At 43.0% G+C, this 124,231-nt stretch overlaps 1 protein-coding gene and 1 long non-coding RNA gene across 3 annotated transcripts; one reads left to right on the top strand and one right to left on the bottom strand.

The window, feature by feature from the left end:
- Positions 1 to 28,119: 28,119 nt before the first annotated feature.
- On the bottom strand, positions 28,120 to 95,282 carry ZFHX3 (zinc finger homeobox 3). Of its 2 annotated transcripts, none has more exons than XM_063437797.1 (10): positions 95,074 to 95,282; positions 69,707 to 72,465; positions 66,974 to 67,470; positions 54,565 to 54,799; positions 45,510 to 45,617; positions 44,434 to 44,558; positions 44,147 to 44,347; positions 37,625 to 37,736; positions 31,979 to 37,432; positions 28,120 to 31,072 (listed from the first exon to the last, which is right to left on the bottom strand). In XM_063437797.1, the coding sequence occupies exons 2-10, from the start codon at positions 72,417 to 72,419 to the stop codon at positions 29,556 to 29,558; spliced, it is 10,962 nt and encodes a 3,653-aa protein (XP_063293867.1). In that variant the 5' UTR covers positions 72,420 to 72,465; positions 95,074 to 95,282; the 3' UTR covers positions 28,120 to 29,555. The 2 variants fall into 2 exon arrangements, with proteins under 2 accessions (XP_063293867.1, XP_063293868.1); XM_063437798.1 differs by having other exon boundaries at positions 45,516 to 45,617.
- A 2,385-nt stretch (positions 95,283 to 97,667) lies between these two features.
- On the top strand, positions 97,668 to 116,778 carry LOC134579403 (uncharacterized). The gene is made up of 2 exons (XR_010086210.1): positions 97,668 to 97,873; positions 115,990 to 116,778. It is a non-coding gene; the product is annotated as an uncharacterized LOC134579403 (long non-coding RNA).
- The last annotated feature ends 7,453 nt before the right edge of the window (positions 116,779 to 124,231 follow it).

Here is a 124,231-nt window from a genome sequence, read left to right as displayed (position 1 = left end):
CAGCCGTTCCTCACAGCTGCAATGCATGAAACAGTAATGATTTAGTTCTGTCTATAGTAAGCCACCGTATAGGATCATCTGTGATTTAAGGGGACACTCTAATCACCAGAATTAATAAACTGTCCGCTAAACCGTTTGTTAACATTTTAACCCCTTAAGGTAAGCCAGCACGGGGGCCTCCTCACACCATAACAACTTTGATGTGTTATTTAATAAAGGGCTAAATCTTATAACCAGACTTTATGGTCTTCTCTGTATTGATCTCAGAAGAATGGAAGGCTGAACTGACCTGTGAGATACTGCAACTGAAGTCATCTCACCAGCTACAAGAACTTAAAGGAGAACTGTCACACTCTGAAATTGATGGCTCTTTGTTTACTTTAGTAAACCTTATTAGAGCAATTAAAGGGATACAATGTTGTATTCCTTACATTATAGTGCCCTCTGGTCCCCCCCAGCACATAAAGTGTTAAAAACGCTGTATTCACTCACCCAATTCCAGCAGCGATCTCCCTCAGCACTGGGTCAGAGCTCTGCAAGCACATTAGGTCCTCCCCATAGGAAACCATTGCCGCAATGCTTTCCTATGGGGATTTCACCGACGCTGGAAGCCCTCTGCAGAGTGTGAGATCATCCAACATCATTTAAAGGGATTCTCCAGTGCCAGTAAAACAAACCTGATTTCCTGGCTCTGTAGAATCCTGGAGTCGCCCCATCACACATCGCTGAAGGGTTTAAAACCCCTTCAGACACTTACCTGAATCCAGCACCGATGTCCCTCGGCTCTGGGTCAGGCTCTGCCCACACTCCTTCCCCACCGACGGGGGAGACCTAGTTTAGATGAACAAAAGTCGTCTAAGAAGCCGGAAGTCCCTCTAGTTGCTGTCTGGTAGACAGCCACTAGAGGAGGACTTAACCCTGCAAGGTAATTAGTTTATAAAAACTCCAAAAATTACGCTTGCAGGGTTAAGGTTGATGGGAGTTGGCACCCAGACCACTTCAATGAGCTGAAGTGGTCTGGATGCCTACCAGTTTCCCTTTAAGGGACTCTGAGTACGGTAACATCCAGGAAGTGCCTCTTGTGGCATGCTGATTGACAGACACTAGAGGCAGTCTTGGTTTTACAAGGTCATTATTGCAGTATCTCTAAAACTGCAATTATTTACATTGCAAGACTAAGAGGGACAGGGACACTGCACCCAGACCACTTGAATGTGATGAAGTGGTCTGGGTGCCTATTGTTTCCTTTTAAAGTAGTGCATAGTACTGCAGGTAAGTCTAAAACAGTTACCTCTGCGGCACTTTGTGATCAGGGCAACGTGTGTATTAAACATCTTTGTATGTGGCTCCAAGAAGCTCTACTCACTACACAAACCAAGGAGTGTGGGGTATAGAGCTCTAATGTACACAATCAGCAAGTTGTACGTCCTTCACTTTATCCAGCAAGAACTCACTCTGCTTTCACAGAGCTATTTACTAAAATGTGAAGGAAATGAAAGTGGATTTACAATGTTAGGCCAAAGTAGCTCATTTGGAGGTTTTTGTCCTGGTAGTAGTAATATTGCAAAGCGCTACGGAATCTGTTGGCGCTATATAAATGGCAATAATAATAATAATAATAATAATAGTAGTTGAAATCTGCACTTTTTGTAATATGTTTAAAAAAAGGGGGGGGGGGGCACTCTTCATACATAAAGCATTTTAGCCAACTAACCCTGCCTATGTCTCCACTTCAGTAGCTCCCCCACAATGCAAGCTGAAGCATGCAAGTCTTTTAATTATTGGCTATTGATTGCCTCAACTACTGGTGGCCAAAACTCTTCCTCCTATACTGTAAACTATATAGGAATATATTGAGGCATGAGGGGATCAGTTTTATAGTCCCTGTATACCCATTGTACAGCGCTACGGAATCTGATGGTGCTATATAAATAATAAAATAATAATAATATAGTATCCCCTCCCCGGGAGAAGTGGACCCCTAGACCATTTAGTAAAATTTTCAATTCACTTTTATTTCCAAGCAATTCAGACTTTATTGAATACCAGTTCGGCAGAAAGAGATTAGATTTAAACAGGGCTGCATCGAATTTTCCCAGTTTGGCTACTGTGGCCTGGAGCTGCCAATTCCCGGCTGAACTCCTGGTTTTGTGACTACAGTCAGTGTGTTTAATGGTGAAATCACAACACTCTTAGTTAAGGAACAGAACATCCCGCAGCGGTTACCAGTATACAATAATGGTTTGTAACGTCACACAGACTAAATGGAAGGCGCCATTAGTGTAATAAGATGCATGCAAGTGGCAGGTCGTGACCATTTTTGTCTTTTGTAGATAAATTGTATTGGCCATGAGCAGAGCTGGTCTCAGTGAACGAACAAACCGAGACAATAACCATCTCAACAGCACTGTGATTTCTGAACGTCTCCATCACATAGAAACGTATTCTACCAAAATGAGAATTTCCAGCGTTCAGCGTTCTTACTGCGTCTACCTCGGAGCAGCCCTTTATGGCATTTAGAAAGACTCTGTTTATAATCTTTTCTGGGTTTACAATATCCTCCTTATTGTTTAACATCTCGTATATTATAAAGATGGCATTATATTATGTAATCTTCAGTAATTGATTAGCCATATGTGAATAGGCTTCCTTTCTGTCACTTCTTCTATTCCAACCTGCTCCCACTTCCTTGTTTCCTGCTAAAATTATCATATTTTTTTGTCTCCCCCCCCCCCCCCCTTATTATTGCCAGAACTGATGGATGGAGCGGGCTTGGTTTCCATGGAGACGGTTGGCCTGTCTTGTGCAATATTCCTGTATGTCTTGGATGAAGACAGTCCGTGTGCATATAAGCTCGGGATACAGAATATCTTATCTAGATACCAACCGCACTATCCTGGGCTCTAAGGAATATATCTCAGCAACGCTCAAAACACCGCTACGGCATTGTGTTCCTGATTAATAAACTGCATTAACAGTAACTGTGTGTTGTGCCTTTCACATTACAGGTTCATCTCTGCCCACATAGAGATATCATCCCATTGTACAGCGCTACGGAATCTGATAGCGCTATATAAATAAAAAACAATGGTACTTTCTGAGTAAACTCTCCCATAGTCGCTGTAAGGCTCTCTGTCAGAGTTGCGTATCAGCTGCTCTTACTAAATGCACTAAATGGCCTTTTCATGGCAGGGGCGGGCAAGCTTCGGCACGCCAGATGTTGTTACATCTCCGATAATGCTCTTGCAGTCACAATGCTGGCAAAGCATCAGGGGAGATGTAGTTCACAACATCTGGAGTGCCAAACCCTGATCTATGGTCTTGACGTAAGTTGTTGATATAGTACAACAGCCCAGGGGCCCATTGCAGCCACACGGGTATTTTCTGAGTCATCTTTGACTGAGCTTCCTGCACCAAGCCTTGGTATATGTCATCATGAAGTTAGGTGACAAGGCATGGGTAAGTTGACACTATTTTGGGGTTAAGCCATTCTAGATTTAAATGCATTATAAAAATAATGTATTGAATAAAATAAACACGGATTATATATATAATAAATATTTAGTACACAAAATCATAATCAGCTGGCCTTTTTAGTAGAAACTCATTTGATATTCCTGCATTTGCTGCATATCCGAAACTTTGCCGCTGCTGTGGTGATCCCTGCTGAGATCAGGAAGTGACTCGACTAATCTTGATTCTCCTATAACTTTCTATGGTAGTGCTGATCATAGCCCAGCAATTACTAAACAGTTGGGTTTTATGGGCAAGACAGGGGTTTCTGGGGATCATAAATCAATTGTCCGCTTTCTACTGAAAGACCTAAACTACAACACTACAACCACCTCTCAAGGTAGTGCAAGTACTTCTATAGGCAGATGTAAGCAAAACCTGATACTGTGTCATATATGAAAAAAAAAAATATGGTCTGTTGAAACGGGAGAGCTCGTAAAGGCTGTAGATCTCAAGCCTCTCCCCTGTTTCTCTAGCACAGACTTTCTGTGGCTGTCCAATCACAGACTTCCCAATGCAGTCGTTTTTAGATATGCCTTCGATGAGAAGAAAAAAAAAAAACATACTTAACCCCTTAAGGACTGAGCCAAATGTACACATTTTGATCAAAATGAAACGTAAACAAAAACTGGAATTCACGCTATATGTCTGTTCAGGTGTAATTCGCCTCTTTCATATTAAGTGCACCCACACTTATTATATATCATTTTATTCAGGAGAAACAGGGCTTTCATTTAACATCAAATATTTAGCTATGAAATATTAAAAAAATCGAGAAATTAAGACAGTTATTTTTTTAGTTCTGCGTGATTGTAACAAAAATATACCCCAACACGCTGAATTCAACTAAACAGAAGACAACACAAAGGGGAGATACGTCTACCGGACCTTAGAGTGGCCGGACTCGACGTAAAGGAGAGAGATACAGAGTCAGGAGCGATCCGAGGTAAAGGGCACAAAGAGACAGCGTAAACTAGGACTAGCCGGGGTCTGGTACACAGTAAACAGCAAGCCGGCAAACAGAACAGATAAGGATAAAGAGATAACGTAGTCAGAAACAAAGCCAAGGTCAAGTACGAAGGAACACAACTGAACACAACAAGCGCTAAAGGGAACTGAAACAGAAACCACTATAGGGCAAGGACTAAGGGAAAAAGGTGAGTATATATGCATCGGCGTCCGCAGGAATTTTTCCAGGGGGGGGGCATAATTATAATGACATTTATGCCTGGCCCCTTTTTGACAGTGTCATGAAGGGGAGGGGCATAGTGATTATCACTTAAAGCCAGGGTGAATAGCGTTTTCACAACTATGGTGTCAGGAATACATGTTTGTATTATTGACACTATAGTGTTCCTTTAAGCAAATTAAAGGAACATTCTGGTCACCATAACAACTTCATCTAAATGAAAATGCTATGAAGCCAGGAAGCCCCTGGGTGCTCTTTCCTTTACAGGGTTAAACCGCTCTCAAATGGTTTAACCCCAAAGGCTTCCTCCAGCTCCAGGTCCCTCAGTGGTATTCGGCATCTGAAACGGAGTGTCAGGAAGTGCAGATTGACGTCAGGCATGGGTGCCGCTGATTGGCTAGAATGGTCAACTGACACTCTAAGCCAATCGCTAGTTCCCGGTTCATAATTTGTTAAAACTTTTTTATGAATGGGGAGCTATTGATTGGCTTAGAGTGCCAGCTGACCGCTCTAGCCAATCAGCAACACCCCTACCCAGCGGCACTCTGTGCTTCCTGACACTCAGTAAATAAAAGTGAACACATTAACACTGATATTTTTTTTTACCTGGGGAGATGAGAAGGTCCAGAGTTTCCCTGCCAGGCCCAGGTACCAAAGCCTTATGATGTGGTGTCCAGAATAAAGTGGAGGGTTCACTTCATTTGTCCTTCCTGCTCCAATCTCCTTTACCTCTCCTTCATTTTACAGTCTTCTTTTTCTTCTGACACTGTCTTCTATATTTGGCTCCTTCACCTTTCTGCTTATTTTGCGCCCTTCTGCTCCTTTCTCATTCTGATTCCTTTCTGCTCCTTCTTCTACTTTAGCTTTGTGCTCCTTGCTGTCCCTTTCTGCTCCTTCTTCAACTTTGCCTTTGTGCTCCTTGCAGACACTTGCTGCCCCTGCTCCTTGCAGACCCTTCCTGCTCCTTGCTGACTCTTCATTTAGCCCCCCCAACCCCCCATGCCTCACTTGCCTAATCTATAGGCTGCCCCCCATGCCTCACTTGCCTAATCTATAGGCTGCCCCCCATGCCTCACTTGCCTAATCTATAGGCTGCCCCCCATGCCTCACTTGCCTAATCTATAGGCTGCCCCCATGCCTCACTTGCCTAATCTATAGGCTGCCCCCCCATGCCTTACTCCCCTAATCTATAGGCTGCCCCCCATGCCTTACTCCCCTAATCTATAGGCTGCCCCCCCATGCCTTACTCCCCTAATCTATAGGCTGCCCCCCCATGCCTTACTCCCCTAATCTATAGGTTTCCCCCCATGCCTTACTCCCCTAATATATAGGCTGCCCCCCCATGCCTTACTCCCCTAATATATAGGCTGCCCCCCCATGCCTTACTCCCCTAATATATCGGCTTCCCCCCCATGCCTTACTCCCATAATATATAGGCTGCCCCCCCATCCCTCACTCCCCTAATATATAGGCTGTTCCCCCATGCCTTATTCCCCTAATCTATAGGCTGCCCCCCATGCCTTACTCCCCTAATATATAGGCTGCCCCCCATGCCTTACTCCCCTAATATATAGGCTGCCCCCATCCCTCACTCCCCTAATATATAGGCTGCCCCCCCCCTATGCCATACTCCCCTAATATATAGGCTGCCCCCCATGCCTTACTCCCTAATATATAGGCTGCCCCCCCCATCCCTCACTCCCCTAATATATAGGCTACCCCCCCATGCCATACTCCCCTAATATATAGGCTGCCCCCCATGCCTTACTCCCCTAATATATAGGCTGCCACCCCCCATCCCTCACTCCCCTAATATATAGGCTGCCCCCCCATGCCTTACTCCCCTAATATATAGGCTGCCCCCCCCCTATGCCATACTCCCCTAATATATAGGCTGCCACCCCCCCCATCCCTCACTCCCCTAATATATAGGCTGAAGCCCCATGCCTTACTCCCCTAATATATAGGCTGCCACCCCCCCATCCCTCACTCCCCTAATATATAGGCTGCCCCCCCCATCCCTCACTCCCCTAATATATAGGCTGCCCCCCCATGCCTTACTCCCCTAATATATAGGCTGCCCCCCCCATCCCTCACTCCCCTAATCTATAGGCTATTTTAACCCCCACCCCATCCCTCCCTTCCCTGATCTGTAGGCTGTCTCTAGCTGCATGTGTTGCTCCCCTGCGGTTTCACTCAGCAGAGAGAAGCAGGGATAGATGCAGCTTCCTGTCCCTGTCTCTCTCCATACACAGCGCCACCTACTGGCCGGCGCCGGTATTGCAGTTCATTTTAAATCTCACGAAAAATAGCAGAACAAGCTGAAAAATCCAGGGGGGGGGCAAGTGCCCCCCCTTGCGGACGCCCATGTATATATGCCTAAACATCTATTTTGATTGGTCCCTGTCACATCCACGCCCCCAAAAGGTAAGTGTATGGGGAGTGTGGCATGACAGGGACCAAGGGGAGGCCTTTGCCAATTTAGGCTCCCACTGTCCCTTTAAGAGCACGCCCGAGACCCGCGGCGCGCTCTTAGAGTCAGGCGGGACACGTGACCGCTTCTCGCGGTCACTGCCCGCCTTCCTGTTGCAGCCGTCGGATGAGCTGCGCGCGGCTTGAACAGAGGACCCCGGCCTGTCAAATAATTCCGTGATTAAAGGTATAGGGTATGCATTTTTGATGGTGATTTTATTTAGACCTCTATAATCGATACACGGTCTGAAATCACCTTCTTTCTTCGATACAAAGAAGAACTCCGCTCCAGCCGGAGAAGAGGATCTCCTAATAAACCCCTTTTCTAGTGATTCCTTAATATACTACTACATGACACGTTTTTTTTGAACAGATAAAGGGTACACCCTGCCCTTTGGAGGTATCGTGCCAGGCAATAAATCGATAGCACAATCGTAGGGTCTGTGAGGCGGTAATTTGACAGCCTCCCTTTTATCTAAGACAGTCTTGAGAAATAAGTACTGAGGGGGTATTACAGTAGACAAAGGAGGAGTAGTAGGAACATTAATAGAATTCAAAGGGGTGACTTCAATAGTACAAGACTCGTGGCAGGCTTCGCTCCATGATTTTATTTGCCCTGACTCCCAGTCGAAAATGGGATTGTGAGCACGTAACCATGGGTACCCTAACACGACGTGAGAAGAGGGAGAGGTGATGACCTGGAACCGAATGGTTTCAAAGTGTAAAATCCCTGTATTACATGTGTAACGGTACAGTTTCATGAGTAACAACTGGAGAACTTAATGGTCTATCATCTATGGCCTCAACGGCCAAGGGTATCTCCTTCTCTCTGATGGGAATGTTGTTTTTCTTAACAAAACCAGAGTCTATGAAATTTTCAGCTGCCCCGGAGTCAACCAGGGCGTGTATGTGCTCAGCTCTCTCCCATATGCAAAGAAACAGGGAGAAGCAAACGGTTAGGAGGCAATTTAGGAGATTTGGATATCACACCCAAGGTCAGTCCCCTATAAGTTCTTAGGTGCGAGAGTTTTCCAGAAGCAAAGGACATTCCTTTACCATATGGTCTCTCCTACCACAGTATAGGCAGAGTCCGTCCCTTCTCCTATGTAATTTTTCAGTATCAGAGAGTTTGGCAACCCCTAATTGCATGGGTTCCTCCTCAGATACTTTAACACTCTCAGGTTTATCAACTCTGGGGTTAATAGGTGTAACAAAACGTCTATTCCTGTTTTTAGTATAGAGCCTGTCACAAATCCTATTATCTATATCAATGAGGTAGTCAATAAGGTCCTCTAATGCAATAGGAAGCTCCCTAGCTGCTACCTCATCCAATATAGTGTCAGATAAACCTTCCATGAATGCAGTAGTTAACCCATTGTTGGTCCAATCTACCTGTGAAGCAAGGGTACGAAACTGAATGGCATAGTCAGCCACAGACCCAGAACCCTGTTTAATTCTCATTAATGCTCTTGCGGCATTTTTTGACCCTTTCGTTGTGTCAAATGTTCTACAAAAAGCCGTAAGGAAACTATTGAAATCATGCACCATAGGTCCATTAGCCTCCCAAATAGGATTTGCCCACTCAAGAGCTTTATCGGTAAGTTGGTGCATAAGGAACCCCACCTTAGACCTTTCTGTGGGAAAGGAACGTGGATACATCTCAAAGTGGAATTCTATTTGATTAATGAAACCTCTGCATGTCTTAGAGTCCCCTCCATACCTAGGAGGAGGTGTTAAATGGGCCGAAGTATTAGGCAAGTAGATACTTCAGGAAGAAGAGGTGTAGGAGGGTTAGGTGTGGTTGCTGGAATAGTTCTAGATAAGAGCGTCTGGAGAGCCTGGGCTATCTGATCCATACGGTGATCCTGCTCTACAAATCTAGCCTCATGAGGCGCCATCTGCTATGGACGGCTATTCTGTCCATGTGATTGAGAGCTCCTCGCAAGGACCTCGCGATGACATGGCCCAGGAGGGTTGGATCAGCATCAGGGGGACTCCCTGGGATGCCAGGCAAGTCCCCCCATCGCGATTGCCGGCGGGGGCTCGCCAGCGAGTAGGTCATTTCCCTGGACGTCGTGGACGTACTATGCCGTCCGCTGGCATTTAGAGCTGGTTACCCAAGCACGTCCACCGTCATTACGGGGTTAAACGCAAGCATTTTTTCATTGGGGGTGTTTTTAGTTGTTTTTTTTTTTGTACAGTGGAGTGTCCCTTTAAGTTCAAAGTGTAAGGAACAAGAATTTGCAAAATGAGCATATATGTACAAATCCATTTTAATGTGCTCTAGAGATAAATTCCTGGTTCAAGGAGATAGGACCATCCTGAACAAAGATACTGAGGTTTCCATAAACACGTATAGAGCCAGAATTAGTGGTGAACCGTGACACAAAGATGGCTGCCATGGCTAAACCATGTAATAGAAAAACAACTGGTGCAATTGCAGTACCAATATATAGAGGCAATTACACACAAAAAAAGAAAATGTTCAGGCGAGCTATGCTGAGCCACTGAGTTGGAATAAGCCTCTATAGCAGGGGTGGGGTACCTTTGGCCCTCCAGATGTTTTGGACTGCGTAGTGAGTACTGTGGTTGGCAGAATCACTTCCTGGTTTGGTAAGAGTTCATTTGGGAAGCCGCACAGACCATGTTTCTGCACTGAATAAAAAGGTACTTCGAATGTGACTTTTATTTCTAATTTATTGTATCTGGTTTTATTTAGTGCTTTATCTAGCTCAGGATAAAATTCCAAGTACACCTTTCTATGTCCCAGATTACTAGTGGCTGGTCTGCCAGGCACTGCGGTGGGGTGGGGAGAACAGCCTGTTGGGATCAGCGTTTGCCTGTGCCGTCTGCTCCAGCTAACCTGGTTTTTACATTTCAGGCATTCTGGAATATTAGTCTGATTCTAGTTGGTGGGTGCAGACAGCACAGGGAAGCAGACTCCACTATGTGAAGGAGGAGGGGGCATATATCGTGTGTCTCTGGGTAGTTCCACTATTATTCCACAGCCATTGTCATTCAATGCCAAACTCCGCACCCTAAATGTTTCTGAATTACATTTCTAAATATGTTCAGCCATGCAGTGATTCAGAAACATGTTATGTTAGCCACTACTGTCCTATGGTTACATGCAGTGCTTTTAAACCTGCAAAGCATTTTGGAATTTCTGGCTCTAGAAGCCTCGTGGCCAGCAGTAAGCTCCAGGAAGGACCATGTGGTGCGTGGCCTCTGCAGGTGTTGTACAGATCACAGACAAATATCACTTTCATCACCAGACATGTGTTTCCCATCTAGAGGGCTTATCAAACAGTGCTGCAAGCTTTGCATGTGAAGGTAGAAATACGCTGCCTGTCTCGTACAAAATACAGCTAGACTGAGATTTAGCAAAAATATTGCTTCAGTTACAGTCCAGAACCTGGAAAGCATATGCTTAAAATTCCACGAGACAGGAGGAATGGGATGGAAGGGTAAGGACTGTACACTAGTGTTTTGCACACCACAAGCAATATCCATAGCGAAGAGATAGGATACAGATATGTTTAAAGGGACCCAACACACAGTGTGTAAATATAATCAGAAAGAAATGTATAATGAACCTTAGAGTGGCTTGGCTTTACATAAGAGACAGAGAATAGCCAGGGACAAGCCGGAGTCAGGGAAGCGAGGTACAACAGCTGAGTCAAGGATTATAGAAAGGAAAATAGTCAATATAGCAGAGATAATTACAACACGCTATTTTAAGCCAAATATAGAACACCAGTGCAATGATCTTACTCTTGCTCACCTTTTTATATTACAGCTCTTTAAATTGAAAACGATGCTCCCCAAACACAGTCAAATTTAAACATTATGGTGGGCCATGACAAGATTAGAGTCATGATGTTGGTGCGCCGGCGTTGAAACCGCTAAGGAGAGGAACTATGGAAATGGTCCCTCTCCATATGCTAGACGTACCTACGCTGTTCCACAACCTGGACAACACAAGGCAATGTGACAGGACCCCCCATTCGAGTACCGCCGACTTGGCGCAGAAGACCAGGGCGATAAAGAAACCGGGTATGGAACGACTTAAGAAGATGAGGAGCATGGACAGCTGAATAATTAACCCACGACCTTTCCTCAGGACCATACCCTTTCCAATCAACCAAGTATTGTAGCCATCCCCTATAAAATCAAGAACCAAGGAGGCGGAGCTAAGCAACGGAGGAGAACGGTCGCATGTCGGCTGAGCTCTGAACGACGAAGCTGAAAATAACCCAATTTACCCACCGATAAAGGTTGGAATCACCCCAAAACGACCACCAGGTCTACCCGCTCCCAATGGGGAAGAAAAACAAGAAACTGAAACCTGACAAGCCTGCAGCGGGCATGAATATTGACGAGATGTGGAGACAGGCACGAGGAGCCACGGTCTCAAATATGGCGTCCCTACACGGCGGATGCTCGGATTTTTATACCGAGACGTCGGATGAGGAGGGGGGGTACACATCCCGACGAGCCGGTCCTCGCCACCGGCGACGACACAACAGCTGCCAAAACCGGCGCCCACACCAGTGAGCATGGAGGCCATCAGAGACCTCATGGCGGACCACCACGCTAAAATCTCTGCGGAAGTCGCATCGATCCGGGATACCCTGCGGGGCCTCACTGGAAGATTGGGAGCGGTAGAAGACACCTCAAGCGCCCACACCGGGCAAATCCGTCAGCTCCAGCATGAAATACAGGAACTGAGGCAACAATTTACCCGAAACGATCTGAGATTTGCAGAACTTGAAGATAAACGGAGACAAAAACATCTAAAGGTCAGAGGCATCAGTAACAACATACCCGAAGCTGAGCTGCCTCATGTCGCTAGACGACTTCTCACAGCCCTATTATCTCCAAAAACGGTCAAAGCTGTAGCAATCGACGACATCTTCTGTATCCCAAAACCCGCCAAAGCACCAACAACTGCCACGAGAGACGTTGTGATGCAATTCCAGACCTACAGGGACAGGGCCGCAGTCCAGGCGGCCGTCCGCAACCAACCGTCATATCCCTTCGAAGATATGCATCTCTCTTTCTATGCCGACCTCTCGGGGGCGACCTTAGCATGGAGAAGGTCTCTCCAACAATTAACCTCTATCCTGCGAGCCAACCGCGTAAGTTACCGCTGGGGCCCAGCACACACCCTGCTGATCACTAGAGGAGATACCACACTCTCAGTGCGCTGTATGACGGAGGCGCCAGCAATTTTAAGACAGCTGGACCTACCCACAGACCCACTGCCAATGCCGACGGGAAGACCCAAAAACCCACCATCCTGGGACCCAGCAAGGGCAGCGGAATTTGTGCCCAAACTACCTGCTGGTACGCCTGTAAATGGAGCTGCCTCGTGAGACACTGCATACACCTGCCCCTCCAACGCTACCTAATCACGGTCTGACTCAAATGGCCTGATCACCCGGGATTTAAGTTCACATCTAGCCTCAGAGGGACACCGGCTACCTAAACCCACTCAGCAACCGCACATCCACTTGGACTACCGAGAACATTATTTCTCTCAGCTCCCACTTTCACGATGGGCCGGCACAGGGCCGAAGAAACGCAGCCACCACCCTCGGAAATTACCTCATTCGCCCTGCTCAGACGAGACTAGCTAATGGACACACGTATGGGCACTATACAAGTGCACCTGCAAGACTCTGAGACACCCCGGCAGGGTGTAGGCTGCCGCCCGGTAATATGTGAACGGAGAGGACCCAACAGGTTACAGAGACTGTATTGTCCTATTATTGCATGTCTGTATCGGCTCATAGCCAATCTTATACCCCACTTAGTCCCTAGGTAATTAACCGGGTTTTTCAAGGGTACACAGCGGACACTATCCACATACGGTGAAGGGGACCTCACGGGATCCCTCCTGAGACCCTAACAAACACACTCGCTACGAGTCCTTAGTACACCCAACCCTCCAAGACCCACTGTACAAGCACCTCTAATTTCCCCTAGCCAACCTCATAAGAAACCATGGGCTCAAACGAAGAGCCTATCACTATGCTTCCGGTGGTGGAGGTTCCATAGCAAAATCTGCCCATATTATGTGCGCGGCGAACTTGATAACTGCAGCACACGCCTGCACTCGCCGACCACCCGGTGCCTCTATACAGCAACATAATCGTACCAAGTACAGGCTTGAGTTGTATAAAATACTAACCACTGTCTTTAAACATAACTTGAATATGGGTTTTCCCGGGCCGTCCCTCACGCCCAACCTCCGATTCGAAGCGCCCCACTAATTTAAAAGCATGGATTTAGTGTTAACTCACAGTGTATGACTCAAATAACCTTATTGCTTTTTCTGTTCTTTCTTTTCTTTGTGAAGCGTTTTTCTTTCTACTACGCCTAGATTTTAGGCTTACCATGCATATACCCTCTAAGCGAGCTTAAACACAATGTTTAGAATTGTTCTCATCTTATATGACATAAGATAAAACTATCTACATACCGAACGCACAGTCACTTCTTGGACCCAGCTTAACGTAACCAAGATATAGACACAAACTAATGTTATGACTTCTTATTATATATTAAAAATGTGCCTGTGGGAATAGTAGGAGGACTGCTTTTGGGGCACCTCTTACCTGCATCTGTACTATTTCAGCACAACAAAAATAAAGAATTAAAAAAAATAAAAAATCAAGAATCAATAATGGAACTTCACTCATACTTCTCTTGGCCCTCTCGTTCCCAAGGTTCTTTAGGTTTTCAACATGTCCATCTACCCTGTGAAGGAAATTCCCTGTGAAGGAAATGTGGATGGAAGAACAAGTGGTTTAAAACTATAATTAAGAAAAAAAGGACTGTAACAAGTGGCATCACAAACCTCGTTATGTGCAAATTAAGCCCAGGGAATAAGGCTATCCCAATTGTCCTGCTCGTCAGAGACAAAACTCCTCAAGTATTTTTCCAACTTTTGATTAATATGTTCTGCTTCCCTATCAGATTGAGGATAATAAGCCGATGGAAAAACTCAATGTGATACCTATCTGTGCACAGAAATCCCTCCAGAAATAGGAAACAACTTGGATTCCTCTGTCTGATATAATTTCCTTGGGTAAGCCATGCAAATATTTCAGCCAATTCAAGTGAAGAAGGTAACTTAATCAAGGGAATATAGTGAGCTATTTTTGAAAACCTGTCTACAATTGTTAGTATAAAAGTGTTCTTATCTGAAATGGCTTATTCTACAATAAAATCAATTGCGATACTAACCCAAGGCTTGTTCGGTATGTCCAATGGTTGTACAGACCACAATGAAGTGTGTGAGTTAATTATGTTATGGCCTGTGGAATTAGTGCTAACACAAAATCTTTGGTACCCTTATGTAAGGATGGCTACGAATATTCTGTAGCTACAAGAGAGTAGGTTTTATGTATACCAGGATGACCAGTGATCATACTATCATGGTAACAGGTAAGCATGTCTTTTTGGTGTTCAGGAGGAACGTACTTCTTGTCAACAGGGTTTTGTTCACGTGCTTGAGGTTGTTTGGCCAAAATATCAGTAAACAGATCAGGTTTTACCTTGATAATGGTATTAGCTATTATACGTTGTCTAGGTGCAACGGCAGGCATTTCTGTTTCAAGACAGGTTTGAGGTTCATACTGACGGGACAAAGCATCTGCCTTGGTGTTTTTTTACCCTGGCCTGTAAGTTAATACGCAATTAAATCTTGCTAGGAAAAAGGGTCCAACGTGCGTGACTTGCTGATAATATTTTTGGCTTCCCCAATGCAAGATACGTTTTTATGATCAGTTAAGATCGTAATGGGAATAGAGGTCCCTTCCACCAAATGTTGCAATTCCTTCAAGGCTTAAATGATATCTCACAGTTCCCTGTCACCAATTTATTTCTTCTTTCAGCACCTTTTTACACAAATATGATGCGATTCTCTGTCTTTGGGGTTTATTAAAATATAATCAAGATAGGCGATAATACACTCATGTAAGAAGTCCTTTAACACATTTATTAGATCCTGGAAGACAGCGGGGGCATTTCATAACCCAAAAGGCATCACTGTACGCTCGTAATGCCCATATCTGGTGTTGAAGGCTGTCTTCCATTAGTCTCCTTTTTGAATTCGAACCAAACTGTATGCTCCTCTAAGATCCAATTTGGTGAATATCATAGCACTTTTTAATCTATCAAAGGGCTCGATTATCAATGGAATAGGATAAGCGTTTCCACTTTAATCCTATTTAATCCTGTATAGTCAATAGGTCTCAGGTCGCCATCCTTTTTGGACACAAACAAAAACCCTGCCCTGCTGTTGATGATTTTCTGATTTAAAAAAAATAAATAAAAGTTTTCCTTTATGTAATCCTGTAGCCCTAAATATTCCTTATCTGAAAGAAGGTATACAGTATCTCTAGGTGGAATAGTACCCGGAAAAAGATAAATGGCACAATCATAGGTTCTATGTGGAGGTAAGGACTCCCTTGTCAAACACCTAGGTAGGGCTCAGGTATTTCTGTTGACAAAAGTAACATAATAGGCCCATTTATTAGGAGATCAGGGTTAACTTTGGTACCACATCCCTGAATACAATCTCTATCCATTGAGGGATTGTGTTTTATTTTATTTTTTTTACCAGGGGAACCCTTAGCCCACTGGAAATATTGGAGAAGAATTAATGGTAGTACATTTTTTTCTTTATGCAAGATCTAGACTTTCATTTGCAAAGATGTGGTTTCATGCAGGGCCAGCGCTTCCTATAGGCAACTTAGGCAGTAGCCTAGGGCCCCCCTCATGCTGCAGCCGCCTGAGCCTCAGACAGCTGCAGCACTGCCAGGGCCGGCGGGTCCATGAGGGCACAAGATATGAGAGATCAGCAGTGTGATGAAGTGCCCTTCACCACTTTGTCCTGGAGAGGCCTGCTTGCCTGCCTCCTCCCCTGCGACTATGGCCCCGGGAGATTGCACCCTCTTAAATCAGCATTTGGGCATATTGTATTTTATTATGCTGTGTATGGCCCTTTAAGAACCGTTGGAGGGCACATTGTAACTTTGGAGAACAATGCCCCTTTAAGACTATGGTCCCTGGAAGATATTGCCTGTTAAAGACTGTTTTAGCAGATTGGATTTTAAAAGACTCTTGCTGCCCCTTTAAATTGTATTGGAGCAGTTCTGCAGCTTTAAATTGGCACTACGGATGCAGCCGAAGTGCCGAAGTAGTCGAAGTGGCCGCCGTTCGACAATTCGAACGAGGTCAGCGGTATGTGTAGCCAAATCCATGGAACTGAAATCGGCTACACATTTCAACGAACACCGCTGACCCTTATCTTATCCTGCACCGAGTTTTCAGCCACAGAGACTAAGTCCTGTTCGAAGATTCGAACACACGTTCGAATGGGACTTAGTCATTTTTTCAGTGTGAAAAAGGACTTCCGACTAACTTTTGAACTAATGGAAGGATTTGCATGATTTTTGAGTATGTTCCTATTTCAAGTATGCTGATTAATAATATGTGAAGCTTTTTATGAAGATTGGATGTGTGGTTTTAAAGTTATAGTACATGTATAAAAACTGTATTTTTCCTGCTTGTGATAATTATGTTAACCCATTGTGTACCATAATTATATCACAGGCTGAGGGGGAGGATTTTGTGTATAATTGCTGGGAGTGTTTTCTGTAATGTACGTGTGTTATTGGTTGTTCTGTAAAACCCTGTGGGTGGTCCTATGTAGGGAAAACCTGCATAAAAGAAGGCCCTTTGGTGCCAAGTAAAAGATCTTCTTGACCCTCAATACGTAGCCTTGTTTCGTGATTGGAGGGGACAGCTATATTCACACTGGGGATTGCTATGCTCTGCATACTCCCTTGAGCTTTAATCACTTGGCTCTTTTAAGAGCTTGTTCCTGATACGCTCTCCTGGAGGAGAGGTCTTCCCCACACGGTCCTGGAGGACAGAAGCTGATCCAGGGTGGACGGAAGACGGTGATGCTCCAGTTAAGCTACGACGGTTGTGGAGTCTGCGGTGGTTGTGGTGTCCAGTGCGGTGTTTGTGGTCCTCGGCGCAAGCTAGGAAGCGTTCATTAACGGAAGGTATCCGTTACAAGCAGGAGGGAAGCGCACAGCGCTCCCTCCTGCCAGTCCCTCAGTGTAGCATGGCCGAGCTTTGGTCCGGTCCGCGGTACAGGAGCATCTGTTTCAGTGAGCACTTTCTGTCAGTCTGACCGGGCACAGGAAACTAACTCCTGTACCGCGGACCAGAGCTCGGCCATGCCACACAGGGTAGGTGAGGGGGATGGTGGGGTGAGACCACTGAGGGAGGGGGTGTGGGGGAGAGGCCACCATGGGAGGGGAATGGGGGGGTGGTGGTGGAGAGACCTCTATAGGAGGAAGGAGGGGGTGAGGCGAGACCACTAAGGGAGGGGTGAGGAGAGACCACTAAGGAAGGGAGGGGGGTGAAGGAGAGACCAGTAAGGGTGAGAGACCACTAAGGGTGAGTGGAGAGGAGAGATCACGGGGGGGGGAGTGGAGACCACTAGGGAAGGAGGGGGGGGGAGAGGAGAGACCACTAATTGAAAGGGGGGTGTAGAGGAGTGGCCACTAATGGAAAGGGGGGGAGAAGAGGAGAGTACACTAAGGGAGGCAGGGATGGAGAGTAGAGACTACTGTGGGGGAGGGGGGGGGAGGAGGAGAGACCACTAAGGGGCAGGGGAGAGCTCGGGGGGGGGGGGGGGGGTTGGGTAGGAGAGAGCACTAGGAGACAGGAGGGGAGAACACTACAAGAAAGAGACAGGGGAGATCATTAAGGGACAGTGGGGCAGGGGAGAGCTCTAAGGGACAGGAGGGGAGAGCAGTAAGGGACAAGAGGGGAGAGCAGTAAGGGACAAGAGGGGAGAGAGGCTGAGGAAGGGGGAAGGAGAAGCACAACGGGGCTGGTAGGACTCAACCCCTATCCTACCCCACAAACTCTCTTTCCCACTACACACACAATGCTTCCCTTTACATACAGAGAAACACACAATGCATCCCTACACACACAGTAACACACCATGCTTCCCTTACACACAGAGAAACATACAATGCATCCATTACACACAAAGACAATGAATCCCTTGCACACACACTGCTTCTCTTAAACACACACAGAAACACAATGCACCCCTTACATACACAGAAACAAACCTTGCATCCCTTACATATACAAACACAGATTCACACAATGCATCCCTTAAACACAACCAGAAACACACAACACATGCCTTACACACAAACACACATTGCTTTCTATCCCTTACACAAAAACACACTTCATCCACTACATCACCTACACAAACTGGTATCTCTATACACTACATTCCATAAGCCCACACTTTAGATCCTGTACACGTACCACCAAACTCATGGGTGGAACATGTAGGTGGACTTATGGGTGGACTCACCGTCAGGCCCTGGGGCCCAGACCTTGAGCTGTGCAAGGGGCCCAAAAAAATTGCTTCACGTTCCCCCAGAACATTGACTTTTGTGACCACAGTTACAAACAACCACCAGAGAGCCTGTTCTACAGCAAACCAGTGGAGCCAGAGCCCATCACCATCCTCATCTGGTTGTAAGTAGGCAATCCAGTAGATTACTCATTGAACAAATCTCTAATTTACATTAAAGGGACACTATAGTCCCCAGAACCACTGCAGCTTAATGAAGTGGTTCTGGTGTCTATAGCCTGTCCCCGCAGACTTTATAATGTAAACACACACTGTATGCAGAACTGCCGTTGGTTCATATGGCAGGTCATATGGGTGGGGCATTGTGATGTCACGAGGGGTGGGGGGACAGCAAACTTATATCCTTGCACCGGCCCTGGTTTCATGTGAAATCATCCATGGTCTCAACGTTCAAAGGTGTATTTCTTAACTGTGAAGGAATAGAATGACTTCTGGCAAAGGTAATATCCATAAAATGTCCTGCTGCCCCTAAGTTTAACAGTGCTACAGTATGTAGTTAATTCTTCTCTCAGATTAGGAAATGGGAATATGGATCCTGTGATCATTGTCTTTATTCATAGTAGAAACACCCAAGGCCTGTCATCCAGCAGAACTTCGATGCGGGAGGTTCAGCGAGGATAACTTGTTTCTGCAGTACATACATAATCTCTTGTGTCCTCTGTATAGGTTCTCTGCTTTGGTTAACCTGGATACCCCTAAGTGCATCGGTTCAGGCAGTGCTAAGGCCATAGAGTCTGCAGGGTTGCACGGTAGTGCTAATCTGCTGTAACCTATTCTAGGTTTGAGACAGATAAGATCTTTCAAGATGATATCTGGTGGCAACCTCATCCAGAATACTGTCAGAAAGGCCATGAAGGAAGACATCCACAGATGCCGGATTATTCCACCTTACTTCTACTACTAAGGATGTGAATTCTAAGGCATGATCAACTAAGGATTTAATGCGGAAGTGATCAGACAGCGTTTGCCTTTCTACCAGGAAGATCAAACGTCCTCCTAAAATCGTCGCTAAAAGCATCATAATTGTAGACCAGAGAGTTTCATTCTCCCATAAGGGATTAGCCAAAATCAACACCTTATCAAATCGATATGGTAAATCCTATTTAAGCTCTGTGGGACAGGCCAGAAGATGTAACTCAAAATCTTTACTTATCTGGTTTACAAAAACCACAAAAATGTATCAGGTGCTCCAACATAGTGTAGAGGTGAAGTCACGTGTGAAGTGGATCTATAAGGGGATACTTCTAACCCAGTTGATACTGGATTGGCTGAAGAGGATTGCAGTTGCTGAACGTATCAAAGTCAAAGGCTGCAAGGCAAGGGCAATCTGGTCCATATTCCCAAATCAGGTATCATACGATGCCCCTTGAGGGCTTATACTAGCTCCATATGGCCCAACACGCAGTGTGTAAGTAATAATCTGAAAATAAACGTATACAGGACCTTAAAGTGGCTGGGCTTTATGTTAGAGACACAGAGAATGGCCAAAGACAAGCCGCAGAAGCCAGAAATCAGGGATGTGAGGTACAATAGCAGAGTCAAGGATTATAGTCAGTACAGCTGACATCAACAAACCAGAAATACACAGAGAATTATAATGTGCTGTGGAGAGGAGAGGGACTATGGAAAAGGTCCCACTCTAGGAAAAAAAAGAAAAAGGACAAAACCAGGGGAAAACAAAAACAACAAAACAAAAATAATCTTACAAATAAATAGAAAAATCCACCACAGTGGAGTGTTATAAAGCATTGCATACTTCGTGCCACCACTGTGATTTGCTTGATGTAGCTACAGAAAATGACAATTTATATGTTGAGCTAACTAGATTGTCCTGCAAGTTGAATCCAGAATAAGGGCTCCGGGTGCAGATACCTGGCAGGACCCAGTTAAGTGGGTACACTATTCTAAAATACTATGACAAAAAAACCAGGGAGGATAACAGGGCAGTCCTGGTAATATAACATGCTGCAGTGGTTATAGTGTTTGTTTAATAAGTGTCATATATAAAAAAATTAAAAAAACCAACAGAGAAAGAACTCCTAGGTGCACAACCTAATGAACTGTCATCCGCACACCTACAGGTAGATGTGTATTAATGTAGTATCCTAGTTAGGGATAGGTGAACGTTGTGTGACAAAGAGAGCTCAGTGAATAGGGCTCCTGTTACTATCTAGCACTGTCAAATTTTACTCAACCTTCCGCGGCCACTAACTGGAATACCAATAAGTTGGTTAAAAGTAAAATAAAAACTTTGACATTTTAGGACATACTTGCACACTAAGAAATTGGAGGAATGCTAAATCTATCTTTCCCGGATAAATACTTTTATATTGTTTTGGAAAAATAAACAAATTATCCTTAAATGAAAAACCCTAACTTTGTACATTAGTACAGTTTAAAGCGGTGCCCATGGAATGCTTACACAATGACAGTTGGCACAGACCCGGAACCTTGCTGGCAATCTATCCACCAACCAACAGCAGAGAAACTGGTCACACAGTTGTCAGCAGTTTTCATAAAAACCAGTAGTCCGCTCTAGGTTAATTTTAAAAAGGAGGTAAGAGGGTAGGTGGTGTGGGGTGGTGGTGGTGTGTACCTCAATAGAGTTGTTACAGTGCTAGTAGGCACCAGGCACTACGTTAAACTGTTAACAAATGGCTTAACTCCAAAGTCTGCAAACTGATGTCCAATTGCTCTACCCCTGTACTTCCTCTGAATGTCTGAGGCTTTAAATCAGAAAGCCTTTCAGTGGACGCTGTTATGCTAAGAGCATCAGCTCCCAATTCAGAAAAAGTGAGTGAAAGATACACTCTCAGTCTATCAGCGAAACCTGGTCCGAGGCTTCCTGATTGTAACATCGAACACGGAGAGGCAGTGAAATTACATGCAATTAGACACTGACTTGCAGATTTAGGGGTTGAACCACTTGATAATGGTTTAGTCTGGGGCTTATTTGCAAAGATGTTGTTATGGTTCCTGCATTGGTAAAAAAAATGTAATTAAAAAAAAAATCTACGGCTGACAAGGGTATAAAGAAAAATCAGGTGGATCTGTCCATTTAAATGTCACATTACTCAGTTCACACTAACATTGCATTTTCTTTCATTCCCAAACTAGATTAGTCCCTGACATTTACTCTGAGTGTACAATAATCCAGATTTAAAAAGGGAGTATCTGGGAGTGATGTTAACCCTTTGATGTGTCACAGGGACATCCATTACAATATTAATGCTTGCTTTCTTTCCCACACAGGCTAATCACTGCTTAATTAAAGCACATTGTAGGAGAGGCTCAGAAGAGAATTGGATCTACCTTGTGCTATCTGGGAATTACTCCATATTCACAGCTTGTAAGAGTCACTGCAAAGTTTTCTTGGAGCCATGACCACACAACACGCCACTTAAATGCTGCTGACGGAGTAAAAGACATCTGATCAGCACATTGAGAAAGTTTCGAAGACGGACCTTAGAACATTTTCTTCATTGGCACAGGTGCATTTATGTGAATTAGAAATCCTTATTAATGCACCTTGTGGCAAACCTAGCCACTTCAGTATATCAAAGACTGGGTCCATGTGTTAATTTTATACTCCAAAAGACTGAGGGCATTCGTATGCTAGTTTCACGAACAAATGTGGAATATACTGTTCGTGAAACGAATGAACAACCGAACGGGAGACCACACAGGGGAGTCGTGTCTCTCCAATTAACGAACTAGCAACATTTTTAACCGCAGAACATTCATGGTTTTATGTGTGACAGCCGTTCGTATAATCGAACACGTGGCGGCGGCCATCTTTGCTTACAAACGCCCAGCGGTGTTTGGCATTGGAGTGCCTGGAACTAAAATCGGCTACTCGACTTTGCGAACACTGCTGGACTTCCATGCCGTTCGTATGATTATATCCATTCCTGCAAATTAAATAGGGTTCGTGGAGTTTAATCCATCAAACGCCGCTCTAACAGCCAGCATCTAACTGTGTAATGTCAATGGGTGTTCGTATGAACTCCTTCATTCGAATGGCTTTCCTATTCTAACGAATGTATCTGAGCGGTATTTCGCCAGATGGTGCGCTCAGTTCCCAGCCAGGGAAAACCCCTGGAATGCCATTATGGAAACCCCTTGCATGGGGACTTGTACATAAACGGTTGCATTGGAATGAAAGCTCAGTTGACTCCCAAACTATGTGTTGTCTAGTTCTTGGGAAAAAGGGATTGTATTTACGCTACCTACACTGTATGCTGAATCTGACTACCAGCGGAGATACCGTGGATTATACTACTACTCCGCTACACACCTTAATGAACATGTGATGAGGCCTGCCAGGCTGGAAATGTATCCGTAACACAGACTCCTATATTAAGAGTATCTTTAACTGCACAGATATTCATGTCAATGAGATACTGGCCTATATGACCGGCACAGTTGTAGAATGATCCCCTTGGAACATGCCATGGCCAATAATCGAAGGCATGTGTTCAATACCAATACCCCTAAATTAGGACTGGTATAGACATTCCATGGCCAATAATTGAAGGCACGGGTTTAATATCCATACCCCTGGATTAAGACTGGTATAGACATGCCATGGCCAATAATTGAAGGCGCAGGTTTAATATCCATATCCCTAGATTAAGACTGGTATAGACGTGCCATGGCCAATAATCGAAGGCACGGGTTTAATACCAATTTTCCCTGGATTAAGACTGGTGTAGACATGCCATGGCCAATAATTGAAGGTATGTGTTTAATACCAATATCCCTGGATTAAGACTGGTGTAGGCTAAGACAAAATAAGTTTGCTTTGTTAAAGTGCAACTGCCATGGCCAATAATTGAAGGCACAGGTTTAATATCCATACCCCTAGATTAGGATGGGTGTAGACATGCCAGGCCAATAATTGAAGGCACGGGTTTAATATCCATACCCCTGTATTAAGACTGGTATAGACATGCCATGGCCAATAATCGAAGGCACGGGTTTAATACCAATATCCCTGGATTAAGACTGGTGTAGACATGCCATGGCCAATAATCGAAGGCATGTGTTTAATACCAATATCCCTGGATTAAGACTGGTGTAGGCTAAGACAAAATAAGTTTGCTTTGTTAAAGTGGAACTGTCACTTCTCTGGCACTCAATATAACATTGAAACTGGAGTTAACCTTTTAACATGTGATGCGGTGTCCTTTTAAATGTACAAGAGTTAGCAAATTACATCACAATCCAGTTTAGTCAAGGCACAGCCAAGGAACACACCGAGAAGGCATTGTTTTTCTCTTGCTCTATGCTGACTGACAGGTGCAGAAGGTGGAGCTTATAACAATGATCGACAGAGAGCCAAGATGGGAGCACTCCATTCCAGGATAGAGCTAACTCCAATGGCAAGGATTACTATATCCAAACTTATTGTTCAGACTTTACAAACATAATATTAATAACCCTGGGAAATGACAGATCTTTTAAGCTCAACACCAATGGATACTTGAAACGAGCCTGCATGCATTGTGCCTGTCCTGCGACCCCGAAGCAACCATGGTTACATCTTGTAATCAGAAAACCCCATATTACATTGTAGAAAACATGTTTTGTCCTTTGTTATTGTTAATGGTATCAAACTGCATGTGTGTCCTGTAAAGGGATACTGTAACCATTTCATCTCATTTAACTAGTTATAGGGTCTGGTCCCCCTGGCTCTGTCCCTCCATTCAGTGTTAAACCAATTTTGAGCTGTTACACAAAATATAGACCCTGGCCCCACACAGCCCGGCACACCCTGGAGGTATGGCCAATGCAAAAATACAACACTATCTTCTAGCTGTACTAATTCATAGCAGCAATGGGTGCTGTGATGGGGTGAAAGCAGGCAGCTGACACAGCCACTCATTACGGCTCAGGCTGATGGTTCCTTATTAACCCAAGCAGCTCAGAGGGAATGAATTGCTAGCACTTTTATTTACAGTTCAAAGCTAAATGGAAAGAGAGCACCAGGGATCTCCAGATACTATAATCACTTTAATAAAAAAAAAATTAAGCAGTTACAGTGCCTACACCGCTTAAAAGAGACCATGAACATGTAACCATGGGATAATTAGTTAGGATTTTCAGGTGGATATAATCTTCCCAACGGGCATTGTGTGTGTGTGTGTGTGTGTGTGGACATTAGCATTTGACAGTTAACAAGCAAATCTAACCCCTCCTATATGAGCAAGTGTTCCCCCAGACTGACACAGACAGGTCTCAGACCATCAGCATTTACCTTCTCAATGGATGGATACCTTGGACTCTTTCCAATTGACTTTGGTTTTACTACTGGTAACATAGAATGTACGGTGTAATTTTAATGCTTTGTCAATAAAAAGCAACATTTTAATTTACGCAATGACCTTGATGTCGCTTCATGAATTTATCTCAGATGATTTAAAGGGTTGCAAGCATGAGAGATGTGACCATTCCTTCTTATTTTGACAGCACACCACCGGGTACCTTGGCAAGGAGGGCAATGCAGTTGGTCCTGGAGCATAGGCAGACTACGTTTTTCGATATTTGGACTTTTTGGGTTGGTAAACCGGGTGATGTAAACCATCAGGTGTTGTCAGATGTAACCAGTCTGAAAACAAGATCTATTGTATATGTAGATGTTTGGCTGAAAGTCTGGGCTTTACTGCTGACTGACACATAGGCCAATTCGCGGTGATTGACCATAAGCTTTCTTATTATACCTTAATGACATTTTAATCAGAAATGCCAGTACTGTCCAGATGTGTGAAAACATATTGATAGGAACAGTAGTAGGAAAATTTAAAATTGGAGAGGAACAATATTCTCAAAACCTTCCAGTGGAAAATAGTTCTTTTTGAAGTTAAATAACCTTACAGTGGACAACTCTCAGCCAGCCATTGAACCATTAGAAGATGTAGGACATTTAAATGTTTTGAGGAACTCATGCCAATCTCCAGGTTTTACATCGAGAATGTTACACACCAAACCTTTCTGTGTGTTGTTTTTCTTTTCCCTTCATATAATAACACAATCAAACAGACTTAAAGAAATATATTCAAAAGGAGCATAAATATATTGATTTTGTTCAATTACAGCAAACTCATCTAGAATACAGGGGTGTCTGCTTTGTACTATACATCGTCATATTTCCTTATCCCACCCCCCGTCACAAAAAAAATAACCCCCAAAAAGTTAGTTTTTTTAAAAAAAAATTTTTTTGTTTGTTTTTTTAAAAAGTTCATATATATTTTGGGTATCTTTATGGTCCATGTCTGTACAGTAGTTTGGTACAGTTCAAAGTGTTTTGCCAGTAAGACGGCTAAAAAAAAATAACATAGGAAAGAGTCAAGATTGGCATCCCTTGTTTGGTTTGAATAGTTGACAATATTTTGGTTGTTGCAATAGCTTTATTACCTTGAAAACAAGGGGTCTGTTCCCAACCTCCCTTCCTAAACAGTGTAAGCCATTTAAAGACTGACCACCACGTCCAGCAGTGGGCTGCACTCCCAATAACACCACATTCACCCACTGAATGCCAAAAGGGGAAGCAGCGCAGAGTACCACATAAGTCACCGAAAACAGGGTTTCAATTACACACTCTTGTAAATAGACATACGTATACACATATATGCACACACAAACATTCACACCTAGAGAGCTGCTGTCCTCAGCGAGATCTCTTTAAGCACATTTCATTTTTTTTAAAGATTCGGCCACCTTCAAATATATAAATATGTTTAATAATTATAAAATAAAAAATAAAAAGCCTCCCAAAAAACATTAAAACACAGACTTTTAAAAGGTTTCGTGCTTGCTCTGAAGGGTATTTTGTCGATTCCTCAGTTGCTGCTCCATGATGGATAGATTGACAATTTAAATCCGGTATGGACACAGTTATTGTTGCTTAATTCTACCAATATATTAATTTCTTTTAGAAATCGCTCATATCCTATTGTACAGCGCTGTGGAATTTGTTGGCGCTTTATAAATATTAACCAATCTATTCCCTCATCCACTCACAAAGCTAAAAAAAAACAGCTCTATGGAGAGACAAAAGGCGCACTGCGGACGCAGAATCTATACAGTTATGGGTCCATTGAATTATGGGATGTGTGTTTCACAGGTATCTAGACATGAGATGAGCGATTAATAAAATATCAACGTGCATGAAATAAAGCGCGTCTAGTACAGCATTTCTACTATACTTCAGAGACAACTATCCTACAGCTAAAAACAAACAAACTCATTCTATGCACAGCATAGAAATCAAAGGGACTAAACACACAAAACATCAAGAAAAAGGAAGGACAGACACATTGAGCCTGTACCGGACATGAATCAACACATGGTAAGATAGGGAAGGGAACTATACATTAATATACAAATAAAAAAAGTGCTTAAAAAAAACAGCTTTCCTACCCGGAGGCCCTTGGAGCTGTTAAATGGCAAAATAGATAAAGCAATACCTGACGCAACACTATTGTGAAATCAATCAGGACTGAGTAATAGCTTGATACTATAAGGCTATTGCAGCGTTGGTAAGCAATACAACTTGGTACATTTTAGAAATTGACCAAATGTATGTTCAACGCACATCACCTATCTGATATCGAGAAAAAAAAAAAAAAAGAAAAACACTACAGCAAGCAAGCACCACAAATATTTAAAGGGGAAAATATATATAAAAATGATAACATAAAAATATTCATTGGCAAAGCTAGTTTCATTTTAGCCCTTTCAGAGTTGCAAGCTGTTGCAATGTTAATGCCACATTATGGGGGATATTGACTCGATCCTAATAACTGGTATCCTCTGAATTCGTTGTAGGCTATAATTACACCCTGTGTGGATACGGTCTTGCTGAAATGGTTTCTATACTGCAAATATCTCCTTAGAGGGAACACTGGCTGGATGACAGAATTAAAATATAATGGCATTAGCTATGTAATACTGATTTGGCTATGATGTCTTGTCACATCGTTTGGCTAGAATCATTTACAGATGTATCCAGTGCAGTAGGCGAGAGCGTTCGTTTGACTCTTTTTATAAACTCCATTGTGTGAGAACAAAACAATTCTTTTAATTCACCTTCAAGAAGTAACCAGCCAGGTCAACAGGGTCAGCTGTCGTAAGGACAGAGCACCAGTTTTGTCAGGAGTAATTAAAGACTGCAAGCAAGAATACAGCGTTGAAATGTATCTGCAGTTGTCTGTCTAGGTCGTCTTTGATCCACGAGGTGTACTGCCAGTTACAAGTCCAGTAATCGCTACTAACAGAGAATCCAGTCTTCCCCAAAACTGACCATACGAAAGGGTGCTTTTTTTTTTTTTAAACCTGCCCAAAAAGTACTTTACTTTAGGTGATGATCTGAGCCACATAAGCTTTCTTAAAACTCGTTGGGTTCTGTTTTTAACTCACAAACAATTAATTTCAAGTAAGACAAAGCCTCTAAGCCAAGCACACAAGGCAGGCTACTCTTTGGATTTTATTTAAAGCATCAGAATTCATTCAAAAAAAATTTAAATATTGTGTGTGCGTATGTCTGTGTGTACCAATGTCTATTGAAGCATACATGTGTACACACAATCATATGCACACAGGTACAAATGGTTCATTTTTTTTTTTCATTTATCTTTTTTCCATTTTCTTAAAAATAAAATAAAAAAAGCGCCAAAAACAAAACAGATCTCCGTCTAAAGACATGAAAACAGAGCAACAGGTAACATGGGGTGGGGAAAGGGGTGAGGGGCGCAGGGCATGTGTGTTGTATACAAACACCAAACAACAAGGAATATTACATATTTTACCAGTGCCCCTTCCCCATATCCCAACATTAGGTTGTGTTGAAATACAGACAGTGCCAGTTAAACAATAGTGCAGCACTTTGCACTGCACTCTAGATTAAAAACTTTGTATCCCTTTGGGAAATTCAAATTAAACATTTTATTAAGCAGAGACATTTGTCCTGCTGTTAAGAGCTTTAAAAAAAATAAAATAAATAAAAAAATTGTTTTTTGAAAGAACATTTTGGTTGAAGAGCCAAAGGCAAGGGATAGGTTTAGGGGTAGGCTTTGGACAGAGAGGTGGGAGGGCGGGAGATAATGAGAAGAGGTTTCTTGTAACCAGGGAAACAATTTGCCATAAAGTCAAATGAGAAACGTCATCAAGACACAAAACAAGTGTACACAAAATTCTACTCCGCTTCTGAAAACTGTCCTGAATCAATGGCCTCATCTATAAGAAGTAATAAAGTCTCTTTGTTGTTTTTTTAGAAGTATATAATTTGGAGCTGTGGTTCCTGGACGTGGAAATTAAAGTATGAACACCACCCAACATAATGTCCCTGGGAGGCTTCTTTTATCCCAGTCCTGATTTTTATTTTATTTTTCCGGTTAAATTAGCAAAAAAAAAAAAAAAAAAAAATTCTTAAAAAATAATCACTTACTGAAAAAAAATAAATACATATATACACACATATATCCCTATCTATATATATATGTATATATAAAACTCCAAGACCATAGTCAGAACATGTTGTGAGCATTTGACCTGAGAATAACGCAATAATTCTATTGGTTTCATCTTAGCAAAGCCATCGCTATGTGAGCAGAGAAGGGGTGCCACCACAGGGTGGCCAAACTCCAAATAAGGGGGAGTAAATGAGCCAGTTCCCTGTTTTAGGGTCAATGTGACAATAGGTAGGGGAGAGAACAGGTCAGTGGGCAGGTGCAGGAATGAAGAGAATCATACAAGGGAGGGAGGGGTCCTCTTTTTTGGTTAGAAGCTTTGGAATTTGCAGTATTTCTGTTTGTGAAATTGGTTTGTCATGTTTTTTTATTATTTTAAATTCATATTTTATTATTTTTCATTGTCCATCTCCGAAGTCTACAGTCGTAAAGATCCCACTCCCACAGCAGTCCGAGAGCTGTCCTCATGACAGCCTTGGTTCTCAGGAGCGCCCAAAGGACTTCCCGCCCTGTCAGACTTTTGGCTGAGGTCCGAATCAGACTCCTCAGAGAAGCCGTCTGTTGGAAAGGAGGTTGCAACCCCTGAGGTGCTGCACGGACTTGAGGTAACTGTTGAAGATGAGGAAAGCGTGGGAAAAGGAGGAGTTTTTTTGGGAGCACTGTGAGACCAAGACTTTGTGGAGGTGTGGTGGGGTGAAGCAGAAGGGGATGGAGGTGAGAGGCTGGCTTTGGAGTCAGCAGCAGACTGAGAGGTAGATGCGGTGTCAGGGTTGGGGAAGCAGGCAGAGTGAGGTAATAAACTAGGGTGCTCTTTGGCGTTTCTTGCTGTTCTTTTGATTGTTCTGTGTTTGTGCAAGGGCGACTCCAGATGTTGACGCAGAGCATCGCCCCCACAGAGAGTGGCCTCACAGCCCAAGCAGCGGTAAGAACCACTGCTGTCACCAGTGGGGACGCATGTTACCAGCTCTTGCAGGTTCACCACAGATTGACCAAAGAAGCAGAGGGACTTCAGATGGCTGATAGCCGCCTCTTCACTGCTGAAGCTCAGCTCACACTTCCGGCAGACCAACTTGTACTGCACCTTTGGGACAATGAATGGGTCTACTAGACAGTCTGCACCTTGGCTTTCCATCTCTTGCTGTTCTGGGGGCTTGTTGGAAACCGATACCTCATGAGTCATCAGATTCTGTTCTTCCAGCTTGTGGGAGTCTTTGGCAGGGTCTTTGCTGGAGGGGGGTGCTGGGGGTTGGCTTGCTTTGGGCTGTGGCTGCTGCAATCTTTGATGGTGATGGTGTTGTGATTTCTGATGCTGCTGCTGCTGCTGCTGTAGTTGTAGTTGTCGTTGCTGCTGCTGAAGGGCTTCTTGCAAGCTTTGCTGGTATTGTTGGTACTGCTGAAGCAAAGAACTCTGTGAAAGGCCCATTAAAGCTTGTGAGATAGCAGGGTTATACGGAAACAGACTTTCCATACCATACATTGGTTGAAGGTAACCACCTGGCAAGGTTCCGGGTATCTGTGCACCGTAGTACGGAGAGAAGCCAGGAACAAAATAAGGGAGAAACTGACTAGTGAGCAGGGTTGTGGGATCGGACGTCAGAGCAGCTTGTAAAGCTTGGAGTTGTGAGGAGTCCACTACATATTCCATTCCTGGCATCAAAGTGGAAGTTGATGCTGGAGTTTCCCCCTTTTCCTTTTTGGGTACAGGTGAGGGGTCTCCTTTTCCTTTCCCCTTTTCTTTCTCTTTCATCTTCTCTCCTTCTTTCTCTTTCTGCATCTCTGCTTGTTGGGTAACAGGTAACAAGTGAGTCGGAGGTGGGATGGTGGGGCTTTGAGTCTTGGGGGGTTGCTTATTTGGTTGTCCAGAAGTGGGAAGGCCAGGGGAAGGGATTGTTGTGCTGGACCCTCCCATCACATTTGATTTAGGAGAACTTAAAGCTGGAAAAGATGGAAAAAGAAAGCAAAAAAATTAATCTAAACAATTTTTCACACTAGCCAATATTAAAATGTATTGATGTAATCTTAAAATAGTATATATCAAAGAATGCAAAAAGCGAATGTAAACAGGTTTGAATGAGACAATGTAGATCATTTAATTCTGAGACTCTTATTAAAGAAATCATCAAGGTTTGAGTCTCTCTGGATTTTTTCATCTTCCTTTACTTATTGCACGTTATCTGACTCAAACAGCTGTAGGCAGCGTAAATCCGTTCTCTAATGTAAAACATTGCTTAACACATGTAGAAGAGATACAGGTAAGAAATTACAACATTAAAAATTATTTTAAGAAAAAATTTAAATAAATGCACACAGGTGTTTACTACTAGACAGCAAGCTGGCAAAAATAGCAAATGCCCCCAAAAATAAAAAATGATCTGAGCAATGTCCTTAGGTGGATATTTCCAAATGGTATCTCAGCTTAATGCTTGCAAGATATGGTTTTCGCCAATTTACTCCAAAATGATATCAGTTTGATTTTTTTAAGCTGGACATCATACATAGAAGATTCTTTAAGATACAGATATTCATTCTATACTGAAACAACGATTAATGACACCTGGCTCATTACAGACAATTCTTTGACCTTGACTAGACCAGACACTTCTGAAATTCAGAAATAACGGACATAAGAACTGGCTGACGAGGTGTATAAAGTACAATTTACTAGAGATTATATAGTTATGAAATAATTATCTGGCATCCTGGCAAAAACTAAATATTGTCTTTCTATTTAGGACATTTTAGGAAACCTTAGAGTAAAATAGAAATGGCATGTGACTACAGTTAGCTAGCTTTCAAAGTACCATCTAAATGAAGCAATGTAGGCCCCCATCTTGAACCCACCTGTGTTAGCTGGAGGAAAGCCTGGCAAGGATGGGCTGCTGAGACCTGGCAGCAGGACCGGAGGGATTCCTTGGAGAGCCGGGTAGGCTGTTGGAAGATTGAGTGCTTGCAATGAAGGATTATCAAACACACTTTGCTGCTGGGATGTCAAACCCAGGACCTCGTTGGCCTTTTTGATACGGTCCAATTCCTGCTGGGCCATCAGCTGGCGAACCGTAGCAGGATCAAAATATTCTTTTTCCTTGTCCAACTGGCTTCCAATAGCGTCCTTAACTTTGGAAATGTGCGGTTGGGAAAAGATATGATCCCGCACAGACAATCTTGCGCTGTACTTGATACCACACAAAGTGCACTCTGTTTTGGGTCCCTCATAGTTTGTTTGGTTTATTCCGAAGTGCTTTGCCATGCTCAACTTAGATTTCTTTTCTTTTGCCCGGGCATTCTGAAACCAGACCTGGACGACTCTCTTTGGCAGTCCGATATCATTGCCCAGGACTTCACACTCCAGCATTGTAGGGGTTCTATAGTCATTAAAGCAAGATTTAAGAACTTTAAGCTGAAGGTTTGTCATTTGCGTCCTAAAGCGTTTCTGACCAGGGCGGTCCCCACTATCCCCCGACTTGCCAGCTGAGCCACTTGCACCTGGGCTGGGAGAGCAAGGGTCAGCAAGGCTGGAAGTTTCACTATAATCAATCATGCCTTCGTTGTCATACTCTTTGCTGTAGTAGCTTGGGGCAGGGCTGACCAAACCAGAAGACATTTGGTCCTCATATTCAGACATGGTCATCATGGCAGACTTTGGCAAGCCCTCACTGGTTACAGAAGTAGATTTGGTTTCAGCTAGGTTACCCGTGGTGCTGTCATTGTCAGCATTGCCTTCATCTCCTGTTGTTGTGTCAGTTATAGCAGTGTTTACAGATGAGCAATCATCGTTGTCCAGCTTAGTCTGATCAAAGCTCAAGTTGACAGAAGACATGGAGGGGCTTTCAAAATCTTCCATTCCTTCCACTTTAATAGATGATGGACTGAGCAGTGTTCTGGGGGACAGGTCCATGGACTTGCTTACTGGAGAGAGGGAAATACATTGACCATCACTGCTACTCTGTTGAAGGTTATGGAAGCCAGAACTGTCAAAGAGATCGCCTTTCAACTGGATCCCACCATCGCAATCAACAAGCATTGCAGATAAGCTCATATTATAGCCAGCACGTTTTGCCTCATGCCAGTGGCGGGATCGGATGTGAGCTTCAAGCGCAGTTTTTGCTTTAAACAGGGCTCTGCAAAATGGGCAACGCCTATGGGCTTGTGCAGGGCCAACTGCTCTGAACTGTCCTTTTCTTTCTCGGGCACGGGTATTTTGAAACCAGACCTGAACCACACGTTTTTTCAGTCCAACTTCATGAGCAATGTGGTCCAACATTTTGCGTGTTGGGTTTGAATCCAATAGATATTTTTGGTACAGAATCTCTAACTGCTCAGGGGTTATGGTTGTTCGTAAGCGTTTGTCCCTTTGTGGTTCTTCTCCACCCGTCCCGCTATCATTCTCTCCTGGACTTGCATTAGCCTTTTCTTCCAGCTTCCTTTTCAGTGTATTCATTGTGGAAGATGGTGTGGAAGGGGAGGTAGCAGAACTACTTGGCATTTGAGGGAGGCCCCCAGATAGAAGCTGACTGGCTAGAAGTGGATTACTGGGATCGAAAAGCATGAAGGACATATCCATAGGTCTATCTAGGAATTGGGGATGGATAAATTGGCTTTGACTTAGAAAGTGAAGCTGTTGGTGTTCCTGCCAGTGCTCAAAAGAGGGAAATGCTAGTTTGCACTGATCACATTGGTAGGGAATAAGTGGAGGAGCCAGATTTGTTAATGGTTGTGGTGTAGAGGAGTGAAGAGGCTTGAGGGGCAGATGCTGTAGTAGGGCTGAATTGGGACTTGACTGAGCGATGGAACACTGAGAAGTTTGTGGTTGTACAGACTGGGAGGAAAAAGGTGGGAGTTTCTGTGGTGTTGAATTAACTTTCTGTTCTGATTGTTCCTGCTGCAGTGGCTGTGATTGCGTTAGAGGGGTCTGCTGAGGCTCTTGCTTTGGTTGCACTGGCTGCTCTTGAGTTTGGTTTTGCGGTCCTCTTGAAGGTTCAAAATGCTTTGGTTTTTCTTCGTGAGTAGCCTCTTGTTTGGAACAGAATGCAAGAGCATCTTCTATCTCTGACATTTGTGGAAGGAAAGTTGTGCAGCTTGTGTTGGCTGAAGATGAGGCTGCGGTGCTAAACGACTGGAACGGCATAGGGGTACTGCATGAAGAACTGGATGGGGTTAGTAAATCTGTAGCATCCATGGAGTCTTCATTTTGGCTGTCATCGTTCATATCTTCATCCTCATCTTTATAACATAGCTTCTTCTGATGTTTAATCAAGTCAAATATTCGCTGAAAGACTAAGTTGCACTTTTTACACTGGTAGTTTAGGTTACTTGTACGTATATATCGGTCATTGGTCAGCTCTCTTCGTTCCCCTTCCTTGCCATCACCTTGATTTTCATAGTTTTTCCTTGCTTTTTGACGTGCATTTTGGAACCAGACAACAATTACACGTGTAGGAAGATTCAATAAGTTGGAGAGCTGTTCAAATTCATCATCTTTAGGATAAGCATTGGCATCAAAAAAATCTTGAAGGACACGAAGTTGGTAGTCTGTAAAGCGGGTTCTAGATGATCTTTTGCTTCCCCAGTATTCATGTTTTTGAGGCTCTGGTGATGGAGGCTTGGAGTCCATCTTCAGCTCCTCCAAACTTGTAATGGGAGGATTGTTAAAGTTATAGGGGGAATCTTTATTGCGTTGACGCTCCTTAAAAAGGGTATTTCTGAACCAATGCTTGATTACTTTTTGCGGCAACCCAGATTTATCAGCCATTTCTTTAATCTGTTCCTCACTTGGGGAATTATTAATATCAAAATACTGGCGGAGAACTCTGAGCTGGTCATCAGTAATTCTAGTCCGTGGTCGTTTGTTTTGTTGTTGCAAAAGACTGGGATTGAGCTGATGTTGATATAACTGAGCCAAGTCAGCAGACAGTGAATCCACAGAACCTATCTGAGGTTGCAGCTGGCCTGGCATTGACTGTAAGGGCATGGTTTGCATCATAAGGGGAGAAAATATAGGAAGTTCCATTGGCATTGAAAGCTGAGCCAGTGGCACCGATGTTTGGGCTGGTGAAATACTGGGTGGTGTTATAGGAGGAGCTGAGGTGGGTATTGTTGGGGTAATGGCTGGTTGCGGAGTTGCTGGAGGTGGTGGTGGAGGAGGTGGAGGCGGTGGCGGAGGAGGTGGAGCTTCAGGTGTTTGAGGCCTCAATGGATACAGTTTGTCATAGTGATCTCTGTAGTGCTTGGCAAACCGTTCTAATTGCTTGAAGGGAAGATACCGTTGATGAACATGTTCTTGGTGACTCTTCAATATTAGAATATTGGAGAAAAGTTTCCCACAAGAGCTGCATTCCAACTTCTCCAAGCAATCTCCTTGCTCATTTTTCCCATTCTTTTTCTGTGATTTTTGCTTGTTTTCATTATACTGAATTACAAGTTCAAAGCCAAAGTTCTCAAGCAAAGCTTTGGTGGCATTACCTCGTGCATCCGATGAAATACGAGGTGGGGGCAAGAAAGAATCAGAGCAGGATCCAGAAGCAAGCTCTTTCTTCTCTTTGCATTTCAGGGTATCCGACGAGGACTCATTTGCACAAGTCTCATCTGCTCTCTCAGAAAAGTCTCTTTCCTTCTTTAGTTCCTTAAAACTTTCTTTCACAGGTTTCATTTTTTGTTCAGGTGGTTGCAAGAGTGAAGGGTGTGTCTCTGTTATGCACATTGGTCCTTGCTGTAAATGCTGGTGGTGTGCATGAACTTGTTGTTGATGGAGCTGCATTGGAGTCTTTAGGTCTTCTAGTAAACCAGGGCTACTTCCGGTCAAAGTCAATGTCCCACTGGTTAGTGGCAAGCTAACTTCTGGATTGAACTGGAAATCTGTGCTAGGGATGTAGAAAGGAAAGAGGAGATGTTGCTGCTGTTGAAGCTGGAGCAAGGTCTCTGTTGTCATGGGAAAATGGGGAAGCAGGGTCGGATTTAATAACTGAGACTGAAGGAGTGCAGCTTGCTGTTGAAACTCTTGCTGAAAATGGGCTTGGACCTGGGCTTGAGCCTGAGCCAAAGACTGGGCTTGTTGTTGTTGCTGCTGTTGTTGCTGCTGTTGTTGCTGCTGCTGTTGCTGCTGCTGTTGACGAGAAGCTATCATGTCTGCCAATTTCTTACGGTTTACATCTTTGTGTTCAGGAGGACAGGGTACACTAGCAGGAATATTACTTGCAGGGGTGTTCCCTGCAATTTCCATGGGTGCTTGAGTCCTACAACTGGCACTTGTAGCAGATGTAACTGTGGCTGTGCAGCTTGAAGTAGTTGAAACATTAGTGCTAATTGGGTTTGGAGTAGTTGTAGCAGTTGCAGTTGTGCACGTGCTGTTGGCACTTGCCCCACTTGTATTGCCACCAGCAGCTTCAAGCTTTGCTGCGCGGGCTTTGGTCTGGTGTAACACTGACCTCATGTGGATCTCTAAGGTGGAGCTCTGGCTGTAAGCGACACTACAGGTATTGCACTTAAAGGGTTTGTTGTCTGGGCTACTGGTAGGTTCAGGCTGCCCAGTTGTCGATTCCTGCAAGGCTCGTTTAAGCTTGTGCAAGTGGGAAACAGAATTATAATGGACCAACAGAATGTTCTTTTGTGTAAAAGACTCCTTGCAAACTGTACACTTGTAGGGTCGGGAAGGATCCAAAAACTTCTCCATGGTGAAATTTGGACCTTTTCGAAATGGGAGAGCTCGCTTGGGCTCAGAACCAGAATCTTCCTGCACAGACCCTGAATCACTTCCTGTTGGACTCTGCTTATCCTCTAAGTCACTCTCATCCTCTTTATCATCTTCTATCATCATGTTCGGGTCTTCAACCACAGAACCATCTCCCATGGTAGAAATATCTCCATTCACCAGAAGCCCACTGTACAGCTGCTGGATGTCCGATTCGCTCAGCTCAAGGTGGCTGGTTTCCAGGTGCTTCTTCAGAGCCTGGAACGTTCTGAAGCTCCTCTGGCACAAGCAGCACATGGTAGCAGCCCGGATAACGTGATACTGTGAATGCAACTGAAGCTTTTCCACAGTTTTGAAAGCCAGGCTGCATTGGTTACAGCGGTATTTGTAAACGTGGCGGTCAGAAACGGGCAGTTGAGGGCGCTTGTTATGGACATCATTAAAATGTGTTTGCAGGGCGGCAGAGGTTTTAAAAACCTGGTTACATCCTTTCTTCCAGCACAGGAACCCAGAATCCTCTCTCACAGAGTTGTGTTCACTCGGAAGAGCTCTCTGCTCTGTGCCAAACTCGAGTCCTTCAGATGTGCTCTTGGACAATTCTTCAGCGGGTTCTGTTAAAATAAAATATAACATTTTTTTAATAAAAATCAATAGACAGGAAAAAAATTAAATAAAAAGATACCATCATGAAAAGCTGGACATAAATGCAAAGAACTTATTTTTGTTCATTTTATTTCAAAATATTATGTAGATCTACAAAGAATTATTTAAACGTCCTCAGAATGATTTGATGAGGGTCTTACCAGGAAACTTATCCGTGCTCTCAGCAGCAGAGGCTGCAGTGGACCTGTCTGGCTCTGGGGAACTCACTGGGAGGAACATGCTGCTCGGCATTATCATTTCTGGGGCAGTTACCTGCAACAAGCAAGGACAAGGGTTTAATAGATACATTAAAAAGAAAGTGTCCCAGGCACCATTCTGCCTCACCCCAAAGAAGGCTGCTGAGAGAGTCCACAGCTGTTCAGCAAACTCCCCTCCCGTCACTCAGGAGGTGGCCCGCTCTAATTATCAGTACACACTAAGAGAATAATCTTCTAATTAATATTTTTCCTTTCTACAGAAACCTGACTTTGATCACAAAGAGTGTTTTGTCACAGGCTGTGGGGCAGCCAATTACAGAGATGCGCTCAACGCCCCCCTTAATCTACCAAACACATATTAACACCCCTAATTAATTCAGACTACTAAAGAGAGAGGGAGAGAGAAAAAAAAATTGTGCGCTGTGTTTCTGGGTGAAAAGAACCGCCTGCTAATGTTTCTATATACAGAAAGGAACAAAAGAAGTGACAAAAAACAGGAAATAAAAATGAAATTCTTGGTGTCAGCATCAGAAATGACAGAAAGATGGTCAATGAGTTGTATTTCCCAACACAGAGACTCAACTTTCCCTCTTAGCAAATCTACTATGTAACGAATGCCAGACCGTGTAATAAACGGATTTGAAGATTGTTTAAAATGTCTTCGATAGGACTGACAGGTTCAATTCAAACGGCTTCTACATCTGGAATTGGCAGCTTGCCAGATGTAGCTTAACTACAAGTCCCACAATGCTCTAAGTTGCTCAGTCATGGGCAGCATAAACAGAGTGTGATAAAGGACAATCAGAAAATCAAGGCACATTCTTGAATTGGATTTGTAAACTTGGAATGATCACGCAGCTTTGGGGAGATTGCAATTGGTGTCAGGTACAAAAACCCAACCGTATTGCAAGAAAAGGGGACTGTTTGGGCAATCATTAAGGGGGTATAACCCCTGATACATCTCAACAAACCAAATAGAGATCCAACTCCCAAAGAGATTACCACTAGTATAAAAACACAATAGCGATCCGATTAGATAGAATTTAATTATAGTCTTTATTAGTAATAACTGTACACCATTTCTACATATACACTATCGTGAAAAAATAAAAATAAAAAGTTAATAAATGTGAATTAAAATAGGATGGAACCCCTATAAAGGGTACTAAGCTTGATATCATACATATGACAAGTTACTCTGTATATAAATAGATTTCAGTCCGTTGTGGTATATTCCAAAGAACTAAAATGGTAATAGTACCAATCCCACTCGCCTTCATTGGGGAGATTATATATATATTCAATTATAAACCAACACACTCAGACATGCTGCTAACTAATGGTTACTATTAACTCTTTCTACAGGTCTCACACAGCCCCCCTCACCCCACCACATGCACTAATTACAGGTCTCACACAGCCCCCCTCACAACCTACAGGTCTCACACAACCCCCCTCCCCCCTCACCCCACCACATGCACTAATTACAGGTCTCACACAGCCCTCCCCCACACCCACATTACCTACAGGTCTCACACAGCCCCCCACACCCACATTACCTACAGGTCTCACACAGCCCTCCCCCACACCCACATTACCTACAGGTCTCACACAGCCCCCCACACCCACATTACCTACAGGTCTCACACAGCCCCCCCCCCCCCCCCCCCCGCACGTCTCACACAGCCCTCCCCCACACCCACATTACCTACAGGTCTCACACAGCCCTCCCCACACCCACATTACCTACAGGTCTCACACAGCCCTCCCCCACACCCACATTACCTACAGGTCTCACACAGCCCTCCCCCACACCCACATTACCTACAGGTCTCACACAGCCCTCCCCCACACCCACATTACCTACAGGTCTCACACAGCCCTCCCCCACACCCACATTACCTACAGGTCTCACACAGCCCTCCCCCACACCCACATTACCTACAGGTCTCACACAGCCCTCCCCCACACCCACATTACCTACAGGTCTCACACAGCCCTCCCCCACACCCACATTACCTACAGGTCTCACACAGCCCTCCCCCCACACCCGCACTACCTACAGGTCTCACATAGCCAGCCTCCCCCCGCCCCCCCACCAGCACTACTGACACCACTATCACACAGTCCCCCTTCTTCCACCCCACCCCTACTAGTCTCACACAGCCCCACCCCACCCGCACTACTGACACCACTATCATACAACACTCACTAAACACCATAACCACAATGTACATATTATATATAGACACACGTATGCAACATGCAAAACCCATAGATAAACATGGGTAATGCACTGCAACCGACACATGCACGCATCAGATCATTTGAAAATGCAGACTAGAATAATTTCTGCCATTTCCATTCACCTTCAGATAACATTAATTTGAAATGGTTTTTAATATTGGTTTGCTTTTTGCCTTCTTTTAGATTGGCAGCAGTAACAGAAAGGCCGAACATAGTGGACCAGACTATTTGTTCAATTTACCATACTATGTAATATGTCCTTTTGATGACCATCTCTGGGCTTCCAATAGTCCATGCAAATAGCCTAACTGAGAAGAGAGTGCGTTGGGGGGTGGAGAGAATCAGTGTCTTCTCTGATCTCCTTATATGTAAGTGAGGAGCTTAAGCACTGCAGAAAAAAAGAAGCCATGATCACAAGCACTCGTGCATTCTCATCTAAAGCCAGTGGAAGGGAAATGTGTCCGCCAAATCCCACACCCGGCGAGAGCAAAGCTGTGTGCCGAGACTCTGAGAATTCCAGCTCCACAAGACAGCTCTATAATTGTTTTCATACACTTTAATTAGAAAACCTCGCCTGGCCTTGAATAATAAGAGAGAGAGAGACTTCTGTACTTGAAAGGTTGAAGTCAATCAAGTGTGAATGACGGCAGACGAGGTGGTGAGCAGAGACGCTGTCTGCTCTCTACTTTAATCATCTTTCCTGATTGGAATTCTGGCAGGTTTTGAGAGGGCTAATGTGTCTGCTACCTCTTCTTTGAGCCTGGCCTCCTAAAAATGCCTCCTGCATCCATTATCACATGATAGTGGCTGCATCAAACACCCACAATCCCATTCTCTATTTACCCAACTGGCTGTGCATCACCCCATGCATTAGTCTATGCCCCATCGCCATCTACAAGTAATTGCTGCCTGGTGTACTCACGGATCTACAGAGCAGCCTGCATTGCTGCCATACGCCCAGAAGTGTTAATACTTTACTTGTAATACATTTTAGGGTGAGAAAATAAAGTTCTGGCATAAACAGTGAGAAAAAAAAAAAGTTGGTGAGTTAAGAGTAAATGCATATATAAATCCTTTTAAATGGACTAGTGTGAGAGCATCATGGATGCTGTAATTCTGGAACAGATTATTTCCTAACTGACCGCCCTTTACTTTAATTGTTTTATTGCAGGACGTATATTCAAGGTAAAGCAGAGATCCGGTCACCCCAGCAGCAGAATCCCTGCTTGTACAGAGCCATCACACTCATCCACTGTAATAAGGGGGCGGCTGCAATACACATCTGCTTTGCCAGATATGTAAATGGCATCATTAAAGCCCACACTGCACGGCTCTCTGCGCCCAATGATCTCTGACTCGCAGGTCAGCCATGCAACGTGTCAGCTGGCTTTCCCCCGGCTGCCCATCACATGGGATAATTACATGCTAATTGTGTGAGTAGGCCCAGCTGACAGAATGCTGTGTACACCACGCTGGGTATGAGGGCTGCCCTGTAACCAAACTCCAGTGACTGGCAGATTGCTGCGAGTAGCTGGCATGGGGCAGCAGGGAGGGGAAGGTAAAGGGAGACCCAGGAGTGGAAGAGATAAAAAAAAAAATACAATAAAAATAAAGTCAAAGTAAATCAAAGAACACAAAAAAAAAAAAAAAAAGAAAGGTCGAATGGGAATAAAAAATACAAAAATGCCCTCTGACTGTCACCACGGACCAACATGCAAATCTTCCCTGCAGAAAGCCTGAACATTTCCATTACAAAGAGCGCAAAGGTTGGAGAGAAAAACTCGTTAGCATGGGGAGGATACCGAGGTCACATCACATTTACACCATATCATTGGCAGACATGGACAGAGCAGATTCATCTTGCAGGCCCAACACTTCTAGTAAAGCAGGAGAAAACTGTAAGGAACAACTGGGAGAGAATCAGGGGAAAACAAACACCAAAAAATAAGGGGCATGTATGATGCGGGGGGTCATACAGCCAGGGAGGGGGGGCAGTAAGGGAGGGGTGATCATACAGCCAGGGAAGGGGGGCAGTAAGGGAGGGGTGATCATACAGCCAGGGAAGGGGGACAGTAAGGGAGGGGTGATCATACAGCCAGGGAAGGGGGTAGTGGGGGAGGGGTGGTCATACAGCCAGGGAAGGGGGGCAGTGGTGGTCATACAGCCAGGGAAGGGGGACAGTAAGGGAGGGGTGGACATACAGCCAGGGAAGGAGGACAGTAAGGGAGGGGTGGTCATACAGCCAGGGAAGAAGGACAGTAAGGAAGGGTTGGTCATACAGCCAGGGAAGGGGGGTAGTGGTGGTCATACAGCCATGGGAGGGGGACAGTAAGGGAGGGGTGGTCATACAGCCAGGGAGGGTTGGTCATACAGCCAGGGAAGGGGGACAGTAAGGGAGGGTTGGTCATACAGCCAGGGAAGGGGGACAGTAAGGGAGGGTTGGTCATACAGCCAGGGAAGGGGGACAGTAAGGGAGGGGTGGTCATACAGCCATGGGAGGGGGACAGTAAGGGAGGGGTGGTCATACAGCCATGGGAGGGGGACAGTAAGGGAGGGGTGGTCATACAGCCAGGGAATGGGGACAGTAAGGGAGGGTTGGTCATACAGCCAGGGAGAATGGTGACAGTAAGGGAGGGGTGGTCATACAGCCATTGAAGGGGGACAGTAAGGGAGGGGTGGTCATACAGCCAGGGAAGGGGGACAGTGAGAGAGGGGTGGTCATAAAGTCAGGGAAGTGGATGCTATTATAAAAACAAGGATGGGGCAAGATTACGGTTTATATATCCAGCATTGGAGGGCAGCTGAAGAGGAGTTATACAGTCAAAAGAGGTACAGGAAGGAGATTATACATATAATTCCAGGAGAGGGGGGCAGGGGAAGAGGGGTTCTAATTCCAGGAGAGGGGGGCAGGGGAAGAGGGGTTATAATTTCAGGAGAGGGGGGCAGGGGAAGAGGGGTTATAATTTCAGGAGAGGGGGGCAGGGGAAGAGGGGTTATAATTCCAGGAGAGGGGGACAGGGGAAGAGGGGTTATAATTCCAGGAGAGGGGGACAGGGGAAGAGGGGCTATAATTCCAGGAGAGGGGGACAGGGGAAGAGGGGCTATAATTCCAGGAGAGGGGGACAGGGGAAGAGGGGCTATAATTCCAGGAGAGGGGGGCAGGGGAAGAGGGGTTATAATTTCAGGAGAGGGGGCAGGGGAAGAGGGGTTATAATTTCAGGAGAGGGGGGCAGGGGAAGAGGGGTTATAATTTCAGGAGAGGGGGGCTGGGGAAGAGGGGCTATAATTCCAGGAGAGGGGGGCAGGGGAAGAGGGGTTATAATTTCAGGAGAGGGGGGCAGGGGAAGAGGGGTTATAATTTCAGGAGAGGGGGGCAGGGGAAGAGGGTTTATAATTCCAGGAGAGGGGGGCAGGGGAAGAGGGGCTATAATTCCAGGAGAGGGGGGCAGGGGAAGAGGGGCTATAATTCCAGGAGAGGGGGGCAGGGGAAGAGGGGCTATAATTTCAGGAGAGGGGGACAGGGGAAGAGGGGCTGTAATTTCTAGGAGGGGTCGGGAGGCAAGGGAAGAGGGGTTATACAGCCAGTGGAAGCAGACAGCAATGAGGTTATTCAGTCATTACAAGGAGACAGAAACAAGGGTAGGGGGCAATATCAAACAGGTTATATAGGCAGCTAGAGCCACGGGTCTGTCAGTCCAAGTAACACTACACATGATGGAACGTGTGTGAAGTCATCGGAACCATGGAGGAAAGCTTTAGTTACCATGGTAGCAGACAACACAGGGCAGGTTTCACATGGTTTTTTTGAGTTATTATTAGGATGGTAACGGGAATATAAAGAGAACATGCGCACAGACTAAATGCCTGCAAGCACTCTTAATGAGTTGACCCCAAGACTTTTCACAATATTAATAATAGTCATCTTTATAGTGTTTTTCTCCCTGTGGGACTCAAAGCGCTTTACAGTGTATGGAGATTGGAGAGATAATAAACGGAAAGTATAAAGATCAAGAAAAGGGGCAAAACAAATTCTAAACGCCTGACAGGCCAACGTAAACTAACAGAGGAGAGTGAATTAACTCCTTAGTAACCCTCTACGTCAGACCCATACAGACACTCGCCAGCTGTGGTTGGTAAAACAAACATTCTAATTACTGTTGTAGAAACGCCACGCTGTAGCGGGAAATGGCGAACCTTGCCCCTTTAAATGACACTCACTGTGATGATAAGCTTTTCCACACAGTCAGGCGCCACACTGTGCAGGTGGGTGAGGTGCAGCTGTAGGTGGATCTTGTTGTTGAGCATGTCCTGGCACAGTGGGCACCGCAGCATGGGTTGTACAGAGTGCTGCGTCATGGCATGAACACGTAGGCGATTCACATCGCCATTGTTGTATTTACAGTATGGGCACTGGTACATCTGCCAAGATAAAAGCAGAGAAGATTGTTAGGCATTGGAAGCAGTAGAGATACAATATTTCTAGTTATTTCTAAGGGTAGTCCTACCTGTTCATGTTTCTTTTCCTCAGAAGATTTGTGTTTTACAGATGATGCTTGTTCTGCACTGCTGGTACATGATATCTTGGAAGGTGTGGCATTCGAAAGGTCGGGCTCAGCGGTGTCCGAAGAAGCTGAAGGATAAAGCAGACAAACAAAACATTACATTTAAAGTGTCTAATTTGCAACACATTGCCACAAACAAAATCCACATAAAACACTTAACTTTTCTTTCACACAACTTTCTTTCTATAGATACATAGATGTCCAGTAGAAGTGGAGTTACATGAATTGAAATGGCACACGCCAGCACTCATGCATGTATTCATCCCCTATACTAGCCCATGGTATGTATCCCCTGTGCAAGCCCAGTGTAATATACCCATAATAGTCCATGGTATGTATCCCCTGTGCTAGCCCAGTGTACTATACCCATAATAGTCCATGGTATGTATCCCCTGTGCTAGCCCAGTGTACTATACCCATACTAGCCCATGGTATGTATCCCCTGTGCTAGCCCAGTGTACTATACCCATACTAGCCCATGGTATGTATCCCCTGTGCTAGCCCAGTGTACTATACCCATACTAGCCCATGGTATGTATCCCCTGTGCTAGCCCAGTGTTCTATACCCATACTAGCCCATGGTATGTATCCCCTGTGCTAGCCCAGTGTACTATACCCATAATAGTCCATGGTATGTATCCCCTGTGCTAGCCCAGTGTACTATACCCATACTAGCCCATGGTATGTATCCCCTGTGCTAGCCCAGTGTACTATACCCATACAAGCCCATGGTATGTATCCCCAGTGCCAGCCGAGTGTAATATACCCATAATAGTCCATGGTATGTATCCCCTGTGCTAGCCCAGTGTACTATACCCATACTAGCCCATGGTATGAATCCCCTGTGCTAGCCCAGTGTACTATACCCATACTAGCCCACGGTATGCATCACCTGTGTACTATACCCATACTAGCCCACGGTATGCATCCCCTGTGTACTATACCCATACTAGCCCACGTGCATCCCCTGTGTACTATACCCATACTAGCCCACGGTATGCATCCCCTGTGTACTATACCCATACTCCTGCTTGAGTCCTTCGCACTGTCCAGCTCATGGCCTTTTGAGACTTCTTCACTATCCACAGCAGCTTCACAAGACCCCTCAGCATCCTCGATTGGCTCCTCTGCAAAACAAAATATATTTCCCGTTAAGAAAGAAGAGGGTCTTACAGGAAAGCCCCACACACTTCAAGGTATGCGTATATTAACAATCAAACTTCAGTTCACCAGGACTTTAATACAGTCATTAATACCCCACATGGTTGCAACTGAAGACAACCATCTGCTGCTTTATAACGATTTGTGCAGAAAATCATTGTGTAGGAAAGCTCTAGATAGACACATATATAAAAACAAACAAGATCAAGCACACTCATTCACTAAACAGCAACTTCAAAGCTCACATAGGGAATATTTTTTAAAAATCTACATATTTTAACCCCCTAAGGACCAAACTTCTGGAATAAAAAGGAATCATGACATGTCACAATTTTGCTAAATTTTCAGCCATTTAGGAGTTAAATCACTTCGTTTATACAAAGTCCCTGCATGTGACTTACACAGTCTTCCTAAATACTTCCTGTAAAGAGTCATCTAATGTTTACACTTCCTTTATTGCACAGTCTGTTTAATTTAGAATTTCTCATCTCCTGCTATGTCAATCGCTTGCCAGACCCTGAAGAAGCCTCGTGTGTAATTACAGTTCAAATTACAAAGCAGAAGATAACATCTGGAGAGGGTTAACATCAGATTGAAAATGAAACCATATGAAATTAAACAAAAGTGATTTACCCTCCAAAATGGCAGAGGATAAATACACACACATAGTAATATGTGCAAACACATCCTTGGCTACTCACTAGAGTAACTAAACTGGAAGAATGTTGACATAGAATGCTTCCAGGTGAGCTATTCTGACCTTGAATGCTCACTTTAGAAAATAGCCCTGACATAGTTATTACTCTAATCTTTTGGGAATAGAAATGAAGGTTGAATGCTAGGATGTACTAAAGATAAGGAAATTGCCATTAAAATCGTGGAGAGGTATTTTTCCAGCGTTGCATTGTGTATCTATCACAAGTCACATCTCTAAAGATTTCCTGCAACATCACATTTCTACAAATCTCTCCTACAAGCACGAAAAAAATATACACTAAAACACACACACACACACACACACAGTAAGATCACTCTCCCAGCCATGGACATGACAGGATATCAGACGGTGATAAGAATGGTGGCTGTGTGCCTGCTCAGGCCAGCTTGTAGTTCCACATATGGGCTACAGGTGTCATCCTTACATAGGGAGGTACAGGAAGGACATACTAAGTAACCAGCCGCAGACTGGATATAGAACCAATTTAATCCAAGGCCATATCTGATGGTAAGGAGCCCTCTATATCATCAGCTATTCTATTGTCACTCCCTGTGGGATCTGCACAGCAACAGGAACCTCAGAGAAGAAAATGGCCATTCCCTAATGGTCAAAATCTTCACATTTTGTTGAATATACAACATATACACACACAGACAGATACTTTGTATTTTCCTAGCAATACCTGTAGATCCATTCTCAGATTATTTGATGACCAGCTTTGTATGAATGTAGTTCTGCACATGTTACATGTTCATAGCATGTGGTACAGAACCAGTGTTTGCCCTGGGATACCCATCTTTAAGATCAGGTACCTATCAGAGGCTGGTCTATCAGTGGAAGTTCTAACAGAGCAGGAACTGGTAAGAACACGGTCACAGGAGAACATACCTAGAGTAACACCACTGCAAGCAAGGTCATTTCAATGTCACGAAGGGACCAAAGAAGCACAGATTTGTTAGCAAGACTTACAACATCATAATTTTTTTCATTTTTTTTTAAAAAGACAATTAAATTAATACTATGAATAAAAAAACAAAACAAAACAAAAAACAAGATTTAATCATAAAAAATAAAAGAATACAATGAATGTAATTAAAATAAAAAAATAACCCCCCCTCTCCCCACAAATAAAACCCTTGTGTTCATGGATGTTGTAATCAGATTTTTTTCAGCTATGCCACTTGATCGATGTTTTGCCGTCATGTGGTCAGTTCAGCACAGCTCACAGCTCAGTACATTTCTACAAGGGACCCAGGGAATATCTGTAGATCTGTCTGCACCGTACACTTCAGTAGTCCTGTCCTAGAGATTACCATCAGTAGGTAAAGAACAAGGCTACATTTGGCAGCAGATCCTATTAAAATGGAAGCTTGCACCACAGTTGGCATTCCTGGTACCCACATGGAAAGCACCATGCACAGGGAATCTGGTTTCCTGAGCCGGCTCAGGATCTCGATCAATCTGCCACACATATGGTGCATTCAAAGCACTGGCTGATCAATTTGCAAATTCCCCCTGCATTGATCCTATATTAATTTTCAATTAGGGAGCTCACTAGGGGTCTGACCAGGTCAATAAGTGAAGGAGCAGACAAGTTGAAAAGTGCCAGATTCCTGGGGGCATTCCTCTATCCTCACACTAAGCTGCAGGTTTAAGTAGAGCCCTTACACCCAGCCCTCGCAGACCCTCTGTGGCCTTTCTCCTCCTGTCACTCACAATGCTCCATAAATTCAATCATTGCCCTGAGCAGATGTGCAAGCCAGCACTGAAACGGTTACAAGAGGTCTCATATTGAGAAATGCATGTTCCAGGGTTACAGTGGAATTGCCAATTTCAGTTAATTCAGAGGGTTCGGTTCTCAGTATTGGTTCGCTCCAAACCATACCAGCCAGCACAGCGCACCTTGGATGTAAAGGTTCCACTACCTGAGGATTAATAGAGAGACAGGTAGGACTGGGTGGTGGGAGAGAGATATGGAAGAACACACCAAAACACTCCATGGCTGTGACCAATTTCAATCCAGAGAAAAATATCAAACAAAGCAAAACAGAAAGTTCAGTTTTCATAGAAAACCAACCCAAACTACCTAGTCACTTCCAATGTGACCATTATCAAATTTGATCATAATGAATTCCTGTATTCTCCCAAATAAGCCCCAGTGTAAGTCAAACTACATCAGAAATTGTTCTGAGGAAACCCTCCATCCCCCCAAATTTTAAAAAAAGTTGACCTGTTGGCTACCCAAGCCAAAGGTTAAACAGAAATAAAACAAATGAACCTTTAATCAATATTTGGCAACTGTGAACTTAACACTTGGGATATTAACTCCTCGCTTGACACATTTTTGAGAGTCCTTGTCTGCCCCATTTTTGATAGGGCCACAAAGCCAGACTTTTTTTGCACTGTGAACGTTTGAAATCTCTGTACTTGCTCTTGCAATAAAAAATAAAAAATTTAATTAAATTGAAAAAAAGACAAATCTCCAAATCTGCTCATTTGGACCCAATTCCAGGACAGTTTGGCGCTTAATACATGTCTATATTCCATACTGTGTGAGGGCTCGATATGTTTAAGGGCTCTTACTAGACACTAAAATCTTAGAATTGCAAGTGCTACTAGTAATCTCACAATTTGACTGAATTCTTCGCAGGATTTTGCAATTCAAAGCCAGATTTAAACTTAGGAGAGTACCTCTAAAGAGCAACATGGCCCATGTTACCAGTTTAAAACCCAGTCATCATGTGTAAACCGTAAAAGGATGCTGGGATTAGTAAGAGGGAGTGGAGATCTCTCTGGCAATGTTAGACTATAACTCTCACAATCCTGTGCAAGCCTATTGGCCACAGAGAATTCCAGAGATTGAGGGTAGCTGCAGATTGCAAACCCAGCTTCATAGCACAGTATTGGCAGGGAATGAGACCAGACCTAGAGATGAATATGCAATCAGAAATGAAAGGCCTATTTCTGTTTATCTTGGACCCTTGCTCAGCCAGAAAGTTTATTGTTAAAGAGCAGCTATGGCTAAATAAACTAAGCTGATGTCTTGCCATTCTTTGGATTTAGATTTATAAATATTAGTTGGGGAAGTGTTTGATATATTTAGGACATTAACACTCTGGAAAAACCATACTTTACAAAATGTGCCCGGTTTTGGGTAAATAGGGGTCGTATCACACGTGGCTTGCATAAGGGGTCTCCAGGATCAGGAAGCACCACTTCCTGGTTGGTGCAGCTGCTTTCAACCTGATTAATGGCCCAATGTCACAGCGACCTCGCTTTCCCTGCACCCACTCCCACGGCGCCTCATCTGCACACAGAGCGCTAAGTGCGCACACCAGCTCACAAGCCACTAAGCCTAATTGGTCACCGGATAACAGTAATTAGTGCTCAGCTCATTAATGAGTCAAATCTTTATTGGCTCCATTGATCAGCGGACTTGTTAGCCTTCCTCTTACCCAATGGCAGGCGTAACGAGCTGGCTTATTGGCATAGCAATTAATTAAATCAATTTCTAGCCAGCAGCTGCCACTTGTTCCAGGCTTGTTAGGAGACTGTGACAGGGCAAACATCAACTACATGTGGGACAGGCACCAATCCCAGCATGATCACTGAGCAGTCTATCTCCCCAAATCTAGGCCCACCGTACAATAAACAGAGGGGAGCAGGATACACCGTAACCACTCACAGCTAGACCCTAAATCACGAAACACATCTTATATCTAAACACGTATTATCATTCAATGCAGTGTTACAGGAGAAGGAGCACCCATGGGTGCTGCAGGACGTTTACACCCACCCATCCAAAAGGCAATAAGGCCCTATGAATCCTACAACCTAATAAAATACAGAGGATTTTCGAAGCCCCATATTGTTTGCAATGTAAAGTAAAACTTAACGAAACACATTAATTCAGCAAATTTTCCTGCAAGTGATTAAATCTCTTATGAAGCTTTAAATGAATGGGCTGGCACTTCATGAGGAGACCGAATTCACAGAAGATGGATCCTTTATATATAAAGAGCCAAAGAAAAGGCAGAGAACTTGTTTCTTTAAAAAAACAAAAACAAAATATTTGTCAAAATAAACCGCGAAAAGAAACAGAAAAAGGCCATTGGTTACTCACAGCTGTGTGAACTCAAATAGGATTATAGATCAAGTTAAATGGGATGTAAAGGGACACCTTCCCCTGCATTGCATGTGAAGTATTACTCGGGTATTCACCGAGAGTCACCATAATGACAGATTCTTCGGGGAGAAAGGTGACACTTTACTGAACAAGGGAGCAGATCCTCCTTGCGTTCTCTCTTTATTTCACCTGAACGATAAGTGTAAAAGCCCTTGATTAGGGCAGTAATTACAGCCACTCTTCTAACTTGTAGCTGCAGATCAATGGCACATTTTAAGATGCATTGATTTACAATTATCAAGGCTTCCCCTACTTAAGGGTTTAAGAGTAAATCTACTTTACTTCTCCATGCTTTGAGACCCACAGCCGTCCCACGGGCCCAGAATAAGAACAGGTCAGAAAACATTAGCACCTTGCCTATCTAGGAGTACCAGTCTTTCAGATGGAGTAGGGATAACAGAAATTAAATGGAGAAGCTTAAAGGCAAGACGGACGAGTTTTAGCCCACATCTTACCAGTGACTACTTAAATGCTCACATACAAGTCAGGAGTCTGAAGGAGAAGCTCTGTATAGTTAATTCCAATCAAAAAGAAAATATGGCACTGTTGGCTAAACGTCAGCATTCAAGAATTCAAGGGCCACAATTCTCACGCTGTTTGCCCAATTACCCTATTAGTCTACTCCCAACACTGAAGGGTTCCCATCATTATGTACCCTGGCCACGCACACAGGCTCCTTTTAGAGCAGGACAGATCTCGCCCTATGGGGATGGTGGCTTGTGGAGAAATCGATGAGGACATCTGCAGAGCGTACAACATAGCCCAATGTGAAGAGGGTTGGGTTCATTACAGATAAGTGTAATGCAGTAAGTCCTCCCGACAAACATTACTACCACAAAGGATTTTATATTTGTGATTCAGGTCTGGCTTTGAAATGGCTAAAACTATCATCTGACATGTGGGCAGGGGGAGGGAGAAGGGGTGTAAAACTACAAGAAAACACCAGAAACATCCGATCCACAACATGATAAAAATAGTCCAAAAGATACTAAAATAAGAGGAGGGTGGGGAATACATGCTGGCTAACACAAACACACGTCCTTCAAACAAAAGAATGAGGTGAAAATTCTAGGCGAGCGCCTGCACTTTGCTCGGTTTCATAGAAGCAAATGGATTTGGTGCTTTTTATACATTAATCAATCAATATTACTGGCCATACACAAGCGGCACAGCCAAGATAGGAGTGACCTCCCAGGCACACAGGACACTGTAATGCTTGGAAGACAGCTCAGAGCTTAGCAACTTTGTGGATATGTTTTTGCCTGATTAGCCCTGGAAAGCAGTGGCTGTGAGCAGTGCACTAAATATGACAAGGTTAGTCGTTTTCAATTTGCGCAGACAGACGAAATGAGTGAATGGGTGGGTGAGGGGAGGCTGGAGGAGGAGGAGGAGGGTGCGTGGACTGCCCCACTTGCACACAGGGAAATTCTGCCATGGTGCCAGCGAAATTGCAAGGGAGTTCAAAGCTATATTATTGGTAGAAATAAGCAATGCCAAATCTTCAATGATACACAGGATACATACGTATTGCATGATGCTCTGCTTTCCTAACTGCCGTACATTCCTCTATTCACCAAGAAAAATAACAAATGCAAATAGCCCAAGCTAGGTCAGTTTATAGAAATTAAAGCAATCTTGACAAACATGGCTTTAGAGGAGAATTGTCACTTGTCTGTAAACTTGCAGCGATGATTAGTCTAGAACTCATGCCGACCTCTCTCGTGTGATGCTCGTTTTCTTTGAAAGAATACTTTATGGTTAAAACATTTTTATTCGTCATGTGCTAGTTTGTTTCAGGATCCCTTAAAATAAAATTTAAAATGTTTTAAAAACCCGCTAACCAAGACAGTTGGCTCTCGGCAGCGCCTCCGCCTCCTTTGAGATCAGCAGCGCCAATTAGCTCCATTCAATCCAATACACTGGGTATCCATAGCGCATGCAAGGAGATCACCCTGCTCCGCTAGTCCGAGACTCTTTGAGAAGTACCGAATCCAGTGTTTCACTAGGAGACACAGACATGTTCCGCATTATGTGATGACACCCAGTTTCAACACCTTTGATATTTAGAGATCTTAAAGAGGGAGTTCTAGTCCGACAACCACCAGAGGCGTGTTCCAACAATGTTAGAAAGAAAACATTGTTTCTGTTTATTGTCCCCTCTCCATGCTGACTGGCTAGTGCACAATGCAGAGAACAATGGCTGACATTGGGCTAAGATGGGGGTACCCATATTCAGTACAAAGGGAGGTACAGTAATGAGTAGTGTGGATTTCAATAGGTCGCTTTTATTTTCAGACCTAAAAAACCCATTTAGTAAATATAGAGAACAAACAAAGTTGAAAATCTTGGTAAGTGTCAGTCTTCCGTTAAGATGCAGACAGCGAAGGCTTTGCTACCCAAGAGATACCAAGTAAAGCCTTTAACCAGGTTAGCCCAGTGGCCATTGCACCATCATTGCAGCAGTGCAGGAAAGCGATCCCCACGCTCTCGGAAAGATGGTTACACTGTGCTGTATGTAGTGGCCGTGCCCATCATCCGATAACGCATTCTACTTCTACAACCAGAGTTAGTCTTTGTATTAGTGTCTCGTTCCATCCCAGCACAGTTTCCTCATTTCTGCAGCCAGGGGCAGATTAAATGGAAGCTGGAATTATCCAGCAAACACTTTAATAAAAAGAAAATGAGCAGGATAAGGAGTTTCATATCCTCTTCCAAGCCACTGTGCTCCGAGCAGGAGAAAGCAAACAAGAAACAGGCTGCATGGCATTTCTGGCATTCCTGGGAGCTCGCTCACTGTCTGCATCTCACCGCCTCAGAGCATGAATCCTGAACACATCATGCAAGGAATTAGGGAGACAGCACTCCATGACCCTGGCCTGGTAAACCTGACTGCCACCTGCTAGCACACCAACCGCAAAAAATGGAAATAAAATAGAAAACTTAAACTATTAAAACACATTTTAAATTGTTAAACCTCTACACACTGACTATCTCAAGCAGGGGTAGCCAGGAAGTTGTGCCCCAGCTGCTAGAGTACAGCTACAATCTATTGTGGAGATGAATGAAAGGAGTGTGCGCGCAAGTATTTCTACACACACACACACACACACACACACACACGATGGATCGTTCATTCGCATTACTACCCAGTAAGATGGGAGGGAGGGGGGGACGGACAGACACACATAAGAAGGGGTTAATGAGATGCAAATTCCAAACACACACACGTGAACACACGTACACACACTCAGGCAGATTGAGGCGGAGCCCTGGACACTGGAAAATACACTACTGAGATCATGAGCTGACAGTAGAGATCACTCTCTTCCTGTCTTAACAAAAGATCCCTTCAAGGAGAAGAGTTTGTGCCCAGGAACCCTTCTAGACCCCACTGTCCCCCCCCCACCCCCCCCCCCACACTCTCCTCCGAGACCTGTAACAATGAGGGCAATGTGTTAGAGGAGAGATGCGAAGGACTCTGCAGAGATTAGCACAATCTGCTGAAACAATATATGTCCAGTAAGAGGCTCCTGTCTCAGCAAAGGAATGCAAGAGGCAGAGCCAACACCTCCTGGCTTTGCAGGGCTACAGGCCCAGGGAGGGGAGAGGAAGGTGCGCTCAGGACAGGCATTCAAAGACCTCTGATAAAAAGGCCCCAGGAACGAAGATGAAAATCATGGCCAAAGCCAAATATGCTCAACCAGACGCTTACTGCACTAGAAAGGAAAAAGAAAAGGTGGTATCCTGAGGGGCCAGTGGATAAATGTCTGCCTGATTATTGCAGCAATTAGCAGAAAGTGCCCCGGGGGACAGGTGGAAGGGAATGTAACTGCAATTCGAAAATCTAACATTAAAGAGATTCAAAATCAGATGGGTGTGAGCCCACCCTCTAACGTGCTGTAACCTACAAACCATGTGAAAATTAGCCTTCTAGATACAGGTAGATTACACAGCTCAGTCTGCACCACCATAACCACCCTCCCCCTTGCAGTGACCCAAGCAAACTGACCAGTGTCTGCCGGCGATGAAGACGATCGGATTGTAAATATCTGGCTCAGTTCCTCTTCCTCCTCCGGGAGTCCTTTCTGTAAGCGTTGTAATTTCCGGAGACTCTCGCTGCGCTGGTGTTTCATGGACCGCACGTGCTGGATGAGATTGAGTTTGGCCTTGGTTGAGTAAGAGCACAGCACGCAGTGATAGTACCAAGCCTCCCCTTCAACTCCACTTTCATGCTGCTGTAAGTGCTGCGGAGAAAGAACAATTAGAATAACTGTTAGGGGAAAAAAAATGATTCAGTACATTACAAGATATGCAGGGGTGATCAACAAGCTTTAGGGGAACGTCCCCACCCAAAGACCACAGAGCCCCGCGCTTGCCACCCCTGACTAAACTAAAGGGGGCAACATGCTAATCATTAAAGAAATGGCAACAAAACTGGCATGTAACGACCACATGATCAGGGCAGGTGGTCACACGAGTTCTTTCTCGACAATAAAGTGTTAAACGTAAGCTATGGCCTTCTTACCATAGGAAACCTTTAAACCATAAGTCCAGATATAGCTTCAAGGCAGGAGCTAGACGTGCCCTGGAACCAAGGGATGGAGTTTATTTATACCATAGGTGTGAGCCCACTTGAAAACAAAACTGCTCTTGTAAGGGTATTGCATGCACACAGATCTTGCAAGGGTAGAAATGAACAGTTTCTGTAACCAATATTACCAATGTAACCAATATTAAGACTCGCTTAGTTGAAAGAATAATAAACCAGGCAGTGATAGCCACGTATGAGATAGCAAAAGTGTGTGAGCTACAATTTCCACAAAGCCCTGTATCACAAGAAACCACGCGCTGTAGTATGAAGGTTAGCTACCTTGCAATAAGGTACCTCAACAGAAGGTAGAACGTAGAATAGGAACAAGGGGATAGAGCAATATCAGAGGGGGGGAAAATACTTTAAATCCACATACAGAGACCCAAGTAGGAACTGGGCCTAACTCCCAACACTTTACTGACATTATACGATAATCATGTAGAATCAGCTCAGGTACAAAACTAAACCATTCCAGAGACAGAAATGCTTGTGCTACGAAGGATGTCTCTTTCCCTGTACCATTTAGAGGTGTCAACAGCGCATGTGTCAAGCCATCGATTGCTTGGTAGCTAGTAGACACTGTCTAACCCCCCCCCCACCCCCCACCCCCGCCCCCCAAACAATAGGAAATTTCAAACATCTGGTTGTTCACGCATGGAAAGCAAAATATTGATCAGACCTTGCTGAAGCACCACTTTAAAACAGAACAGACAGGATTACAATGTGATGGAAGGCAGAGAATTCCCCCTGGAAGGAGAGGCGCTGAAATTGTACCGAACTTGTACGAAACTGTGAACCCCACTCACTACAACTACACTGCGCTAGGAAACGGTTTTACAATGAAATGAAGCAACGGGTCTGTGTCTTAAAGTCCAGATCTGACCCAGAATAGAGTTTAATCAAGCCACATCATGTCCCATTCAGGATTTCTCCAGGCAGGACTTATTGCAGCATGTAATCATGTGACACAAAGGGGAGCTCTAATGGGCTGAAAGGCTGTGCTGGCATAGAAGCAGAAAAAGGCTTTTTAAACATTTTATCCAACTGAGGAAACAATAAAACAGATCTCCTTAAGCACGCCCTGGCTAGGTAGAATGCCACCTTTAAGTGCCCCGTAATGACATCTGGATTATACTGAGCCTTTTAAAACTATGAAAAAACCAAACAGAGGCAAAAACAAAGGTTTAGTGGTAAGTTCAGGAACAGATGAAGATCACAGCAGACTTTGTTTGAACTTCGTTCCTAAGAGCAGACCAGAACCCTGCTCAAACGTTCAGCCTAGCAAAATCATTTGTTTATAGCTGAGGTTTCTGTGCCTGGAATGCTTTAATTCCAAATGCAGAATACATCCAACCCTCGCCACTCCCCCCCCCCCCCTTCTTGCCCCCCAAAAAACAAGGCCTCTCTCTAAACTCCTTTCAGATCTCTACAACCCCAGGTCATAAATCACTAAGTCTTCAGCTGGAGAATCCATCTCTTTAATGAAAAAGTTATGTGAAAGCAGCTGTCCTCTCAGCCCTGTTCCAAATACTCCATAAAAGTCCAAAGCTGAATCCATCCTAAGCAGCCACCACCTGCAGGCAGGCTTGGAATTTCCTGGTGGAGGGGGGCTCCCTTATACTCACCCCTTTTCTACTCTATACCCCCCCCCCCCCCTTCCCAACCTCTCACAAGCAGGATTCCTTTAACAGAAGGAGAATAGGTGTCGTTTTGCAAGATTTGGTCGATAGAGGATGGACACACACACGTCCGTCACTTAAACGCCACAGGCCAGTTTACAGATGACCTTATGCCAGGGGCACTCCCATGACTCCCAGCCACAGGCCCGCCTGGTAGCTATGCAACACCTATGATTACCTTCCAGGAAAATAAAATCTGGTGATTTTAACCCTCATCGAGTTAAGAAGAAAGACTGAAAATAAATCACGCAGACTGTTGCAGAAAATAGCGATAACATTCTTGTAAATGTCATTAGAAATTGTGAGTTTTTACCTGGATTTCAGTTGCAAGTAATACTTTTACTTGTGGTTGTAGGTTATAAAAACAAAACACCAAAACCGGGTTAAATTTGATACATTTTCCCAATTTTGAGCCAGTAAACAAGCTTGATAACGTGCTAATAATTAAAGTAAATAAAATCGCAATAAACGCATACTGATCATACGTATGGTTTGTCATATACTAGCAGGTCGCCCACTACTGTCATTCATAGGCACAGATCGCCCTACCATAAGGAACATAGCCAACTACAGACAACTGCAAAAAAAATGCAATAAATCACACACCTAATGGAGTAAAACATTTAAATAGACATTGGGTGCACATAGATCATTAGAAACAGACTAGACAGACAGTGGGTCAGAACACCAGACATATTGGATAACCCTGCTAAGATGGACTTTTAACGGAGTGAAACCTGCGATACTACCGGATATTATTCAGAAACCATCACGGTCTGGATATGGAACGGATTTGAAAAGGTTTACTTCAAATCATGAAAACAGGCAAACTTAGCTGGTGTTTCCTGATCACAGTGGAACTATAAAATAAATGTACAAATAATTATTCCTGATCACAATTAAACTGTAAGAACCTTAATTTCTTCTTACATCCAACTATGTTCGGTGGAAGCAGTCTGTACAGCACCATGAAATATGTAAGAGCTGTTAATATAATAAATAAAACATCCTTTAATTCCCTGTGAGATTATTAACCCCTTCCTAACAAGGAGATAGTATACTTTAAATGTGTGTGTCCTTATAGTAACAGGATCTGTGATGTGAGCAGTATACCCGTTTTACAGGACGTTTATCTGTCATAAGAAGCAAAACATACCCTCCACTGCAAAAATATATAAATCACTGTTTAGAATACATACCCCAAATGAAAACTCGCATGCGTTTAATAATGATTTTTTTCATTGTTGTTATATCTGAAAACATCTTGCTAAAGCTATAGATCTCGTCTGCAGGCTTTGCAAGCCCTCCCTTTCCAACCCCACCCAAAATTTCTGTAGCTGTCCAATCAGAGACTTCCCGATGATGCTCAATGAGAAGGGCAATAGCTCTGGGCAATTGCGTTTAGTTCTACTAAGCTAAACAAACCAGGAAGTAACATGACACTCTTTACACATGAATCATTTCAGCAAGCTAGAGTGCTTCAGGGCTCCGGAGTGTTCCTTTAAATATACTTTTGTCCTTATATTGAATAGTTAGACAGGCAATAAAAATGGGCTCATTTGTGAGCAATGCTAAATGGTCACGGTCTAAAGCAAATCTTTCAAATTAAAATGTGCAGGCAGCCCAACAGCCGTGTTTCCTACAGCATGATCACTTGTGTAAGACAGAAATATGCATTGTGCGCACGACTGAAACACCCCAAACATTAAACTGTGTACAACAAATCCGACAGAATGTTGAATTGAGGTATACCACAATCATGGCTCTCCATATAGTGTTTTAAGAACAGCGATCACCAACTTTCAAAAACAAATTACATGTTTGAGAACTACAGCTCCCATGATGCTCAACCACTCCGTCAACTTAAATAGGAAAATATAAGAGTTACTCTCTCAATGTATTGGATGCATTGCTAAACAAGGAAAGAAGGGATTGCTGTAAAAACCGTGCAGGACCAACATCAAGTCTACGGCTGTTTGACTAACTCCCATCATCCTTGTGAGCTGCTGTCTAGATATAGGGCACATAGGACAAAGATGTATGTTCTAACAGTGAATCTGTCGGGGGAGGAACTGTGCATTACTGCAGCAGACGATGGATTAAAGATAGTAAGGACCCATATAGAAGAATGTATAATGTCTTAATCGGACAACCCTCCGGCAGATGAGACCATGGCAGGAGTCTGGCAGTAACCATACTAAATGAAAGTGTATAGATCGTAAACGGTTACAGATATCTGCTTAAACCACATGAATCACAGAATCCCATATTAGGAGATAAACTGTATTAAACATGCAACCATGCCTAATGAGATGGACAGAATCCCGGTGTATTGATCGGAGCTATGGGAGAAGTTTCAGCATCAAGTCTTCCACGTGGAATTAGGAGGCCAGAGCCATCCTCAAACTCACCAACTGCCCAACGTTTACCAATAACCTCACCGAGACAGAGACACAGGGTTAATTAGCAATCTCTGGGGAAGGTTACCAGGCCCAATATAGTACAAATAGTAAGAAAGCAGGCCTTTATTGGATGGAAAGAGGGTTGATCAGATATCCCCTAAACGCATAATGCAAACATCAAAACACGAACAATAATGTTCCTGATGGGTATCTGTCGGGACAGATAAAATGGGCAGGGAATGGGCATATAGACCACATACAGGGCATGGTATAAAAACTGGATGCGTTTATAAATGAGGAATTTTCTTTCATTTTACAGATGTAGAATTTATACTAAAAATTATTCTTTATTTTATGATCTTTCCATTTTCTTTCTTTGCTTATTATTCAAAGCTCTTGAGATGGAGACCAATCTGTCCATTTAGCAGCCACAGGTCACATCATCATCCAGCCCTCTGAACCACCGGATCACGATGGGACAGTAGTCAATGGGAGAATTATTCAAATTCCAACCAAAATGACAAATAGCCAAATGAGGACACTAGAGTTTTATTTTTTTGGCCTCATTAAGAGGCAATTTCTTGTGACTTTTGGATTAAAAGTCCAGCGTTGAGTTCGCAGAACAGTAAATCAAGCATTTCGTTCAGCTCGCAAACTCTGCCACTTTAACTTTAAATAATGCAATAATTATTGAATTTCCTTTTTATAACTGAAGTGCTGGAATGTAAACAATGGATATGTAATTGCAGGAAGGGGAATCAATACGGCCAATCGTTTTCAACCATGTTAATTGTAAATACAATTGCTCCAAGATGTCAGCTTGTTCTCCTCGCTCTCAGAATCACCCTAACGGATGACAGAGTCCAACTTTCCCATTACGGTTGCTCGTTCCTTTAAGAGGTTCTCAATCAGGCCTGATCAATCTGTCAAGATAATGCATGGAGTAAGTAAGACTCTTTCAAACACAGCTTCCCAATCAATACCTCGGACTGGCTTAATGAGGAGGGGCCAATGCCCGATGGGAGCCTGCACCAGTAGCTGCCTGTACGAGTGCGGTGGGCTTTTAGTACAGACTGATAAACATACTGGGTTTTAATGAGGTTGCAGTTTATGCATGCTTCACTAAGCATTAAGCCTCTCCCCTCCCGGGACAGAAAACAAAATAGATTAACACAAAACAATACGTTCCCAAATTAGCTCCATCTTGAAATTTCTTTCTTCTTCCTTTAATTGCGCTTAGGAGGTGATGCTGCCATTCATCAGCAATGTGCCAGGTTTCATCCCGAGTGGCCAACTCTCTGCTCGTGTCACGGAGTCCTGTGGGAGTTTGAAAATCAAGCCATAGCCGGTCCTAAAAGAACAGGTCTGTTTTAGGAAAAGGAAGATTACTCGTCTCAACCAAGACATTAGCAGGAGAAACTGCAGGATGGAGTAATGCATGAAAGAGTTAACACGCTGCATATGTATAAGAGAAATGGATCTTCAGGGAGCACGGCTACCATCATGGCGGTCACAGAAGATAAAAAGCAGGGATAAGGGAAGCGAGGCAGCCATCATGGCCTTTAGTCGAGACGGGAAAAGCAGGGCAGCCATTATGGCCGCCAGACAAGACAGGAGAAGCAAGGCAGCCATCGTGGCCGTCACACAAGACAGGAGAAGCAAGGCAGCCATCGTGGCCGTCACACAAGACGGGAGAAGCCAGGCAGCCATCGTGGCCGTCACACAAGACAGGAGAAGCAAGGCCGTCACACAAGACAGGAGAAACAAGGCAGCCATTGTGGCCGTCACACAAGACAGGAGAAGCAAGGCAGCCATCGTGGCCGTCACACAAGACAGGAGAAGCCAGGCAGCCATCGTGGCCATCACACAAGACAGGTGAAGCAAGGCAGTCATCGTGGCCATCACACAAGACAGGTGAAGCAAGGCAGTCATCGTGGCCATCACACAAGACAGGAGAAACAAGGCAGCCATCGTGGCCGTCACACAAGACAGGAGAAGCAAGGCAGCCATCGTGGCCGTCACACAAGACAGGAGAAACAAGGCAGCCATTGTGGCCGTCACACAAGACAGGAGAAGCAAGGCCGTCACACAAGACAGGAGAAGCAAGGCCGTCACACAAGACAGGATAAGCAAGGCAGCCATCATGGCCGCCAGACAAGACAGGAGAAGCAAGGCAGCCATCGTGGCCGTCACACAAGACAGGAGAAACAAGGCAGCCATCGTGGCCGTCACACAAGACAGGAGAAGCCAGGCAGCCATCGTGGCCATCACACAAGACAGGTGAAGCAAGGCAGTTATCGTGGCCATCACACAAGACAGGTGAAGCAAGGCAGTCATCGTGGCCATCACACAAGACAGGAGAAACAAGGCAGCCATCGTGGCCGTCACACAAGACAGGAGAAACAAGGCAGCCATCGTGGCCGTCACACAAGGCAGCCATCGTGGCCATCACGGCCATCACACAAGACGGGAGAAGCCAGGCAGCCATCGTGGCCGTCACACAAGACGGGAAAAGCCAGGCAGCCATCGTGGCCGTCACACAAGACGGGAGAAGCCAGGCAGCCATCGTGGCCGTCACACAAGACAGGTGAAGCAAGGCAGTCACCGTGGCCATCACACAAGACAGGAGAAACAAGGCAGCCATCGTGGCCGTCACACAAGACAGGAGAAGCAAGGCAGCCATCGTGGCCATCACACAAGACAGGAGAAGCAAGGCAGCCATTGTGGCAATCACCCTAGACGGGAGAAGCAAGGCAGTCATCGTGGCCATCACATAAGATGGGAGAAGCAAGGCAGTCATCGTGGCCATCACATAAGATGGGAGAAGCAAGGCAGCCATGATGGCTGTCACACATGACAGGAGAAGCAAGGCAGCCATCATGGCCATAACACAGGATGGGAGAAGCAAGGCAGCCATGATGGCTGTCACACAAGACAGGAGAAGCAAGGCAGCCATCATGGGCATCACACAAGATGGGAGAAGCCAGGCAGCCATGATGGCCCACCAGCAGATGATAAAATCAGGACAGAAGCCATCATTATGTAAAGAAAACTCATAAAAAGTGGTGTTTTGGCCGAGAAATGAAGAATGTTGTGAAAACTAATAGAAAGACACTTATGCTTTCTTAGTAAGGGCAGAATAACCGCTTTCTTAATATAAACAGGACAAAAAGAAAACAAACAAAAAACAACTAAAGACACAAAGTTAGAGCGGGAAATAAAACGAAAGTGCAACCTTGCAGGACATCTGCTACCTCTGCCACTGATTCTGGGAGATTAATTTCCAAGAAGCCTGGATGCACAGAGAGCTGGGATTGTGAGAGGAGGAGGGTAGGAGAGGATGAGGCTGGGGTCACAGCCTCCTACTTGTCTCTATTGTATTAGCTTTGATGCATGCTGCTTTCAGGCCTCCGAGTGCTGAGCCAGGACCTTGTCCTTAGGAAACAGCAAAGAGGCCTGCATGTTTCCTAGCAACCCTGACAGCCAGCTGGCACCAACCCAGCCGGGGTAAGGGAGGAATAGGTGATGCTTACAGACCGATAAATAAACAGGAGAACCAGTCCGAGGGAGGGGGGTAGACTGACACAAAGGATTGGAGCTCACACCTCCAGCCAGGAGACCTAAACAAAATACATCCCTCAGCCCTTCAGCCAGGAACTCAATTACTCTGAGAGCTAATGATTAGGAGATAGTCCCATCCCGCCCTCATATCTGAGCTGGCCCTGCAATGGTCAGACCCCCAGGTTATTCCCTTAATGGATGGAGAACAAGTCTCGACAGGTTAGACATGGATAAGGCTCAAAACAAAATGGAAGGGAGGAGTTGTGTGTAACCCAAAAATTAACCACTTCAATGTATGCAAAGTGAATGAGGAAGGGACACAATTAGGAGCATGTTCCAGGTGGGGCGGTTAGAACAAACACCCATACCGGGGCAGGATACATTTATATGTACAGCCAGTAAGTCACAGATCAGTTTAACCTTGCACTAACAGCAATTTCTGTTCCCTTGATTAAACTTGCTGGAAACACTATTCCAAGCATCAGAGACCAGAAATGTAATGGCATTACAGAAAACTTAAACTGTGGAACAGCTTTAACACTACATATATCATTTCTGACGCTATAATGCAGTTTGTCAAATAGGAAACAACCCCCACAAACCTCATCCAGCCAAAACACAGCAAGAGACAGTCAAAGAATTATAGGCGTTGGTTGCCAACTGCTGGAAGTTCAGTGTCTTAATATCAGAGCTCTAAAGAATAAAGTCCCTCCATTTGTGGACATAAAAGACAGTTTAACCCCTTAAGGACCAAACTTCTGGAATAAAAGGGAATCATGACATGTCACACATGTCATGTGTCCTTAAGGGGTTAACTCTTCCATGACAAGGCATTCGGCCAATCTCCTCATTTCGCACCAGGGTTAACGAAGTGGCGTGTTAAGACATCATGGGAGTTCAAAGAGCCAAATTGTAAACATTTCTCCAAGTTCGTTAGGATTCACACATAAAATAGACATCAGCAGATTGTTGGGAATTGGTAACAAGCTATCAAACTCCAATTTCTTTATACTATGGCTGAATATCTGTTCAATAAGTTGGCAAACAAACCGTAAAATAAAAGGATCCCTGCCACTAGCCAGCACGATGATTCATGCCAGTTAACAATGAGCAGGGGTGTGTAGCTATCTGGCAGGAATTCTATGGACGGGAGTATAGATACAGGAAATTAAAAGTTGAAATATTACAAAATTTCAGAGAATCTGTAAGCACTCCTTTGTCTGTAATGAAGTGACGAAGCAGGAGGGGAAGAATTCACATCAAAGAGTTAATTTCCATTTACAGTACAGACACACAAACAAAGCTGCTTTTGGGGGACTAGACCTTCCCTCCTGCAGCAATCTCGTGCATTGCTAAATTTCCGCACTTCTTAAAAAACAGCACCCAGGACATTCATCCACAGCAGAGCTCACCCTCAGCCAGGCGCTCATACAGAACATCAATCCCTGCTCGCTTTCCCACCAAAAAGCCCCAGGCCTCCACTGTGTCCTCTAACCACAAGCCTTTGAGTGCCTCGTGTAGTTACAAACTGAGGCATGTTGAAATCAAAGGGGATACCACATGACATAATTCACATTAAAATGTCAGCAGGCTGACAATTTATAGAGCCAATCTGCGGAAGGTGAGGAGAACGGAGGCTGGGTAATTGTTTAATGCCTACTTAAACCAACGCTGGCTTTGCCTTGGGGAACAGTATCATGTGTTGTGCTGAGCTGTCAGCCGGGTCTGTGCCAGGGGGACTGGACCCGTGCCAGTTACAGATAACAGCTTTCACTTGTAGCTGAGCGGCCCATTATATGGTAAGAGCAGACACTCCACCTTCCCCACTAATGAAACAGAAGCTCCCCATATGGCTTCAAGCTGCCGACTGAACAGCCTGCATTTCGTTAGTCAGAGACTGTGTATCTAACAGAGAGGTCCCCACAGGATTTAGCCTCGTCATTCCAGAGTCTGTGAACTTCAACAAAGTGCAAGGAACCGCGGCAAAGACCAAGAAAGAACCAGGAAAACACACAGCGCCTGCCAGGCTGCTCCAGCATGTCAGCCTGCATTAAATGCAGAGCAACAGGACAGCTTTTAAAGGGACACGTTAGGGGCACTGTTTAGGTTACAGTTATACTGGGTGGGTTTATATTATTAAAGGGACACTCTATGATTACTATGGTTGGCGGAGTGATTTTCCAGTTTGGGGAGGGCTAATTGCAGAAGCTGCAAAGCCTGGAAATTTGCAGCAAATGCGTATATGTTTTATCATCTAATAATTTTAATTAATAGTATTTTGCATATATTTGCATAGCTTGTTCACAAGCTGGACGCCAGGCAAACAAAGGGGCTACTGGAGACATGGTAAATTCAGATCCAGCCTAAATCATGCACAGATTGTCTATACGAAGCATAATAAGAATGGTGTGAATCCATCCTGAATGCCCCTTCAGTGCCACTGTTCTTTCACCCGGCTGCAGTTGGAAAGTATTTAAACCCAGGCCAGGTACCTTTGTGGAATGTTGCTCATGTCAAGACTCGCAGCCAAAGCAATTCTGTGTATATTCAGAAACACCTCCTCCGCCTCCTCGCTACCTCATTAACTGAAACACATTAAAACAAGCGTGCTTTGGGACCAGAAAATGAGACTGTTAAACTAGGCTCCTCTAATCCTCATCAGCTGTGGGAAATGAGAACGGCATCAATTATGCTGAATCAATGGAAGCAGCAGCTATCGGATGGCACTTCTCCGAATATCGCCAAAAAACCTCCCTGACCTCCACCAGACCACAGATTAATAGTCCACAGGTCTGACAATCTGTTGGTAAACCGGTGTAGTTAAAAAGACCCAGCACAGGGTTTAATGCTGGAACTCAATGGGATGTATTCATTAAACACTGAATTGTAGCAAATTGAAAACCTGAATGGCAAAATTCAGGCAAAAACCAGATTTGATAAAAAAAAAAAAAAAAAAAACCTGCATCCTAGTCACATTTTGGCATGGTCTGACAGTTTGTCTATTCAAATTTAAATTTCCTATAATTCACAATTTAGCACAAAAACTGAAAGTGTCAAACATTAACAGAGGCCAAACTGGGTGAATTTTAGGAAAAGAGGATTGGTGCAGGTTTAGAGATACGCATTGGTTGAGTTCCTATGTTACATCTAACAAAGTTCAATATAGGGAGCCGTAAGATTTGCTTTGATATACACAACCACAACTCTCTTAAGAGACCTCTCTTCCAAAACAATGCGTTAAATAAAGCAACCAAGAAACCAGCCAGTAAATGGACCAACATAGGACAGCTTTCCAAGACATTTTGGCACATGCAGAGATTGTGTGCACTGCAGTTAACTTTGCTCTAACCTGATCATAGATGGGCCAGGCTAATGGATTACATTAGCACACAGTAACATAATCAACCTATCCATCACACCTTGGGTCTGCTGGCCACAGGGCAACCAAGGACCACTGTAAAACCCTGACCTGCATGGTCAGAGGTAGGAAAGCTCTGCCAGGACATTAACTACAGTGAAGAAGCCAGCAAGCTGGATGTTAGTTGCATATGTGCGGAAGGTAAGTGAAAGGAGTTCACGGAGATTTATGGGGAGCTATACCTGACTGTACATGCTAAAGCCATTATGGAATGATTAGAGAGGAGGTTGAGGCTTTAAGTCCAGTGGAAATCAATAGAGCCGTCTGGAGAAATTCTGTGAGGCTAGCGAGAGGCTATTTACGGTATCTTCAATGACTATGGTTACAGCATTCATTGCTTAGTGCACAGAACGAAGAGGCAGAGAATCCAGCTATGTATAAAGTGCAGAAAGTACACCGTGCTTCTGCCAGGGAGAGAATAAGGTGCCACATCTTAATTTCTGCAAATTTAAGAAGCATCAGCATTGATAACAATATTACTCATGTGAACAAAGCCATTTCAACAAGGCAACAAAGAAACCAGTGCAAGCAGCCAGTATATGGACCAACCTAGGATGGCTTGACAAGACATTTTGGCACGTGCAGATATTGTGTGCACTGCAGTTTAGATTATAAATGGGCCACGCTATAACCGGATTATAAATGGGCCACGCTATTGGATACCATAAGGTAAATGGAGAGCCATTGTGTTGGTCCACATTATGAATGCCTAATAATCAGTTGCAAATGAACTACATAGAATAAAGTACAACTAAAGCACCACTTACCTTGTACAGTTTCAGGCTGGCCTCGTGCCTGGAGTTCACGGTGTGCAGACGCAGTTTGTCCAAACTGTTGGTGTAATAGTCACAGGCGTTGCACTTTAAATGCACTGGGTTGCCAATGGCCACACATTTCAGCCTCCACTCATTGGCCTTTCCGCCCTCTTTGATATGAGCCACAAGTTGGTATTTTTGAATGTGTTTGTCAGTTTTACAGTGCAGTTGAAAGTTTGCCTTGAGCTGGGTGTTGTAGCGGCAGAGGTTGCACTGGTAAGAATCGCCCACCACAGCTTTCCACTCCTCCTCTGGCAGACTACGTTCCACGCCCATGTGCAGACCCAGCACATCCAGGTTATCCGTGGTGAAACGGTTACACACAGCACACTGGAAGAGTTTCAAGGAAGGGTCATTTGTTTGAGTAAAACTCTCCCCAAGGTTCATGAGCTCCTCAGACACCAGCTGTCCTCCCCCTAGCCTCATGTCCAAAGGGATCTCACCGCCCACTGCAGGAGGAGAAAACAGAAGACAAGATGAAATTAAGCAGACCTTCTGCCGAGACATGGGTAGTCAGTAACTCAAATGGCATGAAACGCAGGACACATTTAATTCTCTGAATATTTCAACACCACATTCTACTGAAAAACCAGATACTTGTCACAAATGCTTATTAAACAGAAGCATACACGTGAAAAGAGCAACTGGAAAATTGAGTGAGCTCTATCTTCATGCTAGTAGTGACAGCACATAAATAATCTCAGTGATCTATACGGGAATCTACCATGTGCAGTTTATGAGTAATTCTCAGCAAGAGGCACCCTCCTGGAGTCAGTACTATGTCAGAGCCCCCATGAGTCTAGAATCAGCAATCAGAGTTCTACTCAAGGAGAAGGAAAGGACCCAACGTAACATAATCCATCACAAGAATGGGCTTCCAAAAAACAGGAAGGCAAAGGCCACAGCCAATATGTGATAAATGGTGACTTATCTTGACAAAATGTTTTCTTTATAGAATATCTCATGGCAAGCACGTATATTTTATATCAGCTTTTCATATAATGAACAAGACACAGACTAGATTGTCTTACTTTTCTGTAGCTCTGCCATTGTATACAAATATACACCGGAATGGTTGATCCATCTCTCGGAAAATATCATGTGCATACTTCAAAATACAATTAAGGAAATCCAGGGAGAGGTCCAATATGGACATGAACCGTACCTTTGTAGTTAGTTTATGTGAATCTTCATTAAAACTTAACAGAACAGTACCTCTCGCTATTCAGTGAGTATTGGTACCCCATCTCTTAGATTTCAGGCTATATGTGACCAATCATAAGAGCACAGGTAGTGTTGTGACTTTGACTGGAGGTAAAAGGAGTGAATTGTAACCGATAAGAGTTGTTTATATGTTTTTCATTTTAGTTTCAAAACTATTTACATACACAAAAAAAATAAATGAAAAACATATACACACTCTCTATCTATCTCATCTAAAGCCTTCTAAGTATAGGGCACTTGGGAAATGTAAATGTTTTTAACCAGTTCGATATGGTATCTGGCGACTTCTTCAGCTCACACCTGCCTGGGCATCAGGCAGAGGATTAAGTCTGCCAGCTGGTTTGTGGTAAATAACTTCTGTTCACCAGCAATAGTGGGGAGTACCTTGTACAAGACTTTTCTAGACTTGCCCATTTAAAACCAAAAAGCAACTGACCCTGCAGCAAGCTTGATATTTAACAGTTTGCCATGTGTTTTGCAACATCAAAAAGTAATAAAAAGTCAGCCCCCCCCTCTATTTTCTAAAATAGGCCACCCTTTGAGACACTCCAACATACTGTCTAGGTGCCCACCTCTTGCTAATGGATCATTGCCTCCCATCTCTGAATGCCACCAATAAAGATGTGGAAACTGTTCCGTGTGATTAACTTACAGCAAGTTATACATCAATTAAAAACTATTCTCACTGCAGAAAAAAAATAAACAATATTCATGGTCTTACAGTGTCTAATCTAATATGGCAAACAGGATATTTTAATGGTCTTTATAACACATAAATACATAGTCCATTATATACATGTGCAACAAGTAACACTGTAAATTGTGCATATGTTGCTACTGAATGCATTGTGGGGACATTCTGTCAAAAATGTTGCAAAGCTGTACAGAGCATCAGTTCAAAAAAATATTAAACATCCCATTTTATAACAAAGTAATCTCACAATGTCAAGGCTTGCTGGCAGACCAGATCGGAAACCCTTTGCGTTTCAGGGAGATGTACGATGTGACACTTACTTTGCCTCCCCCACTCACTGAACACAAGGTTTGGGTCTGTGCTCAAGCAGAGCGATGGATAGAGTCTAGGCTAGTGATTTGCATATAACATATTTCTGTTTTTGCCAATGTAACCACAGACCGTTAATGGCGGCACAAGTGTAAGCTTTTGGACAGACACATTAACAAAGTCATAGGGCAACGGAGTAGTACTGGGTACCCAAGGCTAGTTTCAACAGGTTGCCACATCTGAGATCCCCTGATCTAGTTTGTAAATGGTCTGGTCTTTAAGAAGCATTGCTTGTTTGTGTTACAGCAGAGATAATATCAGCAGGTCTATGGTGGCCTGGAAGACCTTTAAAATAAAAGACTGTTACAAGCCAGCCAACAGAGAGAAGCATTGCTCAACCACACATTCCCAATCTCTCTTGAACTCAAAGCCCCATGCAATAAAGGAATTGTGCTCACCTAGTCCGGGGCCCATCCCGGTCATGGGACTGGATGGATCAAGCTGGAACCCACCCATGATGAACTGGGACTCTGAGGCAGCATTGTCCCTGTTCAGGTTCATGTTTTGTGCCAAGTAGAATTGATAGAGCTCGGCTTCAGCAGGAGAGGGCAAACTGCTGAGCCCTAAGTGCCTGTTGTGTTGAATTTGGGTCATATTCTGTTGAAGCAGCATCATATTGTGCATGTGCTTCTCACTAGTCATGTGAATACGTAGGTTCCTGGCAACATTTGTTTCATAGTCACACACTTCACAGCGCCAGGTGGGTTTAGTTTTTGGTTTGGTTGGTGAAGGTGCCCCACAGGAGGTACTGATGTTGGTGGCAGCTGCTGCAGTGGCGGCAGCAACCGCGACTCCGGCAGTGTGGCTGAAAACTTGGTCACTCCCTCCGTTCTGCAGGTTCTGCATGTTGTTCAGATGCTTGTCAGACTGCATATGAATACTGAGGTTGCCTTTGGTAGTGGTGGAGTAGTTACAGACCTCACAGCGGAAAGGCTTGTAACCACATGTGTAGCTTTCACCCCGGGCAAGCCGAGGATGAGGCTGCCCAGATTTGCAGTATACACAGGAGCCACCCGGTTCAGGGTGTTTCTCCTTCATGTGTGCTTCCAGCGTTTGCTGATACTTGTAATGCCAATTACACTTTGGACACTTAAGAGTCTTACACGAGTTTCGAGAGTGCATCATGGTCATGTGTCCTCCAAGTGAGCGTGACGAGCCCAGTACAGTGTCACACTTTGGACACTCCACCCCACTCCCAGAAGGGCATTCCCCTGCTCCAAGGTCGCAAGGGTTATCGGTATGCTGGTGGTGGGTGGCACAGCTTCCTTCCTCTCCCTCGACACTTTCATTTGGTTCAAGTGCTGTGGAATTGTCTCTATTGGCACTTTCATCCATAAAGTCCAATTTCCTCCCACATTCTATCATGCTGGCACCAACACCATCAGTGTTAAAGCTTAAATGGTTCCTCCTGTTTGCACCATCAAAGACAATAAATGAACTAGAACAAGTAGAAGGGGTGCCCCTCAACATAGGCTGGGGCATGTTAGGCATTAAATTAGAGTTAGAAATACTTTGGTTTGTGAGAGCTATGTCCTTTTTCCCATTGCTCCCGGCAAACACCCCAGACCCTTCTTGACCCCTGTCCACAAAATCATCCTGAAGCCCACTCGGAAACAAGGTTTTGCAATCCTCTTCATCATCATCTTCCTCATCCATTTCTTCTTCTTCCTCATCCAGCTCTTCCTCATCATACTCTTCGCGATCGTCCTCTTGAATGTCTTGGCTTTTAGATGTGCTGTCTTGGTCTCCCACTTTCTGATGACCCAGTTCAGTTATTTCTGCTTCCTTGCTGCAAGAGGGTTTGTTAGAACCAATGCCTGAGGAGCTTAAAGGGATGGAGCTACCGGGAGTACTAATAGAGGAACTTGTCAACCCGCCAAGATTAATAAGAGAATTTTGGACCAAGAGGTTGGACTGTGTCTGTTCTATCCCACTGGTGGTGGTGTCATTCTCTTTTAGAAGTGCTAGACTAGCCTGAAAGGCCTCATCCCCCTCCACCCGAATGCCACTAAATTTCCCATAAAAACTATTCCCGGGACCAGTTGAGTTTGCTGAAGGACCTACAGGGTGCTGAAAAGTTTTGTTTTTTGGTTCCAGAAAACTAACAAGAGGTTCTTTATCTTTTCCGATCCCTTGAATAATGGCGGATATGTTCTTGTTGCTAAGAATCTTCCGCTCCTCCTCACTTAGAGTCATTCTGTGGTCATGCACAGCATGGGTCACAAATGACCGGACATAGCCAAAGGAAAGTTTGCACAAAAAACACATTAGGATGGGTTTCCTCTTACCATACAGCACAAAGCCATCATATTTGGACAGGTCTACATTGTTGGGGACATCTTTGGATACACATGAGCTTTTGGCAGAACCATCGCTATTTAGGTAATCTTTGTTGCTTTTGTGTCGCACGTCAAACACCCGGAAGCTATGCAGAACGGGGCTTACACCCGCTGGTGCTGAGGTATTCAGGAAAGACTTGTCCGAACTCTCAAACCACTTCCTGAAAGACGAGGCTATGTGGAAAGTGTTAATAATTTGTGGATTAGTGTGGCCAATGGATGATGATTCCTCCAATTTTCCTGTTGTATTGGGTAAGGAGTTTGTATACAAGGAAAGAAGGGCCTCATTAGGCCGGTCATCACAAGCCTCGCCACTTTGGATCAGTTGGCTGACACTTTCCACTATGTATGCAGAGCCATCAGGCTGGTAGACTATTTCTCCAGCCAGGTTCTCTACGTCACTCTCCTCCTCTTCTTCCTCACTCATATCGCTCTCACTCTCCTCCTTCAGTGAGAGAGGTGGCCGCGTACCAGGGCAGTGATGCTCCATGTAGTTCTGTAAACTAGCAAAGGAGGATGAACATTCGTTGCAACCAACCGCTCTGACAGAAGGCTCAGAGATGGCACCGGATGGGTTAGCGCTTTCAGAGATGCGTTCATTGAATGAGCCACTCAGACCTTGCAGAGAAACATGGCTTTCAATATTGGACTGCTCCATGTTGCCAGATTTATCAAGGTGGAGAGCACTGCTGAGTTCAGTCCATTGTTGGTTTGGTGGAACACTGCACCCATTGTCCGTGCCAGGGATAGGAGAAGTGTCACAGCCTTCCATGGCGAGGTCTGTATGGAGAGGTCATTGCACCCAATACAGCTCGGACCTGCAGGAATAAAGAGAGAGACAAGAGGTCAGTGGGATCAAAAACACAAAAGATACAGGACATCTATAGGCATAGAAAACACAAGGTATCTAGAAAGAAAAAAAGAAAGTAAATACTCTAATACAACATTTACATAAAATGTTCCAAAATATCTCAAATGCAACATTTGAAAAGGATACTGCTGCTAAATAAAGGAAACAAAATTTGCTATAATATCCATTCGCTTGGAACATAAATATACTCCTTTAAATACAGTTAGGGAATGTTTTTGTGGGAAAATGGTGGTGCTCAATTCCTTGTCTGTGCTCTCTCCATTTTACAAAAAGGGCCCACAGATAACTAGCTATTATATAAATAGACATTCTGCACGTTTAATAAGAACATGCTCTATGAATTATTGACTCACTTCTTAGTCATTTGGAATGTTGCATGCAGTGCTATAAGCTTTTATTTTTATTTCTCCCAGTTTAAAACGCAAAAAGCATATTTGTTGCCACAGATCACTGACAGATGTAATCCAGAAAGTTTAAAAAGGGGAGATCTATACAGACATTTAACACCCTCCCATTCCTAAGTGTCTCTCTATTAGAGAAGAAAACAAAACCAATAAATAATAACACATAACAAAAAGCTAAGAGGTTGCTGTTGGCTCACACTTACAGATAAGTCTAACACAGATCCAGCATTGCTGGCTATGTGACTCCTCACTCAAGCTTTGTTTGTGATTTCTCTAGACAATCTTTCAATGTTAGGATGTCATGCACAGCCAAACAGCATCACTAAGTCACTGTGCAAGCCTTACATCTGTGACCTAGTTCTACAGCGTTGCTGCCTACTAAAAATACTCTGATTCAAGGGGAAAGTTGTGTATATGACATAACAGAGCTTGCACGTTTCAAGATTGCTTAGATTTGACACCGCATTTAAAGAGAGGAACAGCTTGTTAGAGGTTACAGACCGCGATAAAAAGTGCCATTTAATGTGGGAATTGGGTAAGCAGGAAAAATGCAAAAACACAGCAAGCATTAGTAGAGCACGACGTTTTTAAGGTAGAGGGATTGCCCCCATGATCAAAAGTAAGGAACCTGACGTATTAGTAGGTGATTGACAGCTCTGGCCAGTGGTATTGGCAAGGAGAGAAGGGCAGTAGGGTTAACAGGCTAATTGTAAAATCAATGCCATAAAAGCCTGGTAAGTTCCTGGAAGCTGTGGGAAGGGGAGGCAGTGATAGGAGAGAAACACTTTGACGGGGCACTGGGGACTTGTTTATTGACGTAAAACCCGGCTGAGCTCCTAGGTCCAAAGAGGAAAAAAAAAAAAAGGAAAAAAATATATATTCTATGGAAAATATCTACCGGAACCCAGTAAGTACGGGGACAAACATGGCCACCCCCTCAAAACCCCAAGTTCAACAATTTGATTGGGACATACATGCCCAAGTTGTAAGGTAAACAAAATTCTGTAATCTAAAGGACATCCAATAGACACCCAAACACCAGAAAAATCTAAATATCCCAAAAAGTCTAAACTTATTTACACAGACATACGCTGGCAGAGTATTCCAATATAAGAAATTCATTAGAATTTGCCTTAATATCCATCAGTAAGGCAAATACACTGAGAATAAAAAGTGTTACAATAAAAAAATATAATGAAGAAAAACCAGCATAAAACATACAACCACACAATGGTCAGCTAGACATTATACAGCTAAATGCTCAGAGAAATGGTCATTTTGGGAGCTAGACTCCTGGAATGCCTGTTAGTGCTCTCCATAGACATTTTCCTGAACTGCCTGCTTGTCTGATTATATTCTGCTCCCCTGGCTTTCATCTCTCGCTTTGATTGTCAGTCAATAGGAGAGGAACAGCTCTTACTTAAGGAAGCAGAAGTCAAACTCCTCAGGTCGATCAGCACTCTGTCTATAAACATGTTTTCCCGTAAAATCAATGAGCTCCAATCAGAGTGCGGACGTTGAAGCCAGAACAAGCCTCAGCCTTCTGTTCTGCTCGGAGAGGTTGAGATGACTATATATACACACTCACGCTCCTTTATTTCAGACAGAAAATTTGAAAGAGCTTTTATTCTGAACCTCGTGGCCTTATTTATGCACCTTCTCTAGGAATGGACTTTACAAAACACAAATACAGTCCATTCCTTAGATTTTTTTGTTCCTTCCCCCTCCCCACCCAATCCAGTTTTCGTTTTACATTATTAGACAGAGTGCCCTATGTGTACATTGAGGTACATGCATGCAGGGATTTATATTTACATCTACATCAAAGTATTCTAGGAGTTTTCTTTCTGTACCACACAATAGGACTCACACAAAAACACAAAGATGGAACGTTACACTTTTGGTGACTGACCCAACCAGCTAGACTCACATGTTTTAGAGCCCAATGACTGTCTCAAACAGTAATCATTTAGAGATTAATATTTTCTGTAATAATATTAAAAAGACTTACAAGAACTACTCCAGAAGAGGATATGTTGTGTCTCACAGCCTTAATCAGTTCACACCAGGCAAAAAAAGCAGATTATTTATATAGCCAAGCAAATTCCGTAGCACTGTACAATGTAAAGTAAGCCAGAGTAATTGCTACTGCTAGGACGACATGGCTTTATTCCATGGGGAATAAAGGAATACAGAATTCATTCTCTGGCACCCGTCAGACAGTACACACGCAGTACTGCAAGGCTATGCTCTGAGATGCATTATGGTAAATGTATGACACTTTCTATAGTATATATTTAGAGATCCATTGAGGACCTTGCCCTGTCTATACAGTTACCAATCAAACTGTGCCTGCCTCAAGTTTACTAACAAAACTTTTTTTTATATAATTTGTTTTAATGTCTAAATGAATGCCAATGATGTATTTCAGAGCAGATATATAATTCAGCTTGCATTTTCCAGAGTATCCCAAGACATTTTTTTAAAACATATTTGTGGATCCAAAGCTTATACCTACAGAGGTCAACATATATTATGCACTTTAATGTTGCGTATCTGTATCCTTTTAGATATTCTCTCTCTCAATATCATGCATCAGAATTCTTACAGCCGCCTGCAACTGGCTGGGGCCTATCCCACTTAGCCGGCATATCCCCGGGACATTTTCTGGCTCTCTGCAATGGGAATATCTAAATACCATCACACATGGACACTGAACAGGGCAGGGTGCCAGCACCAGCCGGGAAATTATTTACCAAAAGCATACAAAGATGGGGAGAAAAGAGAATGAACTGCACATGAAGGAGGTGGGCCAATGCCACCCTGACATCCTCCGGATTAAATCTGAACAACGGCACTGTGTAATCTCAAATTGTTAATTAGTACAGTGTTAATTAGGCAGTTCTCTCACAAGAGGCAGCTTGGCAGCAAACCAAATCGAGAAGCAACATTTTAAATAAATTAAAAAGGGAAAAAAAAAATGCCCACAGAAAAGGGGCAATGGAGAGCGCATCATGCAGAAACAGGCATCTTCTGGCAAATCTGCTGGTGCAAAATGCAAGTGTCAGGATTCTCCGCTAGGAGCGATAGGAGTGACAGTTTGTGAGGCTTGCTGCTGGTGAATGGCAGAGAAAAGGTGAGAAGCAGTCAATCCGAAATATGGAATACGCAACAGAAAAAAAGATTTTTTTAAAAAAAGGAGAGAGAAACAGACACATTTCTTAATACACATACAAACTGACACAGTGTGAGTTATATTTGGGACAAGTGCCATTTCCAGCATGAATGAAGAAATCTGGAAGAACAAAGTGCCAACTCAGTAGTTTATAAAGAGGAAGCGATGTCAAGGCGGGTTTATTGTGGTTAGTGTACCCGCAGGCCTTTAAATCCTCCCTGCTGGAGTAACGGTGCATCTGTAAATATACTGAGAAATGGTGGGACTGGAGGGTGAAGATACAGATGCATTTTTTGCATTTGTTTCTAAGTGTCTTGGAGGAAGAAAAAAATATAAAACAAACTAAAAACAGAAAAAGTGCAAAGGATACAGCTTTTTGACATGACACCTTTACCAGTATGGCCAGGTAAGTGCCCTCTGCTCACAGGTACAGACCCCTGGGAAAGGTGATGGGCAGTACTGCGTGTTTTCCCAACAGCAGGAAAAGCCTTAAGGTGAGTCTGTCATCAACAGCTGTCTCTCTCCCTGTTGCTCTGGCACAGGGTGCTGGAATTGGCACGATGACAATGCAAAAAAAGTGATGCCCTGTGCTAGCTCATTAATGGGGCACAGCGTGCACACACACAGACATACGCAATGGCAAAGGCCTTGAAATCTTAATAGGCTCATTAGCATAAACAGCTTTTCGAACAGCAGGATGCAAAAGAAATGCAGAACCCAAACAAGACTGCTGGCGGCTCAGTTACAGCCTGGGGACCACCAGTAGAAAGCAGCAGCAGCAATCCATGCCAGTCACCTCCACGCAGGCATAGTAAAGGAGGCTGGCATCCCCCATATAGGCATGCAGTTTATCTCTCACCTGGTACCCACACACAGGACACCGGGAGCATGAAGGACCGAGACACAGCAGGCTTCCATGCTGGCAGGTGCCGGGATGTTTTGATGTGACAGATAAGTCCTGATATTGATTTAGTCCCTTAGCCAGATCGCAGCCTTTTCACAATCTTATTGATTCTTCATTTGTAGAGTTTATCTAAAACCTAGGAGGTCTCTCATGCAAATACAAGATAGGGAACCAGCACTGGAGAAAATAAAATCTGTTCTATCGGGAACATTTGGGTCATACCGCATAGGATGTGATGGCCATAGATACAAAAAACAGGTTAGAGACAAGTCAAATAAATGCATTTTATGGATCAGCTTACAACCGAGTGGAGACGGCAAAATCAGTTACTTACACAGAGCTAGGGAAATTTAGAGTGAAATAGATTGACTACCAGTGCCATAGTGTCACTGAACAGAAACCCAGTTATCAGACTCCGCCAGACCCTTTGTATCAATTTGAATAAGTTTCATTCAGCACAGTGAAACCATCCCCAATGAGAACCAAACTAACCTTTAAACCATAACCAGTCTCCCCATTAATGGATGATCTCACAGTTGGATTGACACCTAATAGGCCCTGGGACAGGATACCAAATATGAGTCCTCACCCCGGTCATTATCTTCATTCAACGCATGGGGAGCGATCCCTTAGAAGGCACTAAGTAGAGGCCTCATACGGTTCCTGGGGCCCAAAACAAAGTCCCACAAGCATTCCATCTTCCGGTGGTCTACCCCTGCCTATGGGGCATTAGCTTTTCCTGAATGCATAATCTGACCCTGGCTGACCTTTGTAGAAACACTGAGGAATTGCAGGCTTGCACTGTATGTACTGGGATTTATTTAGTGAATGTGCCCAATGGGACAATAGAGACAAGTAGCGCATTATCCAGTAAGGTGGTTGGTACCAAAAAGGTTGGAACACTAATATTAGTTCAATTCACAATAAGCTCCTGCATTGACCATTGCGCTGCCATAGTGAACCCTCTGACAGAGAGGTGAAGGGGGCTGGTCAGGATTTTATAGGATACTAGTTAAGAGGGGGTCACTGCGCTAGTTTTGCTGTTGAAGAATACAACATTTAGCATTGCACTATTCCTTGCGCCATTTGTTACTGCAATGACGATCGACAGGTTTGGGAATTACAATCCATCAATGCTTGTCCAGGCTTCAGGTTTGATGAACATCATTGCAAATGTGGGGGGCCATCGTAATAAATAAATTGCACGCTGTGCTTTAACTTTTATATTACCGGTACTTATCTGAAGTGCTTTAATGTGTGACTGTGAGCAGAGAAGTTGTAAAGTATTAATTCCCCGAACCTATCGAAACAAACAGTTTAATGAATTTAAACATCTTTCATCCTTGGAAATTATCATGTACGTATGGTGTGAAGGTTACACCTTCATTATTGCTTTTATGGTTACGCGCGCACATACACTTTTTTCAACCCTGTATTAATGTTTTCTAAATAAAAAGGTGGTTGATCTTTTTCTGCATTAATTTCTCTAAGAAAGTCATCTGGTTGGCACAATAGAACCAGGTATAAATGTCTACCAGGGATGAAACAGTTTAAGGGCAGCAATGCTACTGTAAGTGGTCATTATTGCTGTAAGTGATCACTGTGCCTCAGACCGGTATGGAAGCTGGGATACGAATAAGACCGTACAAGTCACAAGGCAAGGAGTTAACAGAGTTGATGTCATCGGATAATTCCGATCTTGTTCCTTTATTTCACTTTATCCGCTGGTGCTGCTGATAAGCAGGTTTTACCGGAACTGACACGGTTGGAAGCAGCAGAGTTCTGACCAGCCTGCAATGAGCTAACAAATTCATTTTCATTGATCAGAAATCAGCAGGGCAGTAAGTGATGGGAAATTCCATTAGATAGAAGCACCTGGTTTCCCAGCCATGCTCCTGCAGCAGGGAGGGAGAGGTGTGGGTGAGTGCGAGTGGATGGTGTGTTAACTCCAGTCTCTTACCAGAAGCTCTCCTTGTAGCAGGAGGATATGCAGAGATCAGATCATTATTTATATGGATAGCAGTTATATGCTGCAGGATGGAAAGGCTTAGCCTTAACAGTTTATGAATTCTGCACATTGCTAGTGGATAGAACTTTTCATGTCTCGCCCATCAGCATGTAGCAGTGACACATATCCATACATGATGGGTCTAAGAGCAATACGCATTGGGCGGCACATGAAAGGTGTTCAGGAAGGAGACGGCAATTCAGTTTTAATAGAAACATGTGAAAGAATTGCATGTCCAGTGATAAGGGACGGCTCCATCTGACATGTTAGGTGTGACATTAAGAAATGGACTGAATGAGGAGAGCAAGCATGGCCCCCAGCGGAGTTGTTAAACCTAATCAATAGCTCTGAGATAATACAGCCTGCCTCAGCCTCAATATCGATTGCTGGGAAGATGATAAAACTGTTTATTAGGATAATTGCAGAGACCCTAAAATGGGGTGAAGAGGAGGGGCGCAGGTACCGTTTTATCATACAGATGCATGCATTTAAAAAAAAAAAAAGAGCAGATCATGGTTATCAACAATTTTAGGACTAAGAAGGGTTAAAATTTAATGTCCATTGTCTATCCAGTTACTAGACAAAACTGGCTGAGCATCGATTGGGATTTGTAGTTCAGAAATAATGTGGCAACAGTATTAATGCTCATAGTTTAATGTTACGCAACACTGGTGTGTGGTGGGTGGTTGGTTGTGTAGTGGGGTGTAGATTGGCTGGAGAGAGAAAGAGAGAGAGAGAGAGAGAGAGAGAGAGAGGGTGGCTGTTTTTTGTAATGGAGGATAGATGTGCTGGAGAGAAGGTTAATGTTTTTTTTGTCGGGGGTAGATTGTTATGTTGCGGGGGGTAAATGAGCTAGAGAGGGTGGCTGGTTGTGTTGTGGGGAGAGAGGAGCTGTAGAGGGTAGCTGGTTGTGTTGTGGGGAGAGAGGAGCTGTAGAGGGTAGCTGGTTGTGTCGTGGGGGGAGATGAGCTGGAGAGAGGGTGGCTGGTTGTGTCGTGGGGGGGAGAGATGAGCTGTAGAGGGTGGCTAGTTGTGTAGTGGGGGAATAGATGAGCTGTATAGGGTGGCTAGTTGTGTAGTGGGGGGAGAGGAGCTGGAGAGGGTGGCTAGTTGTGTAGTGGGGGGAGAGGAGCCGAGGGGGTGGCTAGTTGTGTAGTGGGGGGAGAGGAGCCGAGGGGGTGGCTAGTTGTGTAGTGGGGGGAGATGAGCTGTATAGGGTGGCTAGTTGTGTAGTGGGGAGATAGATGAGCTGGATAGGGTGGCTAGTTGTGTAGTGGGGGGAGAGGAGCTGGAGAGGGTGGCTAGTTGTGTAGTGGGGGGAGAGGAGCCGAGAGGGTGGCTAGTTGTGTAGTGGGGGGAGAGGAGCCGAGGGGGTGGCTAGTTGTGTAGTGGGGGGAGAGGAGCTGGAGAGGGTGGCTAGTTGTGTAGTGGGGGGATAGATGAGCTGGATAGGGTGGCTAGTTGTGTAGTGGGGGGGAGAGATGAGCTGGAGAGGGTGGCTAGTTGTGTAGTGGGGGGAGAGATGAGCTGGAGAGGGTGGCTAGTTGTGTAGTGGGGGGAGAGATGAGCTGGAGAGAGGGTGGCTGGTTGTGTAGTGGGGGTAAATGAGTAGCACACCTGCAGGCCGAGGGAGGGGCCCAGCTGTTTGACATGGTTTGTTTGCCCTGTAACACCTGTTTGTGTTATGGTCACTGTGATTAGCTTTAAATTAAGACTTGGCACAGGCTCTGCTCGCTCAGCAGGGGTCCATCACTCCATGTCCTCAACACAGGGTGTAGTGGGGGGAGAGATGAGCTGGAGAGGGTGGCTAGTAGATTAGTGGGGGGGATAGATGAGCTGGAGAGGGTGGCTGGTTGAGTAGTGGGGGGGATAGATGAGCTGGAGAGAGTGTGGCTGGTTGTGTAGTGGGGGATAGATGAGCTGGAGAGAGTGTGGCTGGTTGTGTAGTGGAGGTATAGGTGAGCTGGAGAGGGTGGCTAGTTGAGTAGTGGGGGATAGATGAGCTGGAGAGGGTGGCTAGTTGAGTAGTGGGGGGATAGATGAGCTGGAGAGGGTGGCTGGTTGAGTAGTGGGGGGATAGATGAGCTGGAGAGGGTGGCTAGTTGTGTAGTGGGGGGATAGATGAGCTGGAGAGAGTGTGGCTGGTTGTGTAGTGGGGGGATAGGTGAGCTGGAGAGGGTGGCTGGTTGTGTAGTGGGGGTAAATGAGTGGCACACCTGCAGGCCGAGGGAGGGGCCCAGCTGTTTGACATGGTAACACCTGTTTGTGTTATGGTCACTGTGATTAGCTTTAATTAAGACTTGGCACAGGCTCTGCTCGCACAGCAGGGGCCCATCACTCCATGTCCTCAACACTCTCTCTCAGAAACGTCAAAGACCTTCAGCAAGTTAGAGGCAGATAGTGTCTTTCTCCAGGGGCAACAGAAATCTAGCATCCAGTTTTACAGGCACGGCTTCATGATACACCAAGAAGGCTCCCAATGGTAGAGATCAGCTAGTGTCAGAGCCGGGATAATACACGTCTACTGCCACCTCCAACCATCCTTCTCCTCCAAGGTAGCTCTAGATAGAGAAAAGTCTGGGGCAAGTGTGAACCAGTCACCATGGAAACCAAGGGACATTCCTACCAATTGCTCTACTTTTACAATGCTGCCCCAGAACGGCTCTAAACTACAGCAACAATTCAGCATAATGTACAGTTACTCTCTCAAAGATAGATAAATGGACCCTTTTGGCAACTGTAGGGTTAACATCCCTTTGTCATCTTGCCAAGGAGAAGGCTGTATATCCTCACTAAATCCTCAGCGTCTGGACGGTAATTAATATTCTAATCCACAGGTAAAGCACCAGGCAGCAGGTTACCCCCTACCAGGCCACATGGCATGGACCAGCAGCCTCCTCTTTCACCTGATGAACCCTTCATGAGTCCGGAGACGATGCCAAGAGGACCTGACTGTGCCAGGTATGGTATATGAGCATGTGCCAGGATAAGACAGCTGCAGGTAAGACAAAGCTCCAGAAAAGGCTGAATCTTGGTGGCATTGTGCCCAATCCTACTAGCCCTGGGCATCCTGCCACCTTCCAAACCAGCCTGTAACATGATCCACTTCACTGTCAGACAGTCAAACAGGTCTGCCCACTGTCACACACCGCAACCAACCACCACTTACAGAGTCATGGCATCTCATACTGCAAGCTGGAGCTGCAGCATTGCAGGTGACTGGCACACAGGAAGCGGCCCCTTTATTGTGGAGTGTGCACAGTGCACCCAACCTCTCTCTGCTACCTGCCCAAACCTGATCTTGAAGCCACGCTTTACACAGGCAGATGGCAGGGAGTGCAGTCACTCCCCCTTCAAAAGGACACGAACTTGGCTGTCGAGTCATCATTGTGTCAGGAAGTGAGGCCTTTCTGGAGAGCTCCCAAGTCATTTCCTAGACAGATACCTCAACAAGCCCTGTGTGAGCAAACAACAGGAGCAACACAACAGAGAGCCAGCTCTGTACAGCACAGCAGCAATACACAGCCAGGCCAGCTCTTTGCAATGCTTTGCAGGCTCCCAGGCACTCAGATCAGTGCAATGAGCTGGATGACAGATGAGAAATAAAAGGTTACTGGCTTCTAGCCCCATCTGATAAATGGAGCTGCATTAAGAAGCCTCTCTCACTTTGAGATATGATGTCACTAACCTTTATTGATCCACAATCAGGGAGTTGTGCTTATCTCTTGTTCTGATATACTAGCCCTCCTGCACTCAAGTCTTGTTTAATTCACTGCTCAGCTACACACATGGCTCGACTGCTGCCGTTCCAGCTGCATGCCAAGATTTCCTGCCACGAGAGAAGCTGGCAAGGGTGGCACAGCAGACACCTTCAGCATGAAAGCAAGCAGAGCATGCAAACGCTGCTGCCCTGCCTGGCACGCTCTCTCCAGTAACATGTACAGCCCCCTGCCAGTCTGAGACATACCTGGGACCAACCATGGCATAAAAGTGGCAGCCAGCATGGAAGCAGGGAGAGCACATTAAAGCCATGTAAGACAAGTGTAGGAATTATACCTCACATTGATTTTTGCTCTGGGGTATTAGAAAGAACACAGACTTTACCAAGAGATTGTTCTCCTCTCTCCTTACTGAAAGCAAGATATTGGCTTTCAATCTTAAACGAGATTTAACAGAGGCTTATCGGGCAAACGATCACTCAGTCCAGGTCACATCACTGATTTCAGGCTAGCAATGGAGGAGAATTAAAAAAAAAAAAACCTCAATGCGGAATCCTCTACATGCCCTGTCCATCACCGCCGCCTCCCTCAGCCCCACCGGCGTGTTCGCTAACCCCAGGCTGCAGGAAGCTGCTAGGCTATAATTGGTAAGGGCAGAGATTAGAAATATCGGCAGCTTCTAAGTAAGACTTTAATTTACTGCAGGATCAATAACTCTGGGGGTCCTATTGGCAAACTGTCTACATCTCTATTGACTCACACAATCCCTCTTATCAATTTATCAGAAATCATCAGATATGGTTTAAACTGAATAATAAATGGGCAGTGAGCCTCCCTGTTCCAAATGCAGTGTGTTCAGAGCCTGGTTAGGCAGCATGGAAGGGGCAGGAGGCAGGCTTGCTGGAGATCTGGTAATTAAAGCATTGCACAGGCCTCTCTCATGTCTGCAGGAGGTTTCGCCGGTTACAATCTTGTTTAGAAAGGCTATTGATAATTAGAAATAAAAGATAGCAGGACGATGCACATAGAGGAGGCTCTTCCTGGGATAGAATACAAATGTCTCCCTTCTAGACAGACAGCTCTGTGCCAAGCTGGCATCAAAACCGGCTTCATACCAACAGGTCTATGTTTAATTGCTGTTTTGCATTTCATTGAGACAAGTATCCAGCACTTACACAGTGCCAGACAAAAACAATAATGGTCTAATGAGGAGGTGTGCGCTAATTAGTCCCCACACCGCTCTTACTGCGCTGCATATAGTGGGCTCTCTACTTCCACGGCTTGACAAAGCAGATACTACGCCCAACAGGCCCTTCCCGTGGCTTCATTCCATGGAAGCATGGATTTAATCTTACCCACCAAGACCGCCAACGATGCCGTGCAAGGGCTCACGAGACAGCAACAGAGAGACAAGGGGTGAGGTACCAAAAATTATTATTTAAATTGTAGAGAAATGAAAAACGGGACTAACAGGAAGAACTCTCTAAATTTAATGAATAAACCCATCATGGTCTACAGACAGAAAAAAGAAAAACCCCACACTGCCATCTGACAGGCCTTTATTCTATTTGTAGTAGGTAGATGCTTACATCGAAAGAATGCCATTTAGAAACTTTACTGATACTCATACATAACCTTTTGTATTAGCGATACATCCACACATATGTCTGGCCTTAGAAACTCCATGGAGAGATTCTTTTATAGAACTACAACTCACACAATGCTCAAGGCTGCCTGTACACAAAGACAAATTTAAACGTGTTGATAGCTGATCACTAGCAGACAGTCAGAACATTTTGTAACAAGGTCGCGAGAAGCAGATAAATGGTCCCCTAGTCAGCCTAAACCCCCTTATTTAAAGATTAGTATAGAGGTTTGGAGACAAATCTAATTGGAGCACCAACTCATCTACACATAAGCATGGTTGTGTGCTCCTTGATGTTAAACAGCGGTCTGTGAGAATTCATTACTTTATTTTCCTCACACAAGACTTTACAATATCCGTTGCTTTAATATTTCCATATCAAAAAATTAATTTAAAAAAAATGCCAACAAGAGAATACTGTAACGAAAAAAAAACAACCAATATTAAAAAATAAAGTGAGGCTACCATATCCTTGCCTACCCGTCATAACACGACCCCAGCATGCACTGTAACGACTCCTTGTCTCAGTATCCTATGATGGCATTGGCATGCAGCTCGTTTACCTGGCAGTTTGATTGCATCTCACCCTGCAGTCTCCCAGGGCAGAGCCATTCCATGGACGTGAAGTCAGTAATCCTCCCCCAGGCAGCTTACAGACCTCCTTGTTAATGCTGGAGAGGAAGCGTGGATAAACATTAACCCCACAGGGAATCTGCAATCCCCTTTCTCATTCAAACGTATTAATTGACGGAGTTTGATGGCACAGGGAGGGGATGCGGCTGTTTACATTTATTTAACACACTCGTAAACAAATCAAAGCAAATACCGTGATTAGCACCAAGTGCTCTGGGGAAGGGTGTTGGAACAGGAAGATAGTTAGCCTTGGGTCAGAGAACAGAAATCAACCTGTTCCCTGCTGGCTGCAAGCACCGAGGTTTGGCACAAAGAGCCAAAACATGCAAAAGAGGAGCACGAACGCATTGTAGCAAAGTGCAGGAAGCATTGGCAACAGTAGTTACAACAATGTTAACATCCAGCAGAAGTGAGCCGCTAGTTGTATGACCGCATTCTAAGACAGTGAACTTGATACTTGGCAAAAGCAGATAAACAATTGACAGAGGAATAAAAAAAAACAAAAAAAAAAACCCACGCATCTTGCATCAGGCAAGCAGCACAAGAAAGGTTAAAAACGTGGCACTGGTGCTATATCGCCCCCCCCACCCACCTCCCAAATACAAGCGGTCCACCTCCAGAAGATGCTTTCCTGTCTCTATGGATACTGGTCAGCCTTCCCCCCCTCGAGCAATCAGTACATCGCCTGTCAGACCTGACTGCATGGGGTCAGGCTCCCATTAGGAAGAGAGCAAGCACTGCACAAAACGTGTTGGAGGATAGTTGGGCCACAGCAAAGTAGAAGAAAATGAGAGGGCCCCTTATCACTAAAACCATTTTTAAAATAACCCCCCAAACCAGCGCAACAGGTGCATAAATAACACTATTTTTGGCTAACGTGCTCTGCCTTAAATCAAATTGCTCTTGGAGATATAATGTCAATGTCAAAATTCTGACGGAAAAAAACAAGCAAAAACTAAGAAAGGACAGGTAATTCGCAGTAATTTAGGATTTTACTTTCTGCAGGGTCACGTTATAAGTGCAGTGATCAGGGACACCAGGCCGGTCCAAGTAACTCCCTCAAAGTAAGAGGTGTCCAGGTCTAAAGGATCACAGTAGATTATAGGCCAGTCTCACCATACATGTTCTCCAAATATCATTGTATTCTCCCTTGCAAAGACATTTTGATACCAATAACCATTATAAATAAAAACCGGAAAATCAAAATAACCTACAAAAAAAATAAATTAACTCTGTTTGCATGTACTCCCTCAAACTCGGTAAAGGTAAGATTACATCATCCAAACTGTACATGCATTCAGGAAATGCATTCATTTCTGTGGCTTTGATTCCCCACAATCCTGTTGCTACAAGAAGAAGAAAAAAAAAAAAATTAAAAAACAAAATAGAAAAAAAAAAGTTTTTATGCTAATCAAACAGAAATTAGAGAAGAATGCAGGAGGACAGGTTTGTGCGGACAGCAACTTGTGTCTTGGGAGCTGGAGTGTCTTCTAATGTGCTTCAAGCATGAAGCAGATAAATCGGAGGACTTACAAATTCTAAAAAGAAAGTTTTCGTGTGTTTTTTTTCAGATTTCCTCTTTTATCAGGAAAATGATGAAGTGGGCTGTGAAGAGGAGGGGATCAGTCCTATAAAGCCAGCAGAGCAAATTTCAGTAAGAGCCCCCACCTTCCCAAACACCATTACTATAATCACTGTAACAGCAATACCGCAGAGCATCATGCCATGTCAAACCTCACCTGAGGGCTCTTTACTTTCTAAGCCTCCATGGATTTAAACCCACATACTGCGTATGACAGTAATCGCCAGCACTGGCCCCCCAGATGTTTATGAACTAAATCTCTTATGAAGCCCTGCCAGGTTAAAGGCATAATGGGAAATGTAGGCCATAAGACATCTGGGGTGACAAGGGTAGCCCTGCAGTTTTATCGCTCAGGAGGGATAAAAAGAAAAAAAGGTACAAAAATAATTTTAAAATGATTGTGATATATAGATATAGATATAGATATATACTGGAATTCGTAACAGTACCAAACGTTTACACACCAGTCCTGCAGAACACAAAGGGGATGCAAGGCTCCATGAGAGGGTGGGAGGGACGTAGTGCCAGGAATGAGATGCACTTAAAGGACACACAGATCACGGGCAGATTGGGAGGGGCTGGGATCCTGCCACCATCAGATAAGAGGAAAGCAGGTCTGCACAGACTGCCAGCAGCAGACACATGCACAGAGTGGGTTGAGCAGCTAAGTTCCTACTATGTCTGCAGATTAATGGTGGGCACAATTCGAATACATTTGAACCAGACATGCATTCCCTTGCTTGTACAGCCTTAGATTGGGGAAAACACACACACTCAGAGGAGTAGATGGCTGTACCTGTGTGCACCCAGGGAGTGAGCTCAGTGGGGAGCAGAATGCACAACGCTGGTAGTTTGGGGATAGACGATTAGGTGATGGAGCATAATTAGCCTTTAAATTGATTCTTCATGATGAGACGTGGTACAGATCGTGTTGGTTTACAACTGTAAAACGGATTCATTGACAGCTCCAGGCAGACTGAGCGCAGAGACAGATCAACAAACACTAGCAGAGGAGGGCAAGGAGATAGGGGAGACAACATTTTTTTTTAAAAATGATATATATTCGGAAATATGGCTCAGCTGCTGGAAGTGCACAAAAAAAACAAAAACCCCCATCAATGTACATGTACTCACAAGGCATCCCGAATGGCACAGAGCAAAGTAAAACAACTCTGAATGAGGACAGTAGGACAGAGCCATAGGTGCTCTGAAGAATGTGCACTTCTTTTAGATAAACAACCAGATGTTTCTTAAATATTTCCCACAATGCTCTGCCAGCCCAAAGCTCCTAAACAGTAAGAACTGATGCCGTGTTAGGCCCAAGGTAACGGCCCACAATAGCTGAGTGTAGCAGCACTGCATTCCCTGGCAATGCACACACTTTACTCACTCCGAAAGCCGTAACACTGCTTTGCAGAAAGATTTTATTTTTCTCCATATTATCAAAGAAAAGGTCCGTGAGCCAATCATACAACTGGAAAATGGATCTGCACATTAACCCTTGTGTAACAAGCAAGTACTTGCCAAGGCTTTGTGAGAACCAGCCAGTGTCACTAGATAGAATTACCCTTCTAGTTACAATATCCAGCCACTAGACAACCTCACCCCTGCAGCCCCTATATGATGCAACCCACTCCAGCCACTAGACAACCTCACCCCTGCAGCCACTATATGATGCAACCCACTCCAGCAGCCACTATATGATGCAACCCACTCCCACGACTATAAGATGCCAGCCACTAGACAACCTCCCCCCTGTGGCCACTATAAGATGCCAGCCACTAGACAACCTCACCCCTGTGGCCACTATAAGATGCCACTAGACAACCTCACCCTTGCGGCCACTGTAAGATGCCATCACCCCCAGCCACTAGATGAAGGCATTCTTCCACTGGGTACGATAATGTAAATGTCAAGGGCCGGTGATCAGCCCCCCCTCCAGCACTAATCCAAAACATTTCCAGCACATACCACAGTGGTGGGGTGGGTCCTAGGTATGCACTTGCACAGATCCATATGCAACACGCAGGTCTTTAATGAACTGCATGTGAAGGGAGAGGATCATCCCAACAGCAGTAACCATAAGAGCATTCCAGGGGCCCATTCAAGGCTCATTCAATGGAATTTTAAGTTCTGTTCCGATGGGTCGACTTGCATTGCTCCGAACAATGGTGGAAATATAGGGGAACCATCCTGGGACCCGGTGCTCTGTACCTGTTCTACGACTGCTAGCTCAAGCTCTGGCTCTGAATTCAGGAAAGAACACTAGCAGCCATCCTTCATCAAGGGCAGCCAAGCCAACAGCTGTTACAAAACTACAACTCCCACGATGCCACAAGGCTGGCAAACCACAATGGACATGCTGTTGCATTTAAAGGCTGGTGCTAATCTATGTAAACGATGCTATCACAGCTTAGAACATTTTTTAGAAATTAAACAGGCAATGCCATAAAGAGAAAAACAAAAACACACAGCTCGGTTTTGCATTTTACTTGTACGAGTCTGTATAGGAAGTCCTCTGAATCGCTCTGTCTAGTTGGTCACCTTGTATTGTACTCCTCCCCAGCCTGGCATCCACTGGAGAAATGCATCGTGTGCGTATTAAGAACACCTGGAACACAAGATAAAACCCAAGCACAAAACGTAAATTGTCAGCTCCAGTAAAAGGTTACCACACTCTGCCATAGTATCTTGTCAGGCCTAAATATCCCTAAACAACTCCTCAAAAACTAGCGATATTCTCCACTGTAGATGGCACAGCACCTGCCAGCAGGCGTTGCCACGCTGACTGACAGGAAGCCACCCTGTAAAAGCCACTGCACTGATAATAGGGTGCCCTCTCTTCTTCCAAGACAGAGACAAGGCCGCTACACCCGCTCCTCTACGCTCACATTTGTGGATAGAGTTTGAGCAAATGATGCATATAATTCTCCCACAGATGTGTAAACGAGATTGATGCATTGCCCTACCACAGCTATGGAACTGTTGAGGAGTAAAATGTTACAGAAGCCCAACTCTTGTGGTTTCTCGTTATAACAAGTCTGCATATGGCACCCACCACATTATTATATATAGATAATAAATATATAAACGCACACGCAGAATGTCCTTCAGGTGTTGTTGCTGTGGAGACACATTTTAACAGTGTATGGTTTACATGGCGATAAAGGGCTTCTAAAAGTAGATGCAGGTCATTTTAAAGGATTTCGCCGCTCCCATAATATCTACAATTGTGTGAAGGAAGAGGGTGTCGTAGGAAGATACATAAAGACGGCCAAATGTCTTCCGACACTCCATAAGAAAGAATTGCAGTAACAGTTTTATAATGCAAAGAGAACACTAAAATTAGAAATAAAAATTATATATATATATTGTATTTTTTTTATATAAATTGTGAGCTACAGCATGAAAACACAGTAGTATTTGTGACCTAAATGGGTGAGACAGATTTGACACTCTATTTAGATTGTTGTGGTAAAAGAAAGCGTGTCCAATAATCAAAGACATGGCTAACAAGAAATCATACAGGTCCAATAAAATCAGATTGTGCAGAATACACAAAAGGGGGAGAATTTTATATTAAGAGATATATCACAAAAGAGATTTTATATGACAACCACTAATATAACATATATGCCAAGATATGTTCCCCCGGAACTGAAATATGTTGTTGGTAAAATCCTAACTAGAAAACGGAGTAAGCATTTAAGGCACATCGAGTACAGCTATCCAAGCTAGCAGACTCAAGAGTAGATCATTTTTTTTAATTTATTTTTTTAAACATAACACATTTAAATGTCAACTTATACTACTGCACTGTCTAACCAAAACTGCATCATATTGTCCTTTTTGTGTTTATTTTACAAATAGGTAACCCTGTCACAAAACAGAATTTAAAAAATGAAAATAAATGTAATATACACATTAAATCCAATTTTTAAACATAAACCCTTATAGTGTGAAATCCAAATAACCCCATTTATCAGATTGAAAGCCGATAACTTGGTACACGGAGCACTGGCTTGGTTTTTCATTAAAGAGCTAGGTATTTTCCTGGCTTGGTCCCCCCCTACAGTCAGACAATAAGCTCAGACTGATTTCAGAAGGCAGGAGGCACACATTGGTCTTCGCTTTCTCTACAGTCAGACTGAAAAGCACCTTAGCTCAGTTCTCCCAGAACAAAAGGCCAGCAGAAGAGAAGCCCTGAGAGGTTACCCTAGGGTTTCACAGCAAGCCAAAGTGTCAACATAGAAGGCACTTGCAGCCATTACTGACTGCTGGAAATGGGGATATCGAAGTGGCGATGGGCCGAACTGCTGGAGCCCAAGGGAAGCACTTATCTGGGAGCCACGATCTGGCTGACAGAGGCCGAGTTGGTTACACTGATTGAAGGACCAGGCAAAACTATTTTAGATCTCAGTCACAGGTTATGGCAATTAGAAATACAAATGTGAAAAATTTAAACAGAAGGCAAATATATGGTAAGGATTTACAACTGAAATTTTTTTTTATTTTATTCTTTTTTTTTTTTAGAGGGGGAATAATACACACACAAAATGCTTTTGTTTGTTTTTTTACATAAAACAAACTCACTTTCAGTTTCATCAGCACAAAATTGTCAGTGTCTGAATTTTAAACTGGACTGAAAAATTAACAATGACCCCATTATATCTCAAGGGGAAGTAGAATAGATGAAAAATAATAATAAAAAAAGAAAAAAGCTTGAATTTAAAAAAAATAAATAAGGGGAAAACAAACACACGCCCTCCACACACTAGAAATTCTGGAAAATGAAGGGTAAACAAAAAAGGACAAAAAAAAAAAAAAAAAAAGAAAAATGCAATAAACCACCACGACATGCAAAGGGAAATAAAATAAAATAATGAATCCTGCCTTTCGAACACTCCTGTCTAAGCAACATACATCCAAAACCCGTACATAATCCAGATGCAGAGGGGATAGCTAGAATATATAAATATGGAAGGATGTGACTGCTTACACTGATAAAACATACAGGCTTCCAAGTGGAAGGGGTGAAGAATTTAGAAATGGGGAGAGCAAAGGGACCAAAGAAACTGCAGGCTTCCATATTCAGACCCTTAATATTTATTGGTGTTTAAAATCTAAAAGCCTTTTGCTTTTTGTTTGACTTAATAAAGGGGCCAGACAGAGCTCTAATGAGGCAGCATTACAATCAGTCTGTAATACTGAATTTTTAATGCAGCATTGGATTCTGTTACATAATTTGAAAAGCAGAGGACGAGACTAGACCAAAAACATCCAAAAATATTTACACGTAATCCCAGCTGTGCCGAAATCTTTACGTGTCCAACGGCAGCACAAATCATGGGGAGCGTGCATGCTTGAGTTAAGGGGCTGGAATTAGAATGACTGTTTATTGTAAAGAAAAAATAAAATACAAATTATAATCTAAAATTCCACGACAACCGGTTCATTTAGTTTAATGTAATATTTATTAATTAAAAAAATAAAAATAAAAAAAATTATGAAAATTTTACATAGAAAATTCAAATTATATACACAAAAAAAATGTTAGGCCTTAACTCTAGACACAGCTACTGATCACGAAATAGAATTCAAAGAACAAAATGAAAACCTATGGGTCTGGAAAATAAAATGGCTTTGTACGCAGGTAGCACTGATACAAGTGCGCATATTCGGCGTTCTACGCTCTTATATATAATACCCAATGAACGTAAATCCATAGTCACTGCAAGTATGATAACATGTTGTGTAACTAGAAAACCACAGCATCTCGCCAACTTCCTTCTAACTGAGAAATATGCCATTTGCAGTGTCGGCAGACATATAGGCGAAAGGATCGACTGGCTGGACTATATGCTCTCTGCCCCCACCTTGTTTTGCTTTGTTTTAATGACAAAATTATATCCAAAGAGGTGAAAAAGTGAGAAGGGGGAGAAAGGGATGGGCTGTTGGGCTCATGTTGAATTATCGAAAGAGCTTAAAATACTTTCCATTTTCTTGTACTAACAAATTACAATTTAAATGTCTCTTTTTTTTTTTTCCTCTTCCAAGTTGTAGCAACAGGAATAACTGGTCTGCTGTGAAGGGCAGCATATTCAAAACTGCTTTGTAATATGAGCTACAGACCTAACCTTATTTGCCTGAATTCAATAAGGTTTTTCTGCTGGTTTTGTTTTTTAGCTAAGCTTTAGAGCAAATACTTCAGGCAGGTCGCAGTCTCGAACACAAGAGAAAGGGAAACAGTGAAAAATTAAAGAAGAAGAGAGAGAGAGAGAGAGAATTTTTTTTTTTTTTTTTTAAGCCAGGCAGGGAGAGAAACTGGAAAGAAAGATTAAAACCCCAAACTAAAACAAAGCAGCTGGTTTTTCCTTTTCTCTTTTTGTATTGTCGCCTCTTAGCATAGAAGCTGACCCCGTTTAGTCGAGCAGTCTTTATGCTTTTCGAGCCAAGATTCCCGCACCGTCCTTTCACAGTTTCAAACTCATGTGACCCTAAGGAGGTAAATCACTGCACCCCAGGAAAATCATTTCATATTACACAGGGGTGAAGGAGGAAAGGGGGTAAAAAAAAAATAGGAGGGGGGAGGGAAAGAAAAAAGGGGTAAAGGCTCAACATGACATCTTGAGCACTTGCAACAGAGGCAGATGGGCCTATCAATGAAAATACAGTAACTACGGGGAAAGGGCATTTTGTTACAAAAACAAAAAAAGGTGGCATTAAAAGTAGCCAAAGAAATGACGTATATACACAGCGATAAAGCATTTACAGTTATTACAGTAGGATTAATGATAATGTGGTTGGCATTTAGCAAACATGCATGGAATAAAATAAAAATAGGAAAAAACAAAACTAAAATGATGAAACTACACTAAATGAAGCAATGAAAGAAAGGCAGTGTTTAGAAATATTTGGATAAGCTGCATGCAATTTTGTATTAACAGATTAAAAGAAGATAAGCAGAAGGAGAGGAGGGGGAGGGAGGACGGCGAGGGAAAATGGGTCTCACTGACCCATCTGAAGAATTGAAGATGTTCAGCATCAGTGCATTCCACCTCTGGAAAGCAAAACCTCTTAAAACTGCTCTCAAAATCCAGCTGTCCAACATACACAGTCGCACTGCAGGCTAGTACTCAAACCATTCCTGGGAACCTCCTCATAGGGTCACACATCGCCCTCTGACACCAACGCCATAAAAAAACATGACCTCGCCATCAATGAGAAAAATAAAATTGCAGAGAAAAAAAAAAACAGAAAAAAACAAACATTTTTTTTTTCTGCATGTTGTGTCCAATTCGTCTCCAATTCCCCCACCCTTTTGAAATGTTGCCAAATTTTGTAAATCATCTGAGCACCGTAGAAAGATAAAAAATATAAATAAGGAATATACAAAAAAAAAATAAGGGAGAGGGACAAAAATAAAAAATTTCACAAAAAAAGTGTCCGCGTGAATAAAGGCAAGTACATCCAAAGGAGCATTTGGGATGCTTTTAATAAAAGTGTAATCCACATCCACAGGCTAATGTCAGGGGGAAAAGACGTTAATAAAGAGTGAATATAAATCCGAGTACGGAGAGGAAGGCAAGTGAACACAGACAGCTGAAAAGTACAGGAAATGAAGGAAAAGGATTTCCTACAAGCTCTTATTGATTATGGAAATCATTCCTACATTGTGTTTTTCCCCCAATTGCAAGCATTTCATTTTACACTTATCTGATAAAACATAAACATTAAATAAGGGGGAACAAAAAACAACAAAAAAATAAATAATAAGTTAAAATCCTGGGAAGTAAAGTGTAGCAAAAAAATAAATAAAAAGTAAAATATGCCTAATGAAATGATGAGAACTGCACTACAAAGAGAGAGACTGCTTTACGTAGAGTCTTACCACAGACTATTCAGAAGAAAAAAACAACACAGGACTGACATTAAAGCACATCTAATAGACACAAAAACAAAACAATAAATCTGATCCAGAAATATTCTATATATATGTTCAGCACCAGAAATATACACTCCCTGCTTCCCAAGCAGAATCCTCAGAGGAGCCCCCCAAAATAAAATAAAGAAAAAGTTATTGATACATTCTTCGTCCATTGTGTCAATGCTACGGCTCTCTAACATTCTAAACTAGGATACAATGTGACAGGCAGGGAGCTGGGGCACAGCCTGGCACCCAGAGCCAGGATCCCAGGCAGGGGCACACCATCCAAGAATAGGCACACAGTGAGTATAAGTGGCACACCATCCAGGAATAGGCACACAGTGAGTATGAGTGGCACACCATCCAGGAATAGGCACACACACAGCTAGTGGGAGCTGGATGGACACTCACATTGCTGCTGTCTCTGCTGCTATACACACACTCACAGGATGCCCACAGTGTGCCCAGGGCTGCTCTCCCGGACAGGACCGAGCCAGGTCAGTGCCAGGTCGGGAAGGGGGTCCCGGGGGATCCCCCAGGGGGGAAGCTGTCACTTACTCGGGCTGAGGGCTCTCGGGCGCTGCGTCCTGGGCGAGCTCCGGCTCGGCGCGGTTCGGCTCGGATCGGATCGGCTCGGGGTCCCATGAAGCCGGAGCGGTGCGGGGCAGGCAGGCGGTGGCCCCTGGCGGTGGCCCTGGAGCTCGGGGAGCGGGGAAGCAGGGGGAGCAGCTCCGGACGCCAGGAGCCCGCACTCACATCTGATGCTCGCCAAGAAAAAAACTCTTTGGATCTTTATTCTGCTAATTAGTTTCCTGCAAAAAATGGCTGATTAATTCAGTGCGCATGTGCTTCATTACACAGGCACGACGGGAAGGGCTAATTACCAGCCCTGGATCAATGGGAACCAGGGGGGGGAGACAGGGGGAGAGGGACAGCCAGGGAGGGGGAGGAGGACAGGGACAGGGCACACATCACTGGCACAGGGGAGGATAGAGGCTGGGGGCACAGGGCATGGGGGGGGGGGCACAGGGGAGAAGTGGGGCTGGGGGATCTCTGGGACAGAGAGAATAGGGGCTGGAGGACAGGGCACACGGGGGCTAGGGTATCACTGGCACAGGGTAGTACTAAGGGCACAGGGCATGGGGGCAGGGACAGGGCACACAAGGGACAGGGAATCACTGGCACAAGGAAGAATAGTGGCTGGGGGGCACATGGACTAGTGAGTGATGGGGTGCAGTGCAGAGGAATGGGGGGTAGGGGAATAGTGCAAGGAGGGGGGATAGAGCTGGGGGGATAATGATGGATAGATATTTGAGTGAAACAGGTGGGAGATGTTGGGGTGAAGAGGAGTGTGATGGAGGAGGGGGCAGATTGGATAAACCAAGGGGGAAGAAAGTTTGTCCTGGGATGGTGACAGACTCGCTGGATCCTCTCCTCTGGGTTTTTTGGGCTATTTGGCTATTTTTGGGGACTTACAGCTCAGTGAGATTAAATGAAAGAGAATGGGGAAATGAGGAGAAGTGGAAGCGTTAGAAAGGAGGAGGGTGTGATGAAGAGAAGGGTGGATGGGGGAGGCTGGGGGTCCAGGGATGGGAGATCCGCGCTGTATTAATTATGTATACAAACATAAGAATATATGGCCAGGATAGGGTTACATGTACACTGTGAGAGCCTGTACACATTGTATATGGAGATGGGCTGGGGGCAGTGACTGGGACTCTCAGATTCCTGCATCACTGCATAAAGTTGGGAAGAAGGAAGGTGTGATGGCAGCCTGGGACCGACAAGAGCAAACTGTAAGGGGCATACATGGGCACAGGAGGTCTGAGTGTGTGTGTTAGACAGGAGCACATGGGGTCTGAGTGTGGGTCAGACAGGGGCACAGGGGTTCTGAGTGTGTGTCAGACAGGGGCACAGGGGTTCTGAGTGTGGGTCAGACAGGGGCACAGGGGTTCTGAGTGTGGGTCAGACAGGGGCACAGGGGTTCTGAGTGTGGGTCAGACAGGGGCACAGGGGGTCTGAGTGTGGGTCAGACAGGAGTACAGGGGGTCTGAGTGTGGGTCAGACAGGAGTACAGGGGGTCTGAGTGTGGGTCAGACAGGAGTACAGGGGTTCTGAGTGTGGGTCAGACAGGAGCACAAAGGGTCTGAGTGTGGATCAGGTAGGAGCACAAGGGGTGTGAGTGTGGGTTAGACATGGGCACAGGAGGTCTGAGTGTTGGTCAGACAGGAGCACAGGGGGTCTGAGTGTGGGTCAGACATGGACACAGGGGATCTGAGTGTGGGTCAGACATGGGCACAGGGGGTCTGAGTGTGGGTCAGACAGGAGCACAGGGGGTCTGAGTGTAGGTCAGACAGGAGCACAGGGGGTCTGAGTGTGGGTCAGACATGGGCACAGAGGGTCTGAGTGTGGGTTAGACAGGAGCACAAGGGGTGTGAGTGTGGGTTAGACAGGAGCACAGGGGGTCTGAGTCTGGGTTAGACAGGAGCTCAGGGGATGTGAGTGTGGGATTGACGTAAGCACAGGGGGTCTGAGTGTAGGTCAGACAGGAGCACAGGGGGTCTGAGTGTGGCTCCAGAAGGTAAAGGAGTGTGGAGGAAATTGGCACAGTGACTAAGTATCCAAGTGTTTACCTGACAGACATGTGAGGGTCAGGGTCAAAGTGTGCTTTAATTTGCTTTAAAAAATATGAGGCAATGGGTGAGTGGCTGGATTTCAGAGAATCTCTGAGCGGAGATAATGCGAGTGGGAATTAGGGGATGCCTTAGTCGATGCCTGAGAGGCGGGTAACACAGAGTGTCTGAGGCATCAGATGGATGTCTGACTGGGGTCAGAGGGTTGTTTAAGGGGAGATCAGTGTCTGGAGATAAGAGTTAGTGGGGATTACAGGGTGTCTAATTAGACATCAGAGGATCTCTGAGTGGGGTCAGAGGGGTACCTGAGTGAAGTTCACAGGGTTCCTGAGTGGGGGTCACAGGGTCCCTTATTGGAGTTCACTGGTACCACAGTGTGATCAGAGGGGTCCCTTATTGCAGGTCACAGAGCCCCAGAGTGGGGTCAGAGGGGTCCCTGAGTGCTGGTTGGGGAGGGACTGACCTTGAGGTATTTTAGGGACTGTATTTTGTTTGGCCAAGCACCAGGGCTCCCCCTCCCCGGACAGTGAGCAGGTCCCACCCTCAGCCACCTGCACACAGCGGAGCATTCCATGCGGGCAGGACAGGAGGCGGTGGAGCCTGTACCCAGGATATGCTCTGTGTGTGCCCAGCCTGACTGGGGCTCCTGGCACAGGTGTGAATGGGCCCCTGTCTTCACCGACTCCAGGGTAAGGAGCTTCCGGGCACTTCTTTCCTACACACAGGTAAGAAGGACCCCCAGAACAACTGGATACACTGCCCCAGGGGCCAAACACATGGCTGGATACACTGCCCAGGGGCCCCAGACCTGGCTGCATATGCAAAGCTTAGTGGGAGCAGATATACTTTGTTTCCTATGTCTCACTGTCTCTCTCTGTGTGTGTATAAATAAATATACACACACACACACACATACACATACAGAGAGGGAATGTCTCTATGCATTCATATAGTGTACGTATTTCTAAGTGTATATTTAGATAAAGGGATAGTTTCACTTAGTGTGTACTTTGAACATATTTCTAAGTGTACATACACACGGAGTTTGAAAATACAGACTTTGTGAGTGAATATAATGTATATCTATGTGTGAGTACATGCATATATACACGCAGACACACACACACACACACAGGGAGAGTTTGTATATGAGTGAATACACACACACACACATATATATATGTGTGTGTGTGTATAATATATATATATATATATATATATATATATAATGTGTGTATCTATAATATAGTGTATATGTGTGTATATAATAAAGAGTGTATGTGTGTGTATATAGTGTGTATAACATATATAGTGTATATATAATATATAGTGTGGATGTGTGTATATATAATGTATATGTGTATAATATATAGTGTATATGTGTGTGTATGTGTATAATATATAGTGTATATGTGTGTGTATGTGTATAATATATAGTGTATATGTGTGTGTATAATATATAGTGTGTATGTGTGTATATACAATATATGATATATATATATAACATATAGTGTGTATCTATAATATATAGTGTATGTGTGCATAATACATAGTGTATGTGTGTATATGATATATAGTATATATGTTTATCTGTAATATATAGCGTATGTGTGTATATAATATATAGTATATATGTTTATCTATACTATATCGTGTATATGTATAATATACAGTGTTTATATAGTGTATATATAATATACAGTGTTTATATAGTGTATATATAATATACAGTGTTTATATAGTGTATATGTGTGTATATAATATATAGTATATATGTTTATCTATAATACATAGTGTATATGTGTGTGTGTATAATATATAGTATATATGTTTATCTATACTATATCCTGTATATGTATAATATACAGTGTTTATATAGTGTATATATATATATAATATACAGTGTTTATATAGTGTATATATAATATACAGTGTTTATATAGTGTATATGTGTGTGTGTGTATATATATATAATATACAGTGTTTATATAGTGTATATGTGTGTATATAATATATAGTATATATGTTTATCTATAATACATAGTGTGTGTGTGTGTATATATATATATATAATATACAGTGTTTATATAGTGTATATGTGTGCACTATTATACATATACACGTGTAGTATTTAATCAATAATATGGGATTGCAGGTAATCATTTTTAAATTATTTAATTACAGTCACGTGTACACAACTGTATATTTGTGGGGGGGTTTGCAATTATTTATAAAATGTCTTTCAGCGCTATAGATACCTCCAGCGTCAGCATAGGTTTTCTATCTACACAGATTTATAAAGAAATGTATTTATACCGTGTCAGTATGTATCAATGTGCGAATTTCCTATCGAAATGCCCGTACATTTCTACACTTTATGAAAGAGATAGATAGATAGATTACAGATTAGATAGATAGAATACAGAATGTGCAGTGTGTATATATATGATCCAGGAGTACTGTATTGTTCTCAGTAATTGTAACAATGTGTATTTGGGGTTAGTCTCCGTGTTCCTGTTACTATGTATACGGTGTGCTCTGCCTGGCTGTGTATATAGCACATGGAACATATAGAAGCTAGATTTCTCTATATTACATTGTACACACTGGCTCGGTATATTGTAGCGGTAGGTGCTCCGTACTGTACACGGTATGTATTTTGTATCCCCCCCCTGGCTGGGGCACTAGTCTGGCCCCGAGATTAGCGCACAGGGGGGCTGGGAGGCCACATTATACCCAAACTGCCCCGGACAGTAACTGCTATTCAATAAAAATAATCCGACCTGTGTGTGTAATAGGAAAGGATCTACAACATTAAAGCACATTACAGAGAAATAGACATATTTATACACATTAGATGTACACACAAACAGCACAGACATTTATATACAGAGTGTGCAGATGCATATTACCTATAAACAACGAGCAGACAGAACAATAGACAGATGTTTTGTGTATACTTTGTAATTATATATATGTATATAGACATAACTAAATGCAGTAATGTACATACACATCAATGCAATATAATTGTAATTTATATATATATACACAATTTTATAAACACCTTTCTCTGCATATGTGTATATCTATGTTAAACACACACACACGTTCTTCTTCTATATGATATATTTTAATATGTGTTTATATGTGTGTGTGTATAAATATATTAAAACAATAACTATTACAATTTCAAAATATGTGAGTGTATAAATATACAAATATGATATCTATGTGTGAGTGTATAAATATACTTTTGCAGGTCTACCACAATACAAATATAATATCTATATATGTGTGTAAAAATCTATAAATATAATATCTATATAAATAACTAATATAATATCTATATATGTGTATAAATATATAATATATGTTTAATTTGCTATAAATATATATTGAAAGGAATTAAATGTGTCATATAAACCGATAAGACCCAGTGGGTTTTGTATAAATGGAGCAGGTATAGGGTACCTGCTGTGTGTCAGTAATGTGGGGCACGTAGGGGGGAATATTCGTTTGGGCAGAGGGGTCCTGTGGTAGGAAGGGGTAATATTTCGTTTGTGGAGGGTCCTGGGGCAGGATGGGGTAATATTTCGTTTGTGGAGGGTCCTGGGGCAGGAAGGGGTGATATTTCGTTTGTGGAGGGTCCTAGGGTAGGAAGGGGGTAATATTTCGTTAGTGGAGGGTCCTGGGGCAGAAAGGGGGCAATATTTCGTTTGGGGAGGGTCCCGGGAATGTATAGGGGTAATATTAATTTGGTCAGACAGAGGATAATATTCGTCTGCGGTAGGATCCTGGGCAGACAGGGGGCAATATTCGTCGGGTCATTGTCCAGACAGGTGAGGGGCAATATCTGCTATCAGGTTTTCCTCTCAGTGTATTCTATGAATATTCACGAAGGCCATGCTATAGGGGGTTACTATTTGGGATGATGGCTGATTTGGCGATTTGGTTTATATATAATGATATCGGTGTATATGTGCTGATATCGGTTTATATATAATGATATCGGTGTATATGTGCTGATATCGGTTTGTATATAATGATATCGGTTTATATGGGCTAATATCGGTTTATATATAATTATATCGGTTTATATGGGCTAATATCGGTTTATATATAATTATATCGGTTTATATTTGCTGATATCGGTTTATATATAATGATATCGGTTTATATCGACAGATATCAGATTAAATAGGCTGATATCGGTTTATATTTACTGATATCAGTACCTAATATAGTATAAATAATATTCTATCTGTATCTTTCTGTCTCTTTATAATAGAATAATATAACAAAATATAGAATAGAAGATAAACAGTCGAATTACACGAACCCCCATATTTTGTCCAGTTGTATCTTTCTTTCTAACACGGCTGTCTTGGGCCTTAATTTTATCAATTGCTTCTCAGACACCAAAATCACTGCTTAGTAAATAGGCCAGCCTGTTTGTCTCCTGCCTCACTGTCTCCCCCCTGTACTTAGCAGCACACACTGCGATCTATGCTATCAGTACAGGGATAGAGGGGGTAACTGGACACAGCATGGGGGGTAATGGCACTCAATACACTGTGTGTGTTTAGAATCTAATACAATCAATATATAGAAATTACTAGCTTAGCTCCAATACTGGTACTAAAACTGAAATCTGAACAAACAACCCCCCGAACAGAGAATGGTACATTCTGCAATCATTTCCAGCCATATTAGGGGCAGAGAGCCATCGTGGCCTGGGTATAAACACTGTCACTGGAGGGAATACCAACTCAGTCCTGCCAACCACCATTAGTACTGCAACTACCTCCTCCACATAGGACACAATGTATCGAGATAACTGCAATAATCCAAGTTAATGATCATACACACAGTACATTCACACAGTCACATGGTCACCATACACTACACACACAGTACATGCACACTGTCACCTGGTCAACCATACACTACACACATAGTACATTCACACTGTCACATGGTCACCATACACTACACACACAGTACATGCACACTGTCACATGGTCACCATACACTACACACACAGTACATGCACACTGTCACCTGGTTAACCATACACTACACACACACAGTACACACTGTCACCCGGTAAGTCATACACTACACACACTGTCACATGGTCAGTCATACAATACACACACTTGTGACATGGTCAGTCATACAGTACACACACTGTCACATGGTCAGTCATACAATACACACACAGTACACCCCACACAGCACCCCCCACACACAGCACCCCTCTCACACACACACAGCACCTCCCCCCACACACAGCCCCCCTCCCAGAACCCCCCCACACACAGCACCCCTCTCACACACAGCACCCGCCACACAAACAGCACCCCTCTCACACACACAGCTCCTCCCCACACACAGAGCACCCCTCTCACACACACTGCACCTCCCCCCCCTCACAGCACCTCTCTCACACACACAGCACTCCCCAGGAAAGCCCCCCCCACACGCAGCACCCCTCTCACACAGAGCACCCCCACGCACACGCAGCACCTCCCCGCACACAGAGTACCCCCTCACACACACATCACCCCTCTCTCACACACACAGCGCCTCCCCCCCACACAGCATCCCTCTCACACACAAAGAAACCCCCCCCCCCCCACACACACAGCACCTCCCCTCCACACACAGCCCCCCTCTCACACACAGCACCCCTCTCACACACAGTACCTCTCAGAGACACACATCACCCCTCACACACAGCATTCCACATACACACACTCCGCACCCATACACACAAACACATACACTGCACCCTTCAATGCAGTATGTGTGTGTGTGTGTGTGTGTGTGTGTTTGTGTATGGATTCAGCAGACTGTGTGTATGTATTCAGCAGTCTGTGTGTACTCACCAGTCTGTCTGTATGTGTATTCAGCAGTCTGTATGCATTCAGCAGTCTGTGTGTGTGTATTCAGCTGAATGTGTGTACATATTCAGAAGTCTGTGTGTATTCAGCAGTGTGTGTATTCAGCAGACTGTATGCATTCAGCAGTCTGTGTGTGTGTGTGTATTCAGCTGAATGTATGTACGTATTCAAAAGTCTGTGTGTATTCAGCAGCGTGTGTATTCAGCAGTCTGTATGCATTCAGCAGTCTGTGTGTGTGTGTATTCAACAGAATGTATGTACATATTCAGCAGTCTGTGTGTATGTGTATTCAGCAGTCTGTATGCATTCAGCAGTCTGTGTGTGTTTTCAGCGGAATGTGTGTACGTATAGTATAGTGTGTGGCTATACGGTAACATTACATAACTATAGTATAGTATGTGGCTATACGGTAACATTATATAACTATAGTATAGTATGTGGCTATATGGTAACATTATATAACTATAGTATAGTGTGTGGCTATATAACTATAGTATAGTATGTGGCTATACGGTAACATTATATAACTATAGTATAGTATGTGACTATACAGTAACATTATATAACTATAGTATAGTATGTGGCTATATGGTAACATTATATAACTATAGTATAGTGTGTGGCTATATAACTATAGTATAGTATGTGGCTATACGGTAACATTATATAACTATAGTATAGTATGTGACTATACAGTAACATTATATAACTATAGTATAGTATGTGGCTATATGGTAACATTATATAACTATAGTATAGTGTGTGGCTATATAACTATAGTATAGTATGTGGCTATACGGTAACATTATATAACTATAGTATAGTATGTGACTATACAGTAACATTATATAACTATAGTATAGTATGTGGCTATATGGTAACATTATATAACTATAGTATGTGGCTATATGGTAACATTATATAACGATGGTATAGTATGTGGCTATATGCAGTGGTGTATCTTGGTTTTGTGCTGGCCTAGACAGGACAAGCTCAGACCCCCCCCCCCCCCCCGCGCGCGCCACCCCCACCCAACCCTGCCCCGCCTTCTAAATACACACACATTCACTGACAGATATGCATACACTAGCTAACAGACACACACACACACACACTCGCTAACAGACACACCCACACACTAACAGACACACACACAGTCAGACACACACACACACACACACACAGTCAGACACACACACTAACAGACACACAGAGTCAGACACAAACACTAACAGACACACACAGTAACAGACAGACACAGTAACAGACAGACACACACACACACACTAACAGACACACACAGTCAGACACACACACACTAACAGACACACACACTAAAATACACACACTAACAGACACACACACACACAGTCAGACACACACACTAACAGACACACACACAATGACAGACACACACAGTCAGACACACACACTAACAGACACACACAGTTGGACACACAGTCAGACACACACACTAACAGACACACACAGTCGGACACACAGTCAGACACACACACTAACAGACACACATAGTCAGACACACACACTAACAGACACACACTAACAGACACAAACACACTAACAGACACACACACACTAACAGACACACACAGTCAGACACACACTAACAGACACACACACACACACACACTAACACACTAACAGACAAACAAACACACTAACAGACACACACCGTCAGACACACACACTAACAGACACACACACACTAACAGACACACACACACACTCACATTAATACTCACTTCTCATTTTTTTATTTAAACCCCCCCCCCCAGCCTCTTTACCTTTGGGAATGCTGGGGGGGGGGGAGTTTCTCCCATTCCCTGGTGGTCCAGTGGCTGCAGGGCGGTGCGGGCGGGCGGCTGGCGAGGGAGCACTTTCCCCTGAGCTCTCTGCTCAGCTCCCTCGCGCGCCACCCGCAGAGTGAGGCTGGGAGCCGGAGCCGGAATATGACGTCATATTTCGGCTCCCAGCCTCACTCTGCGGGCGGCGCGAGGGAGCTGAGTAGAGAGCTCAGGGGAAAGTGCTCCTTCGCCAGCGCCACCCGCCAGCCCAGCATGTCAGTTAGCCGCAAGGCTAACAAGGCATTTACCCTGGGCATTTGGGGGCGGCTTTTTTGCCGCCCCCTGGAAAATGCCACCCAAGGCAAATGCCTTGTTTGCCTCGCGGCTACAACGTCCCTAACTATAGTATAGTATGTGGCTATACGGTAACATTATATAACTATAGTATAGTATGTGGCTATACGGTAACATTATATAACTATAGTATAGTATGTGGCTATACGGTAACATTATATAACTATAGTATAGTATGTGGCTATACGGTAACATTATATAACTATAGTATAGTGTGTGGCTATACGGTAACATTACATAACTATGGTATAGTATGTGGCTATACGGTAACATTATATAACTATAGTATAGTGTGTGGCTATACGGTAACATTATATAACTATAGCATAGTGTGTGGCTATACGGTAACATTACATAACTATAGTATAGTATGTGGCTATAAGGTAACATTATATAACTATAGTATAGTAGGTGGCTATACGGTAACATTATATAACTATAGTATAGTATGTGGCTATATGGTAACATTATATAACTATAGTATATTATGTGGCTATACGGTAACATTATATAACTATAGTATAGTGTGTGGCTATACGGTAACATTATATAACTATAGTATAGTACAGGGGTAGGCAACCTACGGCACTAGTGCCATGCACGGCACTCGAGGTGTCTTTCCACGGCACTCAAGGCTGCTAGAGCCAAACAGGGTCTGGCCTATCAGGAGTCTCAGTGAAACTTCAGATATCTGCTAATACAAAGAGGTAGTGAAGGACAATCCTCAATTTATGCATTGCAGCACTTAGAGGAAGTGATCACAGATCACTTCCTCCCAGCACTTGTGAATGGGAATCCACACTGTAGTAGAGCAGCCCACAGCTGATGTTGCAGCTCCTGTCCTTGACCTGTACCTGCCCAAGCTGGTCCCCAGTGGAACCCAGGGAAGCCACCCACACTGCTAGATATACACAGATCTGCAGAATAAACCTCCCCTCATACAAATAATATGAACAGCCCACACCCAAACATACACACAATCCCCACAAACGCAACACCACTAACAATCTACATACATGCACACAATCCCACATGCAGCCTCTCACATGCAAAACCCTAAACAGCCCCCATACACTACCTAACACACAATGTGACATATCCACCCACACACAATTCCACAAGCAGCCCTCATACACAGCCCACATTCATATGTATCATACACGATACCATAAACTACTAATGAACATATACAATATAACAGCTCATATACGCACAAATACAACGATGCAAAGCAATTACAGTATATATAACACAAGCAGAATACGGCAGCATACACACCTCAATTTAAAAAAATAGGATCGGCAGGGCCGTTTGAAGGAATTTGGGGGCCCCAAACAAAATGGACATTACTCCCCCCCTCCCTCTTTATGTTCTTCTCACCTCCCCTTCCCTGTAGCGTGGCCGAGCTCAGGGTGCACTTCCTGTCAGTCCGGCCGGGAACAGGAAACTGAATCTCACGTGGTACCCGGCCAGACAGGAGGAAGAGGAGCTCGGCCACGCTACAGGGAAGGGGAGGTGACGAGAGAGGCAGTGCTGCAGCCGCCTGAGGCTCTCTATAGAGCGCTCAGACGGCTGCAGCCTTATTGGAAGCGCCGGCCCTGCTTGGGGGCCCAGGCCAGCTCGTGGCCCCAAGCAATTGCTTGGTTAGCTTGCCTGGTAGCGACGGGCCTGAGGATCGGCACGCTACGGGACATCACAATCCTATATCGGCACAGTGCTGCTAAAAGGTTGCCTACCCCTGGTATAGTATGTGGCTATATGGTAACATTATATAACTATAGTATAGTATGTGGCTATACGGTAACATTACATAACTATAGTATAGTATGTGGCTATACGGTAACATTATATAACTATAGTATAGTATGTGGCTATACGGTAACATTATATAACTATAGTATAGTATGTGGCTATACGGTAACATTATATAACTATAGTATAGTGTGTGGCTATAAGGTAACATTACATAACTATAGTATAGTATGTGGCTATACGGTAACATTATATAACTATAGTATAGTATGTGGCTATACGGTAACATTACATAACTATGGTATAGTATGTGGCTATACGGTAACATTATATAACTATAGTATAGTGTGTGGCTATACGGTAACATTATATAACTATAGCATAGTGTGTGGCTATACGGTAACATTACATAACTATAGTATAGTATGTGGCTATAAGGTAACATTATATAACTATAGTATAGTAGGTGGCTATACGGTAACATTATATAACTATAGTATAGTATGTGGCTATATGGTAACATTATATAACTATAGTATATTATGTGGCTATACGGTAACATTATATAACTATAGTATAGTGTGTGGCTATACGGTAACATTATATAACTATAGTATAGTATGTGGCTATATGGTAACATTATATAACTATAGTATAGTATGTGGCTATACGGTAACATTACATAACTATAGTATAGTATGTGGCTATATGGTAACATTATATAACTATAGTATAGTATGTGGCTATACGGTAACAATACATAACTTTAGTATAGTATGTGGCTATACGGTAACATTATATAACTATAGTATAGTATGTGGCTACACGGTAACATTACATAACTATAGTATAGTGTGTGGCTATATGGTAACATTATATAACTATAGTATAGTATGTGGCTATATGGTAACATTATATAACTATAGTATAGTATGTGGCTATACGGTAACATTATATAACTATAGTATAGTATATGGCTATACGGTAACATTACATAACTATACTATAGTATGTGGCTATATGGTAACATTATATAACTATAGTATAGTATGTGGCTATACGGTAACAATACATAACTATAGTATAGTATGTGGCTATACGGTAACATTATATAACTATAGTATAGTATGTGGCTACACGGTAACATTACATAACTATAGTATAGTGTGTGGCTATACGGTAACATTATATAACTATAGTATAGTGTGTGGCTATATGGTAACATTATATAACTATAGTATAGTATGTGGCTATATGGTAACATTATATAACTATAGTATAGTATGTGGCTATACGGTAACATTATATAACTATAGTATAGTATGTGGCTATAAGGTAACATTACATAACTATAGTATAGTATATGGCTATACGGTAACATTATATAACTATAGTATAGTATGTGGCTATAAGGTAACATTACATAACTATAGTATAGTATGTGGCTATAAGGTAACATTACATAACTATAGTATAGTGTGTGGCTATACGGTAACATTACATAACTATAGTATAGTATGTGGCTATACAGTAACATTACATAACTATAGTATAGTATGTGGCTATAAGGTAACATTATATAACTATAGTATAGTATGTGGCTATACGGTAACATTACATAACTATAGTATAGTATGTGGCTATACGGTAACATTATATAACTATAGTATAGTGTGTGGCTATACGGTAACATTATATAACTATAGTATAGTATATGGCTATACGGTAACATTACATAACTATACTATAGTATGTGGCTATATGGTAACATTATATAACTATAGTATAGTATGTGGCTATACGGTAACAATACATAACTATACTATAGTATGTGGCTATATGGTAACATTATATAACTATAGTATAGTAGGTGGCTATACGGTAACATTATATAACTATAGTATAGTGTGTGGCTATATGGTAACATTATATAACTATAGTATAGTATGTGGCTATATGGTAACATTATATAACTATAGTATAGTATGTGGCTATACGGTAACATTACATAACTATACTATAGTATGTGGCTATATGGTAACATTATATAACTATAGTATAGTAGGTGGCTATACGGTAACATTATATAACTATAGTATAGTGTGTGGCTATATGGTAACATTATATAACTATAGTATAGTATGTGGCTATATGGTAACATTATATAACTATAGTATAGTATGTGGCTATACGGTAACATTATATAACTATAGTATAGTATGTGGCTATAAGGTAACATTACATAACTATAGTATAGTATATGGCTATACGGTAACATTATATAACTATAGTATAGTATGTGGCTATAAGGTAACATTACATAACTATAGTATAGTATGTGGCTATAAGGTAACATTACATAACTATAGTATAGTGTGTGGCTATACGGTAACATTACATAACTATAGTATAGTATGTGGCTATACAGTAACATTACATAACTATAGTATAGTATGTGGCTATAAGGTAACATTGTATAACTATAGTATAGTATGTGGCTATACGGTAACATTACATAACTATAGTATAGTATGTGGCTATACGGTAACATTATATAACTATAGTATAGTGTGTGGCTATACGGTAACATTACATAACTATACTATAGTATGTGGCTATATGGTAACATTATATAACTATAGTATAGTGTGTGGCTATACGGTAACATTATATAACTATAGTATAGTGTGTGGCTATACGGTAACATTACATAACTATAATATAGTGTGTGGCTATACGGTAACATTATATAACTATAGTATAGTGTGTGGCTATACGGTAACATTATATAACTATAGTATAGTGTGTGGCTATACGGTAACATTACATAACTATAGTATAGTGTGTGGCTATATGGTAACATTACATAACTATAGTATAGTATGTGGCTATAAGGTAACATTACATAACTATAGTATAGTGTGTGGCTATACGGTAACATTACATAACTATAGTATAGTATGTGGCTATACGGTAACATTATATAACTATAGTATAGTGTGTGGCTATACGGTAACATTATATAACTATAGTATAGTGTGTGGCTATACGGTAACATTACATAACTATAGTATAGTGTGTGGCTATATGGTAACATTACATAACTATAGTATAGTATGTGGCTATAAGGTAACATTACATAACTATAGTATAGTGTGTGGCTATACGGTAACATTACATAACTATAGTATAGTGTGTGGCTATATGGTAACATTATATAACTATAGTATAGTATGTGGCTATAAGGTAACATTACATAACTATAGTATAGTATATGGCTATACGGTAACATTACATAACTATAGTATAGTATGTGGCTATACGGTAACATTACATAACTATAGTATAGTATGTGGCTATAAGGTAACATTACATAACTATAGTATAGTATATGGCTATACGGTAACATTACATAACTATAGTATAGTATGTGGCTATAAGGTAACATTACATAACTATAGTATAGTATGTGGCTATAAGGTAACATTACATAACTATAGTATAGTGTGTGGCTATACGGTAACATTACATAACTATAGTATAGTATGTGGCTATACAGTAACATTACATAACTATAGTATAGTATGTGGCTATAAGGTAACATTATATAAATATAGTATAGTATGTGGCTATATGGTAACAGGATATAACTATAGTATAGTATGTGGCTATACGGTAACATTATATAACTATAGTAATGTATGTGGCTATATGGTAACATTATATAACTATAGTATAGTAGGTGGCTATACGGTAACATTATATAACTATAGTATAGTGTGTGGCTATACGGTAACATTACATAACTATAGTATAGTATGTGGCTATACAGTAACATTACATAACTATAGTATAGTATGTGGCTATAAGGTAACATTATATAAATATAGTATAGTATGTGGCTATATGGTAACAGGATATAACTATAGTATAGTATGTGGCTATACGGTAACATTATATAACTATAGTAATGTATGTGGCTATATGGTAACATTATATAACTATAGTATAGTAGGTGGCTATACGGTAACATTATATAACTATAGTATAGTGTGTGTGGCTATACGGTAACATTACATAACTATAGTATAGTATGTGGCTATACAGTAACATTACATAACTATAGTATAGTATGTGGCTATAAGGTAACATTATATAAATATAGTAATGTATGTGGTTATATGGTAACATTATATAACTATAGTATAGTAGGTGGCTATACGGTAACATTATATAACTATAGTATAGTGTGTGGCTATACGGTAACATTACATATAAAAGTATCTCTTGTCTATAGAGCAGTGAGCCTGCTCTACACTTAAAATCCTAGGTGGGGATCATACCACCAACGCTGTCAACATAGAGCAGTGAGCCTGCTCTAGACTTAAAATCCTAGGTGGGGATCATACCACCAACGCTGTCAACATAGAGCAGTGAGCCTGCTCTACACTTAAAATCCTAGGTGGGGATCATACCACCAACGCTATCAACATAGAGCAGTGAGCCTGCTCTACACTTGTGAGTACCACCATTTTTATATTTTATGCATCTACCATTGTTTTATTGAGAGCACTATCTGTGGCTATTTTTATTTCTTCTATGAGCACCTAGACAACTACCAGCGCAGATCAACCTTCACCATATCCCAAAAGTGGGGACTATACCACGATTGTGTGATTTCATGTTACTGTGAGTGATCATATACCGTACGTTAATGTGATTGTATGATTTCATGTTACTGTGAGTGATCATATACTGTTCATTAATGTGATTGTCTGATTTCATGTTACTGTGAGTGTTCATATACCTATGTTAATGTACTGTGTGTGATTTCATGTTACTGTGAGTGATCATATACCGTTCATTAATGTGATTGTATGATTTCATGTTACTATGAGTGATCATATACCGTTCATTAATGTGATTGTATGATTTCATGTTACTGTGAGTGATCATATACTGTATGTTAATGTACTATGTGTGATTTCATGTTACTGTGAGTGATCATATACCGTTCATTAATGTGATTGTATGATTTCATGTTACTGTGAGTGATCATATACTGTATGTTAATGTACTATGTGTAATTTCATGTTACTGTGAGTGATCATATACCGTTCATTAATGTGATTGTATGATTTCATGTTACTGTGAGTGATCATATACTGTATGTTAATGTACTGTGTGATTTCATGTTACTGTGAGTGATCATATACCGTTCATTAATGTGATTGTATGATTTCATGTTACTGTGAGTGATCATATACTGTATGTTAATGTACTATGTGTGATTTCATGTTACTGTGAGTGATCATATACCGTTCATTAATGTGATTGTATGATTTCATGTTACTGTGAGTGATCATATACTGTATGTTAATGTACTATGTGTGATTTCATGTTACTGTGAGTGATTATATACCGTTCATTAATGTGATTGTATGATTTCATGTTACTGTGAGTGATCATATACTGTATGTTAATATGATTGTATGATTTCATGTTATTGCATGTGATTGGACTCTATATTGATGTGGCTCTGAATGATTTCATGTTACTGTATGTGCCCATGTATGTCAGGTCCTGTCTTCAAGCTCAGATTTTAAAACATATGGGTAAAAGGTGTCCTATATTTTGAAGAGTGTGAAGAGTATGTCCTATATTTTTCCATTTTGCAAAAAGTGCGGATTTCAATAGAAATTAACACTTTTATCAATTAACCTGGCTCCACCTATGGTTGTCAATCAGACATCCGGTCCTGTTACTTCCTGGTTTGATTGGCTCAGTGGAGATAAACTCAAGAGGCAGCAATTGCCCAGAGCACCTGCCTTGCAAAGACTTCTCATTGAGCTGCATTGGGAAGCCTGTGATTGGACAGCCACAGAAAATCTGGCTGAGGTTAGAAAGGGAGGGCTTGCTAAGGCAGCGTTTCTGCTACCTTTTTATTTGCTTTAAAAAAAAAAATAAAAAAAAAATACTGTCCATTTCAATGCTTTTACCAAATTAGTTTATATGCTTTGAGAGTAAAATGTTGGCAAAGTAGCAACAGTTGTCCTCTTTTCTCAATTCAGTCTCTAGTGTTTAGAACAGTACTGCCACTTTGCATTGACTGTGCTCTGGCTATATTTTCTTCCCTCGCTGTTTAAATTAGTGTGCACCTGCTATGGGAGAGTGGAACAGCATAATATCGCTCTATGCACATTCTTTGTTACACACGAAGAGAATCCATGTACACAACGTGCCTTAATAAACGGCTTTGTCCATATTTCTAACTGAGAGTCTACCAGGCATGTTTCAGTGGTATTGCTGCTTCCCAGTCGTCCCTGCAGTTTGATAACTTTATGGCAGTTCCAAAATGTTACGTCTGTTATTTGTAATGGAGATGGGGTTACTTTGCCTAGCAGCTGTTACAACAAATAACACATTAAAAGGCATCTAAGCTAGAGAGCCAAATCCTAACTGAATCATTTAATTAGCAAATTCTGACTAATCATTTAACCCCCAACCAAAACATAAAACACTTGGGTTTGTTCACTGAATTGATGAAAATCGAAAACCGAAGTGCAAGATTTAGGCTAAAACAGCCGAGTGGTCAGCATGGCTGAGTTGGAGGATGTTTTCAAATTAACTATTTGGGCCCAGAGTTTGCCAATTGGTTTTCAATTTATGAATGTTTACTGTTTAGTGAATAAGCCGTTTGTGAATGTGTGCATATTATTTCTAAGGAATATAGAAATGTGAAATGCGTTCTGGTTTTGTTAAAAAGTTCTAGTAAATGAAGGTATTCAATGAGGCCCAATATTCATGTTCTGTAGGCCCAAAGACTTGTCCATATTACTTTACTTAAACGGACACTGTAGGCACCATAACACTTTAATCTAATTGAAGTGGCTATAGTGCCTGGAGTCCCCTGGTGCTGTCCCTCCATTCAGTGTGAGACCATTTTTGCACACTATAAAATTGAATAAGGTCCATGCTCACTCACAACCCAGCCACTACTAAAGCAGAGATTACATTATTCCTTAGCCATACCAATTCATACCAGCAATGGGCACTGTGATAGGCTGAAAGCAGTCAGCTGACACTCTCCGTCAATCACAGACATCCACTGCTGATCTGGCTGATGCTTTCTCATTAATCTAAGCAGCGCAGAGGGGAGGAGCTGCCTTGGACTCTTGTTTGGCATTATAATGTTAATAACGGTTTGACACTGAAAGGAAGGACAAAGTCAGGAGACTCCAGAAACCATAACCACCTCAATGACATGAAGCAGTTACAGTGTCTACAGTGTTAATTTAAACCCCTGAAATAGTCCTGGATGTGGACGCCTCCATCTTAACTCCATGTCAATCATTGTTATAAGCTGTGGCTGGCAGTCAGCAAAGAGAAAGCATTGATATGACACTAATATTAGATTAATTTCAATGTTGAGATTGTAACTGTGTGTGCATGTGTGTGTACACAGTTGAGACTGTAACTGTGTGTGCATGTGTCCATAACACTGTGTGTGCCCTTAACTGTGAGTGTCAGTGGTGGTTAATTAAATTTTAAGATGGTGGAGAACCAGACTCCTCCTATAGAATGTTACTCCTCCTAATATAGTACATAGATACTCATACAATACAGAGCACTGAGCATAATACAGATATGCTCACATGATAAAACAAGCTGGGCACAACATAAAGATATCTATAATATACATAGAGATGAGCACAATACAGAGATAATCATACCGAAAACTGAGCTCAGAAAAATAGAGATATAAGAGCTGGGTGCCTGACTGAGATACCTATAAAAAACAGAAGACCGGGAAGACTACAGAGATACACATACACATAAAATACAGATAAATAACACACAGAGCTGAAGACAATAAGGAGATACCATAACTAATGCCACACAGCCATGTGTGCAATACAGAAACACACACATCACATCTCTGTGTTCCTGCTATGATAACCTTCGTTTTCTAGGAAATTTTCTGCTGTTATAAAATATGTCAGCTACTCCATTATCTCTCAGCACACAGTGTGAAGCCATGAAGTGGCTGACCTGGTTAACGGAATCACCAACCATTACAGATAAAAGATTGAAATACAAAATCAGATCAGTCCTCAGAGTCACATCCCCAGTCCTAGAGTTTGAAGTGTCACAACTTTTCAATTAGCCACAGCATGAGCATCTGAGGTTTCGGCTGTAGAGTGACAGAGCAATTGAAATAAGAAGGTAGGTATGTGCAATATGAATTATTATTATGGACAGGCAGCACAGTGCTGTGTGTCAAAAATATCACCCCTGGCTTTATATATATTAATTATATATTTGAGTAACTTCCCTTGTTTAAAAAACCCTTATTTACTGGGGCTATTTGGGCAGAGAAAAATACATTATACACTTAAACTTGGGAGGGGTCAGTAGTTGCGGTTGTGCTCTCCCCGTATTGCTTCCGACATGTCTTCTTGCTTCTGTTTGCTGTGGGCACTGTAACCCTGTAACGTCTGTTCCTCTACCAAATCAGCAGGAAGATCTGGATTGGCTGGCTCATATCATAAAGCATTATAATGTTCATAAATGTGTATGTTATTCTTTGTATAAACAATATAAAGTGGAAAACTATTTCTGGGTTTACACACAATGACCTCGAAGCCTCCTTAGGAATCACTCCTTCCTGATCTTATTTTGCCATGTAATAAACGTATAAATACTCCCTTCTCTTGCATCATTTTAGGACAATTTTGGTTCCTTGCAAGGCCTTTCATCGTTCCACAGTGCAGAAAGCAAGTCTCATTAATCTGAGTAATATAATAATATCTAGCCCCTAGGATGTATTTAGGAATTAGTGGCAGTGTGGATGTCCTTTCCTGGCTAAATGTCTAGATATATGTTATTACTATTATTATCACCATTCCAAGTGTTTATCAATTTGTTCATGTTGTGCCTTGCCCGATCAAGATAAAAAAGCTTTTTAATGTTCATTATGACTTATCATCTCAAAATTTTACATATACTGTGTTTTTTCAGCCAATATTGGCACCATTAGGCTTGTCACTGAAGATTTGTACGTCGTCTGCAACAGTCTCTAGGTAAGTGATACGTGTCAAAGTAACATCCACATGAATGCCAGGACCCAAGGTTTCCCAGCAGAACATTGCCCAGAGCATAACACTGCCTTCTTCCTATAGTGCATCCTGCGGTCAGCTCTTCCCCAGGTAAACGACACCCACCCGACCATCCACCTGATCTAAAAGACATTGTGATTCATCAGACCAAGGAACCTTCTTCCATTGCTCCATTGTCCAGTTCTGATGCTCACGTCCCCATTGAAGATGTTTTCGACGGTGGAAAGGAGTCATCTTGCGCACTCTGACCGGTCTCTGGCCACATGCAGCAAACTACGATACACTGTGTGTTGACACCTTTCTATCATGGACAGCATTAAGTTTTTCTGCAATTTGAGCTACAGTAGCTCTTCTGTGTGATTGGAGCAGACGGGCTACTGTAGATCCACATGTGAATCAATAAGCCCTGGACGCCCGGTTCGCTGGTTGACCTTTCGTCATCTCTTTTTATATGTCCAAACCACTGCATACTGGGAACACACCACAAGACTTGCCATTTGGTGGTGCTCTGACCCAGTCATTTAGCCATCACTATTTGCCACTTGTCAAAGTGATTCAGATCTTTATGCTTGCCCATTTGTCTTGCTTCCAACACCTGAAATTTAAGAACTGACTGTTCACTTGCTGCCTTATATATCACAACCCGTTGGCATGTGCCACTGTAAGAATAAAATCAATGTTATACACTTCACCTGTCAGTGGCTTTAATGTTGTGGTTGATCAGTGTGTAGCCTGTATTTATCATTCCAGCAACAAATGCATTGAACGGTATGTTGTGTCCCTTCCTCATCGACTGTGATGGCTAAATGGCAGTGTGCCCTGTTAGTCAGTCCAGGTATAGCTCAGAGGGTAACTCATTGCAGCCATAGCCAGATCTCTGGCTGTTCAGGTAAAATAACATACCATAGGCCATCTTGGATATAAGCCTTCTAAATCCATGGAATTATGAGAGAGTCTGAGCTGGCTTTGTCTCCCTGTATTGCTGGAGTTGTGCTTGGTTCCCACTCCGACCCCCCAGCCATCACCTGCCTTGCACACACTCCAGGAATGCTCTTTTTGTTTACCTGCCAACGAGCAGACGATGGAAGGGAATGCTGACAGTGTGCACTACTCCTTCACACACCCATTAGGCTTCCCTGGAGCACCCTGTCATGTCTTCTGTGTGTATAGGACTCGACAATAAAGGGAGATCACTCCCAAGACTCTCAGTCATTCCCTATAGCATAGGATTATTGGAAATGATTAATAGCACAGGATGGAATAGAAGTCGTGGACCTTTATATCCCAACACGTGGTGCAGTTTTAGAAAATATCGAAAACAAAAACACTTATACCAAAAACCCTGCAAGAGACACATGTAATGTGCATCTTCTGGCACTTAACCCCTTAAAGACACAAGACATGTGTGACATGTCATGACTCCCTTTTATTCCAGAAGTTGACTTTAGCAGAAACCAAAACAAGAGACACTGTAACCCTGGCCTTGGACTGACATCTGTTGTACAAGCAGTGCCTGGTGTACAAACCAGCCAGAACCAATACAGCAGAGCACATGGTGGTTATCTACCAACGGTCAGGCTGAGAATGATCAATCCCAACAGCAGCTGTTTTGTCAGCAGTTCGATTTAGATGGTTGGCTGAGCTGCATGAGAGTTGCAGAGGCTGTCTGAGTCTGACAGTAATGGTAATTGGTGTGCAAACATATTTTCTTATATCTGTTCTTATCATGTAACTTCAACATTAGGAGTGTCTTTCTTTATATCATATCCCAGAAATCAGAGAGCAAACAGCTCTCTTTAATTCTCAGTAATACATCCCTGCAATCTGCATCCATCCTATATAACAAAATGTTAATTACACTACTGCCTCAATCTCTTGTACTTCAGTAGAATGGACTGTTTGACCAATCAGAGATGAGAACCCACAGTAACTGACCAATCCTGTACAGACTTACATTCTGTTCCTAGTACTCTGACCTGTCTTAGTTGTTGTTCTGGAAGCTAACAGGGCTCACATGGAAGGGGGTAGGTGGAGGAGGGGTCAGAAAGTGGAGTTATACTGTCCCCCTCATTATCCCTAACCTTAGCCGGCAGCTGCAATGCTGAACCCTAACCCTAAAGTCTAAACTTAATTCAACACCTTAATTCTAGCACCAAGTCTAAAAGTAATCCCTAATCTAGCACCAAGTCTAAAACGTATCCCTCACCCTAACCTTAATTCTGACCTCTCACCAACAAACCTAAAACTTATCCCTTCCCTAACCTTAATTCTGACCTCTCACCAACAAACCTAAAACTTATCCCTTCCCTAACCTTAATTCGGACCTCTCACCAACAAACCTAAAACTGGTCCCTAATCCCTAACCTTAATTCTAACCTCTCACCAACAAAATGTATCCCTTCCCTAACCTTAATTCTGACCTCTCACCAACAACCCTAAAACTTATCTCTCACCCTAACCTTAATTCTGACCTCTCACCAACAAACCTAAAACTTATCCCTTCCCTAACCTTAATTCTGACCTCTCACCAACAAACCTAAAACTTATCCCTTCCCTAACCTTAATTCTGACCTCTCACCAACAAACCTAAAACTTATCCCTTCCCTAACCTTAATTCTGACTTCTCACCAACAAACCTAAAACTTATCCCTTCCCTAACCTTAATTCTGACTTCTCACCAACAAACCTAAAACTTATCCCTCACCCTAACCTTAATTCTGACCTCTCACCAACAAACCTAAAACTTATCCCTCACCCTAACCTTAATTTTGACCTCTCACCAATAAACCTAAAACTTATCCCTTCCCTAACCTTAATTCTGACCTCTCACCAACAAACCTAAAACTTATCCCTCACCCTAAACTTAATTCTGACCTCTCACCAACAAACCTAAAACTTATCCCTTCCCTAATCTTAATTCTGACTTCTCACCAACAAACCTAAAACTTATCCCTTCCCTAACCTTAATTCTGACCTCTCACCAACAAACCTAAAACTGGTCCCTAATCCCTAACCTCAATTCTGACCTCTCACCAACAAACCTAAAACTTATCCCTCACCCTAACCTTAATTCTGACCTCTCACCAACAAACCTAAAACTTATCCCTCACCCTAACCTTAATTCTGACCTCTCACCAACAAACCTAAAACTTATCCCTTCCCTAACCTTAATTCTGACTTCTCACCAACAAACCTAAAACTTATCCCTTCCCTAACCTTAATTCTGACCTCTCACCAACAAACCTAAAACTTATCCCTTCCCTAATCTTAATTCTGACTTCTCACCAACAAACCTAAAACTTATCCCTTCCCTAACCTTAATTCTGACCTCTCACCAACAAACCTAAAACTGGTCCCTAATCCCTAACCTCAATTCTGACCTCTCACCAACAAACCTAAAACTTATCCCTCACCCTAACCTTAATTCTGACCTCTCACCAACAAACCTAAAACTTATCCCTCACCCTAACCTTAATTCTGACCTCTCACCAACAAACCTAAAACTTATCCCTTCCCTAATCTTAATTCTGACTTCTCACCAACAAACCTAAAACTTATCCCTCACCCTAATCTTAATTCTGACCTCTCACCAACAAACCTAAAACTGGTCCCTAATCCCTAACCTTAATTCTGACCTCTCACCAACAAACCTAAAACGTATCCCTCACCCTAACCTTAATTCTGACCTCTCACCAACAAACCTAAAACTGGTCCCTAATCCCTAACCTTAATTCTGACCTCTCACCAACAAACCTAAAACTGGTCCCTAATCCCTAACCTCAATTCTGACCTCTCACCAACAAACCTAAAACTTATCTCTTCCCTAACCTTAATTCTGACCTCTCACCAACAAACCTAAAACTTATCCCTCACCCTAACCTTAATTCTGACCTCTCACCAACGACCCTAAAACTTATCCCTCACCCTAACCTTAATTCTGACCTCTCACCAACAAACCTAAAACTTATCCCTTCCCTAATCTTAATTCTGACCTCTCACCAACAACCCTAAAACATATCCCTCACCCTAACCTTAATTCTGACCTCTCACCAACAAACCTAAAACGTATCCCTCACCCTAACCTTAATTCTGACCTCTCACCAACAAACCTAAAGCTTATCCCTTCCCTAACCTTAATTCTGACCTCTCACCAACAAACCTAAAACTGGTCCCTAATCCCTAACCTCAATTCTGACCTCTCACCAACAAACCTAAAACTTATCTCTTCCCTAACCTTAATTCTGACCTCTCACCAACAAACCTAAAACTTATCCCTCACCCTAATCTTAATTCTGACCTCTCACCAACAAACCTAAAACTTATCCCTCACCCTAACCTTAATTCTGACCTCTCACCAACGACCCTAAAACTTATCCCTCACCCTAACCTTAATTCTGACCTCTCACCAACAAACCTAAAACTTATCCCTTCCCTAATCTTAATTCTGACCTCTCACCAACAACCCTAAAACATATCCCTCACCCTAACCTTAATTCTGACCTCTCACCAACAAACCTAAAACGTATCCCTCACCCTAATCTTAATTCTGACCTCTCACCAACAAACCTAAAACTTATCCCTCACCCTAACCTTAATTCTGACCTCTCACCAACAAACCTAAAGCTTATCCCTCACCCTAACCTTAATTCTGACCTCTCACCAACAAACCTAAAGCTTATCCCTTCCCTAACCTTAAATTAATTCTGACCTCTCACTAACAAACCTAAAACTAATCCCTAATACAAAAATATGTCATCATACAATAAGCTGTAATAATACAATACAATGTCATCCCACAATAAGCTGTAACAATACAATATGCTGTAATATTACAATAAGTTGTTATAATACAATAAGATACCATCACACAATAAGTTGTTATAATACAATAAGATACCATCACACAATAAGATGTAATTATACAATAAGAAGTCATCACACAATAAACTGTAATACAATAAGATGTCATCATACAATAAGCTGTAATAATACAATAAGAAGTCATCACACAATAAACTGTAATACAATAAGCTGTAATAATACAATAAGATGCCATCACACAATAAGCTGCAATAATACAATAAGATGTCATCACACAATAAGCTGTAATAATACAACAAGATGTCATCACACAATAAGCTGTAATTATACAATAAGAAGTCATCACACAATAAACTGTAATACAATAAGCTGTAATAATACAATAAGATGCCATCACACAATAAGCTGCAATAATACAATAAGATGTCACCACACAATAAGCTGTAATAATACAATAAGCTGTACTAATACTATAAGATGCCATCACACAATAAGCTGTAATAATACAATAAGATGCCATCACACAATAAGCTGTAATAATACAATATTCTGTAATAATACAATAAGATGCCATCACACAATAAGCTGTAATAATACAATAAGATGTAGTTGTTATGGTACTTTTTGCAGTAAACCAAAATGTTTAAATGTCTATCTGTTCCTGTCCAAATCAATAAAATAAATTGCGTATATACGCTGAAGTAATTAAGTCTGACACACAAGGTTCAGGTTAAAATAACTTCGAGAAAATTTATTGGCAAGTGATTAAAAAGCGGACACGCAGGTCCTTTTAAGAGACATTTTACGTCATCATTGCTGATTAGAATATCAGTAAATAAACATCATTAATTGGATTAATTGTCAAGTGTCGGGATTAGTGTCCACCTATCAATATTATTAATTGGCTCAAAAGACTAAGTGGTTAATCCCGTGTCCACCCACCAAGAGGTGGGATTGTTCTGGACACGGGTGGGGGACAAGGGGTCTTGAGCGTCATTTTACACGGTCGGTGATCTCAGGCCTCGTGGCCAGGTGCAAGGTCTCTTATGAATAGAACATTTCATTACTACTGTGTTCGCATGGCCTTCAAATTATACTTTGTTGCAAATCTAAGGAAAAGTCAGCAATTCCTGTGTTAATCATATCTTTATAGAAAATACAGTCTTTGTTCTATTGTATTAGATGTGCTGGGAAATTCTGTCATGTAAGGTGATTTTAAAATGAACAAGTTAGGTTATGAGGACAAAATGGAGGATTGAAGAAGTCAGGTTAGGGGGACAAAATGGAGGATTGTCACAGTATAAAGTTAAAATGGAGTTAGTGCAATAATTGAATACAAATACAATAAGGTTTTTTAAATAATCCCACATCAGTCCCCCCTATGAAATGTTAGATTCTAAGAGATAAAACTTTATTAAGTTAGTACCAGGAAGACGTGTTAACCCAAAGGCACAGAAACCCCGTGGCCGCTAGCTAGGTGTTAATGCAAAGTGCAAGGCTGTCCCTAGATCTGACCCTAATAGGCTAACTCATCCGTCAGTATGGCTCTCGAACACTTCACACCCATGGGTATCCCATGGCAGCTAACCCACCACTTCTCCAACACGGGGTCTTTACCATTCACTGACAGATGCTGTCCCTGAGCTAGTCCCTTCCTAGAATTCCTGCACTTTATCAACAAAAGGGATTGTTTGCAGCGGCAGACAGGGTGAGTTGATGTCTTGGAGCTCTTGGTCATCAACTTCGAGATGGGTGAAAGTGGGTGCCGCTTGGTCAACAGTCTTCAGGAGGGATTTTCTCAGACATGGGAGAATACAACAAAAGAGAAGAGCAAAGAGAAAAAGAAAAATTAGTATAGCCATACCAATATGCATTAAAGCCTTTTGCCATCCTGTCATCCAACCAAACCATCTTTCCCAGGGATCTTGTATCCCAGAATTCCTTTTCAACTCTATAGACAGGTCATTTAATTTCTCTATGGCTAATGTAACTTTACCATTAGGGCCTGTGTTTTCTGGGATATAGGTACAACATGTCAAGGTGTCGGGCAAAATTTTACAAACTCCTCCTTTTTCGGCTAAGATCATATCTAGGGCCATTCTATTCTGGAAAGCCATTTGGGATGTGGCCTGCAATTGTTCGGCCAATCCCTGGAGGGCGTCTCTGGTATAATTAACAAAACGCTGTTGATTATAATAAATGTAATTTATCCAATTTAAATTCTTGTTTGTGGTAACTATGGCAAAAAGTGATTCAAATCCTGCAGCAACTTCATCTCTTGCTTTAAATTCATTGGGCACCCCCCTAGGCACCCCAATGGCATCAATATAGACATGAGGATCAAAACTTCCTTTTACTGGGGCGTCACGCTTAACCTTAGTGTGCCTGGACTCATGGGTGACGAGGTGTGTGTCAGAGATAATATGTATAGGCATAATAGCTTTAGCCAAAGTACACTCCCCCCACCACTCCTTGTCCATTCTGGATCTCAGCTGTAAATCCCCACACAACCAGTAGATATCCCCTAATGACCTGGTGTGAAACTGCAACAAGTCCATAGAGACACTCCTGTAGGTAGCACAATATCCCTTAGAGAAGTTACCCAAGAATCTACCAATTCCATCATAATTAGCATAACAAGTGTAATTACCTTTATACACGGTAATACCGTCTGGGGGTTTGACATCCTTGGTTAGGAGAGGATACTCCTTTGTCCATGCACTACATATGGACCTGTTAAAATCATAGTGATAGGCAAAAAGGCTTAAAACACATTCCTCTATATCTACTGGCAGGATTAGAGGTACGGTACCCAGGTGAGGCCGGGCACCACCACACACATAACATGCAGTCTTATTATGCTTATTAGCATTATATTTCATCCATTCTAACCATAAATTTACATCATTAAAACCTGTTTCAGCGGCCATGGTATCTTCAAAGGTGGGGTTAGCAATGGCCATCATGTCTTGAAAGGTCTGGATATGAGGTTTTAATGGGTTAGGGACCATATGGGTGGCCCCTTGCCACTCGGAAGAGTTGCACATATCTTTTAGGAAGAAATGCCCTAATTTACGGTAGGAACCCTTTTTCCAATACATTCCCATCACATACTGGTCGGCATCCGTTGGGCTTGGATGCTCAATGTTAAGGATTAATTTCATTGGTGTACCTCCCCCAGGCTTTCTCAAAGTCATTCTCTGGAGAAGGGATCTACCTTGTTCATCTACTTTAGATAAGGCACTTTTTGGTTTGTAACCCCAGGCAGGCCCGGCATTCCATCCCGCTGCCCCCCAATGATTACAATTGTGCCCCCATTGTTT

Source organism: Pelobates fuscus, chromosome 12 (assembly GCF_036172605.1).
Source record: "Pelobates fuscus isolate aPelFus1 chromosome 12, aPelFus1.pri, whole genome shotgun sequence".
NCBI classification, from domain to species: domain Eukaryota; kingdom Metazoa; phylum Chordata; class Amphibia; order Anura; family Pelobatidae; genus Pelobates; species Pelobates fuscus.
This window is presented reverse-complemented; position numbering and strand designations above follow the sequence as displayed.

Coding starts and splice junctions, on each gene's coding strand:
- ZFHX3 (XM_063437797.1), bottom strand. CDS start 72,419: ATGGAAGGCTGTGACACTTCTCCTATCCCTGGCACGGACAATGGGTGC. Junction 37,737..44,146: donor TGGAAAAGCTTATCATCACA/GTGAGTGTCATT, acceptor TGCTTGTTGCAG/GTAACTGCCCCAGAAATGAT. Junction 37,433..37,624: donor GAGCACGGATAAGTTTCCTG/GTAAGACCCTCA, acceptor TTATTTTAACAG/AACCCGCTGAAGAATTGTCC.